Source organism: Brachyhypopomus gauderio, chromosome 15, assembly GCF_052324685.1.
Source record: "Brachyhypopomus gauderio isolate BG-103 chromosome 15, BGAUD_0.2, whole genome shotgun sequence".
Taxonomy (NCBI): domain Eukaryota; kingdom Metazoa; phylum Chordata; class Actinopteri; order Gymnotiformes; family Hypopomidae; genus Brachyhypopomus; species Brachyhypopomus gauderio.
The window spans coordinates 12,004,332-12,148,510 of NC_135225.1; the positions used below are offsets into that span (position 1 = coordinate 12,004,332).

Genomic DNA, 144,179 nt, shown 5'->3' on the forward strand with positions numbered 1-144,179 from the left:
TTCCAGTGAGTCCTCAACAACTACTTTGCCAGCAGCTTCCAAAATATCTCCTCTGACAGCATCGACAACACAGACAACCTCTGCATCCGCACCAACAATAGCTCCAACTACATCACAAAGTAGCACATCTGCCACACCAACAACTACGGAAAGTTCGACTCCATCCACAACACGCATAACTACAACGTTGTCAACTTCCACATCACACAGCGCAACTACCACAATGGCATCTCCAACCACATTGCCCACTTCCACTGAATCGAATCAACAGACAAACATTCCAACCACAACACCAACACCATTGACGACCGTCACAACAACCAATGCAGAGACTACTGCATCCACACCACAGTCAACAACAGTATCCACTCCAACAACTCCAACAACTTTACCCACATCAACTTCATCACCAAGTACAACTTCAATAAAATCCACTTCCAGTGAGTCCTCAACAACTACTTTGCCAGCAGCTTCCAAAATATCTCCTCTGACAGCATCGACAACACAGACAACCTCTGCATCCGCACCAACAATAGCTCCAACTACATCACAAAGTAGCACATCTGCCACACCAACAACTACGGAAAGTTCGACTCCATCCACAACACGCATAACTACAACGTTGTCAACTTCCACATCACACAGCGCAACTACCACAATGGCATCTCCAACCACATTGCCCACTTCCACTGAATCGAATCAACAGACAAACATTCCAACCACAACACCAACACCATTGACGACCGTCACAACAACCAATGCAGAGACTACTGCATCCACACCACAGTCAACAACAGTATCCACTCCAACAACTCCAACAACTTTACCCACATCAACTTCATCACCAAGTACAACTTCAATAAAATCCACTTCCAGTGAGTCCTCAACAACTACTTTGCCAGCAGCTTCCAAAATATCTCCTCTGACAGCATCGACAACACAGACAACCTCTGCATCCGCACCAACAATAGCTCCAACTACATCACAAAGTAGCACATCTGCCACACCAACAACTACGGAAAGTTCGACTCCATCCACAACACGCATAACTACAACGTTGTCAACTTCCACATCACACAGCGCAACTACCACAATGGCATCTCCAACCACATTGCCCACTTCCACTGAATCGAATCAACAGACAAACATTCCAACCACAACACCAACACCATTGACGACCGTCACAACAACCAATGCAGAGACTACTGCATCCACACCACAGTCAACAACAGTATCCACTCCAACAACTCCAACAACTTTACCCACATCAACTTCATCACCAAGTACAACTTCAATAAAATCCACTTCCAGTGAGTCCTCAACAACTACTTTGCCAGCAGCTTCCAAAATATCTCCTCTGACAGCATCGACAACACAGACAACCTCTGCATCCGCACCAACAATAGCTCCAACTACATCACAAAGTAGCACATCTGCCACACCAACAACTACGGAAAGTTCGACTCCATCCACAACACGCATAACTACAACGTTGTCATCTTCGACCGCTTCCACATCACCCAGCCCAAATACCACAATAGCATCTCAAACCACATTGCCCACTTCCACTGAATCGAATCAACAGACAAACATTCCAACTACAACACCAACTTCATTGACAACAGTCACAACAACCAATTCAGAGACTACTGCATCCACACCACAGTCAACAACAGTATCCACTCCAACAATTCCAACAACTTTACCCACATCAACTTCATCACCAAGTACAACTTCAATAAAATCCATTTCCAGTGAGTCCTCAACAACTACTTTGCCAGCAGCTTCCAAAATATCTCCTCTGACAGCATCGACAACACAGACAACCTCTGCATCCGCACCAACAATAGCTCCAACTACATCACAAAGTAGCACATCTGCCACACCAACAACTACGGAAAGTTCGACTCCATCCACAACACGCATAACTACAACGTTGTCAACTTCCACATCAGACAGCGCAACTACCACAATGGCATCTCCAACCACATTGCCCACTTCCACTGAATCGAATCAACAGACAAACATTCCAACCACAACACCAACACCATTGACGACCGTCACAACAACCAATGCAGAGACTACTGCATCCACACCACAGTCAACAACAGTATCCACTCCAACAATTCCAACAACTTTACCCACATCAACTTCATCACCAAGTACAACTTCAATAAAATCCATTTCCAGTGAGTCCTCAACAACTACTTTGCCAGCAGCTTCCAAAATATCTCCTCTGACAGCATCGACAACACAGACAACCTCTGCATCCGCACCAACAATAGCTCCAACTACATCACAAAGTAGCACATCTGCCACACCAACAACTACGGAAAGTTCGACTCCATCCACAACACGCATAACTACTTCCAGTGAGTCCTCAACAACTACTTTGCCAGCAGCTTCCAAAATATCTCCTCTGACAGCATCGACAACACAGACAACCTCTGCATCCGCACCAACAATGGCTCCAACTACATCACAAAGTAGCACATCTGCCACACCAACAACTATGGAAAGTTCGACTCCATCCACAACACGCATAACTACAACGTTGTCATCTTCGACCGCTTCCACATCACCCAGCCCAAATACCACAATAGCATCTCAAACCACATTGCCCACTTCCACTGAATCGAATCAACAGACAAACATTCCAACCACAACACCAACTTCATTGACAACAGTCACAACAACCAATTCAGAGACTACTGCATCTACACCACAGTCAACAACAGTATCCACTCCAACAATTCCAACAACTTTACCCACATCAACTTCATCACCAAGTTTAACTTCAATAAAATCCACTTCCAGTGAGTCCTCAACAACTACTTTGCCAGCAGCTTCCAAAATATCTCCTCTGACAGCATCGACAACACAGACAACCTCTGCATCCGCACCAACAATAGCTCCAACTACATCACAAAGTAGCACATCTGCCACACCAACAACTACGGAAAGTTCGACTCCATCCACAACACGCATAACTACAACGTTGTCAACTTCCACATCACACAGCGCAACTACCACAATGGCATCTCCAACCACATTGCCCACTTCCACTGAATCGAATCAACAGACAAACATTCCAACCACAACACCAACACCATTGACGACCGTCACAACAACCAATGCAGAGACTACTGCATCCACACCACAGTCAACAACAGTATCCACACCAACAACTCCAACAACTTTACCCACATCAACTTCATCACCAAGTACAACGTCAATAAAATCCACTTCCAGTGAGTCCTCAACAACTACTTTGCCAGCAGCTTCCAAAATATCTCCTCTGACAGCATCGACAACACAGACAACCTCTGCATCCGCACCAACAATAGCTCCAACTACATCACAAAGTAGCACATCTGCCACACCAACAACTACGGAAAGTTCGACTCCATCCACAACACGCATAACTACAACGTTGTCAACTTCCACATCACACAGCGCAACTACCACAATGGCATCTCCAACCACATTGCCCACTTCCACTGAATCGAATCAACAGACAAACATTCCAACCACAACACCAACACCATTGACGACCGTCACAACAACCAATGCAGAGACTACTGCATCCACACCACAGTCAACAACAGTATCCACTCCAACAACTCCAACAACTTTACCCACATCAACTTCATCACCAAGTACAACTTCAATAAAATCCACTTCCAGTGAGTCCTCAACAACTACTTTGCCAGCAGCTTCCAAAATATCTCCTCTGACAGCATCGACAACACAGACAACCTCTGCATCCGCACCAACAATAGCTCCAACTACATCACAAAGTAGCACATCTGCCACACCAACAACTACGGAAAGTTCGACTCCATCCACAACACGCATAACTACAACGTTGTCAACTTCCACATCACACAGCGCAACTACCACAATGGCATCTCCAACCACATTGCCCACTTCCACTGAATCGAATCAACAGACAAACATTCCAACCACAACACCAACACCATTGACGACCGTCACAACAACCAATGCAGAGACTACTGCATCCACACCACAGTCAACAACAGTATCCACTCCAACAACTCCAACAACTTTACCCACATCAACTTCATCACCAAGTACAACTTCAATAAAATCCACTTCCAGTGAGTCCTCAACAACTACTTTGCCAGCAGCTTCCAAAATATCTCCTCTGACAGCATCGACAACACAGACAACCTCTGCATCCGCACCAACAATAGCTCCAACTACATCACAAAGTAGCACATCTGCCACACCAACAACTACGGAAAGTTCGACTCCATCCACAACACGCATAACTACAACGTTGTCAACTTCCACATCACACAGCGCAACTACCACAATGGCATCTCCAACCACATTGCCCACTTCCACTGAATCGAATCAACAGACAAACATTCCAACCACAACACCAACACCATTGACGACCGTCACAACAACCAATGCAGAGACTACTGCATCCACACCACAGTCAACAACAGTATCCACTCCAACAACTCCAACAACTTTACCCACATCAACTTCATCACCAAGTACAACTTCAATAAAATCCACTTCCAGTGAGTCCTCAACAACTACTTTGCCAGCAGCTTCCAAAATATCTCCTCTGACAGCATCGACAACACAGACAACCTCTGCATCCGCACCAACAATAGCTCCAACTACATCACAAAGTAGCACATCTGCCACACCAACAACTACGGAAAGTTCGACTCCATCCACAACACGCATAACTACAACGTTGTCAACTTCCACATCACACAGCGCAACTACCACAATGGCATCTCCGACCACATTGCCCACTTCCACTGAATCGAATCAACAGACAAACATTCCAACCACAACACCAACACCATTGACGACCGTCACAACAACCAATGCAGAGACTACTGCATCCACACCACAGTCAACAACAGTATCCACTCCAACAACTCCAACAACTTTACCCACATCAACTTCATCACCAAGTACAACTTCAATAAAATCCACTTCCAGTGAGTCCTCAACAACTACTTTGCCAGCAGCTTCCAAAATATCTCCTCTGACAGCATCGACAACACAGACAACCTCTGCATCCGCACCAACAATAGCTCCAACTACATCACAAAGTAGCACATCTGCCACACCAACAACTACGGAAAGTTCGACTCCATCCACAACACGCATAACTACAACGTTGTCAACTTCCACATCACACAGCGCAACTACCACAATGGCATCTCCGACCACATTGCCCACTTCCACTGAATCGAATCAACAGACAAACATTCCAACCACAACACCAACACCATTGACGACCGTCACAACAACCAATGCAGAGACTACTGCATCCACACCACAGTCAACAACAGTATCCACACCAACAACTCCAACAACTTTACCCACATCAACTTCATCACCAAGTACAACTTCAATAAAATCCACTTCCAGTGAGTCCTCAACAACTACTTTGCCAGCAGCTTCCAAAATATCTCCTCTGACAGCATCGACAACACAGACAACCTCTGCATCCGCACCAACAATAGCTCCAACTACATCACAAAGTAGCACATCTGCCACACCAACAACTACGGAAAGTTCGACTCCATCCACAACACGCATAACTACAACGTTGTCAACTTCCACATCACACAGCGCAACTACCACAATGGCATCTCCGACCACATTGCCCACTTCCACTGAATCGAATCAACAGACAAACATTCCAACCACAACACCAACACCATTGACGACCGTCACAACAACCAATGCAGAGACTACTGCATCCACACCACAGTCAACAACAGTATCCACTCCAACAACTCCAACAACTTTACCCACATCAACTTCATCACCAAGTACAACTTCAATAAAATCCACTTCCAGTGAGTCCTCAACAACTACTTTGCCAGCAGCTTCCAAAATATCTCCTCTGACAGCATCGACAACACAGACAACCTCTGCATCCGCACCAACAATAGCTCCAACTACATCACAAAGTAGCACATCTGCCACACCAACAACTACGGAAAGTTCGACTCCATCCACAACACGCATAACTACAACGTTGTCAACTTCCACATCACACAGCGCAACTACCACAATGGCATCTCCGACCACATTGCCCACTTCCACTGAATCGAATCAACAGACAAACATTCCAACCACAACACCAACACCATTGACGACCGTCACAACAACCAATGCAGAGACTACTGCATCCACACCACAGTCAACAACAGTATCCACTCCAACAACTCCAACAACTTTACCCACATCAACTTCATCACCAAGTACAACTTCAATAAAATCCACTTCCAGTGAGTCCTCAACAACTACTTTGCCAGCAGCTTCCAAAATATCTCCTCTGACAGCATCGACAACACAGACAACCTCTGCATCCGCACCAACAATAGCTCCAACTACATCACAAAGTAGCACATCTGCCACACCAACAACTACGGAAAGTTCGACTCCATCCACAACACGCATAACTACAACGTTGTCAACTTCCACATCACACAGCGCAACTACCACAATGGCATCTCCGACCACATTGCCCACTTCCACTGAATCGAATCAACAGACAAACATTCCAACCACAACACCAACACCATTGACGACCGTCACAACAACCAATGCAGAGACTACTGCATCCACACCACAGTCAACAACAGTATCCACACCAACAACTCCAACAACTTTACCCACATCAACTTCATCACCAAGTACAACTTCAATAAAATCCACTTCCAGTGAGTCCTCAACAACTACTTTGCCAGCAGCTTCCAAAATATCTCCTCTGACAGCATCGACAACACAGACAACCTCTGCATCCGCACCAACAATAGCTCCAACTACATCACAAAGTAGCACATCTGCCACACCAACAACTACGGAAAGTTCGACTCCATCCACAACACGCATAACTACAACGTTGTCAACTTCCACATCACACAGCGCAACTACCACAATGGCATCTCCGACCACATTGCCCACTTCCACTGAATCGAATCAACAGACAAACATTCCAACCACAACACCAACACCATTGACGACCGTCACAACAACCAATGCAGAGACTACTGCATCCACACCACAGTCAACAACAGTATCCACACCAACAACTCCAACAACTTTACCCACATCAACTTCATCACCAAGTACAACTTCAATAAAATCCACTTCCAGTGAGTCCTCAACAACTACTTTGCCAGCAGCTTCCAAAATATCTCCTCTGACAGCATCGACAACACAGACAACCTCTGCATCCGCACCAACAATAGCTCCAACTACATCACAAAGTAGCACATCTGCCACACCAACAACTACGGAAAGTTCGACTCCATCCACAACACGCATAACTACAACGTTGTCAACTTCCACATCACACAGCGCAACTACCACAATGGCATCTCCGACCACATTGCCCACTTCCACTGAATCGAATCAACAGACAAACATTCCAACCACAACACCAACACCATTGACGACCGTCACAACAACCAATGCAGAGACTACTGCATCCACACCACAGTCAACAACAGTATCCACACCAACAACTCCAACAACTTTACCCACATCAACTTCATCACCAAGTACAACGTCAATAAAATCCACTTCCAGTGAGTCCTCAACAACTACTTTGCCAGCAGCTTCCAAAATATCTCCTCTGACAGCATCGACAACACAGACAACCTCTGCATCCGCACCAACAATAGCTCCAACTACATCACAAAGTAGCACATCTGCCACACCAACAACTACGGAAAGTTCGACTCCATCCACAACACGCATAACTACAACGTTGTCAACTTCCACATCACACAGCGCAACTACCACAATGGCATCTCCGACCACATTGCCCACTTCCACTGAATCGAATCAACAGACAAACATTCCAACCACAACACCAACTTCATTGACAACAGTCACAACAACCAATTCAGAGACTACTGCATCTACACCACTGTCAACAACAGTATCCGCTCCAACAATTCCAACAACTTTACCCACATCAACTTCATCACCAAGTACAACTTCAATAAAATCCACTTCCAGTGAGTCCTCAACAACTACTTTGCCAGCAGCTTCCAAAATATCTCCTCTGACAGCATCGACAACACAGACAACCTCTGCATCCGCACCAACAATAGCTCCAACTACATCACAAAGTAGCACATCTGCCACACCAACAACTACGGAAAGTTCGACTCCATCCACAACACGCATAACTACTTCCAGTGAGTCCTCAACAACTACTTTGCCAGCAGCTTCCAAAATATCTCCTCTGACAGCATCGACAACACAGACAACCTCTGCATCCGCACCAACAATGGCTCCAACTACATCACAAAGTAGCACATCTGCCACACCAACAACTATGGAAAGTTCGACTCCATCCACAACACGCATAACTACAACGTTGTCATCTTCGACCGCTTCCACATCACCCAGCCCAAATACCACAATAGCATCTCAAACCACATTGCCCACTTCCACTGAATCGAATCAACAGACAAACATTCCAACCACAACACCAACACCATTGACGACCGTCACAACAACCAATGCAGAGACTACTGCATCTACACCACAGTCAACAACAGTATCCACTCCAACAATTCCAACAACTTTACCCACATCAACTTCATCACCAAGTACAACTTCAATAAAATCCACTTCCAGTGAGTCCTCAACAACTACTTTGCCAGCAGCTTCCAAAATATCTCCTCTGACAGCATCGACAACACAGACAACCTCTGCATCCGCACCAACAATAGCTCCAACTACATCACAAAGTAGCACATCTGCCACACCAACAACTACGGAAAGTTCGACTCCATCCACAACACGCATAACTACAACGTTGTCAACTTCCACATCACACAGCGCAACTACCACAATGGCATCTCCAACCACATTGCCCACTTCCACTGAATCGAATCAACAGACAAACATTCCAACCACAACACCAACTTCATTGACGACAGTCACAACAACCAATTCAGAGACTACTGCATCTACACCACAGTCAACAACAGTATCCACTCCAACAATTCCAACAACTTTACCCACATCAACTTCATCACCAAGTATAACTTCAATAAAATCCACTTCCAGTGAGTCCTCAACAACTACTTTGCCAGCAGCTTCCAAAATATCTCCTCTGACAGCATCGACAACACAGACAACCTCTGCATCCGCACCAACAATAGCTCCAACTACATCACAAAGTAGCACATCTGCCACACCAACAACTACGGAAAGTTCGACTCCATCCACAACACGCATAACTACAACGTTGTCAACTTCCACATCACACAGCGCAACTACCACAATGGCATCTCCAACCACATTGCCCACATCCACTGAATCGAATCAACAGACAAACATTCCAACCACAACACCAACTTCATTGACGACAGTCACAACAACCAATTCAGAGACTACTGCATCTACACCACAGTCAACAACAGTATCCGCTCCAACAATTCCAACAACTTTACCCACATCAACTTCATCACCAAGTACAACTTCAATAAAATCCACTTCCAGTGAGTCCTCAACAACTACTTTGCCAGCAGCTTCCAAAATATCTCCTCTGACAGCATCGACAACACAGACAACCTCTGCATCCGCACCAACAATAGCTCCAACTACATCACAAAGTAGCACATCTGCCACACCAACAACTACGGAAAGTTCGACTCCATCCACAACACGCATAACTACTTCCAGTGAGTCCTCAACAACTACTTTGCCAGCAGCTTCCAAAATATCTCCTCTGACAGCATCGACAACACAGACAACCTCTGCATCCGCACCAACAATAGCTCCAACTACATCACAAAGTAGCACATCTGCCACACCAACAACTACGGAAAGTTCGACTCCATCCACAACACGCATAACTACAACGTTGTCAACTTCCACATCACACAGCGCAACTACCACAATGGCATCTCCAACCACATTGCCCACTTCCACTGAATCGAATCAACAGACAAACATTCCAACCACAACACCAACACCATTGACGACCGTCACAACAACCAATGCAGAGACTACTGCATCCACACCACAGTCAACAACAGTATCCACTCCAACAACTCCAACAACTTTACCCACATCAACTTCATCACCAAGTACAACTTCAATAAAATCCACTTCCAGTGAGTCCTCAACAACTACTTTGCCAGCAGCTTCCAAAATATCTCCTCTGACAGCATCGACAACACAGACAACCTCTGCATCCGCACCAACAATAGCTCCAACTACATCACAAAGTAGCACATCTGCCACACCAACAACTACGGAAAGTTCGACTCCATCCACAACACGCATAACTACAACGTTGTCAACTTCCACATCACACAGCGCAACTACCACAATGGCATCTCCAACCACATTGCCCACTTCCACTGAATCGAATCAACAGACAAACATTCCAACCACAACACCAACACCATTGACGACCGTCACAACAACCAATGCAGAGACTACTGCATCCACACCACAGTCAACAACAGTATCCACTCCAACAACTCCAACAACTTTACCCACATCAACTTCATCACCAAGTACAACTTCAATAAAATCCACTTCCAGTGAGTCCTCAACAACTACTTTGCCAGCAGCTTCCAAAATATCTCCTCTGACAGCATCGACAACACAGACAACCTCTGCATCCGCACCAACAATAGCTCCAACTACATCACAAAGTAGCACATCTGCCACACCAACAACTACGGAAAGTTCGACTCCATCCACAACACGCATAACTACAACGTTGTCAACTTCCACATCACACAGCGCAACTACCACAATGGCATCTCCAACCACATTGCCCACTTCCACTGAATCGAATCAACAGACAAACATTCCAACCACAACACCAACACCATTGACGACCGTCACAACAACCAATGCAGAGACTACTGCATCCACACCACAGTCAACAACAGTATCCACTCCAACAACTCCAACAACTTTACCCACATCAACTTCATCACCAAGTACAACTTCAATAAAATCCACTTCCAGTGAGTCCTCAACAACTACTTTGCCAGCAGCTTCCAAAATATCTCCTCTGACAGCATCGACAACACAGACAACCTCTGCATCCGCACCAACAATAGCTCCAACTACATCACAAAGTAGCACATCTGCCACACCAACAACTACGGAAAGTTCGACTCCATCCACAACACGCATAACTACAACGTTGTCAACTTCCACATCACACAGCGCAACTACCACAATGGCATCTCCGACCACATTGCCCACTTCCACTGAATCGAATCAACAGACAAACATTCCAACCACAACACCAACACCATTGACGACCGTCACAACAACCAATGCAGAGACTACTGCATCCACACCACAGTCAACAACAGTATCCACTCCAACAACTCCAACAACTTTACCCACATCAACTTCATCACCAAGTACAACTTCAATAAAATCCACTTCCAGTGAGTCCTCAACAACTACTTTGCCAGCAGCTTCCAAAATATCTCCTCTGACAGCATCGACAACACAGACAACCTCTGCATCCGCACCAACAATAGCTCCAACTACATCACAAAGTAGCACATCTGCCACACCAACAACTACGGAAAGTTCGACTCCATCCACAACACGCATAACTACAACGTTGTCAACTTCCACATCACACAGCGCAACTACCACAATGGCATCTCCGACCACATTGCCCACTTCCACTGAATCGAATCAACAGACAAACATTCCAACCACAACACCAACACCATTGACGACCGTCACAACAACCAATGCAGAGACTACTGCATCCACACCACAGTCAACAACAGTATCCACACCAACAACTCCAACAACTTTACCCACATCAACTTCATCACCAAGTACAACTTCAATAAAATCCACTTCCAGTGAGTCCTCAACAACTACTTTGCCAGCAGCTTCCAAAATATCTCCTCTGACAGCATCGACAACACAGACAACCTCTGCATCCGCACCAACAATAGCTCCAACTACATCACAAAGTAGCACATCTGCCACACCAACAACTACGGAAAGTTCGACTCCATCCACAACACGCATAACTACAACGTTGTCAACTTCCACATCACACAGCGCAACTACCACAATGGCATCTCCGACCACATTGCCCACTTCCACTGAATCGAATCAACAGACAAACATTCCAACCACAACACCAACACCATTGACGACCGTCACAACAACCAATGCAGAGACTACTGCATCCACACCACAGTCAACAACAGTATCCACTCCAACAACTCCAACAACTTTACCCACATCAACTTCATCACCAAGTACAACTTCAATAAAATCCACTTCCAGTGAGTCCTCAACAACTACTTTGCCAGCAGCTTCCAAAATATCTCCTCTGACAGCATCGACAACACAGACAACCTCTGCATCCGCACCAACAATAGCTCCAACTACATCACAAAGTAGCACATCTGCCACACCAACAACTACGGAAAGTTCGACTCCATCCACAACACGCATAACTACAACGTTGTCAACTTCCACATCACACAGCGCAACTACCACAATGGCATCTCCGACCACATTGCCCACTTCCACTGAATCGAATCAACAGACAAACATTCCAACCACAACACCAACACCATTGACGACCGTCACAACAACCAATGCAGAGACTACTGCATCCACACCACAGTCAACAACAGTATCCACTCCAACAACTCCAACAACTTTACCCACATCAACTTCATCACCAAGTACAACTTCAATAAAATCCACTTCCAGTGAGTCCTCAACAACTACTTTGCCAGCAGCTTCCAAAATATCTCCTCTGACAGCATCGACAACACAGACAACCTCTGCATCCGCACCAACAATAGCTCCAACTACATCACAAAGTAGCACATCTGCCACACCAACAACTACGGAAAGTTCGACTCCATCCACAACACGCATAACTACAACGTTGTCAACTTCCACATCACACAGCGCAACTACCACAATGGCATCTCCGACCACATTGCCCACTTCCACTGAATCGAATCAACAGACAAACATTCCAACCACAACACCAACACCATTGACGACCGTCACAACAACCAATGCAGAGACTACTGCATCCACACCACAGTCAACAACAGTATCCACACCAACAACTCCAACAACTTTACCCACATCAACTTCATCACCAAGTACAACTTCAATAAAATCCACTTCCAGTGAGTCCTCAACAACTACTTTGCCAGCAGCTTCCAAAATATCTCCTCTGACAGCATCGACAACACAGACAACCTCTGCATCCGCACCAACAATAGCTCCAACTACATCACAAAGTAGCACATCTGCCACACCAACAACTACGGAAAGTTCGACTCCATCCACAACACGCATAACTACAACGTTGTCAACTTCCACATCACACAGCGCAACTACCACAATGGCATCTCCGACCACATTGCCCACTTCCACTGAATCGAATCAACAGACAAACATTCCAACCACAACACCAACACCATTGACGACCGTCACAACAACCAATGCAGAGACTACTGCATCCACACCACAGTCAACAACAGTATCCACACCAACAACTCCAACAACTTTACCCACATCAACTTCATCACCAAGTACAACTTCAATAAAATCCACTTCCAGTGAGTCCTCAACAACTACTTTGCCAGCAGCTTCCAAAATATCTCCTCTGACAGCATCGACAACACAGACAACCTCTGCATCCGCACCAACAATAGCTCCAACTACATCACAAAGTAGCACATCTGCCACACCAACAACTACGGAAAGTTCGACTCCATCCACAACACGCATAACTACAACGTTGTCAACTTCCACATCACACAGCGCAACTACCACAATGGCATCTCCGACCACATTGCCCACTTCCACTGAATCGAATCAACAGACAAACATTCCAACCACAACACCAACACCATTGACGACCGTCACAACAACCAATGCAGAGACTACTGCATCCACACCACAGTCAACAACAGTATCCACACCAACAACTCCAACAACTTTACCCACATCAACTTCATCACCAAGTACAACGTCAATAAAATCCACTTCCAGTGAGTCCTCAACAACTACTTTGCCAGCAGCTTCCAAAATATCTCCTCTGACAGCATCGACAACACAGACAACCTCTGCATCCGCACCAACAATAGCTCCAACTACATCACAAAGTAGCACATCTGCCACACCAACAACTACGGAAAGTTCGACTCCATCCACAACACGCATAACTACAACGTTGTCAACTTCCACATCACACAGCGCAACTACCACAATGGCATCTCCGACCACATTGCCCACTTCCACTGAATCGAATCAACAGACAAACATTCCAACCACAACACCAACTTCATTGACAACAGTCACAACAACCAATTCAGAGACTACTGCATCTACACCACTGTCAACAACAGTATCCGCTCCAACAATTCCAACAACTTTACCCACATCAACTTCATCACCAAGTACAACTTCAATAAAATCCACTTCCAGTGAGTCCTCAACAACTACTTTGCCAGCAGCTTCCAAAATATCTCCTCTGACAGCATCGACAACACAGACAACCTCTGCATCCGCACCAACAATAGCTCCAACTACATCACAAAGTAGCACATCTGCCACACCAACAACTACGGAAAGTTCGACTCCATCCACAACACGCATAACTACAACGTTGTCATCTTCGACCGCTTCCACATCACCCAGCCCAAATACCACAATAGCATCTCAAACCACATTGCCCACTTCCACTGAATCGAATCAACAGACAAACATTCCAACTACAACACCAACTTCATTGACAACAGTCACAACAACCAATTCAGAGACTACTGCATCCACACCACAGTCAACAACAGTATCCACTCCAACAATTCCAACAACTTTACCCACATCAACTTCATCACCAAGTACAACTTCAATAAAATCCATTTCCAGTGAGTCCTCAACAACTACTTTGCCAGCAGCTTCCAAAATATCTCCTCTGACAGCATCGACAACACAGACAACCTCTGCATCCGCACCAACAATAGCTCCAACTACATCACAAAGTAGCACATCTGCCACACCAACAACTACGGAAAGTTCGACTCCATCCACAACACGCATAACTACTTCCAGTGAGTCCTCAACAACTACTTTGCCAGCAGCTTCCAAAATATCTCCTCTGACAGCATCGACAACACAGACAACCTCTGCATCCGCACCAACAATGGCTCCAACTACATCACAAAGTAGCACATCTGCCACACCAACAACTATGGAAAGTTCGACTCCATCCACAACACGCATAACTACAACGTTGTCATCTTCGACCGCTTCCACATCACCCAGCCCAAATACCACAATAGCATCTCAAACCACATTGCCCACTTCCACTGAATCGAATCAACAGACAAACATTCCAACCACAACACCAACACCATTGACGACCGTCACAACAACCAATGCAGAGACTACTGCATCTACACCACAGTCAACAACAGTATCCACTCCAACAATTCCAACAACTTTACCCACATCAACTTCATCACCAAGTACAACTTCAATAAAATCCACTTCCAGTGAGTCCTCAACAACTACTTTGCCAGCAGCTTCCAAAATATCTCCTCTGACAGCATCGACAACACAGACAACCTCTGCATCCGCACCAACAATAGCTCCAACTACATCACAAAGTAGCACATCTGCCACACCAACAACTACGGAAAGTTCGACTCCATCCACAACACGCATAACTACAACGTTGTCAACTTCCACATCACACAGCGCAACTACCACAATGGCATCTCCGACCACATTGCCCACTTCCACTGAATCGAATCAACAGACAAACATTCCAACCACAACACCAACTTCATTGACGACAGTCACAACAACCAATTCAGAGACTACTGCATCTACACCACAGTCAACAACAGTATCCACTCCAACAATTCCAACAACTTTACCCACATCAACTTCATCACCAAGTATAACTTCAATAAAATCCACTTCCAGTGAGTCCTCAACAACTACTTTGCCAGCAGCTTCCAAAATATCTCCTCTGACAGCATCGACAACACAGACAACCTCTGCATCCGCACCAACAATAGCTCCAACTACATCACAAAGTAGCACATCTGCCACACCAACAACTACGGAAAGTTCGACTCCATCCACAACACGCATAACTACAACGTTGTCAACTTCCACATCACACAGCGCAACTACCACAATGGCATCTCCAACCACATTGCCCACATCCACTGAATCGAATCAACAGACAAACATTCCAACCACAACACCAACTTCATTGACGACAGTCACAACAACCAATTCAGAGACTACTGCATCTACACCACAGTCAACAACAGTATCCGCTCCAACAATTCCAACAACTTTACCCACATCAACTTCATCACCAAGTACAACTTCAATAAAATCCACTTCCAGTGAGTCCTCAACAACTACTTTGCCAGCAGCTTCCAAAATATCTCCTCTGACAGCATCGACAACACAGACAACCTCTGCATCCGCACCAACAATAGCTCCAACTACATCACAAAGTAGCACATCTGCCACACCAACAACTACGGAAAGTTCGACTCCATCCACAACACGCATAACTACTTCCAGTGAGTCCTCAACAACTACTTTGCCAGCAGCTTCCAAAATATCTCCTCTGACAGCATCGACAACACAGACAACCTCTGCATCCGCACCAACAATAGCTCCAACTACATCACAAAGTAGCACATCTGCCACACCAACAACTACGGAAAGTTCGACTCCATCCACAACACGCATAACTACAACGTTGTCAACTTCCACATCACACAGCGCAACTACCACAATGGCATCTCCAACCACATTGCCCACTTCCACTGAATCGAATCAACAGACAAACATTCCAACCACAACACCAACACCATTGACGACCGTCACAACAACCAATGCAGAGACTACTGCATCCACACCACAGTCAACAACAGTATCCACACCAACAACTCCAACAACTTTACCCACATCAACTTCATCACCAAGTACAACGTCAATAAAATCCACTTCCAGTGAGTCCTCAACAACTACTTTGCCAGCAGCTTCCAAAATATCTCCTCTGACAGCATCGACAACACAGACAACCTCTGCATCCGCACCAACAATAGCTCCAACTACATCACAAAGTAGCACATCTGCCACACCAACAACTACGGAAAGTTCGACTCCATCCACAACACGCATAACTACAACGTTGTCAACTTCCACATCACACAGCGCAACTACCACAATGGCATCTCCAACCACATTGCCCACTTCCACTGAATCGAATCAACAGACAAACATTCCAACCACAACACCAACTTCATTGACGACAGTCACAACAACCAATTCAGAGACTACTGCATCTACACCACAGTCAACAACAGTATCCACTCCAACAATTCCAACAACTTTACCCACATCAACTTCATCACCAAGTATAACTTCAATAAAATCCACTTCCAGTGAGTCCTCAACAACTACTTTGCCAGCAGCTTCCAAAATATCTCCTCTGACAGCATCGACAACACAGACAACCTCTGCATCCGCACCAACAATAGCTCCAACTACATCACAAAGTAGCACATCTGCCACACCAACAACTACGGAAAGTTCGACTCCATCCACAACACGCATAACTACAACGTTGTCAACTTCCACATCACACAGCGCAACTACCACAATGGCATCTCCAACCACATTGCCCACATCCACTGAATCGAATCAACAGACAAACATTCCAACCACAACACCAACTTCATTGACAACAGTCACAACAACCAATTCAGAGACTACTGCATCTACACCACAGTCAACAACAGTATCCGCTCCAACAATTCCAACAACTTTACCCACATCAACTTCATCACCAAGTACAACTTCAATAAAATCCACTTCCAGTGAGTCCTCAACAACTACTTTGCCAGCAGCTTCCAAAATATCTCCTCTGACAGCATCGACAACACAGACAACCTCTGCATCCGCACCAACAATAGCTCCAACTACATCACAAAGTAGCACATCTGCCACACCAACAACTACGGAAAGTTCGACTCCATCCACAACACGCATAACTACAACGTTGTCATCTTCGACCGCTTCCACATCACCCAGCCCAAATACCACAATAGCATCTCAAACCACATTGCCCACTTCCACTGAATCGAATCAACAGACAAACATTCCAACTACAACACCAACTTCATTGACAACAGTCACAACAACCAATTCAGAGACTACTGCATCCACACCACAGTCAACAACAGTATCCACTCCAACAATTCCAACAACTTTACCCACATCAACTTCATCACCAAGTACAACTTCAATAAAATCCATTTCCAGTGAGTCCTCAACAACTACTTTGCCAGCAGCTTCCAAAATATCTCCTCTGACAGCATCGACAACACAGACAACCTCTGCATCCGCACCAACAATAGCTCCAACTACATCACAAAGTAGGACATCTGCCACACCAACAACTACGGAAAGTTCGACTCCATCCACAACACGCATAACTACTTCCAGTGAGTCCTCAACAACTACTTTGCCAGCAGCTTCCAAAATATCTCCTCTGACAGCATCGACAACACAGACAACCTCTGCATCCGCACCAACAATAGCTCCAACTACATCACAAAGTAGCACATCTGCCACACCAACAACTACGGAAAGTTCGACTCCATCCACAACACGCATAACTACAACGTTGTCAACTTCCACATCACACAGCGCAACTACCACAATGGCATCTCCAACCACATTGCCCACTTCCACTGAATCGAATCAACAGACAAACATTCCAACCACAACACCAACACCATTGACGACCGTCACAACAACCAATGCAGAGACTACTGCATCCACACCACAGTCAACAACAGTATCCACACCAACAACTCCAACAACTTTACCCACATCAACTTCATCACCAAGTACAACGTCAATAAAATCCACTTCCAGTGAGTCCTCAACAACTACTTTGCCAGCAGCTTCCAAAATATCTCCTCTGACAGCATCGACAACACAGACAACCTCTGCATCCGCACCAACAATAGCTCCAACTACATCACAAAGTAGCACATCTGCCACACCAACAACTACGGAAAGTTCGACTCCATCCACAACACGCATAACTACAACGTTGTCAACTTCCACATCACACAGCGCAACTACCACAATGGCATCTCCAACCACATTGCCCACTTCCACTGAATCGAATCAACAGACAAACATTCCAACCACAACACCAACACCATTGACGACCGTCACAACAACCAATGCAGAGACTACTGCATCTACACCACAGTCAACAACAGTATCCACTCCAACAATTCCAACAACTTTACCCACATCAACTTCATCACCAAGTACAACTTCAATAAAATCCACTTCCAGTGAGTCCTCAACAACTACTTTGCCAGCAGCTTCCAAAATATCTCCTCTGACAGCATCGACAACACAGACAACCTCTGCATCCGCACCAACAATAGCTCCAACTACATCACAAAGTAGCACATCTGCCACACCAACAACTACGGAAAGTTCGACTCCATCCACAACACGCATAACTACAACGTTGTCAACTTCCACATCACACAGCGCAACTACCACAATGGCATCTCCAACCACATTGCCCACTTCCACTGAATCGAATCAACAGACAAACATTCCAACCACAACACCAACTTCATTGACGACAGTCACAACAACCAATTCAGAGACTACTGCATCTACACCACAGTCAACAACAGTATCCACTCCAACAATTCCAACAACTTTACCCACATCAACTTCATCACCAAGTATAACTTCAATAAAATCCACTTCCAGTGAGTCCTCAACAACTACTTTGCCAGCAGCTTCCAAAATATCTCCTCTGACAGCATCGACAACACAGACAACCTCTGCATCCGCACCAACAATAGCTCCAACTACATCACAAAGTAGCACATCTGCCACACCAACAACTACGGAAAGTTCGACTCCATCCACAACACGCATAACTACAACGTTGTCAACTTCCACATCACACAGCGCAACTACCACAATGGCATCTCCAACCACATTGCCCACTTCCACTGAATCGAATCAACAGACAAACATTCCAACCACAACACCAACACCATTGACGACCGTCACAACAACCAATGCAGAGACTACTGCATCCACACCACAGTCAACAACAGTATCCACACCAACAACTCCAACAACTTTACCCACATCAACTTCATCACCAAGTACAACGTCAATAAAATCCACTTCCAGTGAGTCCTCAACAACTACTTTGCCAGCAGCTTCCAAAATATCTCCTCTGACAGCATCGACAACACAGACAACCTCTGCATCCGCACCAACAATAGCTCCAACTACATCACAAAGTAGCACATCTGCCACACCAACAACTACGGAAAGTTCGACTCCATCCACAACACGCATAACTACAACGTTGTCAACTTCCACATCACACAGCGCAACTACCACAATGGCATCTCCAACCACATTGCCCACTTCCACTGAATCGAATCAACAGACAAACATTCCAACCACAACACCAACACCATTGACGACCGTCACAACAACCAATGCAGAGACTACTGCATCTACACCACAGTCAACAACAGTATCCACTCCAACAATTCCAACAACTTTACCCACATCAACTTCATCACCAAGTACAACTTCAATAAAATCCACTTCCAGTGAGTCCTCAACAACTACTTTGCCAGCAGCTTCCAAAATATCTCCTCTGACAGCATCGACAACACAGACAACCTCTGCATCCGCACCAACAATAGCTCCAACTACATCACAAAGTAGCACATCTGCCACACCAACAACTACGGAAAGTTCGACTCCATCCACAACACGCATAACTACAACGTTGTCAACTTCCACATCACACAGCGCAACTACCACAATGGCATCTCCAACCACATTGCCCACTTCCACTGAATCGAATCAACAGACAAACATTCCAACCACAACACCAACACCATTGACGACCGTCACAACAACCAATGCAGAGACTACTGCATCTACACCACAGTCAACAACAGTATCCACTCCAACAATTCCAACAACTTTACCCACATCAACTTCATCACCAAGTACAACTTCAATAAAATCCACTTCCAGTGAGTCCTCAACAACTACTTTGCCAGCAGCTTCCAAAATATCTCCTCTGACAGCATCGACAACACAGACAACCTCTGCATCCGCACCAACAATAGCTCCAACTACATCACAAAGTAGCACATCTGCCACACCAACAACTACGGAAAGTTCGACTCCATCCACAACACGCATAACTACAACGTTGTCAACTTCCACATCACACAGCGCAACTACCACAATGGCATCTCCAACCACATTGCCCACTTCCACTGAATCGAATCAACAGACAAACATTCCAACCACAACACCAACTTCATTGACGACAGTCACAACAACCAATTCAGAGACTACTGCATCTACACCACAGTCAACAACAGTATCCACTCCAACAATTCCAACAACTTTACCCACATCAACTTCATCACCAAGTATAACTTCAATAAAATCCACTTCCAGTGAGTCCTCAACAACTACTTTGCCAGCAGCTTCCAAAATATCTCCTCTGACAGCATCGACAACACAGACAACCTCTGCATCCGCACCAACAATAGCTCCAACTACATCACAAAGTAGCACATCTGCCACACCAACAACTACGGAAAGTTCGACTCCATCCACAACACGCATAACTACAACGTTGTCAACTTCCACATCACACAGCGCAACTACCACAATGGCATCTCCAACCACATTGCCCACATCCACTGAATCGAATCAACAGACAAACATTCCAACCACAACACCAACTTCATTGACAACAGTCACAACAACCAATTCAGAGACTACTGCATCTACACCACAGTCAACAACAGTATCCGCTCCAACAATTCCAACAACTTTACCCACATCAACTTCATCACCAAGTACAACTTCAATAAAATCCACTTCCAGTGAGTCCTCAACAACTACTTTGCCAGCAGCTTCCAAAATATCTCCTCTGACAGCATCGACAACACAGACAACCTCTGCATCCGCACCAACAATAGCTCCAACTACATCACAAAGTAGCACATCTGCCACACCAACAACTACGGAAAGTTCGACTCCATCCACAACACGCATAACTACAACGTTGTCATCTTCGACCGCTTCCACATCACCCAGCCCAAATACCACAATAGCATCTCAAACCACATTGCCCACTTCCACTGAATCGAATCAACAGACAAACATTCCAACTACAACACCAACTTCATTGACAACAGTCACAACAACCAATTCAGAGACTACTGCATCCACACCACAGTCAACAACAGTATCCACTCCAACAATTCCAACAACTTTACCCACATCAACTTCATCACCAAGTACAACTTCAATAAAATCCATTTCCAGTGAGTCCTCAACAACTACTTTGCCAGCAGCTTCCAAAATATCTCCTCTGACAGCATCGACTACACAGACAACCTCTGCATCCGCACCAACAATAGCTCCAACTACATCACAAAGTAGCACATCTGCCACACCAACAACTACGGAAAGTTCGACTCCATCCACAACACGCATAACTACTTCCAGTGAGTCCTCAACAACTACTTTGCCAGCAGCTTCCAAAATATCTCCTCTGACAGCATCGACAACACAGACAACCTCTGCATCCGCACCAACAATAGCTCCAACTACATCACAAAGTAGCACATCTGCCACACCAACAACTACGGAAAGTTCGACTCCATCCACAACACGCATAACTACAACGTTGTCAACTTCCACATCACACAGCGCAACTACCACAATGGCATCTCCAACCACATTGCCCACTTCCACTGAATCGAATCAACAGACAAACATTCCAACCACAACACCAACACCATTGACGACCGTCACAACAACCAATGCAGAGACTACTGCATCCACACCACAGTCAACAACAGTATCCACACCAACAACTCCAACAACTTTACCCACATCAACTTCATCACCAAGTACAACGTCAATAAAATCCACTTCCAGTGAGTCCTCAACAACTACTTTGCCAGCAGCTTCCAAAATATCTCCTCTGACAGCATCGACAACACAGACAACCTCTGCATCCGCACCAACAATAGCTCCAACTACATCACAAAGTAGCACATCTGCCACACCAACAACTACGGAAAGTTCGACTCCATCCACAACACGCATAACTACAACGTTGTCAACTTCCACATCACACAGCGCAACTACCACAATGGCATCTCCAACCACATTGCCCACTTCCACTGAATCGAATCAACAGACAAACATTCCAACCACAACACCAACACCATTGACGACCGTCACAACAACCAATGCAGAGACTACTGCATCCACACCACAGTCAACAACAGTATCCACACCAACAACTCCAACAACTTTACCCACATCAACTTCATCACCAAGTACAACGTCAATAAAATCCACTTCCAGTGAGTCCTCAACAACTACTTTGCCAGCAGCTTCCAAAATATCTCCTCTGACAGCATCGACAACACAGACAACCTCTGCATCCGCACCAACAATAGCTCCAACTACATCACAAAGTAGCACATCTGCCACACCAACAACTACGGAAAGTTCGACTCCATCCACAACACGCATAACTACAACGTTGTCAACTTCCACATCACACAGCGCAACTACCACAATGGCATCTCCAACCACATTGCCCACTTCCACTGAATCGAATCAACAGACAAACATTCCAACCACAACACCAACACCATTGACGACCGTCACAACAACCAATGCAGAGACTACTGCATCCACACCACAGTCAACAACAGTATCCACTCCAACAACTCCAACAACTTTACCCACATCAACTTCATCACCAAGTACAACTTCAATAAAATCCACTTCCAGTGAGTCCTCAACAACTACTTTGCCAGCAGCTTCCAAAATATCTCCTCTGACAGCATCGACAACACAGACAACCTCTGCATCCGCACCAACAATAGCTCCAACTACATCACAAAGTAGCACATCTGCCACACCAACAACTACGGAAAGTTCGACTCCATCCACAACACGCATAACTACAACGTTGTCAACTTCCACATCACACAGCGCAACTACCACAATGGCATCTCCAACCACATTGCCCACTTCCACTGAATCGAATCAACAGACAAACATTCCAACCACAACACCAACTTCATTGACGACAGTCACAACAACCAATTCAGAGACTACTGCATCCACACCACAGTCAACAACAGTATCCACTCCAACAATTCCAACAACTTTACCCACATCAACTTCATCACCAAGTATAACTTCAATAAAATCCACTTCCAGTGAGTCCTCAACAACTACTTTGCCAGCAGCTTCCAAAATATCTCCTCTGACAGCATCGACAACACAGACAACCTCTGCATCCGCACCAACAATAGCTCCAACTACATCACAAAGTAGCACATCTGCCACACCAACAACTACGGAAAGTTCGACTCCATCCACAACACGCATAACTACAACGTTGTCAACTTCCACATCACACAGCGCAACTACCACAATGGCATCTCCAACCACATTGCCCACTTCCACTGAATCGAATCAACAGACAAACATTCCAACCACAACACCAACACCATTGACGACCGTCACAACAACCAATGCAGAGACTACTGCATCCACACCACAGTCAACAACAGTATCCACACCAACAACTCCAACAACTTTACCCACATCAACTTCATCACCAAGTACAACGTCAATAAAATCCACTTCCAGTGAGTCCTCAACAACTACTTTGCCAGCAGCTTCCAAAATATCTCCTCTGACAGCATCGACAACACAGACAACCTCTGCATCCGCACCAACAATAGCTCCAACTACATCACAAAGTACCACATCTGCCACACCAACAACTACGGAAAGTTCGACTCCATCCACAACACGCATAACTACAACGTTGTCAACTTCCACATCACACAGCGCAACTACCACAATGGCATCTCCAACCACATTGCCCACTTCCACTGAATCGAATCAACAGACAAACATTCCAACCACAACACCAACTTCATTGACAACAGTCACAACAACCAATTCAGAGACTACTGCATCTACACCACAGTCAACAACAGTATCCGCTCCAACAATTCCAAAAACTTTACCCACATCAACTTCATCACCAAGTACAACGTCAATAAAATCCACTTCCAGTGAGTCCTCAACAACTACTTTGCCAGCAGCTTCCAAAATATCTCCTCTGACAGCATCGACAACACAGACAACCTCTGCATCCGCACCAACAATAGCTCCATCTACATCACAAAGTAGCACATCTGCCACACCAACAACTACGGAAAGTTCGACTCCATCCACAACACGCATAACTACAACGTTGTCAACTTCCACATCACACAGCGCAACTACCACAATGGCATCTCCAACCACATTGCCCACTTCCACTGAATCGAATCAACAGACAAACATTCCAACCACAACACCAACTTCATTGACGACCGTCACAACAACCAATTCAGAGACTACTGCATCCACACCACAGTCAACAACAGTATCCACACCAACAACTCCAACAACTTTACCCACATCAACTTCATCACCAAGTACAACGTCAATAAAATCCACTTCCAGTGAGTCCTCAACAACTACTTTGCCAGCAGCTTCCAAAATATCTCCTCTGACAGCATCGACAACACAGACAACCTCTGCATCCGCACCAACAATAGCTCCAACTACATCACAAAGTAGCACATCTGCCACACCAACAACTACGGAAAGTTCGACTCCATCCACAACACGCATAACTACAACGTTGTCAACTTCCACATCACACAGCGCAACTACCACAATGGCATCTCCAACCACATTGCCCACTTCCACTGAATCGAATCAACAGACAAACATTCCAACCACAACACCAACTTCATTGACGACAGTCACAACAACCAATTCAGAGACTACTGCATCTACACCACAGTCAACAACAGTATCCGCTCCAACAACTCCAAAAACTTTACCCACATCAACTTCATCACCAAGTACAACGTCAATAAAATCCACTTCCAGTGAGTCCTCAACAACTACTTTGCCAGCAGCTTCCAAAATATCTCCTCTGACAGCATCGACAACACAGACAACCTCTGCATCCGCACCAACAATAGCTCCAACTACATCACAAAGTAGCACATCTGCCACACCAACAACTACGGAAAGTTCGACTCCATCCACAACACGCATAACTACAACGTTGTCAACTTCCACATCACACAGCGCAACTACCACAATGGCATCTCCAACCACATTGCCCACTTCCACTGAATCGAATCAACAGACAAACATTCCAACCACAACACCAACTTCATTGACAACAGTCACAACAACCAATTCAGAGACTACTGCATCTACACCACAGTCAACAACAGTATCCGCTCCAACAACTCCAACAACTTTACCCACATCAACTTCATCACCAAGTACAACGTCAATAAAATCCACTTCCAGTGAGTCCTCAACAACTACTTTGCCAGCAGCTTCCAAAATATCTCCTCTGACAGCATCGACAACACAGACAACCTCTGCATCCGCACCAACAATAGCTCCAACTACATCACAAAGTAGCACATCTGCCACACCAACAACTACGGAAAGTTCGACTCCATCCACAACACGCATAACTACAACGTTGTCAACTTCCACATCACACAGCGCAACTACCACAATGGCATCTCCAACCACATTGCCCACTTCCACTGAATCGAATCAACAGACAAACATTCCAACCACAACACCAACTTCATTGACGACAGTCACAACAACCAATTCAGAGACTACTGCATCTACACCACAGTCAACAACAGTATCCGCTCCAACAATTCCAACAACTTTACCCACATCAACTTCATCACCAAGTACAACGTCAATAAAATCCACTTCCAGTGAGTCCTCAACAACTACTTTGCCAGCAGCTTCCAAAATATCTCCTCTGACAGCATCGACAACACAGACAACCTCTGCATCCGCACCAACAATAGCTCCAACTACATCACAAAGTAGCACATCTGCCACACCAACAACTACGGAAAGTTCGACTCCATCCACAACACGCATAACTACAACGTTGTCAACTTCCACATCACACAGCGCAACTACCACAATGGCATCTCCAACCACATTGCCCACTTCCACTGAATCGAATCAACAGACAAACATTCCAACCACAACACCAACACCATTGACGACCGTCACAACAACCAATGCAGAGACTACTGCATCCACACCACAGTCAACAACAGTATCCGCACCAACAACTCCAACAACTTTACCCACATCAACTTCATCACCAAGTACAACGTCAATAAAATCCACTTCCAGTGAGTCCTCAACAACTACTTTGCCAGCAGCTTCCAAAATATCTCCTCTGACAGCATCGACAACACAGACAACCTCTGCATCCGCACCAACAATAGCTCCAACTACATCACAAAGTAGCACATCTGCCACACCAACAACTACGGAAAGTTCGACTCCATCCACAACACGCATAACTACAACGTTGTCAACTTCCACATCACACAGCGCAACTACCACAATGGCATCTCCAACCACATTGCCCACTTCCACTGAATCGAATCAACAGACAAACATTCCAACCACAACACCAACTTCATTGACGACAGTCACAACAACCAATTCAGAGACTACTGCATCCACACCACAGTCAACAACAGTATCCGCTCCAACAATTCCAAAAACTTTACCCACATCAACTTCATCACCAAGTACAACGTCAATAAAATCCACTTCCAGTGAGTCCTCAACAACTACTTTGCCAGCAGCTTCCAAAATATCTCCTCTGACAGCATCGACAACACAGACAACCTCTGCATCCGCACCAACAATAGCTCCAACTACATCACAAAGTAGCACATCTGCCACACCAACAACTACGGAAAGTTCGACTCCATCCACAACACGCATAACTACAACGTTGTCAACTTCCACATCACACAGCGCAACTACCACAATGGCATCTCCAACCACATTGCCCACTTCCACTGAATCGAATCAACAGACAAACATTCCAACCACAACACCAACACCATTGACGACCGTCACAACAACCAATGCAGAGACTACTGCATCCACACCACAGTCAACAACAGTATCCACACCAACAACTCCAACAACTTTACCCACATCAACTTCATCACCAAGTACAACTTCAATAAAATCCACTTCCAGTGAGTCCTCAACAACTACTTTGCCAGCAGCTTCCAAAATATCTCCTCTGACAGCATCGACAACACAGACAACCTCTGCATCCGCACCAACAATAGCTCCAACTACATCACAAAGTAGCACATCTGCCACACCAACAACTACGGAAAGTTCGACTCCATCCACAACACGCATAACTACAACGTTGTCATCTTCGACCGCTTCCACATCACCCAGCCCAAATACCACAATAGCATCTCCAACCACATTGCCCACTTCCACTGAATCGAATCAACAGACAAACATTCCAACTACAACACCAACTTCATTGACAACAGTCACAACAACCAATTCAGAGACTACTGCATCCACACCACAGTCAACAACAGTATCCACTCCAACAATTCCAACAACTTTACCCACATCAACTTCATCACCAAGTACAACTTCAATAAAATCCATTTCCAGTGAGTCCTCAACAACTACTTTGCCAGCAGCTTCCAAAATATCTCCTCTGACAGCATCGACAACACAGACAACCTCTGCATCCGCACCAACAATAGCTCCAACTACATCACAAAGTAGCACATCTGCCACACCAACAACTACGGAAAGTTCGACTCCATCCACAACACGCATAACTACAACGTTGTCAACTTCCACATCACACAGCGCAACTACCACAATGGCATCTCCAACCACATTGCCCACTTCCACTGAATCGAATCAACAGACAAACATTCCAACCACAACACCAACACCATTGACGACCGTCACAACAACCAATGCAGAGACTACTGCATCCACACCACAGTCAACAACAGTATCCACACCAACAACTCCAACAACTTTACCCACATCAACTTCATCACCAAGTACAACGTCAATAAAATCCACTTCCAGTGAGTCCTCAACAACTACTTTGCCAGCAGCTTCCAAAATATCTCCTCTGACAGCATCGACAACACAGACAACCTCTGCATCCGCACCAACAATAGCTCCAACTACATCACAAAGTAGCACATCTGCCACACCAACAACTACGGAAAGTTCGACTCCATCCACAACACGCATAACTACAACGTTGTCAACTTCCACATCACACAGCGCAACTACCACAATGGCATCTCCAACCACATTGCCCACTTCCACTGAATCGAATCAACAGACAAACATTCCAACCACAACACCAACACCATTGACGACCGTCACAACAACCAATGCAGAGACTACTGCATCCACACCACAGTCAACAACAGTATCCACACCAACAACTCCAACAACTTTACCCACATCAACTTCATCACCAAGTACAACGTCAATAAAATCCACTTCCAGTGAGTCCTCAACAACTACTTTGCCAGCAGCTTCCAAAATATCTCCTCTGACAGCATCGACAACACAGACAACCTCTGCATCCGCACCAACAATAGCTCCAACTACATCACAAAGTAGCACATCTGCCACACCAACAACTACGGAAAGTTCAACTCCATCCACAACACGCATAACTACAACGTTGTCAACTTCCACATCACACAGCGCAACTACCACAATGGCATCTCCAACCACATTGCCGACTTCCACTGAATCGAATCAACAGACAAACATTCCAACCAGAACACCAACTTCATTGACAACAGTCACAACAACCAATTCAGAGACTACTGCATCTACACCACAGTCAACAACAGTATCCGCTCCAACAATTCCAACAACTTTACCCACATCAACTTCATCACCAAGTACAACTTCAATAAAATCCACTTCCAGTGAGTCCTCAACAACTACTTTGCCAGCAGCTTCCACAATATCTCCTCTGACGGCATCGACAACACAGACAACCTCTGCATCCACACCAACGATAGCTCCAACTACATCACAGAGTAGCACATCTGCCACACTAACAACTACAGAAAGTTTGACTCCATCCACAACACGCATAACTACAACGTTGTCAACTTCCACCGCTTCCACATCACACAGCGCAACTACCACAATGGCATCTCCAACCACATTGCCCACTTCCACTGAATCGAATCAACAGACAAACATTCCAACCACAACACCAAAACCACTGACAACCGTCACAACAACCAATGCAGAGACTACTGCATCCACACCACAGTCAACAACAGTATCCACACCAACAACTCCAACAACTTTACCCACATCAACTTCATCACCAAGTACAACGTCAATAAAATCCACTTCCAGTGAGTCCTCAACAACTACATTGCCAGCAGTTTCCACAATATATCCTCTGACAGCATCGAAAACACAGACAACCTCTGCATCCACACCAACAGAAGCTCCAACTACATCACGGAGTAGCACATCTGAAAAACCAACAACAACGGAATGTTCAACTTCAACCACAACACGCATAACTACAACGTTGTCAACTTTCACCGCTTCCACATCACACAGTGCAACTACCACAATGGCATCTCCAACCACATTGCCCACTTCCACTGAATCGAATCAACAGACAACCATTCCAACACCAACACCATTGACAACCGTCACAGCAACCAATGCAGAGACTACTGCATCCACGCCACAGACAACTACAGTATCCACACCAACAACTCCAACAACTTTACCCACATCAACTTCATCACCAAGTACAACTTCAATAAAATCCACTTCCAGTGAGTCCTCAACAACTACATTGCCAGCAGCTTCCACAACAACGTCTCCACCAACGGCATCGACAACACAGTCAACTTCTGCATCCACAACAACATCTCCTAGTAGCACATCTTTGACACCAACAAATACAGAAAGTTCATCTCCATACACAACAGAACTATCTTTTGCATTTTCAACTTCCGGTTATTCCACATCAAACAGTGCAAGTAACAAAATATTATCTTCAACCTCATTTACCACTTCCACTGCATCGAATCAAAAGACAAACATTCCAACCATTCCAACACCAACACCATTGACAACCGTCACAACAACCAATGCAGAGACTATTGCATCCACACCACAGTCAACATCAGTATCCACACCAACAACTCCAACAACTTTACCCACATCAACTTCATCACCAAGTACAACTTCAATAAAATCCACTTCCAGTGAGTCCTCAACAACTACATTGCCAGCAGCTTCCACAACAACGTCTCCACCAACGGCATCGACAACACAGTCAACTTCTGCATCCACAACAACATCTCCTAGTAGCACATCTTTGACACCAACAAATACAGAAAGTTCATCTCCATACACAACAGAACTATCTTTTGCATTTTCAACTTCCGGTTATTCCACATCAAACAGTGCAAGTAACAAAATATTATCTTCAACCTCATTTACCACTTCCACTGCATCGAATCAAAAGACAAACATTCCAACCATTCCAACACCAACACCATTGACAACCGTCACAACAACCAATGCAGAGACTATTGCATCCACACCACAGTCAACATCAGTATCCACACCAACAACTCCAACAACTTTACCCACATCAACTTCATCACCAAGTACAACTTCAATAAAATCCACTTCCAGTGAGTCCTCAACAACTACATTGCCAGCAGCTTCCACAACAACGTCTCCACCAACGGCATCGACAACACAGTCAACTTCTGCATCCACAACAACATCTCCTAGTAGCACATCTTTGACACCAACAAATACAGAAAGTTCATCTCCATACACAACAGAACTATCTTTTGCATTTTCAACTTCCGGTTATTCCACATCAAACAGTGCAAGTAACAAAATATTATCTTCAACCTCATTTACCACTTCCACTGCATCGACTCAACTGACAACCATTCTAACCACAACAAAACCAACAACATTGATGACTTTCACAACAACAAATTCAGAGACTATTGCATCCACACCACAAACAACTACAGTATTCAGACCAACAACTCCAACAACTTTACCCACATCAACTTCACCATCATCAACAAGTACAACTTCAATAAAATCCACTTGTAGTGAGTCCGCAACCATGTCAACTATAAGTTCCTCCAAACCTGAGACAAACACTGCAAACATGCCCATAACAAGTCAAACAACTCTGAAGTCTGCAGTACCCTCTGGTCCACAGACAACCACTACATCAATACCAATAACTGAGCCAGCATTATCAGACACAATGACTTCATCCACTTCACATACACTGACAGAAACATTGACTTTTACTGGATCCACACAACAGATATCCAGTGCAACTACACCATCATCTACAAAAACTTTGTCGTCTGTGATTTCACCTACATCAAGGAATACCACTGGTTCCAGTCATACTATAATTCCAGCTACTCAAGAAAGCACAACCCTATCCATATTAAAGACAATAATTACACCAACACCTTCTGCTACATCAATTACAAGAACTGTATCCACACTAAGCACAACTCCTGCCACTTTGATTATTTCCAATAAATCCACCCATCAGATGCACTCTGCATCCTCAGCCACAAGAATTTCAACAAGTCTTAGAGCATTGTCTAAAGCCATACCTCAGGATACTGCTGTAATCAGACCAACCACATCACCAACAATTTCACACACATTGGTTTCATCCTCACCTTGGTTAAAGGCATGGGGCACATCATCTGCATCTGCACGACAGACATCTTTTTCATCCACCATAGTACCACCAACAACTAAGTCAATTGAATCCATACTAAAAACATCTATAGTATTAACACCATCAACAACCCTTAGCTCTTTATCATCCTTGACACCACAGACAACAAAAACAAGTATGGCCACTTCACCTGCATTGAAAACTTCAACTAAATCATCCACACAACCACAACCATTAACTCTGTCCCCTTCATCTGTATCCACACCAAAAATTCCCACTGCCTCAACAAAAAAATTACCAATAACAACTCTGATTACTTTGATGGCAATGACTCCACAGACAAGTGCAACAAATTTGAAAACAACAGCATCCACAGTACCACAAACATCTACTGTGTCAACAACAAAACAAACTACTTTTTCCTCTTCAAATGCAACCACACCACAAACTAAATCCACAAATTTGGCTACTTTGCATACATCAAAACAGGAAACATCAGCAATGACTTTGCCCATTACAAAGGCATCCACACTGCAGAAATTTAATGAATTCACAGCAGCAATGCCAACAACTGTAATCGGTTTAGTTTCATCCATGCCAAACACACCTACTGTAATTACTTCAACAACTCAAAGAAATCGGACTTCTTCCATAACATCTGCATCAAAAGCAAAAGTAGCTAGTTTGTCAGCTTCAACTGCTCACACTGAACAGGCATTGACATCAAAAATACCCTCTAAAGCTACTCCAACAAATCCAACAATTCAAACCACTTCAGCTTCTTCTACACCACCAGCAACAACTGCATTAACATCAACAACTTCAATCACTCTGATTGCTTTGACTGCATTCTCAACACAAACAATGGAAAGAAAATTGGCCACTACCACTGCATCCAATTCACAAACATTCATTGCATCTACAGCAAATGGAGCTCCAGCATCTTTGATCAATTCAAAAAATTACACCACTCAGAAAATGGCAAAAAAATTGACTAATTCCTTCACTCCACAGACACCTACAACATTAAATATAATAAATCTTGCCACTTCAAATGGATCCAAAACAGATTTACCAACTCCTGTGTCTACTTCACATTCAAGCAGTGTATCGACACCAAAATCAATGGCAATAACGTCACACATGTCAGCTCCCTCCACACCACATATAACCACTTTGAATGCATCCATGCATCAAACAATGGAAACACGTTTGGCCACAGCATCCACACCACAGAAAAAATCATCAATTTTATCCACGTTTGCTGCATACAAAACCAAGACAACAACTGCATCTAAACCAATTGCAAAAACTGCAACACTGTTTACCATGACCATGCCATTAACACAACAGCTTCCTACAAACTCTACACCAGAAATTGCAGAGTTGAGTACAGTATACCCAAGAAGCAAAACTGAGGCACCACCAATGAGAGAACATTTAACAACTACCAATCAAATCAAGGTTACAGCAGGAATGGCATCTATAATGTATGCATACATTTGATCATATTTTATAGGATAATTAGTTACCAATTTTGGACTGTCCGTGAAAACATATCACTGTAATGTTTTGTCTCTTTAGACATGGTTCAGCTGTGGTCGAAACCAAACTTGTGTTTGATTCTTCATTTCCCGTGCCCAGTGAAAGTGTAGTCCTCAATGCCACAAGAAGTCTGCTGAGCTCTCGAAAAACAAAGATCACTGATTCTGTGACACTCCTGAACATTACCTATGAGAGTAGGTTTTCGTCAATTTGCACAAGATTACTACAATCACTCTTTTCACTTAGCCAACTTTAGAGTCCATAGACTGATCATTCATATTAAATTATTGTATTTGTTGCACAGAAATTACAGATACCTCCTTTGCAGTCGTCTTTATATACAGTCTCAACAATATCAGCATGCCAGACAGCACCAACCTCAACAATACATATGACCATGTGCAGAATATTATCAACACTGCAGTGAGTATAAAACATTCCTCTTATAAGAATATTGCTGCAGTATCATCATTTTATTTGTAGCAGATATACTGATTAATTATGAATTATGAAATGGGGCATCATCCTAACTGCTCAGGAAAATATGTTTGAAAACTGGAATGGATTAAATTATGTGTATGTCTTATTATCAAAGGGTTAAGTTTTGAATCCATGCAGTGACCTTATACCAGGGGTGGCCAACCCGTCATAGACCAAGAGCCACTTTTCTTACTGTGTTACGGCAAAGAGCCACATCGTACATGGGCGAGTGTAATCTGTTGAAGGGGGGGGGGGGGGTGGCGAGTGTAAATTATTAGCTGTGAAGACAGTCAAATGCGCGTTTTCCACTACGCCGGTTTTAAAAGTATTAGCGGCTCGCTAGGCTTGTAAACTAACCGCGCACCACGAAAATGTAGCAGTGTGTCGCCCCGTTTGTGCAGGTGAGCCCGCGGACCAGCTGGGGAGCCGTATGAAACCAGGCAAAGAGCCGCATGCGGCTCGCGAGCCGCGGGTTGGCCACCCCTGCCTTATACTATCGACCAAAATATATATTTACCACCAAATATATATATATATATACAGTGGGTTGCAAAAGTATTCATACCCCTTGAACTTTTCCATATTTTGTCACATTACAACCACAAACAAATATATTTCACTGGAATTTAATGTGAAAGACCAACACAAAGTGGTATACAATTGTGAAGTGGAAGGAAAATTATACATGAATCAAAACATTTTTTACAAATAAAAAACTAATGAGTGCGACGTGCAAAAGTATTCAGCCCCATTTTCCCTGAGTGCAACCAATTGCATTCAGAAGTTGCCTGATGACTGCTAATGACCTGTGTGTAATCTAATCTCAGTACAAATACAGCTGCTCCGTGACGGCCTCAGATGTTGGTTAAGAGAATGTTGGGGAGCAAACAGCATCATGAAGTCCAAAGAACACACCAGACAGGTTAGGAATATGGTTTTGGTGAAGTTTAAAGCAGGCTTATAAAAAGATTTATAAAAAGATTATAAAAAGATTTCCCAAGCTTTGAACATCTCACGGAGCACTGTTCAATCTATCATCCAGAAATGGAAAGAGTATGGCACCACAGTAAACCTGCCAAGACAAGGCCGTCCACCTAAACTTACAGGCCGAACAAGGAGATCACTGATCAGAGAGGCAGCCAAGAGGCCCATGGTGACTGGATGAAATGCAGAGAGCCACAGCTCAGGTGGGGGAAACTGTCCACAGGACAACAATTAGTCGTGCACTACACAAATGTGGTCTTTATGGAAGAGTGGCAAGGAGAAAGCCATTGTTAAAAGAAAACCATAAGAAGTCCCGTTTGCAGTTTGCCAGAAGCCATGTTGAGGACACAGCAAACATGTGGAAGAAGGTGCTTTGGTCAGACGAGACCAAAATTGAACTTTTTGGCCACAATGCAAAACGCTATGTGTGGCGGAGAAATAACACTGCACATCACTCTGAAAACACCATCCCCACTGTCAAATATGGTGGTGGCAGCATCATGCTCTGGGGGTGCTTCTCTTCAGCAGGGACCGGGAAGTTGGTCAAAGTTGATGGGAAGATGGATGGAGCCAAATACAGGGCAATCTTGGAAGAAAACCTGTTGGAGTCAGCAAAAGATTTGAGACTGGGGCGGAGGTTCACCTTCCAGCAGGACAACGACCCTAAACATAAAGCCAGAGCTACAATGGAGTGGTTTAAAAAAAAGAATATTCATGTGTTAGAATGGCCCAGTCAAAGTCCAGACCTAAACCCAATTGAGAATTTGTGGCAAGATCTCAAAACTGCTGTTCACAAACGCTCTCCATCCAATCTGACTGAGCTTGAGCTGTTTTGCAAGGAGGAACGGGCAAGAATTTCAGTCACTAGATGTGCAAAGCTGGTGGAGACATACCCTAAAAGACTTGCAGCTGTAATTGCAGCAAAAGGTGGCTCCACAAAGTATTGACTCAGGGGGGCTGAATAATTTTGCACATTACACTTTTCAGTTTTTTATTTGTAAAAAAAATGTTGATTCATGTATAATTTTCCTTCCACTTCACAATTGTATACCACTTTGTGTTGGTCTTTCACATTAAATTCCAGTGAAATATATTTATGTTTGTGGTTGTAATGTGACAAAATATGGAAAAGTTCAAGGGGTATGAATACTTTTGCAACCCACTGTATATATATATATTACATATATTACCAATATATATTTATCAAATTAATGAATAAAAGTTCAAATGTATTAAATGTTTAATATCACAATTCAAGCATTACATTATCTGCATGTAAACTTACTAATCTAAATCAATAGGAGAATAATAAACAACTATTGACTTGTAACGTTCTGCGCAGAGCAGAACACGGAGGCGGACACAAACGCTGAGGAGAGCGAGATTTATTAAAGGAAATTCCAAAAGCAGAGTTGTAGTCACGTGCATGGGTCATAACGGGCATGGGGCAGAACACAACAAGGAAGACTCACGGAACAGCAGCAATCTGGCAAACAGGCAAAACACAGCGAAAACAAAAAGACCGATAGCTAGACTGGGGAAGTGCAGGGATTATAAGGACACGAACTAAACAAGGGACAGGTGACGGCAATGACACAGGGGCGTGGTAACTAACAAGGAATTCATCAAAACCAACGAGCAGGGCGGGACAAACGGGCAAGAACACAGACACGAGGGAATCCGGAGTGACAGCCAGGAGAGGGGGCGTAGCCCTACGTGACATGACTATAATTTACCTATGAATGGATTATAGCTAACGAAAAACTTCTCTAACTAAAGTTGAACCAAGGAGGAAAGGAGGGTCTTAGAAGATTGCAGAAGATTGCAGAACCCCGACAGGGGTTAATGAGAAACGCTAATCGTATTAAACTAGACATTATGGAGGGAGAGAAATCTACAGAGGCAAGCGAAGACTGGCACCCCAAACAACATGTGATAGCAGCTTACTTGTAGAATGAGAGACCATGTTTGTGGATGGTCAACTATCAAAAAGTTGAAGGCAGACTTGAATCGACGTGCCTGTTTGGAGCGCGGATCTTGGCCTTGCAGTTGGCGCTTACACGGTCACTTCCTTGAGATCTGCTCTCAGATGTTCTCTGAGGCACCTCTTTCAGGCTGCTCCCAACTTCCTTGGGTAGTGAAGTCTTCGCAGGATGTCACCACAGTGGCTTGCAGGTGCTCAGTCAGACTTTCATTTGCGTTGGTTATCTTTTAAGGACTAACTTAAAGCTAAACTAAAATCAATGACTGTTGTCCGAACAGGATTAACTTTAATTTAACTGAGTTAAAATAAAATAAAATTGACTTAAAAGACTAGATGAATGAGAGCAAATTTTGACAAAGGCGACAAGAAACAAACTAAGTACTTTTTTGAGAAATGAAACTAAGATATTTCTTGAAGGCTGGAATTAAGTTCGAACTTTGTAGCAATCTTTTTGCATCAATCCCAACTCATTGATTCCTTCATGAGAAATGCTGTTTAACTATTCCTAGTAAAAAGGGCATGATCTAGTACAACTATTGGTCAATTACATGTAAGGAATGGACCGTCCCGACCACCCCAAGAAAACTATTCATTATAGTGAAACTATTTGATTATAATGAAAATATTCATTACCTTTGTAACAAAAAGGTTTTTTTCTTAAGAGAAAAAGAGAGAGAAAAGGGGGTGGGGTGTTGAATTGAATAGGCAGAAACAGTAAGACATATTTCTCTGAGACAAAGATAATCCACTACTACTAAATAAATGGACACAATCACTTAGCCTAATTAAGGATTAGTTTGGTTCCATTTATACTTTTAGACGATAAATGACACATAATGCATAGACAGGCATGAAACTGAAGTAACACACAAGAATACATGGATATGCCTATTGTTACGTTCGGGGTGGAGCGAAGGACGAGACACAGAATCCCTGGCTTAGGACAGATGTCACTTTTATTTTTACTGATATTGCGCAATAGCGCACGTAGAACATATAAACGGACACGGCAACGTGTAGACTGTAGACAACGACGAGCACAGGACACTGCGCGAGCGCACATTAAATAGACAAACCACATTAGCCCCACGTGATTACGAGACGAGCCACAGGTGAGACAGATTATCACAAGACACAACCACCACCACACAGATCCACAGACGCAGACGAGTACACATGGACAACGTAAACACACGCCCAAAAGGGAGGGGCCGGGGTCCTCAACGTGACACCTATATCTGAAATAATAGTGCCTACATTAATACATAAATATGCGTATATCTAATATAAAACATTACACATTGATACTTGGTTATGCATAAATCTAAAATAAATACATACCTAAAATCTAAAATAAAATACAACCCAAGAATACATGGACATGCATATCTAAAAGAGTGGAACATACAAGAATACATAGATATGTTTCACTGTGGTGTATGCGTTTACATCAAACATAGATCACTTAATGTGCAAATGTTATAGGTGCAATTCTAGAATTCTAGAATTTATGAGTGAAGGTCCTTCCTGGATCTGTGAGTTCTGTTTCCTCAGGAAAAGGGAGATCCTGACCAGAGCATCCTATTGCATTCTTTATTACATTTTCCCAGCACTTTAGGCAACCAGATAAGGTTAGGATTCTAAACTTTAGGAGGGGATATCATTGTTGTGGTTGTGATTTATGAGTTCCTCAAAGCAGAGGTGATGAGTAGAAAACCTTCTTGCATTCCTTGTTACCTTTGCCAAGCACTTTAAGGGACTAGACAAGGTCAATTTCTTACACTTTGCGAGGGAAGATCATCTCTTTGTCATGATCGTTGAAGTAGTAGAATCATCTGGTTTTGATACCAATTTTAAAAGTTCAGACTGTTCATTTTTTTGCGAATATTCTTCTGCAGAAAAATTACATTGCCAGGTTCAAAATTTTAGTTTACAAATAATTTTTTTTTCCAAACTGTGTATAATTTGAAGAATTACATAAACTAATAAATTGTGTTTTTCTCCAGCTAAATACACTTCTGAATGACTTGGCAGAACCAATTCAACCCCAGAACTCTTTTTTCATGTAAGTTTCACTGATTGTCCATTTTGAAAATTACTTCCTGTTATTATCGTACAGTCACATATATATATATATATCATTTTCCCCATCTTAATTTTTTAGAACTTTGAGAAATAAGATTGAAGGTATCATGGAGTACAACTTCCAAGATGGAGATGCTGGAATCCCTGTCAGCTTCCTCAATGAGCTCACATTACAGAGTGGTACGTTGTAGAGGAATACATTTCATCAGAGAGTTGGTTGAAATAAAGCCATGTTTCATACTATTTATCTTTCATTCTTTACTTCATTTGTAGCCTCACCTACAATATATTCTCCAGTAACTACAAGCAAATGGGTGGAGACTTCAGCATCAACTCCCTCTATAATGTATGCTTAGATTCTGCCAAAGATGTACAGTCTGTAATTCTAAAATGAATTTGCAATATATTTTGTACCTATATTTACACTTATGACTAAGGTCTCCTTGTTCCTTATTTATTATATCTTTCTAATTGAATTGACATATTACATCTCATATTACATATTAATTTTTATTGGTCCTGTTTAATTAGTGGGAACATTTTGACATAAATTAATTAAATTAGAATTCTAGTAAATCATAACTTTCTCTTGTATTTTACAGAACAACCACACCTTCCATATCCCACACAGCCCTCCGGAGCACCATCACTCCTGGTTCAACAGCTGTAGCTGCTCAGGCCACCACACCTCAAACTCTGTAGGTGCTCCATATACATGTACTACTGTTGTAACTTCATAACTGTAATAACTAGATACATATTACTGGCTGTAATGTAGATGTTGAAATGTACCAGTTCTCTTTGTCACCATTTCATTCACTGTGTACTTGAGTAATCATAATTTTCTCTCCTGCTTTAGGTTGGGAACAGTGTTGATTTATATTCGTGTGGTGTTTAAGAACATGCTCACTCTACCTAGTGAAGCTCAGGTTCTCACAGCCTATGCTCAGCTGAACTCAAGTCTCAGAGCAAAGCGAGATATCACAACTCTAAAGTTAAATAACCCTGTCAGCATCCAGAACATTACTTACCTGAGTGAGTCTCTTTCCTGATTACATTTGACTGTGTTGTAAATGTACAAAAATGTCAATGTTATGTGTAAGTTCTTTGTGGGCATACTAAACATATTTCACCAAATAATGACCTGAAACAACTAATGCATTATCAGAAGTCAGAATTTGTTTATCATGTGTTTTTACACCCATTTTAGAAATAAACAGTACATCATACAGCATTGGGTTTGCATTCAAGATCAGTGATGTCCCAATGGCAATGAACATTGAATTGAGGAATAAAACATATAATTCAATTGAACAAACGATCAATGATTTGGTGAGTGGGAGCTACTTTTATGTTCTGTATTATATTGTTTGAGCTGTGGGACCCAAGAACATGTTTTATTGGTGATGTACTATTCTAATTATGTACTATTCTAATTAACATTGATAATTCTCAGCTGGACAAAATACTGAGCCGCCCAGGTGCTTCAACATTTGTACTCCCACGATATAACTTCTCGTAAGTAAAGACATACTGAGTTGGATCTATGCAGAACTGTCCTGTAGATTAAAACACTATTTTAAATTTATTGGAAAACAAGGGGGAAACTGTATACATTAATCATTCACTTTAATAAATTTTCCCATCTCTTCTAGGAGTAACAACATGGTGATTGTGGCTAATACAGAATATGTGTATGAGCGGGGAGATATCAACTCACCAAGTCGATTTCTTGCTCAAATACTTCAAGATAGTGGTGTGACATTCACTACCACTCCTGCTAAAACAGCTACAGCTGCCAAGACCACCATATCTCCAACTTTGTGAGTGGACTGATGTCAAAGAAATATTTTAATGTTCTGTGCATCTATGTGTTAATGCATGTCTGAATAAAGTCTCATCATTCTGTGCGGACACTATTTGATTAACTAAATTCTAGATATGTATTATTGACTGAAATGTAGACGCATTTTGTGGCAATACTGCATCCTTCATGCATTTTAGTAATACATTTTTCTGCTTCAGGCTTGGAACAGTACTAATGTATATTAGCCTGGTGTTTAAGAACTTAACAACTCTACCTAGTGAGGATCAGGTTCTCACTGTCGCCAATGCTCAACTGGACTCAAGTATTAAAACAATACAAGATATTGTAATACAAAAGCTAAATAACCCTGTGAGCATCAAGAACATCATCTACCAGAGTGAGTCTCTGTCCTGTTTACTCTCCTGTGTTGTAAATTGTAAAAACTCAGTGTGATCCTAAATATGTTATGTGTAGGTCCTTTGTCGGCATCCTAAATGTTTTCTAGCAAATAGTGACTTTAAACAACTAATCCAGTATCAGACATATGGACATTTCTGGAAATCATTAATTTGTTCTGTAATGCCTCCACCCCTCTTTTAGAAATTGACAAAACTTCATTTAGCATCAACTTTACATTCGAGATCAGTCAAGTGCCTTTGGCTACAAATATTCAATTGAGGAATGGAACATATGTGTTAATTAACAATGCCATCAACAGCTTGGTGAGTGTCAGCTATGTTTATGCTCTGGATTATACTTTGCCTTGGGTCCCAAAATTATTTCCTGCCAAAGATTCCTGAAATTAAAGCCTTCCTATTAAAAAACATTGGATGAAATTTATTGCATGTAATTAACATGCAATTGTTCTCATAAACATTTTCTTTTCTCAGCTGAACATAATACTGAACAACCCAAATGTTACACCATTTGTACTCCCACAACTTACTACCTTCTTGTAAGTAAAGAGACACAATTTACATTAATCCTTATTGTCACGTTGAGGACCCCGGCCCCTCCCTTTTGGGCGTGTGTTTACGTTGTCCACGTGCATTGTCTGCGTCTGTGGATTTCCGTGGTTATAGCTATATCGTGTGATAATCTGTCTCACCTGTGACTCGTCTCGTAATCACGTAGGGCTAATGTGGTTTGTCTATTTAATGTGCGCTCGCGCAGTGTCCTGTGCTCGTCGTTGTCTAATGTTTACACGTTACTGCATCTGTTTCGTGTTCTCCGTGCGTTTTGTGCGCTATATGTTAAGTGTAAATAAAAGTAACGTTTGCTGCAATGTGGGATTCGTGTCTCGTCCTTCTCGCCAGCGCCATCGTTACACTTATGTTCCCTACTCCTGCATGTTATCAGCATTTTTTTTAATTAGTGCAAAATGGGGAGAGGGACATTTATATTACTAATTCAGTTTTATCTCTGAGGGACAGTTACACTACTGACATTACAGTTACATTACTGATTCAGTTCAGAATCAGTTTTATTTGTCATACTTTGCACAGGTACAAGGTACGAAATTACGTCCCCCCGGGCCCACAGTTAAAGCACCAGGAACCCAGAGTCGAGTCAGCCGCAGCGTGTGCACGCGCCACCAGGACTCCACAGGGTGGGGGAGAAACATAGAGAGATAACATTGGGAGGAGACAAAAAAATATGACCACAGATTATTCTCACAAACAGGACAACAGTCTGTGTGCATGCAAAAAATCCCCATAGCACATACAAGCATTGATAACACAGACAGTAAGCAGTGAGAGGCGTGATCCATTCAGTGAGGGAGGGGGAGCCAGAAGCCTGGCACAGAGTTTATGTGTCAAAGTTTGCGGTGGAAGACGAGAGCCATCTCTGACAGTCTCTGTGTGGAGGTAGGAGCAGGTAACCAAGACGACGACCTTCTGGGAGAAATTTGTTTGGGCGCCAATGCAGATAAGAAGAATGAAGAATTTAGCAAGGAGCTCGTCCTTGAGCGTTTTGAGCACGAACTCCTCTTAAAGCCGGCTGTCTCCCAACTGATCCAACTTCACACGTAGAGCATTGATACCATCCACGATCGTCTCCAAGTTTTTTCCAACAGTCACAGTCTGTGTTCCGACAGCTCTACCCACCGCATCAATAATATGGGGCACTTGATGTGGATGCTCAATAGCTGACTCCACTCTATCAATTTTCCGATACACCAGGGCAACGCCTAATCCAATCAGCAGAGCCACCGCGATCAAAGTTCCAAATAAGAACACATCCTCAACATCTTCCAGGGAGAGAGGCACAAGACACATACTATGCCAAGTCCCTCATGAGTCATGCACATATCCAGATGAGAACGTACCGTCCGGGCATGTGGGTTCTCCCGCACCATGAAAAAATAGTGTCAATTGCGTTGAGAGACCACCTGATCAAATCCATTTTCTTGTTAAAATTTGAAGAGCAGCGTCAGGTTACAAAGAAAAGACAGAGAGTCTAAGCTGAGCAGGCAAGCGGGAGGGAGTGCAGGAGCAGAGATAAAGTGCGACCGCCTCTCTTGAAAGCCGGAAGAAGACGTTTCACCTCTGAGGGACAGTTCCATTAATGATATTACAGTTACATTACCGATCCAGTTTTATCTTTTAATTTCTTCCAGGAGTAATTATACGGTGATTGTGGCCAGCATAGAATATGACTATATGCCTGGAGATATCAACTCCCCAAGTGGATTTCTATCTCATATACTTCAAGCTAGTGGTTTAGCATCCACTACTACTTCTGCTACAGCTACCCTGTCATCCCAGTCACCTCTACCTCTGTGAGTGTACTGATACCAAACTAATATTATAGTATATTATGCATCTTGCATCTTGCATGCATCTTGTACTAAGAATCCTCATTACATTAACATTACACCATACTTTGATTACACAGGTGAACAAATTTCTAGATTTACATCACTGGTTGTAATGAAGAAAATTACTGAAGCTTTTTTGTACATTCTCTGTATTTTCATAATGACATTTCAATATTTTTTCTCTCCTGCTTCAGATCTGGGACTGCAATGATTTATATCGAAGTTGTGATTAAGAACTTCACACACATGCCAAGTGAGACAGAGTTTCTCACAGCCTATGTTCTGCTGGACCCAGTTGTCAAAACCCAAGATAAAATCCAAAACCTAAATGACCCTAAGAGTATCCAGAATGCCACCTTGCAAAGTGAGTATTTCACTGGATTAACTGAGGGTCTTTCCTGATTACTTTTTAAAGTTCTAAAGATTACATTTGAATGATTTAATTCTTTTAAATTTCACCCAAATGCTCCTTTTATTTTATGCCTTTACACTTTACACGTTTTATTTGAGTTAATATATTATGTAACATTTATTCTTTCTGGCAAAGACTTTCCTGGGGTGATTGAGTTGTAATAAACTTTTACTATTCTTATGTGAAGCACTTTTAATTGCCATTGTGTATGAAAGGTACTATATAAAAAACTTGCATTGCCTATGTAGTTAATGAACAAAATGACAATATTACTGTATATATTGTATGTTGCATCGGAGGACGTCATGAATATTCTTCATCAAAGAATTATCTCAAACAACTATTGCAACTGTCTGCACACACATATAATGCTTCCACCTCTTTTTTAGTAATTGACAGCACCTCATTCAGCATCAACTTTGGATTTAAGCTCAACAATGTGCCCATGTCTTCGAAAACTGAACTGAACAAAGAAACATATGATGGACTTCAACAAACAACCAACAACTTGGTGAGTGTGAGCTAGAGGTCTGCACTCCTGCGGTAATCCCGCGGGTCCCGCGGGACCCGACAGAATATCTTGCGGCGCGGGACAGAATTTAATTGTTATTGGCGGGAGCGGGAGTTGAATTAGTCCAGGCGATGCGGGAGCGGGACCACATATACATGTAGAAAAATCCCGCAAATTAATAGTCTAGAAAATTATAATAACAACGCAATGATTTCCATGCATAAGGAACAGGACGAAAACAACTAATCATTCAGTAAGTAAGCAATAAACTAATTCAAAATATTGGCTAAGAAACTGATCACGTGAACATGAAGTGGGCGTCATTTTGATACAGAAATGGCAGAGACTGTAGACCAGGGGTCGGCAACATTTGAGACATGGAGTGCCAACTTTAACATGTCCAGTCAATGAGTGTGCCACTATGGCGGCGAGTTTAAATTGTTGACCGAGGAGAGGAGGTGGGGGGGTGTGTAAATGGACACAAATTAAGTATTATATCGCAATCGATCGCCAAGTATAAACGCCTCCGCCGTTCGCGCGAGGTGTGCGTGCGGAGTCGCGCTACGGTCACTCGCGAAAGTATAATCAATTAATATAATAATTTCTATTAAATTATATATATTTTTGCTGATGCTGGTCCAGCGTGTCGTGTGCCAGTGACTATGCCTCGGCGTGCCAATGGTGGCACGCGTGCCATAGGTTGCCGACCCCTGCTGTAGACGGTCAACCAGTTTCAGCTGTGGAAAATTCAATTAAAACAGGCGAATACACCACAATTAAGCCAACTACAGGAAAGTCTGATGTATGGAAGTCATATTCCATTGTAATTAATGGAGAGGGAAATCGGCTTGTTGTGATTGATATCAGAAAGTGTTGGTGTACGTCACCTGACGGCAAGTGTTTGGACTGTGGTAAGAAATGGGACAGCGCAATCCATCGCTATATTAATGTTTTAATAAATACATAAGAAAATTTCAAGTACTAAATCTAATTAATTCAATTCATATTAGGATTGCGGGCGGGGGGCGACAGAAATGTGTATGTGGCGGGCGGGTGCGGGATTAAAACAAGCAATTTTTTGGCCGGTGCGGGCGGGAGCGGGACTAAAACAAGCAGGTGAGGGCGGGAGCGGGATTAAAACACGCGATTTTTTTGGCGGGAGCGGGTCTAAAACAAGCGGGAGCGGGATTAAAAAAGCAGTCCCGCGCAGACCTCTAGTGTGAGCCAAGTTTATGCTTTTTATTATACTTATCTTAGCTTTTGCTCCCAAAATAATTTTCTGGTAGGAAAGAAAAAGGAAAAAACCCAGCCAAGGGAACATTAGCCCCCACTGTCACAGACACAACACACACACACACACACACACACACACACACACACCTGCCCTGCTTCTAGTCTCATGATTTCTGACCCCTTGCACTGCTTTCTTGTTTGACTCTTTTGTTTATCCCTCTGATCCAATGTTGCACATGACTTCTTGTTCTTGTGTTGCTGACACTGAATGTGTCTACTGCTACCACTGTGCTTCCTATGTCTGCTAGAACTATATGCCTAATGTTTTACAGCTTTACTGCTGTGCTTGTTTTTTTATTCTTCATGGAGAATTAAGAACTCCAGTTACACACTCACGTCTCACCCACTCCCTGCTATACCACACATTCATCACACACAAGCATTGAGTCTCAATTTTTACTATTCTGAAATAAAAATTTGAGCAATTAAAATAAATAAAAAAAATTAAATAGTACTTAGCATTTTAAATCATGTAATTAATCTTTTATTTTCAGATGAACAAAATACTGACCAAGAATCAAAATTTTACTTTCCCATCAGCTAACATCACGTAAGTGATGTACTATTTAAATTAAATCTTCAGCCAAATTATTAATTCTGCACTTCATCAACTCAGAGAATAAAGAATGACTGTATAATGATTAAATTTCATTTGTCTGTTTCATGCAGGATTGATAATATGCAGATTATGGCTAAGGCACAGTATGTCTATGTGCCGAGTGATATCAACTTCCCAAGTAACTTTCTTGCTGAAATACTTCAAATCACTGGTTTGGCAAGTGGGGGAGCATGGTGGGTTCTGGGCATCATTATCCCCTGTGCTATAGCCATCTTTATTGTACCATGCTGGATTCTACTTTGTGTAAGTACCATCAAAGCTTCCAAAGATCAAAGTTTCAAAGATGACTATCTGCAAAATAATTTTTGACTAAAACATAGCATTTATCTAAATATCAATATCAGTACAAATAAACAGTAACTGTAGGCACCCATTAAGAAGCAATTTAAGTATTATTCTGTTTCATCTGTCCTCTGTTTTGTTCTGTCTGTCTCTCCTTCTCTTTCTGTCTGTGTGTTTCCCTCTGCATGTCTCAGTGTATACTGTGTGGTTGGTGCGCTGCTATAAGGAGGCGCTACAACAGAAGACGATCCTACAGTATACAGTACACAACACGGAATGGACTATTTTAAAAAAATTATAGTAAAAAAATCCACAATTTAAATTTGGTCCAAAATATGCTCCAAAAATCAATCAAAGGTGTCTCTTAAAATAATTTAACATGCATTAGTATGTGTATAAATGTTAACATCTACTAAATCTATTAATAAGTTAGAATCTGTTTGATCATTAATTGTTAATTTATGGTATGTTTTACTGGTGTGGTTCTCATGTCTTAATTTAAAATAAAATAAATATATATTAATTAAATTATTATGCATCACTGAGCTGTACTTTTGTGAGTGTTGTGTGTGTGTTTAAATAACCACAGAACCATTCTGATCAATCGGATACCAAGGTTTTTATAACAGGAACAGGTGTAATATTGTTTAATGAGCCTTATTACCGGTGAATAGTAAATCATTGCAGTGACCTAATACCTTGGACCAAAATATGTATTTACAACTATGACTAAATTAATGAATAAATATTAATTTATTCTCATTTATAGAATGAGAGGAGTACACCTCCATGGGCGGTAAACTTTTAAGGTGGATGTCACGTAGGGCTACGCCCCCCTCTCCTTGCTGTCACTCTGGTGTCTCTGTTCCCCATGTCTGTGCTATTCCTTGCCAGTTGATCCCGCCCAGCTTGTCTGTTGCCCTGGTTTCCCCTGTCTGCCACGCCCTTGTTATCATCATCCTCACCTGTGTCTAGTTCATTTCCATGTATTTATAGTCCCTGTATTTCCCTAGCCCCTTGTCGGTGATTGTGTTCCTGAATCCATTCAAGTGTGTTTATGTGTTCATGCCTGTGTTATCCTGGTTCTGTGAGTACGTCACTGCCCAGTCGCCCTGTGTTTTCTGTTACTGGTTGTTTCGTTTTGTTCTACGTTCTACCCGTGCTTGATTTCAAAGTGATCGTTCAGTCATGTCTCTCCATGTTTCATGTTCGGAGTCCCTCTCTGATCTGACCTCCGCCTTCTTATTTGACCTCGAGTTTGGAATTCCCTTTATTAAATCTCGCTCTCCTCAGCGTTTGTGTCCGCCTCCTCACTCCGCAGCACGTGCTGCGTTACATTGGACTTGAATTGGCTAAGTTAAAGCTAAACTAAAATTAATGACTGTCTGCCAAATTGGATCAACTTTAATTTAACTGAGTGCAAAAAATATGACCAAAAAGACTAGATGAATGAGAACAAATTTTGACGACGATGACATAAATTAACAATGTCACATTAATAATTTCATAAGTGATTAATGTGACACTATTTTGAGTGGTCCTTTTTAGATTAGATTAAATAAACACGCTGCATAGGGAAAATGTAGGCCTGTGTAAGAGATATTAAATTCTGGATGTCTCTAAACTTCCTCCAACTTCATGAGGACAAAAAAGAAGTTCTCCTCCTGGGCCCTAAGGCCTCAAGACAGAAAATTCCAGATCTAATGCTTAATCTCGCAGATTACCCCATTACATCTGGCACAGAAGCCAAAAACCTAGGCGTCCTACTCGACTCCAACCTATCGTTTGATATATACATGTGACGTTCGGGCGCAGCCAAGGACGAGACACAGAATCCTCGGTTTTTAGGACAGACGTCACTTTTAATCGCCACTGAAGTTGCGCAATAGCACACGAGAAACATACACAAACACTCAACGTGTAGACTTTAGACAACGACGAGCACAGGACACTGCGCGAGCGCACATTAAATAGACAAACCACGTTAACCCCAGGTGATTACGAGACGATTCACAGGTGAGACGGATTATCACACGACATAGCTATCACCACGAAATATCCAGACGCAGACGATGCACGTAGACTACGTAAACACACGCCCAAAAGGGAGGGGGCGGGGTCCTCAACGTGACAGACGCCCCCTCCAAGGGCACTACCCGTCCTGGGGTGCCAACAGGACCGAGTGCCCCGAACCCACGACGATGGGCAGATCCGATGCGCTCAGTCCTGCGTCTGGGAGGTGACTGCCCTTGGCGAAGCGTCCATCACGAATCGCCTAGCACACCCTCCCTGGGAAGACGGGGGAAAAGACGTTAAACACATTCAACGGCACATTCACAAACACACAAACGCTCACGCACGCTCACACACAGAGGAATAAACGGGAAAAGGGGATTTGACACACAGACGGGAAAACTCACAAACATTGGGACTGACAAACATGGAGCACCAGGCTTCGCGCCAGGAGGAGCGCGAGTAGAGGAGAGAGATCCGGCGCTGCTGGTGCTGCATTGGGCAGTCCTCCTCCTGCTTTCGCTGCGTTCCCTCCACCGGGTGCAGCGCGGCGGGCTGACGCGCCCGGTGCGGCGCGGCGGGCTGACGCGCCCGGTGCGGCGCGGCGGTCGTACGCGCCCCGTGCAGCGCGGCGGACGGACTCTCCCCTCGGCTGGCCCTCTGGGATGTCCACTTCCATTTCCTCCGTCTCGCTGCCACGGCTCCATTCCATGGGCTGCTCCGGGCTGCCACCCCGCAGTCCATGCTCTCTCCTCCTGAGCGATCCGCGGACGGGGTCCATCTCCCCTTCACAGTCCCCGCAGAACACTCAGAGGAGGGTGGACCGTCCTCCTCCTCCGAGCACAGTTCGCTGTCCGTGTACTCAGAGACGCCTGAGTACATGGACAGGGGACGGTCGTCTTCCTCCCCGCCCTCTATGACGGAAGAGGGACCTACGGGCGGAGGGGGATAGTCCTCTTCCTCGGACTCCTCCTCCTCCTCCTCCCCGTAGTCTACGGTGGACGCGTCGTCGAGCGACGGGGGGTAGTCCGCTCCCTCTTCACCGTAGTCCACGGTGGACGCGTCGTCGAGCGAGGGGGGGTAGTCCACTCCCTCTCCACCGTAGTCCACGGTGGACGCGTCGTCGAACGACGGAGGGTAGTCCGTTCCCTCTCCACCGTAGTCCACGGTGGACGCGTCATCGAACGACGGAGGGTAGGCGGCTTCCACCTCTTCCTGCTCCTCCCCCTCGCCAGGGGAATCCCCCTCACCGAACTCCTCCTCCGGGGTTGACGCGGTAGCGCTGACGGTGCAGGCTTCTACCCTCTGAGACGAGAGGGCGTGGAGGGAAGGCATGTGTCTGTCCAGCCAGCCCCTCACTGCCTCCTGGCGGAACACCACCGCCCACTCGGGGCTGGAGGTTTCCCGAGCCATCCTTAGCAGGGCGGCGCACTGCGGGTCTCGTTCCAGCTGTCCTGGCGTTGGCGCGGCATCGCGGTGCGGGGGTGTTCCCTCCTCCTCACTGCAGGGAGGGTCCTCCCCGAGCTCGCCCTCTGGTGACGTCCCTGTCTCGCCTGACCCGTATAGGCGAGAGCTCACGGGCAGGCGAGGGATGTCTCTCCCGCCACACCCGTGCAGCCGTCTGGCGATACTCCTCCGCCAGCTCGGGTATGGAGGTCTCCCGAGCTGCGCACAGCAGGTACGCGCACTCCGGGTCCTCCCTGAGCTGCGCCAGTGTTGGCGAAACCCCGCGGCGTGGGGAAGAAGACGAAGAGCGGGGATGCCGCTTGTTAGGCTTCTTGCCCTTCTTGGGCTTACTTTTGTAGCCCGGCATGATGGGTGTCTCTGGTAGGCTCGTCGTTCTGTGACGTTCGGGCGCAGCCAAGGACGAGACACAGAATCCTCGGTTTTTAGGACAGACGTCACTTTTAATCGCCACTGAAGTTGCGCAATAGCGCACGAGAAACATACACAAACACTCAACGTGTAGACTTTAGACAACGACGATCACAGGACACTGCGCGAGCGCACATTAAATAGACAAACCACGTTAACCGCAGGTGATTACGAGACGATTCACAGGTGAGACGGATTATCACACGACATAACTATCACCCTGAAATATCCACAGACGCAGACGATGCACGTAGACTACGTAAACACACGCCCAAAAGGGAGGGGCCGGGGTCCTCAACGTGACAATACATAGATAATACTACTAGGATAGCTTTTTTACATCTCTGCAACATTGCCAAGAAATGCATTATTCAATTCAATTCAATTCAATTTATTTATAAAGCACATTTAAAACCACAGCGGACCAAAGTGCTGTACAGCAGATTTAGCAGATAAAATACAAACAAAATACAATACGGTTTAAACAAATTAATAGAGATTGAATAGTAAAAAGAATAGAAAAAATAAAACATTATTGGGTTAGTCAACATTATAGGCCAGAGAAAAAATGTAGGTTTTAAGGTGGGCTTTGAATTCGCTTATTCCTGTTATACACCTAATATCCAGGGGTAACGAATTCCACAGTCTGGGAGCAGCAACAGAAAAGGCCCGGTCCCCTTTTTGTTTCAGACGAGACTGTGGAACATTCAATAATGATTTACCAGTAGACCGAAGTGACCTTTGGGGCTGGTAAGGGAGCAACGCGTCGCTTAAATACACCGGTGCCATGCCATGGAGGGCTTTAAAAACAAAGAGCAAAACTTTAAAATGTACCCTATATTTAATGGAAAGCCAATGTAGCGAGGCCAGGACAGGTGTAATATGTTCCCGTTTTTGTTGTACCTGTGAGTAATCTGGCAGCAGCATTTTGGACAAGCTGCAAACGGGCCAAAGAAGACTGACAGACTCCCATACATAGAGAGTTACAATAATCGAGGCGTGAAGTGATGAAAGAGTGTATGACTATCTCAAGGTCCTTAAATGATAAAATAGATTTCAGCTTGGTGATGTGTCTTAACTGATAAAAACTGCTCTTTACAACTGAGTTTATTTGTTTATCAAATTTTAGAGCATGGTCAAAGATAAAACCTAAATTTTTCGCATCATACGATGTATTGGGAAAAAGATGCTTCAAATCCTCACTAATAGTTTGGAAGCTTGAAATCGGACCAAATATGACCGCCTCGGACTTTCCTTCATTAAGCTGAAGGAAGGTATTAGTAAACCACTGCCTGACTTCCTTCATGCATTCAGATAGCCTATACAAGGAATGATTATCCCCTGGTTTAAGGGGAAGATAAAGCTGTGTATCATCTGCATAGCAGTGGTACGAAATTCCAAATTTCTGAAAAATTTTTCCTAGGGGGGCCAGATATATTGAAAAAAGTACAGGACCCAGGATTGAGCCCTGTGGAAGGCCGTAGGTGGCAGTAGCATGTGATGAAGACCATTTACGCAGCTGTACCCTGTAAGATCTGTCTTTCAGATAAGAGGAAAACCAATCTAGAGCTTTCCCCTGTATCCCAGCGAAGGTATTAAGACGCTTTAAAAGAATGTGATGATCGACTGTATCAAATGCAGCAGTGAGGTCCAGCATTACTAAAATGACACAGTGATTAGAATCAAGAGACAGTAATAAATCATTTGTACTGTGATAGGCCCTAAAACCCGACTGGAATTTGTCCAAAATATTGTTTTCAGCTAAATGTGATGACAGCTGAAGGTAGACTACCTTCTCTAAAACTTTAGATAAAAATGGCAATTTGGAAATGGGTCTATAGTTAGAGAGGGTGGTTGGATCTAAGTTCGACTTCTTGATGAGAGGGTGAACTATGGCATGTTTAAAACACAAGGGGACATGCCCATTTATGAGACTGCAATTGATAATGGAGAGAACACTGGGGCCAACAGTGTCCCAAACATTCTTAAGAAGGCGTGATGGAATAATATCCAATGAGCAATTTGTAGGCTTCATATGAGTTACAGTATCCGTTAGAGAGGACAGAGACACAGAATCAAACTGAGTCAAAAAAGTAGAACAGGCCATGAGCTCAGCTGACTCGAATCCTACTGTGCAGATGGATGATCTGATGGACTCAATTTTACCAACAAAAAAGCGGAGAAATTTTCCACACAATTCAGGAGAATCTTCGATATGGCTATTCTCATTTGGACATAAAATTGTATTGATTGTATTAAAAAGAACTTTAGGATTATGAGAGTGACTAGAGATCAAATCTGAAAAGTATTTGGCTCTAGACATTTTTACAGAGAGCTGAAACTTTACCAATGAAGCTTTTAATATTTCATAAGAGATCTGGAGTTTATCTTTCTTCCACTTGCGCTCAGCTTTCCTGCACTCCTGCCTAAGAGAGCGTGTTTCAGAATTAAGCCAAGGTTGGGTTTTAGCATTGGGTCTTTTAACTCTAAATGGAGCAATAGAGTTCAAGATGTCAGTGCAAGTGGAATTAAAGAAATTTAATAGGCCTTCCAGATTTGTGCTTTGTAAGGAGAGGTCAGTAATATTGCAAAAGGGAGATTCCACGTAAGCGTCTGAGAACAGTTGAGCAGTAGCAGCATTCATAGTGCGGGTATAAGAGCTGCTTAAATGTTGTGTAGATGGTGTAGACAATAATACTGACTCAAACAAGACAGGTCTATGATCTGAGAGACAGATATCCTGAATCTCCACATTATAAACTGAAAAACCAGAGGACAACACCAGGTCGAGAACATGGCCCTGTTGATGAGTGGGATTTTTAACTGACTGAATGAGATTAAAAGAGTCTACTATATTTTGGAATTCTGTGGCCATTAGTTTTGAAGGGCAGCAAAGATGAATATTAAAATCACCAAGAATTAAAAGAGAGTCAGCACTAGGAACAATAAAAGATAGAAAATCTGAAAATTCTTGTATAAAATTAGTGTTATGTTTAGGAGGTCGGTACACAAGAGCACAGAGCAGTGGTGTTGGTAAAACCAGTTTAAACAACTGAACCTCAAAACTAGTAAACTTTTCTACTGTCATTAACCGGCAATTAAAATGACTTTTAAAAAAGCACGCCAGACCCCCACCTCTTCGACCCTCCCGAGGGGTATTAAAGAATGAAAAATCGGTAGGGGTCAGTTCAGAAAGGGGGGCAGAGTCCCCAGGTGTGAGCCAAGTTTCAGTTACAAACAGGAAGTCCAAATTTCGTGACGTTATAAAGTCATTTAGAGTGAAAGTCTTGTTTGTGAGCGATCGGGCATTAATAAGAGCCATCTTAGCTGAGATGAGTTTTCCACTTTGTACCTGGGGCTGAAACTTCAGTGGACGTAGGATTTGAGGATTGATTCCACCGTTGCGGACATGCACTCTCGCTGGAAGCCGACGAGGAGTGGGCGTGCCGGCAGGAACAAGCTGAAGGAGGTCGGTGTATCTAAACTCCGGGGATCGCCGCGAGATGAAACGGCCACCTCCGGAATTCATGTCCAGGAGCGTGCTGTTGATGTTGACCGCAGCGAAGTTTCTGGAAGATCTCCTAGTCCTCACCTGGACTCCTCCCCGCTTGCCGCGTTTTCTACGACGCCTCCTTCCATTGTTATTGCAGCGGCAAATCCCGGCAGGCAGATAACACCGCAGGTTAAAAGGAAGGTTTCTACCGGATTTTAGATTGTCCACCTCCATTACAGTGGACCGTATTTTTAGAAGCGACTCCTGGTCATAAGAGATGGTGGAGAAGGAAAAATGTAAAATAGATACAATAAATAGAATAAGATATAAAGTAAAAATACGGGTGCGACGAGCGGCCAAGAAACACACTGGCGCCATCTTGGATTAAGTCCCATTATCACAGGATGATGCAGAAAAATTGGTGCACGCCTTTGTTAGCTCCAGATTCTTCTTCTTCTTCTTTCAGCAATTCCCATTTAGGGGTCGCCACAGCAGATCAAACTCCTCCATCTGGCCCTGTCCTGAGTGTCCTCCACTGACACACCAGCCACTCTCATATCCTCTACCACTGCATTCATAAACCATCTCTTACTACTGTAACTCACTACTGTCAGGATGTTTAAATAGGAATTTAAATAAATTTCAAATAGTTCAAAATGCCACAGCCAAAGTTCTGATATTATACCAGCATATTAGACCAGTCCTATCAGCTCTGCATTGGCTCCCAGTTAAATTCCGTATTGATTTTAAAATTCTTTTATTAACTTATAAAGCATTGCACGGGCTTGCTCCTGAGTACCTTCAGGAACTTATTTCCTATTATGAACCCCCACGTCCACTAAGATCACAGGGTGCTGGTCTTTTATTAGTTCCAAAAATTAATAAGGTAACAGCAGGGGGAAGAGCCTTTTCTTGTAAGGCCCCCCAGCTTTGGAACATCCTTCCAAAATGTGTCCGGGACACAGTCACAATCTTTAAGTCTAGATTGAAAACCCACTTATTTAATTTAGCATTTGATAATTAATATCCCCCCTTAGATAAAGGTACAGATCCAGGGGTTCATAGATGATTTCACTTCTATATTGGACAATACATCACACCCTCTCCATGAGCTACTGGTCAGAAAGAGGAGCACCTTTAGCAACAGACTCATCCAGCTCCGCTGCAACAAAGATCGGTACAGGAGATCATTCATTCCAACTGCGATCACGCTGTACAACAGCTCTCCACTGTGCCGGTCGTTACTGCACAGTAATGTCTAACCAGGTCCTGCTCAATTGCACTAGCTGGTCTTTATGACATTATCCCTATCATCAATGCACTGTCACTTTGTCCTTATCAATATTAACACTGTTAATATTCTGATGTTACTGAGCTCAGTCACTGCGTTCAGTTAAACACTAGTACTTACTGCATAATACCCATGCCACTACCTTGCACATCAATCTTGTGTAATTTAGATTTCTATTACTACTACTCATACTGTTATATTATATTTTTTATATATTGTTATATTGTTATTCTGATATTGTTCTTGCTCTCTTTGTAACTGGGCTGCTGCAATAACTGACTTTCCCTCTGGGATTAATAAAGTTCAATCAATCAATCTATCTATCTATCTATCTATCTATCTATCTATCTATCTATCTATCTATCTATCTATCTATCTATCTATCTATCTATCTATCTATCTATCTATCTATCTATCTATCTATCTATGGTAGACTGGGGCGCTGGTGCTGTCATCCTGTCACTGCTCGTCGTCACTCAAGTTTGTTGACAGTGCAGTGGATGGATGCCATTGTCTCAGAGTGCCCCCAAGCCTATGTTACCTTCTGGTTCTGCCTTTTTTAGCTAGGCTGTAATAATTTAACTTAATGCCAGAGTTGCTGCCACACTCCAGAAATGTTTATCATTTCATCTGTCCTATATATCTCCTCATACAGAGCTAATTTCCCGTGTTATTTTCTCCACATGGCGGCCCGCCTGCTCGAGGCACAATGAGATGAGAAGAGACAAGCGATCCATCCTGGGCCGGCCACTTCCTGCCTAACCGGATATGCCTACACCAAGATGGACATTACATCTTTTCCTTCTCTTTATTTCTTCTGTCTAAATTGTTGTTGTTGTCATGGTGACCGGTGTCGGCCAGAGGATGATGGGTTCCCCCCTGAGTCTTGGTTCCTCTCAAGGTTTCTTCCTCATGCCCTTAGGGAGTTTTTCCTTGCCACTGTCGCCTTTGGCTTGCTCACTGGGGACTAGGACTCAGACACTTGTAAAGCTGCTTTGTGACAACAATTGTTGTAAAAAGCGCTATATAAATAAAATTTGATTGATTGATTGCTTTTACTACTGTAGGAAAGTATCATTTTTATCAAGATAAGTTGATATGACAATCAATATTATGCAATTTATTGATGCAATAATGTAAAATGTCTTACTCAATTGTCACTCAACTTTGCGACAATGGCCAAATGGTATACATTTGTTTTTTTGCTTAACAGTCATGTCAACTACAGTGCGCAGTAAAACTGAAGTTTATCTGCTCTGCACAAGCTCTGTCTGATTTGGAGTTACCCTCCATCTGCGATGTTCTTCCACTTTATGTTCATAACCTCAAGTCCACTAGAACCAAATATAAGGTGGCAGTAACAATCATTATGGAAGTGAAGCTGTTCTGGCAGAAAGCCAGAATACCAATGCACCACAATGATCATGCAATTGGTCAGTTGGAATACAATTGGAGAAATGGGAAGGATTAAAGAAGATCAAGGCCAGATGGACAGCGACCCATGTTTCTAATGAGGAAACCCTGACAGATTACCTGTTCGATGTGGCTTATCAGGATGCAGGGTTATGTCAGGAGTTAACATGTCACTGATGAAAAAGGAGGAAATACAGACGCTGAAGGGAAAGTGTAAGCTTGAACTCAAGAATAGACATGAAACAGCTAATATTCAATGAAGTGTAGTCCTCGAGTTGATCCCTGTAGTTTAGTAGTAGTCTCCTTCAAGGGTATCTTGAATTCTGACCTATCTATGTGTCACAGTAATATTCAAATTTTAGGAGATAATGATTTTGGTTTTTCATTATGGTAAGCCATAATCATCAACATCAATAGAATTAAATTGTTTGTCATGAATAAAAAATATGCATTTCACGGTTTGTATTGAATTAATGAAATAAATGAACTTTTTGATGATATTCTAATTCATCAAGATGCACCTGTATATATGCGTGTGTCACGTATGACCATGCCCCCCTCTCGTAGCTGTCACTCCGAGTTCCCTCATGTCTGTGTCCCATGCCTGTTACAGCGTGTGTGTGCTGTGAATGTTGCTTGTCTTTGCTGAGTCTCGCCTTGTTGTGTGTCATAAGTGTTTTTTGTGCCAAGTGCTAATTGTTCAGTTTTCAGCGAATAAAAGTGACTGTTTTTCGTTTATTTGGCCTTCGCAACAATACGCTGCATTTCACTACTGTGGAAATCTCCAAACCTGCCTTCAATTCTATTTTTTTTTCTGCATGTGAGTGTGGATGTGTGTGTTGATGTGTGAGGACGTTGGGGTTAAAATAAAAAACAGGGAACCATTGTTTTTGTTCTCTGTATCTATTTGTATGCTGTACGAACTCATCAATAAAACAAATTTAAAAATAAAAGAAAGCAGCAGTGGAACACTACACCAGAGTCATAGAGCAAACCCCTCCGCAGTATGAGGATGATGATGTGGAGGAAGAATATAGTATGCCTCCCTCCGTAAATTCAGATTAAATGGTTAACTATATGGATGAGGGAAACAGTACCCCTCCATAGGTATACTCGGCAGAAGGAGGGCCTACAGGCTACAATCACAGGAAGTGCATCCAGTTGACTCACTGACCGTCTCTGGTCCCCTATAGGATCCTGCAGCAAGAAGTGAAAATCTCCACTAAACAGTTTCTTTCAGTAATGCTGAAGTCACGAGCTTAGGAAGGACAATTAGCCAAAAATGTTAAGAACTAATCTTATCTGGACTTTCCACAGCTGCAGCCCCTTCGGCACCTTCCTCTCTGACCTTCATCAATACTCATCTACAAGAAGGCAACATTTCAGAGATTCTTAGAACTTTTGCCCCAAAACAGACACTGAATAATAATCTAGCCTAGAGGAAGTAACTTTGCAAGAGGAGTCTAGAGACAACAAACATGTCATCATTCCAGCCAGGGGAAGGACCCCTATCATCAATGGAGGAGCTAGGGTACTGACAGCCATTCCTTCCACTGGCTGGTCTCCCAAGCTGTCTGACAGGGCTGCAGTTGCTCCTTGCTTGTACATTCACAAATTATGGCAAGTGAGGTGTTAACAATGCTTTCAAGTGCAAGTGGGTGGCAGTTTTGTATGAGGAAGAACTTGTTAACCTAGCATACGTTAATGTTGTTGAAAAGACTGAAGTTGAGAAATGGATGTTGTAGATTATTAGCCTGTATTAGCTTATAAGTTTTGGCGTATTTTACTGGCATTTTGAATTCATACACTCTTAAGTAACTATGTTCTAACTAAATGACTGGGATATTTGTTTGCATGCATGTTTGAGCATGCATGTTTGCTTGAAATTATTTAATGTTATTTAGTTTAGATGTAGTTTAGATATACTCATAAAAAGGAATCTAAAATTGTTTGTTATTCTCTATTAGGCACAATCTTATGTGGCACAGTTAAAATTCCTACAGACTATTAATTGATTCGACATCAAGCCACACCATTCAAGTTTAATTTTGCTTTTATTGTTCTATTTATGCTCCCAGCTTTGTTTTAGTGACTGTACATGGTCCCTGCACCAAGATGTTTACATAGCCTTTTTTCCATAACAAACCGACTACCATTTATGAGGTATATAAGTAATTTACAAAGGTGTGTATGCTTGTAGCACCCTTAAAAAATATCACAAAGGGTGTTATGCAATCAGTTTTTTCACAGCTTTCTTAAGTGATCACAGTCGTGGCTTTCGAGAGCTATTGCCTCGGCATGGAAAGAACCACCTAATTTTAACCACAATATAGTGGCTTTCCAACAAAGCTAAATAACATCCAGGTGAGTTGCTACAATGAGTGTGTTTGGCTATGGCTGAATCTGAACTCGTTTGGCAAGAGTGCAGAATCACATGTCCATACTGTTTGTAAATGTTGGACTTGTCCATTTATTTTGTCCAGGCAAACTGTTCAGTGACAGACGTCCCATTAAAACAACAAAACCCCTGTAGCTGTGATCAAGATTGTGACCTATAATGAACCCTGCACACTTCCTGGTTGGTTTTAAAGTCCTCCTGCTCCCCCTTGTGGTCAAACAAAAATATAACAAAATATGAACAAGCAGTTAATTGGCTCCCACAAAGCTTTCCTCTGTTCCTTTTCAGCAAGACCAAACACATATTTCAAACTACAACTGGTATTAAACCTTTGGTGACCATGTGTATTGATTTAGTATCACAGGTGCCACTGCAACATCATGGTTAAACTGTTTACTATAACTGCCAGTTGTGTAAATTTGTTAACCAATATTTAATGACAAATATTTAAAATATTGATTTATGTTACTGCATGGCATTAATGCAGAATGTTATATGTACAATATACATTTAGCATAATGTAATAACCACTTGCTGGGTGTAATGTTCTATTAGTGCTGTAATGGAATGCAATGAACACTCTATACAAATATATTTGATTTGATTTGACTATATTTCAACAAAAGTATTAGAACACCCACACATTACACCTACAGCTTTTATGACATCCCCTTCTAAATTCATTAACATGGAGTTTCTCTGCTGAAATGTTTGCCCATTCAAAATGTCGCAATCACTGTTCCAGTTAATCAATTTTGTTGCTGACTTTTATGTACTATGTGCTTCAGTACTCAGTGACCCAACACTGAAATTTTACATGGGCTGCCACTTCATGGCTGAATTGGTGTTGTTCCTTAATACTTCCATTTTCAAATAATTCCACTTGTGGGATATTTTCAGAGATATTGTCAGAGACGTTTGTCCACTAGATGTCGCCATTGTTTTTTACATTGCAAATTAGATTACATTGTACAGGTGCTAAGCCAATGAAAACTATATAGAATGTATACACATTCTGGTCACGTTTCGCTACTGATATATATATATAGCTGACATTCCTGAACCCAATTGAGGAGTTCTTCTCTGCATGGTTGTGGAAGGTTTACGATCGGCAGCCTCATACTCTGATGTCTCTGCTGGCTGCCATGGATGCAGCATGTGATGACATCACAGCAGAAGCTTGCAGAGGCTGGATTAGACATTCCAAAAGATTCTTTCCACGCTGCATTGCAAGATTAGTCCTGTAATCATGTTTACTCTATAAGGATTTTCTCAATGTTGTTCTTTTGATGACGGATTGAACATACTTTATAAAGTATGTCAATTTTAGCAGTATAAAATTACACATTACTGTTTATGTGAGCATGATTGTAAGAAAATGGACAGAAATCCATTGATGCATTCTTTGTAAAGAAATTTATTGATGGATCATATCATCAAAAAATAAACAAACAAGACAAGTCTGGAAAAACATTACTTTGCACAAAGAATAAAATGTTCAGAAATTTAAACCTAGGAAACAAGCAGCATTGTACAGTGTAAATCACAGTGCTGTTTTCTATACCTCCTGACGTTCTTGTCTGTTGGGCCACATATTCTCATCCACATCACAATAGATATCTTCGCTTGCAATGCAGCGTGGAAATAATCTTTTGGAATGTCTAATCCAGCCTCTGCAAGCTTCTGCTGTGATGTCATCACATGCTGCATCCATAGCAGCCAGCAGAGCCATCCGAGTATGAGGCTGCCGATCGTAAACCTTTCACCTCCATGCGGAGAAGAACTCCTCAATTGGGTTCAGGAATGGGGAACAGGGTGGGAGAAATAGCATCAGCACCCTGTTGTGGGTTGCAAACCATTGCCTGATGATGTTTGAATGATGGAATCTCACATTGTCCCAAATTACCACAATTTGTTACAGGTAAATCTGGAGCCTTTTCATGGTCATTTAGAGCCATATCACCATCTGGGATGAGATCCCTGTAGAGTGTATCTATGAATGTGACGAGATGCTGTGTGTTGTATGGCCCTAAAGTGGGAATATGAGTTAGCACACCTAATTCTGCAATGGCTGCACACATAGTGATGTTCCCTCCTCGTTGGCCAGGTACATCAACGGTGGCTCTGTGTCCAATAATATTTCGACCACGTCTTCTGCCTTTTGTCAGGTTGAAGCCAGCCTCATCCACGTATATGAATCGATGAGTTTGCTCACTTGATTCCAGCTCCATTATACTCTACATTTCAGAAGATACAAAAACAAATAACACAAAGTTATTATCTTACAGTAACAGAATTCACTGAAGATCACAACAAATGTACATTAGTCAAATTTACTGTACTTTATCATTACACAAGGAACTATTTACTGAAATGGGTAGTTACTGTATGCACGTAGATGATTTACCTGCACATACTGATAGCGAAGCTGCTTCACTCTGTCACCATTCCTTTCAAATGGTACACAATACAACTGTTTCATTCTCATCTGATTTCTTCTAAGCACTCTGTCAATAGTTGAGATGCTTACTGACTGTATGTTTTCAAAGATGTCATGGTTGTCTATAATTGCACTCTGGATCTACCGAAGTCTAATAGCATTATTAGCTATGACCATTTCACAGATGGCATCCTCCTGCTGAGGTGTAAAAAGGGGACCTCTGCCACCCCTGTGAGGTAGCCCTGTAGACCTGTGTGGTACACAAGTAGTAAGGCAAAACAAGACCGAGTTGAGTATACTTTTAGAAAATATGTAAAATTGTAATATGAAGTGTTAGTGTGTACTGTAAACATAAAAGTATTACAGTATAGAGTTATTTGGATTACCCACCTGTTCTCTCTACGAAAAGTTTGGATTATTGAGGACACGGTTGATCTCCCAACATTTGGCTGCACCCTTCGTCCAGCTTCAGCCATTGTTAGGCCATGATTGACAACATGGTCTATAAGTGTGGCCCTTATTTCATCTGCAACATGCCTATGTCCATGGCCTCTTCTACCTCTCCCTCTATGCCTCCTTACTCCCCTTCCATGCACTCCTACTGCTCTTCTTACTTCTGGCTGTTGAGCCTGCTCATTTCTTTGTGGATCTTCCATTGTTAGAAATTATAGAACTGTGTTTTGCTTCCAGTAGTCTATATATGCTTGCCAATTGAAGGTTCATGAGATGCACCTTAGAGTAGTTTCAGAAAACTGCTTGATAATTAGTTGATCTAGAGTATCAAACACTCCCTTTCATTAGTAAAAGTCATGATTCAGCTGACAGCTAATCACCAGTTCAAACAATATTTACATTCCACTGACTCTAGCTTCAAGGCACCAATTCATGATAGCATTTCACCTTAACTCGCCCTCCTATGGTAAAACCTCTTGATGTACCTAGCGTGTCCTCATTTCCAGTGGATCTTTTGAATCCAAATATTGCTTTGGCTATAACATCAACATACCCCGATATAACCGAAGTCGATCTGACTAAGAATGCATCTGTGAATGACATACAGTACAGCACTGGCATGATAGTTGCTCAGGGGTCAACTAGCGGCATGCCAGACTTTGCTGAGATTGTGCACATGTGTCATTAAAAATGAATTGCTCCATATTGTGAGAATGCTATGCGGATGGTACACTGACCATTACAGAGCCTTTGAAATAACTATCACCAACCAGAGAGACAAAGCTTGTGCATTTAACTGATCTGGGAGACATCTATCCACTGGCAGATTATATTGTTGGAGCAAGCCGAATGGTGACCTTGAAAAGGCATATTATTGTTAAAGGTTTGTTAAATTGTATTTAACATGTAGGTATGTTATGATAATTACTACATCAAGGCTTAAGTCAAGGCGTTGTTAACTCCTTGCACTTAGCACCATTTAAAACTTTCATCAAATACTAAAAAATCTGCACAACAGTGCAGGCACACAACAGTGACATTAATTGGATTGGTTCTTGGCATATTTTTCTCTCCAGATATGTTTTTGAGAATAATGTGAATTTATTAGCAGATCAGATCTTTCAAAAATCTCAAAACACTAAAAGAAATTTATATAAAAATCCTGATATATATATATATATATATATATATATATATATATATTTTTTTTTTTTCTCCACTCCCTTTTTTAAAGATTGTATTTAACACTTTGTTTATTGGTTTGTGCTTTTTCAGATTAAAAATAATGGCCTCATCCTGCATATTGAAAGTCATATTGACAACACCTGCCTTTTACATAGTGTAACGCTGAGGTGCAGTCTGAATGACAAGGCGTTTATTTACATGAATTGCACAGAGAGTGCACATGTAACACACTTCACGAATGTGAGACTCTAACAAAGACGAGCACAGGATGATACAACCACACACGCTATATATACCTAGTCTAAGAAGCACCGCGTGAAACACATTCGACTAACAACACGAGTGAACACACTATGGGAGGTATTTCCTGCCAATAATAAAACTAAAATGAAAACACTAAAATGAAAATGAAAATACCGTTTTGCCATTTCTTTTTCCATACATGTGTGAAAATATTATGACAAAATTAAAAATAAAATGAAATCACTTAATTTGCAATTTAATTTTTCACTCGAGCACGGGTCATATGTGACAAATATAAAATTAAAATTAAAAAGGAGGATTGGCGCTACCTGCTGGTGATTTTCTTTTTCATTTTCCACTTTTCATTTTCTTTTTCCACTTTTCATTTTCGTTTTCAACTTCACCAGCATGCAAATACATGTAAATGAACAGTAGGCGGAGCTACAACTACAGAACCTCCCGCGAAATCCAGAGAGGGCAGCACACGGCAACATGACTGACGTTTTACTAGAAACGGCAAATGAGATTGTGAGGTTGGCGAATTGCCAGGACGAAGATTATATATTACTTAGGTGTGAAGTTATCTTAGACAGGCTTGGCGATATCGAAGCTTTCACAAACATGCAGGTAAATACTGTTGTATGGCGGAATCTACGTGAAGTGGTAGAACGCTTAAGGTCTGGATTGGGGGCCATGGAAAACCGCCCAGTGCGAGGTCGGCCTAGGTTGGACGTTGACGAAGAGGCCATGATGACTTGCACGCGATACGGAATGACAGCTCAGAAAATTGCGGGACTCTTCGACGTTTCAGAGAGAACAGTAAGGCGAAGGATGGAAGAGTTTGGATTGAGGTAAGGAAGAATAAATTTAATATCCTACTAACCTAAAACTAATAGAACTACACGTGGTTTATTTATGTTTGCACGCTAAATTGCTTTTCACCATAGCTAATACAACTACCACCAAAGCAGTTAAGCTATTCTACTGTATGAGAATCGACTCAAAATGTTAAGTGTCTGTAATTTGTCTGCTTGATATATTAGCTCAGTGTTTCCCAACCCTGCTACTGGAAGCGCAAAGCCTTGACAATTTTAGTAAATTCCCTGCTTTAACACTTCCAGTACTACTCTGAAAGGGTTTGCTAATGAGCTGATTAGTTGAATCAGGTGTGCACATAAAAATGTGCAGGGCAGGTTTCGAGACAATAACAAAGTCCAATGGTAGTAAATGTTTCCACATTTTATTTTATCTTTAGAGTGTCTGACTTTTACTCCGACATCAGTGATGCAGACCTTGACCACACTGTTGAAGAAATCCAGAGATTGTACCCTAACTCAGGATACAGAATGCTTCATGGCCATCTAAGGTCAAGAGGGCTTCGAGTCCAGAGTAAATATTAAAAGAACAGCTTATACATAATTGTACATAAGATGCATATGTAATTAAATCATTTAAATCGGGCACTGTGCATTGTATACATGTTTTACTCCTGACTTGGAAAAAACGAATCCATTGATCAATCAAAATTTTTACAACTGTTGTAGTTGCAAAGCAGCTTCACAGAAATCCAATAAAACAAAAATGTAAAAAAACACAATAAATAATATAATATTCATTACAAATTAACCTAATTAAGAACATATGCATCAACTACTCTTGTGTTTCAGCCTCAAGAGTACGATGCTCTCTTCGAAGAGTGGACCCTGAAGGGTCACGAATAAGGGCCCTTTCAGCACCTGTGGTAAGGCGTCGGCAGTACACTGTGCCCTGCCCCAATGCCATGTGGCATATTGATGGCAATCATAAACTTATCAGGTACTCGGATAAATATATTTATTCAAGAAATCTTTTATTTACCATTTTTAAAAATACACTAATTTGGTTATTTACATATAATCTTCATTCAGATGGAGGATAGTACTTCACGGCGGCATCGATGGTTTCACCCGGCTGATAGTTTATCTTTCAGCTTCAACCAACAACCAGGCATGCACTGTGCTTAACTACTTCATTGCCGCTGTCAATGAATATGGCTTACCGTCTCGTGTGCGCTCAGACAAAGGAGGTGAGAACATTGGTGTAGCTGAGTTCATGGTGGCAAACAGAGGAGAGGGCAGAAATTCCCACATCACAGGGAGAAGTGTACACAATCAGAGGTATGTTTACAACTTATAACTAGTGTACACTTAAATACCCCTATGTCTAATCACATCTTATCTGTTTAACATAAAACAGCACATGAATATTGTTAATATTCAGTAGCAGGTGTTTAGCAGTAAGAAAAAAATTTATTGAGCATTGGATCCCCTAAGGAGATCTTAAGCTTAATGTTGAAAACCTCTAAGCTCTTGTCCAAATGTATAGGCTTGGCTTTAAGCATAAAGCCCCTGGGAACAGATTTTGCAATATTGACTTCTTTTGTACAATACTTTTTGGGTGTGGTTCTGGGAAGTTTAAATAGAAAGCTCAACGCAAAATATGAAGGACACTCCTCAAATCTCTCTGTGAGAATGGTGTGGTCTAATATTCTAATGAGTGTGTGACTGACCCAGGGGCTTTAAGTTATCTGGCTAAGAAGAGAAACCCTGCTTTGTGAAATTCCCTCAGGACTGGCACTGTGAACCATTGGTCCAGGACGTCAAACTAAGTTTTGAGTGGTATGCACACAGCCTTGAAGATTTATTTGCCCTCTTATAACATTTTTAGTTAAACACTAAGACCATGCAAATTGGCTTTCTAGTTTTATGTTGTGATAAATTAGGTAAACTGTTAAAACTATGCATGGATGTGCCCTCCAGTTTGTCAGCTGGTTATTTAAGAGTCATTACTTGTTTTTGTTTCAGAATTGAAAGGCTCTGGAGAGATGTATATGAGCATGTCCTGGACATGTTCTATCACATCTTTTACAATCTAGAGATAGAGGAACAACTCAATCCTGACTCTGACATCCACATCTTTGCCCTCCACTGGAGTTTCCTTCCTCACCTGCAAAGGCACCTAGCCTTCTTCAAGAATGCGTGGAACCACCACGGGCTCAGAACAGAAGGCAATCAGTCTCCTATTCAGCTTTGGATGGGACACAGAACACAAATGAATGAACATATTCAGGTAAATACTCAAATGATGCAAATGAGAAATCTTTCAATCAGGGATGGGGAACCAACACAGTTTGGTGAATTCCACGCTGTAACACACTAAACATGCGCAAATCCAGCACTGAGTTCCCCACTGCTACTTTAAATATGAGTACATTTAAACAGTATTAGATAATATTAGGGCTGCACATTATATCATTTCAGCATTATTGCAGTGTGAATATGCACAGTAGTCACATTGCAGGATGTACAATGTCTCATGCAATGTAAAATGTATTTGCTTGATACAAAAGAAAAGGCAGATATCTGCCCAACAATGTTAATTTTACTCCACTGGATACACCGAGTGCATTATTCATGACATGTTGGATAACTGATTTCTGGTGAAAATTACTTAATTTTAATTGTCTAAATTTTGAAATGTATTAATATTGTCTATATTGCAAGAATAATTAGCAGTGTAATTTTTCACTGAAAATTGTGCAGCTCTAAATAATACTCATGTTTTCAAAGTTAATCTTTCTTTATCATTATGTAAAGTATAATATTTTTGGGAATTGTAATGATAGGTGGATGAAAATTACGGAATTGACTGGGATGGCCCAACAAGACATACGGAAGAGGGAATTGAAGTTCCAACAGTCCAGCTACCACGTGAACTTACAGCAGAAGAAGTGGAATCTTTGCCAAATCCCCATGTTCCCTTTTCAGATGCAGTAGCCACATATTGCAACACAGTAAACCAAATTAATCAATTACTACGTTGACTAAGTGAGGCCTATATTGGGACTAGCTTGCTTGGTGTGCAGCAAGCTGAAATGTTTTACAATTTTGAAAATGTCTGAAAATGTTTTATAATTCTGTAGTTGTCAATCTTTCTGTTGAACCAGTAGTAAGTGTACTTATGTCACGGTACGGCGGGCCCCTACTGGTCGCCCCCGTCTACAGCAGCAGCTTGTCCTGTGGGTGTGGTGTTGTGTTCGTCCCTCAGGTGGGCGGAGCCCGCGATCCGTCTCACCTGAGGGTCGTTTGTTCGTCTATACATGTCTTGTCTTTGTACCAGTTGACCGCTGGTTATTATATCCTTAATTCGGATCAGTTCACGGGTTTTGGTTTGCACACTTTACATATTAAACCATCCTTTTTCCCTGAGACTTGGCGTGATCGCTTCATTGATTTTTGCTCACCCTACCCGTCACAACTTATATAAAAAAAAGTGAAACTTGCTCCTATTCTTTTTTCAGTCAGTGGGTTTTCCAAGTACAGGGAAATATACCTACCTTGTAACTACACTAACTGTTCATTATGTCGGCTTAATTTTCCATATAGCTCTCACTTTGTAGTTCTATAATTACACACCTTAGTCTGTTTCACTGCATACTTTGTTAGCCAACAAAAATTCAACTCCAAATACAAATTTGTTTATTCAATGTATTGCTGAATAAAAGAATACACTTGAACAATAAAATTATGCACTTACAAAACATTCCTGAACAAATATTTTTGGGGTGTGCGCAAACACCCCCCCCCCCCACACGCAAACTAGGGTTTAAAATGCAATTTAACATTAACGGTAAAAAAAAAAAACCACCATTAACTGTAAAATCTTTAAAATACAGCATGCAACAGCATAAGACTTCATATAGGCTCAGCTAACATCTGATGTTAATGAAAATCTCTTGTTTATGAGAACATTAACAAGAAACTAATAATGTAAGTAAATGTAAATAATGGCGGTCCCCCATGGTACTACATTAGCACTGAAAAACAAACACTAAAAGTAACTTTAAATCTAAAACTTAACTATATTTTATCTGGTGAACCTTTTTTGAGCAGTGGAAAAAACTTAAATCAAACCAAATCCATATTCAATGGTTGAAACAGCAGCTTGGAGGTCCTTCCGGAAGTCCTCAAAGGCTCTGTAATGTACAGGGAGCTTGATTGTCTCTCTACATGTATATGCAGTTGGCATTGGGACGCTTGTTGAGACCTCCACATACAGATGCTGCGGAAGCGAAGTCCAGCCCACCCAAAACTGGACCAGCTTCTTCAACTCCTCTGATGTGCCTGTTAAAATACATGAAAATGTACTGAGGAATAAGAAACTTTATTTAAAGATTTCTGCAGTGAATCCAAGTGACCTACCATGTTCAATGTATTGGCGGAAGAAGCCAGTCACTTTGCAAGAATCTTCAAGTTGGTAGTCCATGTCTTCATCACTATCAGGTGCTGGCCAAATTGTTTTGTCCAGGATCATCTATACACTTCATTCACTTGCCTACGCTCAGCTTCAGTCAGTTTTCCAGGACCCTGAAGCTATGATCAATCAGATAAAACATATCTGATTTAAGCCTAACAGGACAGTGTACAAATTCTAAGTGCCAACAGTGGACAATTACCATTCTAACAAGACTTATCACACTCACAACAGACACAATTTCCACAATGTCAGTATCAGGACAGTCATCTAATTCCACAATCACTGGTTCATCCTGCTCCCCAGTCATCAGCCTGAACATTGAGCGACTTAGTCCTGTGATCAAGGGTCCTCCATGTATGAAAGAGTGCCCAATCATGCGGCCAACAGCACGAAATAGATCGCTGTCCAGCAGGATCCGTGATGTGGATGGCACCAGGTGATCTTCTTGTCCAATAAAAAACAGCGTTCTGCCACAACCGTCTAAAAAAATAAAATCATGAGTCTGATTTATCAAAAACAAACATCTGAAAATGAAAACTGCATAGAAATTGTAGTCTTTTGCAAATAAATAACTCTCAATCAATCCTTGGTTCATATCACATGCATGGGCCAAACTGGAGACCTCTGTACTAGATTGCAATGAGTTTGCATACGTTCTTTCTTAAGTTAATAGTATACACTACTTAGTTTTAAACTATCCTTTTACTAAATCTGGTTGCACCACAAATCTTTATGTTGCGTCTTAATTAGTCACCATTACCTAATGCACATTCTACCACCGAGATAAATTTAAATGAGTTAATGCATTTTTTAAAATATAAAATGGTAAAATGCCTCACTTTCAACACCTGATATGTGTTCTGTTATATTGTGAATAAAATATGGGTCTATGAGATTTGCAAATGATTGCATTCCATTTTTTTTACATTTTACACAGTGTATTTTTGGAATTGGGGTTGTATTAAAAGGAAAAAACTAAAACCAAAAAAAAAAAAACCAAAACACTTCAACACTCACCAAGATTTAGGTCAAACCCAAATTGAACTCTGGACATCACAAAAGACAGGAAATGACGTACAACACCATCTCCAATGGCTGAATCACCTAAGGGAGCAAAAGAAATTAAAACACTTATAGTCAATTATGCTTGCATGTGCACAAACCAGAGAGTTAATCAAAATTTATTTAAATGCATGTTGCTGGACAACCACAGACAACAGATCCCATGACTACAGTTTAAAAAGAGAAGCCACAAGAAACTGGCTAGGCTTTCATACTATCACAAACTCACAGTTGCTAAACTAAAGGAAAAATAGTTTAAGAGATACAGTGAACTGATACAGATTTTCTTCCAGAGACACCTTAATAAAAAAAGTGAAAAAACAGACTGTACATACCCCTGAGGATGACTGAAAATGGACGGGCCCAGCAAATTTCATGCCTTTTATAAAATGTCAGTATTTCTCTTTCTCTGTCTTGAGTATCTCTGGTGAAATCGATCCTTGCCACTAGCTCAGGTTGCTCTTCAGCTTCCTGAAGTAGGTTTCTCCGAAACTTATAAGCAGCAAGATTCAACTCTGGTTCAAGCTTCCAATCTAAGAAAATACAAATTTGAAGTGAAATTATTATTCATACACACATGCACGCAATAAGCAAAACTCCAGATACTTCTCATTTTTAAGTCCTAACCATGAGTCTTCACAGCGCTCCTGCCTCTGAAATAATGTTTAATGATTATGCAGAACCACATTTGAAAGGTATTAAGTGTTTTGTGTGTTAATCTATTCTGGACAACAAAATACTGTGTATGCTTGGATTGGATTAATTATCTGTTTTTTCCCACCTATTCTGACTATAAAAGCTCCTCCCCAAACAAGTGAACAGCACTCATACATGCTCAACATGGGAAAGACTAGAAGGTACAAAACCCTTTCCAAGGAGTTGGGCCTGTCTGTTTCTACCATTGGGAGCATCATCTGGAAGTGAAAGGCTTATGGAACTACTGTTAACCTTCCAAGGCCTTTCAAAGTTTCCTCCCGTGCCAAGGCCAGGCTTGACCCAAGGACAAGGAGGGAGCTCCGGGCAGATGTCATGGCGGTGGGGACATTGGTTACCATAAATACCATAAGTAATGTACTCCATCGCAATGGTCTCCGTTCCAGGCAAGTTGCACTTGTCTACATGGTCCTGTATTTCAGCATGGCAGAACACTTCACTGCAGTAAATGCACTGTATAGTCATCCGAGTTCCATGTGCTGCTGTAAACATACTCTAAAAGTATTGAAAAACAAGACACATTAAAGTCATATTACTGAATTATTTGAAATGATTTGTTGAGCTAAACAATCATCACAAGCACAAAAAGACAATTCCATATGATTTGATTATTTATGTAATTACATTACTCTTCTTTTTTTTAAAAATATAATTTTATTTATTTCAAAGCAGGAATAACAATAAAACAATACAAAACAATTCAATAGAAACATTGGCAGTGAGGTCCACCTCCTGCTTCACATCTTTATCTTTTCTCCCAAATTAACAAACAAAATGTAAGTTAAACAATACAAGTAAATACATTACTCTTCTAAATGAAAACTAAATTGAAATAACCAGAGGTGGGACCAAGTCAGTGTTTTGCAAGTCTCAAGTAAGTCCAAGTCTTTATACCTCAAGTCCCGAGTCAAGTCTCAAGCAAAGACACTCAAGTCAAGTCAAGTCTCGAGTCAAGACAGGCAATAGTCAAGTCAAGTCCCAAGTCTGAAACTTGGAATTTCAAGTCCTTTCGAGTCTTTTTTTTTTTTTTTACCAATGTTGCAGGTATATTTTAAATGTAAATAATAGACATGCGTTCTTTTTTAAATCTGTATTCTCCTCAAATCTTGATAAAACATGTGCAAACACGAAGTATAAAAAAAATTAAAATTACACCTCTTTATTGCACAGTTCAATTTGTTAAACTTAGCTGCAAAAATATTCATACTTTAAACTACAATTTTCCAGAAATAAATATTCTATGAAAAAGTCATAAGTAGAACTCCATGTTCAAATAAAAAGTGCTGATATTTTCACAGTACAATACAAAGAACCATAACAGCATTTTCCCTCTCTTCTCTTATCTGGTTTCTTGGAGAACATGTGTGAGTGACACAAGACAAACAAATATAAGAACTGAACAATTAACAGGAATCTGCAACTTTAGACATTTCAGTAAACTATTCTGCATTGCATTTGCTGGCCAAAAGTCTGTATGTCATTTGTGCACGATGAATAATGTCCCCATAGCTGAAAACTCGCTCCACTTTTGTCAATATATTTTTTTCTCGACGTAGATGTCTTCAAATACACAATCCATGCTGAGATAGAACTGGATATTATGATGGTGACAGAGAGAGGCTTTCTTCCCCGAATTCAGATACAGAACCCAGGGTTGCCAACTCTCACGCATTGAGCGTGAGACACACGCATTTGACCGTCTTCACACGCTCTCACGCCACACATCCGATTTCTCAGCGGTGGTTGTGCTGCAGCTCATGCACACACACGTACAGAGTGTGGAAAAGCAGAGGACTGGTCTGCGTCAGAAGGACGGAAATGAAATTAATGGGGCGCACTTTATAAATATTAATATGCGTTTTAAAATTTAGATTTGGGGTAAAAAAAAATCAAGTCTTTGCAAGTAAACAGGTTCAAGTCCAATTCAAGTCCCAAGTTATTGGTGTAAAAGTCCAAGTCAAGTCTAAGTCTCTGAATATTTTTTCAAGTCAAGTCAAAAGTCTTAATATTAATGACTCGAGTCTGACTCGAGTCCAAGTCATGTGACTCGAGTCCCCATAACTCTTCACATATAATTGTGCAGCAAAATGTGCTTTGACAATTACCACAGCCTTTAAATGCTGATTCATTTCAAATTTACCTTATCCATGCTGAGATCTCTCTGAAGAGGTCTAACATAGATGGTTTCCATTTGAATTCCATAAGCCTCAAGATATTTTGGAGTGTATCCCTCTGCTGGACAGGGAATGATCTCCAAATTCTTGCTCCTTGTAGCGCCATAGGGTCTCAGCAACTCAAAACCTCCTCCCTCTTTCAACTTTGGAAACTCCTTCTGAAGTTGTGCTTCAAATTCACTTGCAGTGCAGTATTTATCTGTCAAAAAAATTTTGTTAGTTAGAAAAACAATACAAATGATTTTACCACAACAACCCATTACTCACATCAACAACATCTAGTTAATTGAAGTAATTAGCTTAGTAGTTAATAGTGAATTACTTTTAGCCTAATTAAGGGTTACCCACAGCTATAGTAAACAATGTATTTGTGCACAAAGTTTTGATTTGCATGAGACAACAAATAGTACTTACTGATTACGCATTGTGTAGGTGTCTTAAGACAACTAAATGAACCACGGCAAATTACAATACTTCTGCACTTGAATAAAAATAGGTGTATTTTAGTACTTATGATACTCAAATATTCTTTATCAAGCATGCACCTGTTTTACGTAATTACATAAGTTTCATTATTTATCCAATCCACTTGGCTACTACAAAAAACTACAGCCCAAAGTGAATATGCTGTCAAATTCAGCATAGTCACTAATCATTAAATATTTAAATCATTAAATCATTAAATCTCTCTCTACCAGTGTTATCTGGGCAAGCTAACACATCATATAGTTTAAAGATCATATGTAGAATACAAAACGTCCACCACACAATATGACATTGCACCAGTTAGTTCCACCATCAGCTGAGCATCAGCTTCCATTACTTAGGCCTTCTTTCAGGTTTTAATGATCTATATATTACAAAGAAAATCCATAACACATAAATGACAAAAATATAATTTGGGTTATAGATGGCACCCCTGCTCTTCACATTTTGGTGGTTTCTCTGCTCCCAACACACCTGATCCAACTAATCAGCTCATTAACATGTCCTTTCAGGGGACATGCAGGGGAAGAGTTACCAAATTGTGCAGAGCAGGGGTGCTTCCAGGACCAGGGTTGAGAAACACTGCCCTAGACAAGTTAGCTTACTGACGAAGCTTACCAAGGAAAACAATCTTCCGCTCTCCCAGCCCTGCCTGCTCAAGTTCGGCTCGGTGACTGATCTTAGGTACTTCACAGTCACGCTGTCCATTCAAACAAAAAAAATTATGAGTGTAAGTGGGTTTCTTCATGGACTTGGGTGGGGTCGGCCTTCTCAAAATTCCAACCGGTTTGACATTCGAGCGGGCATATGGAGAAAACAGTCTGCTCACTTCACCTAATACAAAATCAAACACACAAAATAGGCTAAAGATTTTGTAATTACAGTACACTGGTCTGCAAAATGAATTTTACTGGCTCAGTTTCTCTCACAACTGGTCCAGAGACAAAGTTTTCTGGCTTGTACAATCAAGGTGTCTAATAATGATATATGCATTTACGGTATTTGGCAGACACCCTTATCCAGAGTGACTTACATTTTTATCTCAATTTTTATACAAGTGAGCAGTTGAGGGTTAAGGGCCTTGCTCAGGGGCACTTCAGTCATGGCCTCAGGTCTGAGGATTGAACCCACAACCCTCCGGTCACAAGACCAGTTCCCTAACCACCAGGCCATGACTGCCCTGTGTTTGCAATTACTCAAAGAATGAGTAAACACGTTGATGGCAATAATAGTAATAGTAGAAAAATTTGGGATTAAATAGGTTAAATAAAGTGTGTTGGGAGAATGAAAAATTGCAGAGGAAAGCACTAAAACATGACTGCTAAACTGGCTAAAACTTGCTATAAAACCTTTAATCCAAACTAATTTTACTTAATGTAATGTTAGTGTGGTTTTATGTAATGTAATGTCATCATTAACATTATTACACTAAATGATAATCCTATACACTAAAACGTGGATGCTTGGGAAAGGGCAGCTTTGTTAATAGAGTAGCTAGTGCTAGCTACTTTAGCTAACTAACAAGCGACTTACTTTGAACAGTCTCTCTCGCCACTGAAGCGGCTCGAGATTCTTATACATGAGAGGTTCCCGGACGTGGTTGAAAGTGAGGCTGCGATTCACTAGCAACGACCCTCGGTTCACTAGTAAACGCTGCCTGCTGTAACCCAGCGCCTTGCCCTCGCTCGAGCACCGCTGCGGCCTCCCGCAGTAGCTCTGCAACCTACTTCGCCATTAGTACCTAAGCAAAGACGTACCAGCAGCATTCGTGGTTTCGCGGGAGGTTCTGTAGTTGTAGCTCCGCCTACTGTTCATTTACATGTATTTGCATGCTGGTGAAGTTGAAAACGAAAATGAAAAGTGGAAAAAGAAAATGAAAAGTGGAAAATGAAAAAGAAAATCACCAGCAGGTAGCGCCAATCCTCCTTTTAAATTTTAATTTTATATTTGTCACATATGACCCGTGCTCGAGTGAAAAATTAAATTGCAAATTAAGTGATTTCATTTTATTTTTAATTTTGTCATAATATTTTCACACATGTATGGAAAAAGAAATGGCAAAACGGTATTTTCATTTTCATTTTAGTGTTTTCATTTTAGTTTTATTATTGGCAGGAAATACCTCCCATAAACACACACCCAGATACACCCCCCAATGTACATATACGGCCACGGACTACGTTAACACACAACCAAAGGGAGGGGTCCGGGGCTGTAGCATGAGACATAGATGGTAATTTTGCCTCCTTTGAAAAGCTAATACAGCAATATAATATTCCTAGATCACATTTTTACAGATATTTGTAGTTTTGAAATTTTGTATCTTCAAATTTGGACTGTTTTCTACGGAGCCCCTGAAGGGACATGGTGTAATTTTTTTTTCAGGTAAAAAAGTGGTGAGCACCAGATACTATCAGGTGAGCACCAGATACTATGTGGTGAGCACCAAATACTATCAGGTGAGCACCAGATGCTATGTGGTGAGCACCAGATACTATCAGGTGAGCACCAGATACTATGTGGTGAGCACCAGATACTATCAGGTGAGCACCAGATACTATGTGGTGAGCACCAGCTACTATCAGGTGAGCACCAGATACTATCAGGTGAGCACCAGATACTATGTGGTGAGCACCAGATACTATCAGGTGAGCACCAGATACTATGTGGTGAGCACCTTCACATACTTCTACTCTGTGCACAGGCTGTGCTCAGAATCTTCCATCATTCCATCATGGAAGAAGACATTTATGACTTTTTAGAGTCCCGACAGGTGGCACAACAACAAATAGAGCGACTTAAAGATGACAAGGTAAGCTTACTGTATTTGTTTAGATAGCTATAAAAACCTTAATATGTTACCAATTTATTACTTTCAAAAATATAAATGTAGGTTGGCCTTGCTAGATAATGTTAGCTAGCTAGCTAACTAGCTACCTTAGCCAGCTAGAAGGGTTGCGATAACGTTACGTTAGGCTTGGTGAAAGTAGCCTAAATATTAGTGCCCAACAGTTTTTTTGCTGCAAAAAGAAACCTCCTGTTATGTGCATTTCTCATCATAGATGGCTAGAGTTAGCTAGCGAGCTGACGCTAGCTAATGCTAGCCGACGCTAGCCAACGTTAACTCTGGGCTAATAGCTAAAGTTAGATGAACTTTCCGTTTACTTTTGCCACACTGAAAGAAATAAGTTTAGTGAAATCCAGTGTAGTTCTTGTGGATTGTGGTTCGAGAGAATAGTGTTTTGCAGTAAAGAAAACATGCAACATCAGAACTAGTAAAGAAGGACAGTTTTCCTTGTGTTATTTATTAAGCAGACATCCCAAGTCTCCCGGAAGCTGCGGGAGTCTCCCGCATTTCGGTAGTGTCTCCCTGATACCCGCGAGTCACATATAATCTCCCGGAATTCAGAACGAGTGACCCACACAAACACGCACACAGGCGACAGACTTTATTTTCTCTAATCACGAGTGGGAAGGAGAGAGAATTAAACTCCGGGGGGGTTTAGCTTTAAGATCTGGCACAGAAACCTCTCTTTAAAACTCGAACCTTTAGAACAATGTTTTTTAAAGTCTTTTTTAACCCTCAATGGGTCCTTGGGGTCCCACGGCAGTTTCTATGGCCACTACCATGTTGTTAATAAAACTGCAACATTGATCCTCTGTGACATTGTTAAGGAACCATTTTTAAATATTGTTGCATATAAAATATTTTAATAACTGTTGACATAAAATTTTACCGGCACATTTTCATCGGGGGTGCGATATGCATCCCCAAAAACGTTATTTACTACCTTGTTATTACATTGATATTAACATATATTAATTCTAATTATTAATATAAATTTTGATGTACATATATTTTGGCACATTTTGGGTTTTAGTTGGACCTTTTTAAAAGTCAATCATTTAGTTTTTTTTTTTTTTACCTTTCAACTGTTACATAATAAATAACAAAATGGCTAGGTGTCCGACAGCTCAAGCTCTTAGACTGATTATGCAAGCAGATACACACAGTGATGAAGATAGTGTTATTGAAGAAGATGCCAATAGTGAAGATGGCGATTATTTGCCTGGAGCTGGTCCTGACTCAGATACGGAAGTTCAAGTGTCTGAGGAATCTGATGAGTCAGAAGATGCCACCTCGTCTGAGGAGCACCAGCTAAATTAACCTACTACTACACTGACTGAAAGAAGAAGAGGTATCTCAAGAGGAGTTAGAGGAGGTAGGACCAGATCACGCCGTGGTTTTTGCCCGGGATGGGGCACACACAATACACCTAATGCAGCACAACCCACGGCTGTAGAGCTACCCTTTGGTGATACCAGTACGCTTACTAGTACCAGTACACCTCAGAAGACCAATGATGGATCCAATCCAACTTCTAGAGCTGGAGAAACAGGAAGCAAGAGACCAGCTAAAGTGAAGAGGACACAAGAACGTTGTTACCTGTGCCTGCGCGAGTGTGACAGGAAGACACGCAAGTTCTGTGATTGTGCTCTAGGCCTGCTTGTCCAGCACACTCTGTCAACACTTCAAATGTACTGTGTGAAAAATGCTTATAATTTGGATATGTAATTTGATTAATCATTGAACAACATGTGCATTTGATTCGTTTTGCAATTTAATTTCGATAATGGAATTAAAATTATACTTACTTGGACTTTGTGCAGGGCAGTGGGGATCTCTTCCCACAATCCTGACCCCTTTAAGTGCACTTTCTCAATGCATAGACTGTGCATGTTTCACACAGTCAGTTAATAAACATTGTTTTTCCTTCATTTTAATAAACTTTTGCTTGTTACCATTGATTTATATATGCCAACTAAAAGGGGTGCAATTTGCACCCCAAGGACCGGGAATGCAACTTTCTCACAAGGACCTGTTGAGGGTTAAATGAAATATTTGTTTTCATTGCAGATTGACATGAATGTGATCTCTGTCATGATGGATGAAGAGCTTGGAGAATACTTCCCCAGATATGGAGATCATATTGCAGTGAGAGCTTTTTGTCGTCAAAAGATGGCTGCTTGCAGTTCAACTCAGGGAGAATCAAGTGCAAAGTCTTCAGTTCTGCAAAGATTAAAAGCAAAGCTTAAGAAAGGCAGAAAGGGGTGTGACCAGCATTTATCAGATAGATCATCTGCCCTTGGCAACAAGTATGCATTTAAGGACAGCAGGCGCCTGGAAATGGGGTGGTTGCATTTCCAGGGTGGACAGTATCGGCAGGTACGGACAAAAAACGGTGGAGGAACAAGACACCTAAGCTGTCAGAAAAAAACTTCGGTTGAAGAATTACTTTGTGTTGGCAAAGATTTGTTTTTCCCCAAAGGCATCTCATCCAAAGGCCCTACAGATAAATTTGTTTTTGAAATTCGTGATTTTAGTCAAAGTACCATACCACCAGAAACCACATTGTGTCAGATATACGAAGAAAGCAAACTACGGATGGTGCGCCTATACCTTTGTTCAAAACAAGTAGATACCGAGGAGGGGCCATCCCTTGTCATTTCTTCAGATACAGATTCTGACTTTCAGCCTGATGAGTCTACAAAGAAGAAGAAGAGAAAGGTATGCAGATGGTCCTTTTTCCTTAACTTCAGGTACAAAATTGGGGCACAAATTATCTTAGGATCTTTTGTGGAAAGTAATGAGATGTTGTTGTAGTACATATTTTTAAAAACTGGTTTGATACTGCAAAATGCTTATAACTGATGTATTTTTCAAAAAGGCCTGTCCATTCAAAAGGAAACCAAAACCAGGGACGGAGACTTGTGTTCATGAAAATGAAAAGCTTGATGGTCATGAAAGCTTTTCTTCAGATCATGAAATACATGAATCAGAACATGAAGAGCAAAATGAGGTAAATGCTGCATAATGATACTCAATTACATGCCTGGGTCAGCCATGTATGCACCTTAAAGTAGCAGAATTCACTAATTAGAAGGCCTGTCTGACTATTTTTGGACATATAGTATTCTGTGTTTAAACAGTTCCTCTGTGACAGTAAGTAATGGAATAACATGCTGTTATCAGGATAAAACGTAGATAAAGTCCAAAAATACCACGTGAAAATAGGGCTACAAATCAATAGTTTGCTAACTGAGCTTAGTTTTATTTCATTTTGAGACTTAAGTGGCTTATTCTAGTGTTTTTCTTTTTCCTTTTTCCCTATATATCTTTGCAGTTTTTAACTAGCTCACCAGTAACCCTGGCTATCTACACATCATTTGAAGACCCGGAGATCCAGTTTGGCGAAGTATGTGATGACAACTGTAGTGATCTTCTTTCCACAATCTCATGGCATTCCCAAAATGAGGTATGCATGTTATCAGCTTTCATTTCAGACACATTCTGTACAGTGTTTTCATTTGTAATGTTGGTGTTAAGGCAGTCTGTGTTTGAATTTTGATTTATTCTCCTTCACGTACCAACAGTTTAGCCAGGATAATGGTGATTGTGTATTTCAATGATTTCCCATAAACACTAACTCACCACTTTATTAGATACTGTACTTGTATCAGCTTTCATAATTTTTTATACAGTCATTTATAAGTTATACTATAGCTTTACAGTTACAAACTGTGACACATTTGTTATCATACACAATTTGTCAGCCCCCTTTACGCCATTCATCATCATATTATTTTGGTGGTAGACCATTATCATAATGTTAGTGTCAGAAGTGACACTGCCCATTTCAATACCAGTATTAACATCAAACACACAGGCTCAAAAAGAAGGTCCAGCTCGATGTTTAGGTCAACATTATACTGTAAAAATCAACATTATACTGATGAATATGTGACAACAATAGTCATTCACTTACATCCTCAGAATGGTCTTTTAACAAGTATTGACTGAGTACTGTTTGAATACACTTTCAATCATCTGATTCTTCTGGATGTAATAATATAATATTATATTATGGTTGGAAAATTAACACAGTTGGCAAAGATTTACATGGGCATATTTGTTTCTGGGATTTTACATAATGTTTATTATATTTGTCTTGCAGGAGGCAATCCTGAATGATCAACCTCTTGCTGTTGCGTCATCAGCACATCCACTGGCAGCCATGGATGAACCTGCAAGTGTGAAAGAGGTCTGGAAAGTTAAGATAAGACGAGTAAATGTAATTCAAGATATGTTAGATATTTTTATGGACCCTAAAGTTCTCGATGTAACCCTACGATTTGAGTTTGTCAGTGAGAAGGCATTTGATGATGATGGCGTTTCAAGGGAGGCCTACACAGCCTTTTGGGAGGAGTTCCTGGAGCAGTGTGAAGGAGAGGAGGAGCGAGTGCCTGAGTCAAAGCAGGCAACAAACAGGAAAGTAGCACAGATTCTGAAACCATCCAAGGAGTTCCTGAACCAGCATGAGCAAGTGGTCCTAAATCACTTGATGCGTTATGTGCGAAGTGTAGACCAGAGGAGACTTGAGAGTTTTCTGCGATTCTGCACAGGCTCAAATGTAATGTGCAAAGACAAAATTGAAGTAACTTTCAACAATTTGGCAGGTCTTAGTCGCAGGCCCGTAGCGCACACATGTGGTGCTGTTCTTGAGGTGCCATGCACATATAATTCATATCCTGAATTCCGTATGGAATTTGACAACATTCTCTCTGCTAATTGCTTTGCAATGGATATATTGTAGATATACACACTGCACACAGTTCTTACAAATCTTGACTGGAAGAAATTTTCCACTGAAAGGACTAATTTGTCCATTTAGAGTATTTTCTTGCACATTTCGAAAATATGTACTGCAAAGCACCAGTTGAAACTGGACTAAACAATTAAATTTAAACTTTTGTGCCATAAACATGATGTGCCATAAATTAATCCACCCTACCTATAAAGATGTGCAGCTGTTCTGGAAATGATCTTGATCACTTTTGAAAAGTTTGAAGCACAAACAATTGTTTTAATTGGTCATGTCTTCACCATTCCTAAAATATTTGATAGTGTTGCCCAACGTTTTAAAAATGTTTATACAAAATTCTTTCAGTTTGGTTATACGAGGTTTGTATTTTCAAGGAAAAATGTACTGTTTAGCACTTCGTATTTCTTTTACTTAAAAAGAAAATACATATCTGATGAAGTTCTGAGGTTTACACGAATTCAGTGGCTATTATACACATCAGAATATTATGACTCGCTGCCTAATAGTGGGAATAACCACCAGTTTTATCAGCTCCATTTACCAAATAGGAGCACTTTGTACTTCTATTAATTACAGACGGTAGTCCATCTGTTTCTGTACTTTGTTAGCCTCTTTTCACAGTTTTCTTCACTGGTCAGGACCCCATGGGACCACCACAGAGCAGATATTATTTGGGCAATGAGTCCTTCTCATCACTGGAATGACACTGACACGGTGATAGTGTGTTATTGTGTGTTGCACTGCTGTGTCTAATCCACTCATACTAGCGCAACACACTAACACACCATCACCATGTCAAATGTCATGTCAAATGTCATTGCATTAATAAGAAAGACTCACTGCCCAAATAATACCTGCTATGTGGGGTCCTTACCAGTGAAGAAAACGGTGAAAGGGGGTTAACAAAGTATGCAGAGAAACAGATGGACTACAGTCTGTAATTAATAGAAGTACAAAATGCTCCTATTTGGTAAATGGAGATAATAAAATGGGTGGTTATTCCCACTATTAGGTAGATGGTCGTACTATTCTGTACTATGACTATGTTTTAAAATTTAAAAAGTTTAAAATTAAGTTAATTGTTCAGTTGTAATTTCTCTCTCTCTCTCTCTCTCTCTCTCTCTCTCTCTCTCTCTCTATATATATATATATATATATATATATATATATATATATATATATATATATATATATATATACACTGTAAAAAAAAAAAAGTCATAAAAAAACGGTAACATGTCCGGCAGCAAAAGTTGCCAAACAGTTACCGTAAAATTACAGTAAAATACCACACATAATTCAACAATGAATTACTGTAAAATTACAGATTTTCCCTGTATTTATTCTTTGTAATTTCACAGCCAAATTTGAGTAAAATTACAAATTTTCATTGTAAGAAAACACAGCTAGAATGTTAAAATAACAGCATAATTAGGTTACTTCATGGTATTATTTAAACGATTTACAAATGAACTTGTCAAAGTACAGAGGTAATCTGTGAATATATGTTCATATCCTATAAACTTACAGTGGATAACTGTTAAATGTTGGTTGATCAACGCACAAACTCTTACAATGTACTGTTTATCAATGAGATTTCAACATTAAAATAATTGGATTATGCTTTTTAAATACACAAAAATAATGTAAAATTATATATTTTTAACCCTATATAAAAGTTAATTTAATTTAACATCAAATGGTCCAATAAATATGCTACTCTTTCCTATTAAGTTACGGTGCTTGGGATGTATTAACATCTTAAGTTTCTGTTAAAACTACCAATATTACAATACATTTCTGTAAACATAAATATTTTTGTGGTTATTTTGGTCATTAAATTCCAGCTTACATGAACATTTTACAGTTACCTTTTAGCAGATAAAAGAATGGTGTACTTACATAAATTAACAAACAACATTTAAAACAATGTAAAAACATTAACCAAAACAATAAAAGCCATAATAAAAGCTCAGCCATAATACATACTTTCAATCTCTTTATTTTGACAGTTGAACTTCAACAATCATGACAACTGAACTGACTCTAAAAAATATATAAAAAACACAAAAAGATGGTTACTATGGATTTTTACAATGTTCTCAAGGTTGAAAAGATTTATATTAAATGGGATTCTAAAATATAAACAATAATGTGAACTAACAGCACTAGTTATCTTATATCATTCTCAGTTTATTGTGTAGTATGGACTGTAGCAGCATGTGCCAATTAAAAGATTCAGATTAGGATTGCTTGGGAAAATCTTTGTTTCATTTACACACCCAGTAGAAAATCAACAACTTGAAAAATTTAGCTACACTGAATATGCTTCTACAACGAGAACTTTTAATTGGCTAATACAAAGCACAAGGGCCAATCACAGAATCTAATACTTCAATAATCGTTACAGATCATAAAAGGGCTTACACACAGTTGTTTAAGGCATTTTCAACAGTAACAGTAAGATGGTAAGGGTGCTGAAATTATTTTAAGAATTGCACCTAGCTATATGAAACGATCACATCAAATATCTCATAGAACAACATCACTTCATTATCACTGTGCACTTGTGTTCAGTCCCAGTTCACTCACTGTTAGCTGTCACTACATAACAGTTTATCATTAACTTTATCAAAAAAGATGTCGTATTAGGACACATCCAGAAGGAAGAAAATTCCATAACTCCAGGTTTTGAACATTATGGCAGTTTCTCTCAATGATCTTGTTAGGCATCTGTCACATAGGGCTACGCTCCCCTCTCCTACCCGTCACTCCAGTTTCCCTGTTCCTCATGTCTGTAGTTCCTTGCCGGTTAATCCCGTCCAGCTTGTCTGTTTCTATGGTTTCCCATTGTCTTCCACACCCTTGTCATCAGTGTTGTCACCTGGTCCTAGTCTAGTCCTGTGTATTTATAGTCCTTGTATTTCCCATGTCTGGTTATCGGTTGGTTTGTGCATTCATGTTCCTTGTGATCTCTAACGTTCGTAGTTTTCCGTTTCATGTCTCGTTGTTTTCCCCATGATCTCCGTGTGTTCCTGCCTGGTCCGTGAGTCCTCCTAGTTGTGTTTGTAATTCATGTCCGGATTGCCTGCCCGTTTTGACCCGCACCTGTTACCTTGACCACGTCTTTGGAATTCCTTAGAATAAATCTCGCTCTCCTCAGCGTTTGTGTCCGCCTCCCTGTTCTGCCTCGCGCAGATCGTTACAGCATCATTAAACCAGTGCCCACTGCCGCATCTGTGAAAAGAGAAAATCAAATGTTTCTGTTTTAACCTGCAACCTGTAGGCTATATAGTAATTCTGGGACATCGTGTGCACTTTTTAATCAATTTAGAATGCATAACATTGTAACGTAAAATGCAAAACAATTCTGAAATCACAATAACCCCAAATATCAGACAGTTTTGTTTGACATCCAGGAAGATACGAGGCATGTTGGTCAGAATTGGGCCTTATTTTGGCAGCTGTGTATGGTTTTGACTCGTACCTACATTTTTACAGGGCTTGCAGCTGTAGAGTTCTTGCCCCATTATTCAATTTCTAAAGTAAACCCATCCATTTCTGACCTGGCTTTTATTGGAGTTTGTGATTGCTTAAAGTGGAACAACTTTCAAAAGTGACTGCACATAAGCTCATCATGGGACCATTTAAAAGTCATACAAATGTTTGTATACAGTACATAACCAGAAAACATAGCTGTTTATCAAGTTAAGTAGTGAAATAGTATTACTCATACTGGTGCCTTGATTTGTGTGCACATACTAGTCTTGAAAGAGGAGTTAGCAAAGAACATAGTAGAGGTGAAACAAGTGTAGATAGGGTGATGTGTCTGAAGATAGAAGTAGAAGGTCTGACATTGAATGTTGCCAGTGGTTATGCTCCACAGGTTGGATGTGAGGAAGAGGAAAAAGATAAATTTTGGAAGGATCTAGATGAAGTGAAAGTATTCCCAGTGAGGAGAGAGTGGAGATTGTAACAGACCTATATGGACATGGTGAAGGAAACAGATGATGAGGAAGCAATGGGTAGGTTTGGTGTCAAGGAAAGGAACCAGGAAGGACAGATAGTGGTGGATTCTGCCAAGAGGATGGAAATGGCTGTAGTCAACACTTATTTCCAAAAAGAAACATAGGGTGACCTATGAGAGTGGAGGGAGGAGTACACAAGACTACATTCTGTGTAGAAGACGAAACACGACAGAGATTGGGGACTGTAAGATTGTGACAGGAGAGAGCGTGGCCAAACAGCATCGTATGGTGGTGTGTAGAATTATGTAAAAAAAAACGTCAAACCAGAGAAGACCAAATGGTGGAAACTGAAGAAGGAAGGAATGTGGTAGAGTTAATAGAGGAGCTGTTAAAGGCGCTGGGTTAGACTTGTTAAGGATAGGAATTGTAATGTTTTAACAAGTGAGGAGAGTGTGATGAGAAGATGGAAGGAGTACTTTGAGGAGCTAATGAATGAAGAGAATGAAATGGAACAAAGAGTAGAGTTTGGAAAGTTTTGGAGGGGATGAAGAAGGGAAGGCAGATGGACCTGATGGCATACCAGTGGAGGTACGGAAATCTCTAGGAGAGATAGCAGTGAGGTCTTTGACTCAACTATTCAATGGTATGGTTGAGAGTGAGAAAATGCCAGAGGAATGGAGGAGAGGTGTGCTGGTACTAGGGGTGGGCGATATGGGAAAAAAATAGTATCACGATTTTTTTCATAAAATCACGATTTCGATTTTTTATCACGATCTTCCATCCAAAAAAAAACAAAGAAAAATGGGGCTACAAAGCTTCTTTTTAAGCAGATTTAAATGAATGATATTGCAATTTTCCATGTGCAAACATTGTAAACAAAAAATGTAAACAACACACGTGACACTGTCACGTAGGGCTACGCCCCCCTCTCCTAGCTGTCACTCCGGTTTCCCTGTTCCTCGTGTCTGTTGTTCCCTGCTCCTTGAACCTGCCTTGTTGTGTGTTTCTATGGTTTCCCCACGTCTGCCATGCCCATGTCATTATTGTCTTCACCGGTTTCCATAGTTGCCAGGTTTGCGGTTTTCACGCCAAATTGGGCTTGTTTGAAAATCCTGCCGCGGGTAAAAATTCTGGGGTCGCGGGGTGCGGTTGAGCCACCACGGGGGTTACAAGTCAAGACAAAGAATCGATTGCGATATAATACTTAATTTGTCTCCATTTTAAACACTTTGGGCTAGTTTATGCTGCTGAAGGGCGGGTTTTACACTGACTTTGTGCGGGATATGGGACCTGGCAACCCTGCCTGTTTCTAGTCTAGTTCAATGTATTTATAGTCCCCGTGTCTCCCATGTCGGTATCGGTTATTTTGTGCTACTTACCTGTTTATTCTATTGCCTCGTTCGTGTTCTAGTGGATTTAACTGTTTCTGTTTCGTCTTCATCGTAAGTACGTTCAGCCTAGTCTTTGTTTCCCCTGCCTTTTGTTCTTTGTGCCACCATGCACGTTTATATTTCATGTTCGTGCCTTGTTTTGTTCTTTGTGCCACCATGCCCGTTTATATTTCATGTTCGGACTACCCGTTATGACCCCTGCCCGGTATTACGACACTACCTTTGGAGTTCCATTCAATAAATCTCGCTCTCCTCAGCTTTTGTGTCCGCCTCCCTGCTCTGTGTCACGCAGTTCCTTACACTGTTAAAGTGCACTATTGCACTAAATATTTCCCAGCACTTTAAACTTAAAAGTTAAATATTTATACATATAGTCGAAATGATTCGATATAATTCGCTTTTTTATTCACATTATTTAATGGTGGTTTATTTTCAAAACGCCCAATCTTAACGTCTTCACGTTCTCTCATGTTTCGTCCTGGAATTACAAGAGGCTCGTATTTGTTAACGTAAAGAGAACTGATCAGTCAGACAGATATTTGTTGTGAAACGAAGTAGTTACTATTTCAAGCATTTTCAAGTAGGCTACTTAGCCTAAATTCCAGCACTTTTCAAACCTGAAACACAAAGCAACATTAAAATTCGTCAAGTAAATGTTCCTTCCCGTTTTTGAGGGGTGTTTCTTTATACTACCACATATCGTTCGCGCGAAGTGTTCGAATCACAGTTCGCTGTGATTGGTCAGTCCTACGTCTGACGCATCGGTGGGAACCAGCATAAAAAAGTAATTGCGCTGATTGGCAAAGGCGATCTATACGATTTCTCTAATTTGGTAGATCGCCTGCGATTCTCCACTCGTTATCGCCGTTCACGATTTTATATCGTCATATCGTGCACCCCTAGCTGGTACCCATATTTAAGAACAAGGGTGATGTACAGAGTTGTAACAACTACAATGGAATTAAGTTGATGAGCCACACATTGAAGATCTGGGAGAGAGTTGTAGAAGCTAGACTTAGACAAGAGGGAACTATTTGTGAGCAGCAGGGTGTCGTGCCAAGAAAGAGCACCACAGATGCCAACTTTGCTTTGAAGATGGACAAGTACCGGTAGGGTCAGAAAGAACTCCACTGAGTGCTGTCTGCTTATAGAGCTTGTCAAAGCAAGCTATGAACAAAAGGGAAAGATCTGACTTATTTTTATATTCCCTCATTCCGTACATGGAAAAAACACTACCACACTGGCAAAGGATACTGGTTTGCGTTATTTTTAAGGAGGCTGCCGGTCTAATTAATTTACATTTCAACACTTTAACATTGTTGGATATCCTGATATCGATGTGAAACACAATAAATTAAGATTCAAATACAGAAATGTAATGTCTCTCTGAACAGCAGCATGTTAATTTGTTTTGTTTTTTACTGTGTAATGAAACCAGAATAATTCCAAATATTTTGCAGGTTTATTCAACAATAGATGAAATCTAAAATTAGATAACACGTGTACAAGTAATAATAGTGTACACATTTTGTGCAAGGCTGTGTTCTCTCAACATTTAGTAATAATAAATAATAATAAAACATAAGTAAATAATAGAAAAATAAGGTTAAAGAATAAAATACAAACAAAAGCTCTCTTTTCTGGTAATAGCACAAACTTTTTATAGCTAGAGCTCAGCATCACAAAAGCAACATAGCCAACATAAAAGCACAAAAACTTGCAGTTTTTTCTAAAAGTTAGGTATACTCTGTAAAATGCTGTTTGTCTGTACAACCTAAAAAAAGACATTAGAAGTATTTATTTAAAGTTGATTAAACACTTGGCCTGGTTGTGCTCATTTTAACTATGTTTATACTTTCGAGACTGACCGTAGCGCGCAACTCCGCACAACTCACATCACATTCTTTGCAATGTTGTCCATAACGATCTGTGATAGTTATAAAGAAACACCCCTCAAAAACGGGAAGGAACATTTACCTGACCAATTTTAATGTTGCTTTGTGTTTCAGGTTTGAAAAGTGCTGGAATTTAGGCTAAAGTACTTGAAAATGCTTGAAACTGAAACTACTTCGTTTCACAACTGTCTGACTAAACAGTTCTCCTGTATTACGTTAACAAATACGAGCCTCTTGTAATTCCAGGACGAATCATGAGAGAACGGCGTTTTGAAAATAAACAACCACTAAATAATGTGATAAAAAACGCCATGAACAGATTAAAATAAACTGGCTAAAACACGTTTGAAACCAAAACTACTATAACACAACGTGTCAGACAACAACTTGTCGTCAGAATGCCACTCATAATAAAATAATTAAACACTCCCGGCAAAGCAGCGATTTTTGAAAAAAAATAAAACTAAGACGTACCTTCAGTTGATATTGATCACAGACACTTGGCGTGAACTGGTGCTTCTGTGCTTCAGTGCTTCAGTCGGGCTGTCTTTACCTGCGATTCCGTGAATAACTGAACGTAACGTCTCCAGGCACCTGGCGCTCAAATTCAAACTAGTGATTCTCGGCATTCATTGGCTGAACAGAACAGGCACCCACGATTCTGTCCAATCACCACACAGAACTGTTTGCCGATCTGTTTCCTGATGGATGAATGTATGGATGGGTCGATCTCTCTCTCTCTCTCTCTCTCTCTCTGGCTGTTTTCGAAATAGTCTACTACATACTACTGGCATACTGATCGAGCCCCAAATCAGTATGTCGTATTCAGTATGTGACCAAAATGAAATTTTCCAGTACGCGAAACATACCCGGATGACTTACTACTTCCGCAAAATATTCCAGTACGCGAACAGAGCTATCTTCGTGGTGTACTGCATCCCATCATGCAACGCTACGTTCACGTGACCCCGTAGTGTGCTTTGCTTTTGTCGCATACTGGAAACTGTACTGCATACTACTACGAGGACCAGTATGCAGTATTCAGTATATACCGAGTCCAGTATGCAGTATCCAGTATGTAGTAATCTATTTCGAACACAGCCTCTCTCTCTCTCTCTCTCTCTCTCTCTCTATAATGCCTTATATCTTTGCTCCTTCTCACGACAAGCCCTTGATTGCCCGGGATTGAGGATTGAGGGACCACATATTTTATATTATTCACTTGCTTGAGCAGAGTGGAGCAGTATTGCGGTCTAAACTTGTTGCTTTAAATGTCATTTCAAATAAAAGGCTATTGTTCAGTACTTGGTGTATGTGATTCAATTTACAGCTGGTTTGGTAGCAGAGTTATTAATGTATATTTAGAGAATTGGAAATGGGAAATTTAACATAATATTTTACTTCAAATCTTAATTCACTATAATTCCAGCCTTGTTAGGCTGCTGTTTTTGGTTAAATATAATTTCTTTGATAACATGGAATTTTAATATGCCATGAATTTCCTGTTTGAAAATGGAAAATTACTGTGAAGTTAGAAAAGGCATTGTTCTGTGTTTTTACACTGAAAACTGCATTTTTACACTGATAACTACTAAATTAAAACTCAAGACCCTTAAAAATATATACAATCCTGTTATAAAACAAGAAATTCTTGTAATTTAAATTTACAGACTTTGACTGTATATTTAAAGGAGTTTTCTTTAAAAAAGTAATTTTCCTGTATTTTACAGGTATATTCTCTTATTATGAAAAAGACAGAAAAATACTGTATTCATTTACAGTAAATATCTGTTAAAAAAATGTTTTTTTTACAGTGTATACACATATATAGATAGATGGATGCAATTTCTGCTTGAATTTATTTTAAAGCGCACAGGGTGCTGAATGTTAAATCACATTTTTACTAGACCCACTACATTTCATTTTATTGCATACTCAAGAATAAACACATACTGTTTGTAGTGTGCCTTTTTTGTTTCATGTTTTAAAACATTTAATTCAATTCAAAAACAGATTTAATTTATTCCTGGAAATTTGTATGACTATGTAATGTTTACATGTCAGTTTTATTTACATGCTATTAAAGACTCATGTTTTGCAGTCACTGTCCATGTCCAATGTTAATGTTGAAACCAAACTCAAAGTCACAGGGAGGCTCTTATTTCGTTCCTCAAGTGTATGTATAAATCCAGTGCTTGGAAGGAGTCATTTGGGAAAGACATCTGTGATTCTGCCATGGTAATATTGCAGAGCTCGTAAACATCAGGGTCACATGGTACTGTTGATCGAAATGTACAGTCACTCTTGCACAGGTGAAGGTCGGCTTCATCTACTGGAAACAGAAAGTTTTCAGTGCTGTACAGCTCTGGCATCAAGTACATGACAATTGGGCGCCCGCTAGGAACATTGTCGTTTTTGGATGGTCTGATAACATGTGAATTCCATACTGTCATGGTCTCATCAAGTTCATCCTACAATAGATAAAGAAGCAAAATAATTACCAAAAAGGAACACCACTTAGACATGGAGAGACTGAGCTTTACACTAACTAATTACACAGTATAAACTTAATCATATTTTTTTCTTTCTTAAAAGCTGTAACACAAGCCTATGAGAACAGTGTTATCATAAAATCATATGAATCACAAAAACTTCATTCTTTAGATAGAATAGAATCATAAAACTTCATTCTTTAGATTACAATTACATATTCTATTTTAGCAATAGATAATGTTTATGGGCAGCAGGATGAGAGCAATTTATTTTATCATTAGCAATGAGTTTTCACATTGAACAAATATGTAAATAATAATTATTACCTGGATAATTCCCATGAAACAAAATTGAAGAACACTTTTATCCAGGAAACATCCATCAAACAGGCCATTGTCCTTAAGATCAGTGAACAAAGAGATAAAGAATTCCATTGATTCTCTTCTTAGGATTCCCCACCAACTCTCTATTCGTTGATTGGCTGTGCTCGCCCCATCCAAGTAGCTGTCTATGGCATTTCCATCATTTCTGTTGCGGTGGAGAAACCTCTGAAAATCCCTGATTTGTACATTTTCTGTACCACGATCTCCTCTAGCTATTCTAGGGCAACCTCTGAGTCTCTCTACAGCTTCCATGTTGTACCCTCCCACAATTTTTGGATTGCTGCTTGTAGTGAATGCATTCAACCAAATAATATTTCTAGAAAATCCATCAATGCATCCATTGATACAAATACCATAGGGCTTTAGTTTATCATAGGAATCAAAATGCCAGATGTAGTTTGGTCCTCTTGCAAAGTAGTTACGGCGATGGAGTCTCCGGGCTTTTCTGAGTTGAACTCCTCTTGGATCCAGAGCCTTTAGGATTAGCCGAACGTCTTCCTTCTTTACATGCAAACCATGTTCTTGACATTTGGCATGCATCCACCTGTAACCATGGAGCTGACCTGCACTTCTCAATTGTTGTTGAATAAACACGATAATATTGTCTATGTTGCTGTAGTTCTTTCGACGAAATAGACCCTTAGTCTTTAAAATGCGTTTTAAATGTCTCTCAGTTATGATGTATCCATGACGACTGGCAAGAATAAATGTTATGTCTTTATATTTTAGACCTAGCTGAAAGTACATTTCAATATGCTCACCAATATCCATGCAGCTTGGGCAAAACTGCAAAGTAGTGCTCATCCGAGTGCAAGAAAATGCTCACCACATAGTATCTGGTGCTCACCACATAGTATCTGGTGCTCACCACATAGTATCTGGTGCTCACCTGATAGTACCTGGTGCTCACCACATAGTATCTGGTGCTCACCTGATAGTATCTGGTGCTCACCACATAGTATCTGGTGCTCACCTGATAGTATCTGGTGCTCACCACATAGTATCTGGTGCTCACCTGATAGTATCTGGTGCTCACCACATAGTATCTGGTGCTCACCTGATAGTATCTGGTGCTCACCTGATAGTATCTGGTGCTCACCACATAGTATCTGTTGCTCACCACATAGTATCTGGTGCTCACCTGATAGTATCTGGTGCTCACCACTTTTTTACCTGAAAAAAAAATTACACCATGTCCCTTCAGGGGCTCCGTAGTTTTCCATTATCTCCATCAACCTCTTTGTTAGAGTCAATCTTTAAATGTAAATTAAATAATGAACAATTTATTAGTATCATTTATTAATTGCTTAACTTACTTAATTCTACCAGGCCTTCTCGGCCATCATCAGTATGTGAACTCACAAATGCGCTTCTGGAAGAGTGGTCAAAAATCTCCATGAACACACTTCTCAAACCAGCCTTCCCAGAAAATTTGAAGCTGTTCTAGCTGCAAAGGATGGACCAATGTCATATTGAACCCTATGGATTAGGAATGGGATGTTACTTAAGCTCAGAGAGATATAAAATATCTATACATGTATACAGGTATACAGAATGCAGTGATAATACACAGCAGCATGTGTTAGGAGATAATAGAATTAACACGTCCAGTGGTGTTGTAGACAGATGTGCAACTTGCAAATATATGCTACACGTATGAGATGCAAAAAGGACTGACGACTGAGGACAGGTTGTGAATGGATGGCAGGGCCTGTGCAAGGCAACTGGTGCTACTAGGTTTGACGGGGAGAGAAAGGGGCATGCCAGTGTGCCTCCATCAGCACATATACGAACCTCATAAAAGATTCTTGATACAACCACATATGGATAAAACATTTGCAAAGTTTAACAAGAGTGCAATAAGAAAAATAAAAAATCTAAACTGAAATAGTTATTTTTTAATCAAGTGTGACTTGAAAAGAAAAATGAAGATAGTTTATAATGTGTAAGACTAGATGAAACAATTTCAGACCTTTCCCTTTTTCTGTCATGTTCTGTAAGTCTTTGTCAAAAATGAGGTATTGTGATTTATATGGGATAGGGATGGGCAGTGTCCATATCCCAGGTTCTTCATGTTGATTGGTTCTCCTTAAAGCAGCCTTCAAGGCAATAACAAATGTCATAAAAAATGTCCAGTACGCAGTTTATCTTTACAAAATCATGTGCTTTCTCAGTATACATTATGTGCACTATAGGGCTCTAACTGAGAGCATTAGAGTAACATTCAATATAACATCATTTTAAAATATCATTCTTAATATCAATAAATCAAATTTTATTTATATAGCGCTTTTTACAACAGTTGTTGTCACAAAGCAGCTTTACAAGTGCCGAGTCCTAGCCCCCAGTGAGCAAGCCAAGGCGACAGTGGCAAGGAAAAAACTCCCTAGTTTTTTTGCATGAGGAAGAAACTGTGAGAGGAACCAAGACTCAGGGGGGGAACCCATCCTCCTCTGGCCGACACCAGTCACCATGACAACAACAACAATTTAGACAGAAAGAAGAGAAAAAAAAGGAAAAAGATGTAATAATGTCCATCATGGTGTAGGCATCCGGTTAGACAGGAGGTGGCCGGCCCAGGATGGATCGCTTGTCTCTCCTCATCTCATTATTCTTCAAGCAGGCGGGCAGCCATGTGGAGAAATGAAACAGGGAAAATTAGCTCTGTATGAGGACATATACAGGACAGGTGAAATTATAAACATTTCTGGAGTGTGACAGCAACTCTGGCATTAAGTTAAATTATTACAGCTTAGCTAAAAAGGCAGAACCAGAAGGTAACATAGGCTTGGGGGCATTCTGAGACAATGACATCCATCCACTGCACTGTCAACAAACTTGAGTGACCACTAGCAGTAACAGGATGACACCAGCGCCCCAGTCAACCATAAAACCCTTTGCCTGTGAACCCCTGGATCTGTACCTTTATCTAAGGGGGGATATTAATTATCAAACGCTAAACTAAATAAGTGGGTTTTCAACCTAGACTTAAAGATTGTGACTGTGTCAGAGTCCCGGACACATTTAGGAAGATTATTCCAAAGCTGGGGGGCCTTATAAGAAAAGGCTCTTCCCCCTGCTGTTACCTTGTTAATTTGTGGAACTAATAACAGACCAGCACCCTGTGATCTTAGTTGACGTGGGGGTTCATAGTAGGAAATAAGTTCCTGGAGGTATTCAGGAGCAAGCCCGTGTAGTGCTTTATATGCTAATAATAGAATTTTAAAATCAATACGAAATTTAACTGGGAGCCAATGCATGCTGATAGGACTGGTCTAATATGCTGAAATTTTCTAGTTCTGGTCAGAACTCTAGCTGCGGCATTTTGAACTATTTGAAGTTTATTTAGATTCCTATTTGAACATCCTGACAATAGTGAATTGCAGTAGTCTAGTCTAGAGCTAACAAAGGCGTGCACCAATTTTTCTGCATCATCCTGTGATAATGCATTTCATAATTTGGCAATGTTGCGGAGATGTAGAAAAGCTATCCTAGTAGTATTATCTATATATTTATCAAATGATAGGTCGGAGTCGAGTATGACGCCTAGGTTTTTGGCTACTGTACCAGGTGTAATGGGATAGTCTGCAAGATTAAGCATTAAATTTGGAATTTTCTGTCCTGCGGCCTTAGGGCCCACAAGGAGAACTTCTGTTTTGTCCTCATTTAATTGTAGGAAGTTTAGAGACATCCAGCATTTAATATCTCTTACACAGGCCTCAATTTTTCCTAAACTGAGTTTGTCATCGGGTTTGGCTGATATGTAAAGTTGAGTATCATCCACATAGCAGTGAAAATTGACACCATGTTTGTTTATAACTGTGCCCAATGGTAGCATATATAATGTAAATAATAGTGGTCCTAAGATGGAGCCTTGCGGGACCCCATATTTAACCATTGTACGTTTGGATGAAATATTATTGAGCTCTACAAACTGATAGCGATTTGTTAAGTAAGATTGAAACCATGAAAGGGCTGTGCCTGAGACTCCAACCCAGCGTTCTAACCTTTCTAGCAAGATCCTATGATCAATTGTGTCGAAAGCTGCACTAAGATCAAGAAGCACTAGCAGTGATACATAGCCTTGATCTGATGCAAGGAGGAGATCATTTGTTACTTTAACTAATGCTGTTTCAGTACTGTGATGGGGCCTAAAACCAGATTGGAACTTTTCAAATATGTTATTCCTATGCAGATATAGGCATAATTGCTGGGCAACAGCTTTTTCTATGATCTTAGATATAAATGATGTGTTTGAAATGGGTCTATAATTAGATAGCACAGTCGGATCAAGATTTGGTTTCTTGATCAGAGGTTTGATAATTGCTAATTTACATGATTTGGGCATGTGACCTATTGTAATGGATGAGTTAACTATAGTTAGAAGAGGTTCAGTTACAGCTGGTAATACTTCTTTTAATAACTTTGAGGGAACTGAGTCTAGTGTGCAGGTAGTACAATTTAAGGAAGAAATTATTTTCTCTAATTCTGATTTTGGGAGTGGATGAAAAGCATCAAGTTTTTCTCCCGGTATGTAATTTAAATCAATATCAACCAAACCAGATGACATACCAGTTGTATTGCTAATAAAGGGTTTTATATTTTGTCTAATATTCTCTATTTTATTATCAAAGAAATCTATAAATACATTACTAGTGAGGTTTACTGGAATCTGAGGTTCTGTGCCTGCTTGATTTTTTGTAAGTTTAGAAATAGTATTAAAAAGAAATCTAGGATTGTTTTTATTTTTCTCTATCAGTGAGGCTAAGTATGCTGAGCGTGCTTTAGTGAGTGCCCGTTTGTAGTCAATAATGCTATCCTTCCAGGCACAGTGGAATACTTCCAATTTAGTAGATCGCCATTTCCGCTCTAATTTACGTGCTATTTGTTTTAAGTTTCTAGTTTGGTCAGTGTACCACGGGGCGAGCTTTTTGGATCTAGCTTTTTTATATTTTAGTGGAGCTACTATATCTAGAGCTGATCTGCAGGTATTCTCTAAATAGTCGGTTAGACTATCTAACTCTCCTGGATCGGATGGCGAGTGGGCTAAAGCAGTTAAGTCAGGGAGGGTTTCAATAAACTGTGTTGCTGTTGATGAATTTATCGAGCACTTTATACACTGCCGAGGAGACGGGCGGGTATTTATGTTAAGGTGAAAATCGAATTTTACTAAATAATGATCGGAGATTGCTACGGTTTGCGGGAGTATGTTTATATTATCTACGTCGATACCCAGCGTTAATATTAGATCTAGGGTATGATTTCGATAATGTGTAGGTCCTACTACGTTTTGTTTAATGCCGACAGAGTTCAATATAGAAGTAAAAGCCCTTGTCAGTGGATCCTCCGCATTATCAAAGTGTATATTAAAGTCTCCTACCATTATTATTTTGTCACTACATACTGCTAAATTTGCTGCAAAATCGGTGAAATCGTTTAAGAAATCTGAGTAAGGCCCTGGTGGTCTGTATCCATTAGTTAGGGAGAATGTACTTTTATTTTAGACTAGACTAGATATTATTTTAGAAATCTGAGTAAGGCCCTGGTGGTCTGTATCCATTAGTTAGGGAGAATGTACTTTTATATTAGACTAGACTACTGCAATTCACTACTGTCAGGATGTTCAAATAGGAATCTAAATAAACTTCAAGTAGTTCAAAATGCCGCAGCTAGAGTTCTGACCAGAACTAGAAAATTTCAGCATATTAGACCAGTCCTATCAGCCCTGCATTGGCTCCCAGTTAAATTTCGTATTGATTTTAAAATTCTATTATTAGCATATAAAGCACTACACGGGCTTGCTCCTGAATACCTCCAGGAACTTATTTCCTACTATGAACCCCCACGTCAACTAAGATCACAGGGTGCTGGTCTGTTATTAGTTCCACAAATTAACAAGGTAACAGCAGGGGGAAGAGCCTTTTCTTATAAGGCCCCCCAGCTTTGGAATAATCTTCCTAAATGTGTCCGGGACTCTGACACAGTCACAATCTTTAAATCTAGGTTGAAAACCCACTTATTTAGTCTAGCGTTTGATAATTAATATCCCCCTTAGATAAAGGTACAGATCCAGGGGTTCATAGACGAAGGGTTTTATGGTAGACTGGGGCGCTGGTGCTGTCGTCCTGTCACTGCTCGTGGTCACTCAAGTTTGTTGACAGTGCAGTGGACGGATGCCATTGTCTCAGAATGCCCCCAAGCCTATGTTACCTTCTGGTTCTGCCTTTTTTTAGCTAGGCTGTAATAATTTAACTTAGTGCCGGAGTTGCTGCCACACTCCAGAAATGTTTATAATTTTACCTGTCCTGTATATGTCCTCATACAGAGCTAATTTTCCCTGTTTCATTTCTCCACATGGCTGCCCGCCTGCTTGAGGAATAATGAGATGAGGAGAGACAAGCGATCCATCCTGGCCGGCCACCTCCTGCCTAACCGGATGCCTACACCATGATGGACATTATTACATATTTTTCGGTCTAAATTGACATTATTGCATCTTTTACATTCTGTCTACATTCTGTCTATATTGTTGTTGTTGTCATGGTGACCGGTGTCGGCCAGAGGAGGATGGGTTCCCCCCCTGAGTCTTGGTTCCTCTCAAGGTTTCTTCCTCATGCAAAAAACTAGGGAGTTTTTCCTTGCCACTGTCGCCTTTGGCTTGCTCACTGGGGGCTAGGACTCGGCACTTGTAAAGCTGCTTTGTGACAACAACTGTTGTAAAAAGCGCTATATAAATAAAATTTGATTGATTGATTGATTGATTTTCAGATGGACTAATTACATTAATAGACTGCATCTCAAATAAATTTGAGATATCTAAGTATTTCTCATGAATTTCTAAACAATCACGATAGATTAAACATATTCCACCTCCTCTGCCTGACAGTCTAGGTCTATGTATATAACTATATCCCACAGGAGTGGCTTCATTTAGAGTTAAATAATCACCAGATTGAACCCACGTTTCAGTTAGTCATAGAATATCAATTTTCTGGTCTGTTATAAGTTCATTTACAAAAACTGCTTTTGAGTTGAGCGATCGAATATTGATTAATCCAATTTTCAGATCGGTCATATAGGTTGTAATAATTTGATGTGAAGTCTGAATATTAGTTAAAAACTTAGGGCAGACTATTTTCTTATGATTTAATTTAACCCGGGGCACAGACACAGTCTCAATCCTAAGGGAACTTGGTGACGCCTCTAAGCAGCTCGCAGACAGGTTTAACCCGTTAGTCTGCGGCCTGGTCGCGACCCTGGACAGTCAGCAGCTCCTAGTGCTACTCTGCCGACTAGCTATAGAGTCTCCTATGACCAGAGTCTCCTCAGAGGGTGTAGCACTGAGCGGGGCAAACCTGTTTGACACGTGAACCGGGGAGTGGTGCTCTGGTGGGCTAGCGCTGGCGTTAGCGGTAGCTGCAGCCCTCGCTCTCCGACTACGCCGCCGAGACGTCACCCATTCGCCCCGCTGTGAGGGCTCTATCGCCGGAGTCGCGGAAGCGCTAGTTCTCCCTGGCGCGTCCACACCTACTACAGACCCTGTCCCTGTCTCTCTATCCCTCAATAATGAGTGGACGCGTCGCTCTAAGCTTTCCACTTTCGCCACGAGAGAATTAACTAGTTTGCACCGCTCACAAATACTACCACTATTACTGTCGGTGGCGAAAGGGTCTAGACTGAACATGCCACACTCCGAACACGGGAACAAGCCAACACCAGCCATGAATGGATCAAAAACACTTACCGTGTCTAGCCGATATATAAACTTACGCTAACTGATTTGTGAAGGCAGAAAGTTGGTCAGCGGCCGGAATAAAACCTGTAAAATGTATCTAGGAAGGCAAAAGTTAAAGATTAGCACGTAAATATATTATTATACTTTAGAAAACAATTTCAAAATTCGCTCCGCAACAGCGTCGGCAGGAAGCAGCGTCGGCCTCCTATGAGGCCTATAAAATAGGCCTTATAGTGCGTTACTATAAAAATAGTAACGCAGTTACTTGGATAAATAACTTTAATCTGATTACTGGACTGGAAATAGTAGCGCGTTATATTACTCGTTACCGAAAAAAATGGTAAGATTAGAGTAACGCGTTACTGACATCACTGCTAATAAAAGCTAGAGCCTCATATTATTCGACACTAATAGAAAACAACAAAAATAACCCTAGATTTCTCTTCACGACTGTATCAAAACTAACAAGAAATATCAATGACACTAGTTCTAATACGGCACTTACACACACTAGTGTAGGGTGACCATATTTTTGTTCGGGAAAACCAGGACACTGTGTGTAAGTTGTCGAACGGGGAGGGCGAACGTAAGTTGTCGAGCGGGGGGGGGGGGGGGGGGGGGGGCGAACGTAAGTTGTTGGTTCTCCGCCAGTTGAGTATGATGAGGCTCAACTGATGAGGCTCAAGGATTCTGTGTCATACAGCGCCGTGCTCAGGGTCCTAGTGCCTGTAGAATTAATGGCCCGATTAACGTAATTTAAAAACCAGGACATTTCCACAGTTTTAAAAAATAGCCCGGGACAGGACGTGAAATACGGACATGTCCCGGGAAATACGGACGTTTGGTCACCCTACACTAGTGATGAATTTTTAAACTTTTTTAGTAATAAAATAGATATTATCCGACTACAGAGTCATAATACATCACAGCCTAACCTCTAATCCAACCCCAGTAGTATAGGTATTAGTAACTACGCATCCGAAAATATTACTAAGCTAAATGGCTTCGATCCTACAGGACTGTCTCAGAAAATTAGAATATTGTGATAAAGTGCTTTATTTTCCGTAATGCAATTAAAAAAAATGAAATGTCATACATTGTGGATACATTACAAATCAACTGAAATATTGCAAGCCTTTAATTGTTTTAATATAGCTGATTATGGCGTACAGCTTAAGAAAAATCAAAAATCCTATCTCAAAATATTAGAATATCTTGAAAAAGTATCCTAGTAGGCTATTCAACTAATCACTTGAATCGTCTAATTAACTCGAAACACCTGCAAGTGTTTCCTGAGCCTTGAAAAACACTCAGCTTGGTTCAGTAAACTAAATCTCAAGTATGGGGAAGACTGCTGATCTGACTGCTGTCCAGAGGACCATCATTGACACCCTCCATCAGGAGGGTAAGAAACAAAAATAAATTTCTCAAAGAGCAGGCTGTTCACAGAGTGCAGTTTCAAAGCACATTCACAAAAAGTCTGTTGGAAGGGGGAAATGTGGCAGGAAACGCTGCACAACCAAGAGGGATGACCGCAGCCTTAACAACATTGTGAAGAAGAGCCGCTTCCAGAATTTGGGGGAGCTTCAAAGACAGTGGACTGAAGCTGGAGTCCAGGTATCAAAAGCCACTGTTCACAGACGTGTCCGGGAAATGGGCTACAATAGCCGTATTCCCATGGTCAAGCCACTTCTGAACTCAAGACAACGGAAGAAGCGTCTGACTTGGGCTATGGAAAAGAAGCACTGGACAGTTGCAGAGTGGTCCAAAGTCCTCTTTTCAGACGAAAGCAAGTTTTGTATGTCATTTGGTAGTCAAGGCGCCAGAGTCTGGAGAAAGGCTGGAGAGGAGCAAAATCCAAGTTGCTTGAAATCCAGTGTGAAGTTCCCACAGTCAGCGATGGTTTGGGGAGCCATGTCAGCTGCTGGTGTTGGTCCACTGTGTTTTATCAAGTCCAGAGTAAATGCAGTTGTGTACCAAGAGATTTTAGAGCACTACATGCTTCTATCTGCTGAAAAGCTCTATGGAGATGATGCTTTCATTTTCCAGCATGATCTGGCACCTGCCCACAGTGCCAAAACCACCAGTAACTGGTGTACTGACCATGGCATTGCTGTTCTTGATTGGCCTGCCAATTCCCCTGACCTGAACCCCATAGAGAATTTGTGGGGTATTGTGAAGAAGAAGATGAAAGACACCAGACCCAATAATGCAAATGAGCTAAAGGCTCATTTGCATTATTGATGCTATTGAAGCATCCTGGTCATCCATAACACCTCAGCAATGCCACAGGCTGATTGCCTCCATGCCACGCCGCATTGATGCAGTAATCTGTGCAAAAGGATTCCCAACTAAGTACTGAGTGCATTAATGGACATTTTCAAATGTTTGATTTTGTTTTGCTGTTATATTATTTATTTTTTTACTTGGTCTGAGGAAATATTCTAATATTTTGAGATAGGATTTTTGAGTTTTCTTAAGCTGTACGCCATAATCAGCTATATTAAAACAATTAAAGGCTTGCAATATTTCAGTTGATTTGTAATGTATCCACAATGTATGACATTTCATTTTTTTAAATTGCATTACAGAAAATAAAGCACTTTATCACAATATTCAAATTTTCTGAGACAGTCCTGTATATCGCAAAAAGAGCTCACAACACTAATTCATTCGTCTAAGCCTACATCATGTATATTCGACCCAGTTCCAACCCGTCTATTCAAAGACCTACTCCCAGCTATTGCAGGGCCCTTACTTAATATGATTAACAGTTCCCTTAACCTAGAATATATGCCCAAACAATTAAAATGTGCCGTAATTAGACCCTTGATTAAAAAACAGAATCTCGATCCGCAGATTCTAGCCAACTATAGACCAATTTCTAATCTCCCATTTATCTCTAAAATTCCAGAAAAAGCAGTTTACAATCAGTTAAACCATTATCTCCAATCAAATAGTATCCATGAAAAGTTCCAATCAGGATTTAGACCGAACCACAGCACTGAAACAGCTTTACTCAGGGTAGTGAATGTTTTACTAATATCGTCCGATAATGGGCGCCTCTCGTTCCTTATACTGTTAGATCATAGCGCAGCTTTTGATACTGTAAACCACAACATTTTGCTGGATCGACTAGAAAACTCGGTAGGTATTAAAGGAGTTGCACTCTCCTGGTTTAGATCATATCTGACCGACCGCTTCCAATGTGTAAGTGTTAATAATAAAACATCTAAATCTGTTCAGGTTAAATATGGTGTCCCACAAGGGACAGTCCTAGGACCACTTCTATTTACACTTTACACGTTACCCTTAGGCAAGATTATGCATAAGCACGACATCAGTTTCCACTCCTACGCAGACGACACCCAACTATATTTATTGGCTAAACCCGATGATTTAGGTGTAAACAGTAAAATCGAGAAGTGTGTAGAAGAGATAAAACATTGGATGGCGTGTAACTTTCTAGCACTAAATCCAGATAAAACAGAGCTAATAATAGTTGGGTCTAGGGCAGCGAGAGACAAGATATGTAATGTAGCACTGAATCTACATTTCTTTACTATAAACCCCAGCGCAGAGGTAAAGAACTTACAATAGACCCAGATCTCTCGTTCGATTCACACATTAATAATATAACTAGGGTAGCGTTCTTTCACTTACACAATATTGCTAAAATTAGAAATATATTAAATACTAGTGATGCGGAAAAACTAATCCATGCATATCCTCTCGCCTAGATTATTGTAATAGTCTTCTAGTTGGATGTTCTGGTAAATCGATAAACAAACTCCAGCTGGTTCAGAACGCAGCAGCACGAGTTTTAACGAAAACTAAAAAGTTTGATCACATTAGTCCTGTACTATCGTCATTACATTGGCTGCCAGTTAGATTCCGTATTGACTATAAAATACTTTTATTAACATATAAAACACTGCATGGCTTAGCTCCAGAGTATCTTAGTGAACTTATTGATCATTACAACCCAGCACATTCACTTCGTTCACAGGACGCAGGCTTATTAACTGTTCCTAGGATCAAAATGATCACAGCAGGTGGAAGAGCCTTTTCTTTTAAAGCTCCACAACTGTGGAATAATCTTCCTGCCTTTATTCGGGACTCAGACACAGTCTCAATGTTTAAAACTCAACTAAAGACTTATCTGTTTAGTTTGGCCTTTGAATAATCTGTTACATATTTACCACATCACATATCTTTCTTCTCCGAGGTTCACTTGGGGAGTAACACTGCAGTTGGAGCCTACAATACCAGTATCATCGCTCCGACATGGAATGAAAACCTGGCGTTCATCATAAAACATTTACATTGACAATATCAACACCCAGAACTTTCATTCTAGTTACCTTATACTTAACCTGATTGTGTAATTTGTTTGTAACTTGTGTATTCGTCTGTACAATTTGTTTTTGTGTAATTTGTATGTTAACGGGCCGCCCAATGGAGGATGGGTTCCCTTTTGAGTCTTGGTCCTCTCAAGGTTTCTTTCTATTCCCCACCATCTAGGGAGTTTTTCCTTGCCACTGTCGCCTTTGGCTTGCTCATTAGGGATTTGGACCCATAGTATTGTTAACCTTGTAAATCCTGTAAAGCGCTTTGTGACAACATATGTTGTGAAAAGCACTATACAAATATATTTGATTTGATTTGATTTTGACACCATGTTTGTTTATAACTGTGTCCAATGGCAGCATATATAATGTAAATAATAGTGGTCCTAAAATGGAGCCTTGCGGGACCCGATATTTAACTTTTGTATGTTTGGATGGAATATTATTGAGCTCTACAAACTGATAGCGATTTGTTAAGTAAGAATAAAACCATGAAAGGGCTGTTCCTGAGACTCCAACCCAGCGTTCTAACCGCTTTAGCAAGATCCTATGATTAATTGTGTCGAAAGCTGCACTAAGATCAAGAAGCACTAACAGTGATACATAGCCTTGATCTGAAGCAAGGAGGAGATCATTTGTTACTTTGACTAATGCTGTTTCAGTACTGTGATGAGGCCTAAAACCAGATTGAAACTTTTCAAATATGTGATTCCTATGCAGATATAAGCATAATTGCTGGGCAACAGCGTTTTCTATGATCTTAGATATAAATTATGTGTTTGAAATGGGTCTATAATTAGATAGCATATTAGATATTAAAATGTTAATGTGAAATAGTATGCTCCCATAATACTATGGTATTTCTGCCTCCAAGGAAGTTTTGATTAGTGATTAGATCACATGAGGGTGGTCTATGGGTCACTTCCCATCTCACAGGCCTGTCTTTATTGGACACAGTTTCATTTTTTATCTGGTAAAAAAGGTTCTGTCACATAAAATTGAAAACATTTTCAGTGTAATTTCAATCATGATGTAAATCTTATAATTTTCCAATACAATTCAGGAAAATGAATGGCTTAAAACTCCATACAACACATCATTACACAACATATGCCCCACTTCAGTGAACTGAAAGAAATTGCATTTCTTATTAAATGCTTTTTTCTCCATTGAATTATCTGAGATTGCAGAGTTCATATAGGCTACCAATCTGTACTAATCCATTGGGTCAAGCAAGTTCTTTCAACTGTGTCCAGTCTAGAAAAACTAATGATAATGGATGGTTTTTTCTGCCTTGGGTTCTTGGTGCTTTTATATGGAAACAATGCAGATGCATTCTGATGCTTTGCTTTATTCTGCAATGCTTGGGAACTCCTTGCCCTCCAGGGGTGTCAGCATGGACACACACTGTCATTCCCTAATGTTAACTCTCCAGCTTGTTTGTAGCTATGCCTAGTTGGCAACTGTGGATAGCTAACTGTCATAGGTGAAGAATGTGCAACAGAACAGTTTGTTTTCTGGTGATGGTTTGTTTCTGTCTACGTGCAGACACGTGCTTGTCTGCTTTGATTTGGTGCCACGCCTCCCTCAGATGATGTGTGTTGAGCCTCATTTGATACACCACCTGGAGGCATGTTATTATGTTGAGCCTCATTTAAGTCCTTTTGTACGTATAACCATTGCTTTGTCACTGATATTGTATTGCATTCTTTTGTTCGTTAGTTCACTTTGATGTTAAGTTTCTTTTTAATTTGTTTCATTAAACAGTTCAGTTGGACACTCAATTTAATCTTTTTTCCTGCAGATATGTTTTATTTAGTTTTATTACACATATCATTTAATAAATAAACTCAGGGAGGGAAATATTCACTCATGAACAATTACATCGCACATTTCACATACATTTTCACACAGCAGGTAAAAGTTAAAATCTATTTTTTTAACGTTTTTAATTGTTAATTTCACAACCTAATTTTGAGATAACCAAGAACATTTCAGAAATTAATTATACTGCACTGTGATTATAATACTATAGAATTTTAAGTTCAGTTATTAGCAGAGAAAATACATGGTGCAGAATAGGAACCTAAAATCATCATCTTGCTTGTCTTACAGACAACATCCATATATATATATATATATATATATATATACACACACTACTGTTCAAAAGTTTGGGGTCACCTAGACAATTTAGTGTTTTCCCTGAAATAAATCTCGTACTTTTATTTATCAAATGAGTTGCAAAATGAATAGAAATATAGTCCAGACATTGACAAGGTAGAAATAATGTTTTTTTTTTATTTGAAATAATTTTCTACTTTAAACTTTCCTTTTGTCAAAGAATGCTCCCTTAGCAGCAATTACAGCATTGCAGACCTTTGGCATTCTAGCTGTTAATTTGCTGAGTTAATCTGGAGAAATTTCACCCCATGCGTCCAGAAGCCGCTCCCACAAGTTTGATTGGGTTGATGGGCACTTTTTTCGTACCATACGGTCAAGCTGCTCCCACAACAGCTCAATGGGGTTGAGATCTGGTGACTGCGCTGGCCATTCCATTACCAATAAAACACCAGCTGCCTGCTTCTTCTCTAAATAGTTTGTGCATAATTTGGAGGTGTGCTTTGGGTCATTGTCCTGTTGCAGGATGAAATCGGCTCCAATCAAGCGCTGTCCACAGGGTATGGCATGGTGTTGCAAAATGGAGTGATAGCCTTCCTTATTCAAAATCCCTTTTACCTTGTACAAATCTCCCACTTTACCAGCACCAAAGCAACCCCAGACCATCACATTACCTCCACCATGTTTGACAGATGGTGTCAGGCACTCATCCAGCATCTTTTCAGTTGTTCTGCGTCTCACAAATGTTCGTCTGTGTGATCCAAACACCTCAAACTTTGATTCATCTGTCCATAACACTTTTTTCCAATCTTCCTCTGTCCAATGTCTGTGTTCTTTTGCCCATATTAATCTTTTTCTTTTATTAGCCAGTCTCAGATATGGATTTTTCTTTGCCACTCTGCCCTGAAGGCCAGCATCCCGGAGTCGCCTCTTCACTGTAGACGTTGACACTGGCATTTTGCGGGTACTATTTAATGAAGCTGCCAGTTGAGGACCTGTGAGGCGTCGATTTCTCAAACTTGAGACTCTTAATGTACTTGTCTTCTTGCTCAGTTGTGCAGCGGGGCCTTCCACTTCTCCTTCTACTCTGGTTAGAGCCTGTCTGTGCTCTCCTCTGAAGGGAGTAGTACACACCATTGTAGGAAATATTCAGTTTCTTAGCAAAGTCTCGCATGAAATAGCCTTCATTTCTCAGAACAAGAATAGACTGTCGAGTTTCAATTGAAAGTGGTCTTTTAATGGCCATTTTGTGAGTTTAATAAAACCAACAATTGCAATGCTCCAGATTCTCAACTAGCTTAAAGGAAGGTCAGTTTTATAGCTTCTCTAATCAGCAAAACTGTTTTCAGCTGTGCTAACCTACTTGCACAAGGGTTTTTAAGGGTTTTCTAAATATCCAATAGCCTCCTTACACAGTTAGCAAACACAATGCACCATTGTGCGTCACAATGCATAGAACACTGGAGTGATGATTGTTGGAAATGGGTCTCCATACATCTATGTAGATATTGCATTAAAAACCAGACATTTACAGCTAGAATAGTCATTTACCACATTAACAATGTATAGAGTGTATTTTTGATGCATTTAATGTTAGCTAAATTGAAAAAAAAAACTGCTTTTCTTTCAAAAATAAGAACATTTCTAAGTGACCCCAAACTTTTGAACGGTAGTGTGTGTGTGTATATATATATATATATATATATATATATATATATATATATATATATATATATATATATATATATATATTATGGCAAGCCGTTCAGGAAAAAAAACTATATATATAGAATGACTGCTAAGTCTGAATATATGGAATGAAACCTGAGAATATGGAATGAAAGTCTGAATATATGGAATGAAACCTGAGAATATGGAATGAAGTCTGAATATATGGAATATATGGGTACCCAAAATGCTGCCAAACAAACAAGCCTGCCGCCATACCTGGTACCACAAACTGAAAGCACAAAATGGTGCAAGTGACGTCAGGTTTCATTCCATATATTCAGACTTTCATTCCATATATTCAGACTTTCGTTCCATATATTCAGGTTTTCATTCCATATATTCAGGTTTTCATTCCATATATTCAGACTTTCATTCCATATACTCAGACTTTCGTTCCATATTCTCAGGTTTCATTTCATATATTCAGACTTTCATTCAATATTCTCAGGTTTCATTCCATATATTCAGACTTCATTCCATATTCTCAGGTTTCATTCCATATATTCAGACTTTCATTCCATATATTCAGACTTAGCAGTCATTCTATATATATAGTTTTTTCTATATACGGCTTGCCATAATATACGGCTTGCCATAATATATATATATATATATAGTAGCCTAGATCAAAAATGTAAAGAAATATTTCCCTAAAAGACTTCTTAGTCCTTTCCCACGTTGGAGCAGGAATGTTCTCAAAACCTTTAGAAACGTCAGAGGTTAGAGAGGGCTGGTATGGCTATGTACAGTATGTTGAAATTGTCACCTGAAGGGATGGGTTCCATGACAAAAAAACTACAATTCTACCTTGAAGGTATGTTTCACATACCTGCTCTTCAGTGTTAATACTATCACAAAAAATGCTTTGATTTGACTCATGCAGAAAACTGCATGAAATAATATTTGCATGGATACCTATTTTATTATAATAAATATATACACTGCTCAAAAAAATAAAGGGAACACTTAAACAACACAATATAACTCCAAGTCAACCACACTTGACAACCACACTGTGAAACCAACCTGTTCAGTTAGGAAGCAACACTGTGAATCAATTTCACCTGCTGTTGTGCAAATAGACAACAGGTAGAAATGAGAGGCAATTAGCAAGATCCCCCCTATAAAGGAGTGGTTCTGCAGGTGAGGACCACAGACCACTTCTCAGTACCTATGCTTTCTGGCTGATGTTTTGGTCCCTTTTGAATGTTGGTGGTCCTTTCACACTCGTGATAGCATGAGACGGACTGTACAACCCACACAAGTGGCTCAGGTAGTGCAGCTCATCCAGGATGGCACATCAATACAAGCTGTGGCAAGAAGGTTTGCTGTATCTGTCAGCGTAGTGTCCAGAGGCTGGAGGAGCTACCAGGAGATAGGCCAGTACACCAGGAGATGTGGAGGAGGCCGTAGGAGGGCAACAACCCAGCAGCAGGACCGCTACCTCCGCCTTTGTGCAAGAAGGAACAGGATGACCTCCAGCAGGTCACAAATGTGCATGTGTCTGCACAAACGGTTAGAAACCGACTCCATGAGGATGGTATGAGGGCCCGACGTCCACAGATGGGGGTTGTGCTCACAGCCCAACACCGTGCAGGACGCTTGGCATTTGCCAGAGAACACTTGGCATTTGCCAGAGCCACTGGCGCCTTGTGCTCTTCACAGATGAAAGCAGGTTCACACTGAGCACATGTGACAGACATGACAGAGTCTGGAGACGCCGTGGAGAGCGATCTGCTGCCTGCAACATCCTTCAGCATGACCGGTTTGGCAGTGGGTCAGTAATGGTGTGGGGTGGCATTTCTTTGGAGGGCCGCACAGCCCTCCATGTGCTCACCAGAGGTAGCCTGACTGCCATTAGGTACCGAGATTAGATCCTCAGACCCTTTGTGAGACCATATGCTGGTGCGGTTGGCCCTGGGTTCCTCCTAATGCAGGACAATGCTAGACCTCATGTGGCTGGAGTGTGTCAGCAGTTCCTGCAAGATGAAGGCATTGAAGCTATGGACTGGCCCGACCGTTCCCCAGACCTGAATCCGATTGAGCACATCTGGGACATCATGTCTCGCTCCATCCACCAACGTCACGTTGCACCACAGACTGTCCAGGAGTTGGCGGATGCTTTAGTCCAGGTCTGGGAGGAGATCCCTTAGGAGACCATCTGCCACCTCATCAGGAGCATGCCCAGGCGTTGTAGTGAGGTCATACAGGCACGTGGAGGCCACACACAATACTGAGCCTCATTTTGACTTGTTTTAAGGAAATTACATCAAAGTTGGATCAGCCTGTAGTGCAGGGGTGCTCATTACGTCGATCGCGATCGACCGGTCGATCGCGAAGGAACTGTCGGTCGATCGCGAAGGAATGTGCGTAGATCGCGTCACATAAAATAGTAGTAGATGAATCGCACATCTGCACTGACGGTTGTATTTTGATTGACATTCACGGCAGCCAATCTGCAATCCGCTCAACAAATTACGTTCGCCGCCACCCCCGGTAGATCTTTCTGACTGGGTCATCTTATAAGTAGCTCGCAAGCTGAAAACAGTGGGCACCCCTGCTGTAGTGTGTTTTTCCACTTTAATTTTGTGTGTGGCTCCAAATCCAGGCCTCCATTGGTTAATAATTTTGATTTCCATTTATGATTTTTGTGTGATTTTGTTGTCAGCACATTCAACTTTGTACAGAACAAAGTATTCAATGAGAATATTTCATTCATTCAGATCTAGGATGTGTTATTTGAGTGTTCCCTTTATTTTTTGAGCAGTGTATATTCCAATGTCATTGCAACCAATTTACCAATTTAATTTCTTACTATTTTAAGAGAACGTATTTATTAATAAAATGTATATGGACAAATGAATTACGTCAGACATGTGAAACAGTTGGGATCTTTCACATCTGAATTCAGTGGCGTGCACACATAGACATCAGGTGGTGCTAAAGCACCACCAACTCTGCCCTTTATCAACGAAAGTGCCCTTTTGAAACTTCGTTTTTAAATTATTAAAAAAGTAAGTTAGTAAGTTAGTGGCCACGCGTTATTATTTTTTTACATGATGTCACCTTACGGGCTTTATAGTAAAATCCATTAAAAATTTTTTTTGACTGTCTTGTCAATGGATTCAATGTATGGAGCCAGATCCTTAAACGCGAGAGGCCGCTTTCGCCATTCCAGATGGCTCAGTCAAAACCATTACGTCTTAATGAACCAATAAATACATCAGCAGCGAAAATGAGTGTAAAAATACCAGGGTTCACGTGTTTTTATTTTCTAACATGGGCTAAAGCACAGGGTAGACTCAAACGACAAGCGTTTACAAATTCATCTTCAACCTTTTCAGCCCTGGCGCAAATGTTATCCTCACCCGTCCCTGGATTCACCAGTTACAACTACAGACACTAGAAAAAAATCTCGTTTCTTATTTTATGTCACCGTTAACTACACGGGGTTGACGCGAACTTAATAGGTCTATCTACCTATTTATCACAAGAGCTTGTGGCTCTGACAGTATTCAATGCTGTAGAGAACGGCAGTAACTTTGTTTTACCGCAAAATATGAAAACGATTGAAACCATTAATAACCCAATTAAATCCACTGGGAAATGTACGATCTGGTAAATGTAGTGGTAAATGTACGATCTGGTAAATGTAGTGGTAAATGTATGCTCTTCTGACTTGTCCGCGGTGTAGCACTAGGTCCTGCTTCTCGTCCCACTTAAGCCCCCCGCACACAGCGAGCAACTAGCTGAGCAAAGTTGCTCGCCGTGTGCGGACGCTTGAGACAGAATTATCTGCCTCTTGAGCCTGTGAGACATTTATCTAACGTGTTTGATATTTTCTGGCACGCGTGCCCGAAATCTCACCGTGTGCGCTCGGCTGAGCAATTAACGGCCATCACTAATCAAAAGTAAAGAAAGAAGTTGAACAGATAATAAATGAGATATAAGATGAGACAACAACCATGACATATAAGATAGTTAACATGGCTTATTACATCGAATTTGGCGATAGAATAAAATAATAATAATTTAATCAATTCGGTGTAGGGTTGCCACCTGTCCCGGTTTTCCTTCTTTTTAATATTAGGTCCCGGCAAAGAAAATTCATTTAATGTCCTGGTTTTCACTAGGTTAGTTCAAACGACTACTTAGACCAGGGGTACTCAACTGGCGGACCGCGGTCCGGATCCGGACCCGAACGCAGTCCTGTCCGGACCCAATCTCATTCCTGATTAACTGGATACGGACCAAAACAAAACCGTAACATTTATTTCAGGGCTATTGAAAAAACACTCCGTCACGAGTGTACGTTTGCCACCCCGCTCAACAACTTACGTTCGCGCCTCCCCCCCCCCCGTCACGAGTGTACGAGGGTCAGCGCGGCGAAAATAACGTAATCGCTGAGGCTCCGCGTGTGCGCGAGTGCCTCGCGCGCTGTCGGTTCGCGAGGTCATGCACCTCCTGAATTTTATAACTTCGCGCGCGCCGCGCTTCAGCGCAATGAACAAAGTCACGTTTTCAGGGTTCATACACCTTTATAAGGTGGAGTTCAAGCACTTGTACGTCACTTTCAAGGTCCATTTCAATATTTCCCAGCATGTTAAACATAATTAAGTTAAATATTTATACATATACTCGAAATAATTCGCTTTTTATCACATTATTTAATGGTTGTTTATTTTAAAAACGCCCAATCTTCACGTCTTCACGTTCTCATGTTTCGTCCTGGAATTACAAGAGGCTCGTATTTGTTAACCTAATACAAGAGAACTATTCAGTCAGACATATTTGTTGTGAAACCAAGTAGTTACAATTTCAAGCATTATAAAGTACTTTAACCTAAATTCCAGCACTTTTCAAACCTGAAACACATAGCAACATTAAAATTGGTCAGGTAAATGTCCATTCCACTGTTTTGAGGGGTGTTTCTACCACATATCGTTTCGGACAAAACACCACAACCCCCCCCCCCCCCCCCCCCCCCCGGACCTCAGGTCAAAGGTATCTGCCAAAATTGGACCGCGGACAAATTTAGTTGAGTACGCCTGATTTAGACTGTTTCTGCACACTTTAAATCTGTCTTTTTTTTCTCGCTGTGTCCATTTGACACCCCCGGTAACATTTTACGCCACCCCTCCGTCAACAATTTACACTCGCCACCCCCCCACTGTGTCAGTATGACAGTGTCCTTGTTTTTTGTCAGACAGGTGGCAACCCTAATTCGGTGTCGTCAGTATATGGTGTCTCAACCAAATAAAAATGCTGCTATGTGTTTCATAAAGACATGTTTCACGACACCGAATTGATTAAATGATTATTTTCTTGTTCTATCGCCAAATTCGATGTAATAAGCCATGTTAACTATCTTATATCTCATGGTTGTTATTATTTGTTCAACTTCTTTCTTTACTTTTGATTAGTGATGGCCGTTAACGGCGTAAACGCCGAGGTGTCATGTGACGCCAAGCGAGCTTCCAATTGGCTGGTGATGAAAAGTTGCTGAGCCAAATTGCTCAGCCGAGCGCACACGGTGAGATTTCGGGCACGCGTGCCAGAAAATATCAAACACGTTAGATAAATGTCTCACAGGCTCAAGAGGCAGAGAATTCTGTCTCAAGCGTCCGCACACGGCGAGCAACTAGCTGAGCAAACGGGCACGCGTGCGGGGGGCTTAACATGAATGAAGAACGTTGGTATGATTGAAACGCTATTTGGCCTCTATGATGGTTCGGGGCGGAAACTGCTGGCCACTGTGTCATTGAAATTGCCGATTTCGGAAGTGCTCTGTTTGCTTATTAAGTCAATGATAATTAAAATATATACATATAATCTCCCGACCCCGCCCCCCCCCCAAACAAAAAACTCATCGGATCTACACGATTCACGCAGGTCAGCCTTTTCAACTTCAAAACGGCGAATTTCGCCGAAAGGTGACAGATTTTCATGCCTGGCCACTACCTCGCACACACCCGACCTCTCTCTTCCTTTGTCACACCAGATGCGCTGCAGCAGCAGTTCAGTTCAGCAAGTGGAAGGAAGCGTCTTCAGCACAGCACGCACGGTGATAGATAGGCTTCTTCTCCCGTGCCCCACCAGCCAGGTCACATACACATCAAGTAAAATTGTACCGTTTGCCCTCTAAGCCCAACGTGAAATCATTTTCTTGTGCTGTAAAATGTCTCATACAGCACCAAACTACTAAGCATTTTTAGCCGACTGGTCACCTGATAAACTAGTCGCTCTAGCCCAAATCAATGATAGATGATGTGAGGACAACCACACAAATAATTAAGGTAGAGTTTGCAAATCTATGTGTTAAGCTGAACGTTTTCTCTTGTATAGGTTTTGTTAGGCAACATAAATTAACACATTCGTTTGTGAAAGAAGAAACGGGAAATTCCCCATTACCTGTGAAAAATGCCCATCTGCATTCATGTAATGACAACAGTAGCCTATAACTCCTTCTCGTACGTTTTGGTCTTTTTACTGTCTTAATTGTAGGCCTATATTGATTTACTAATTGCAAAATATATGCAACAAGGCCTGCAGATAGTGGAGGATAAACAGAAATTAACATGGCCGGAGTGGGCCACTTTTTCAGCCCGGGAATTTCATGCGCAAATCCGGCCCAAAATTATTTTTCCATCCCAATCGGCCCAAACTAGAGATTGACATGAGCCGGCCCATCGGGAATCCTCCCGAATCTCCCGATTAGCCACTCCGGCTCTGGAAGTTATTTCAAAAATGAACCACCAATTTACATACATTTTTTCATTATTATACCATAAAATATAATTGGGAAATTAAATAAGAAATAAATAAGTAATTACTTTACACTTTCAATTAGTATCCATCACATAACAATCCTATAAATGCGCGTGTAACCAGCCGAAAATTTTGGGCTGAGAAACGGCATCTTCTTTGAAGTCCCATTGGGCAGGGGGGTGCTTTTATTCCATCTATTACGGTAGTGAGCTAATCTCAGCTGCAGCCCATTTTAAAATGACAACTAATTATTAAGGGGTATGTATAAAGACAGACCCAAGTCAGATGATGTGGTGCAACATTTTGGTGTGCCCTGCGTTGATGCTCTGGTGACTTGCAAAGAGTTTACTGTTGTGCTCAAACTTTGGACCAGTACAGGTATGTGCAAGGTGGTTTTGGTAGTAGTGTTGGCTTGGTGGGAGAGGTATTTAGGGAAAAGTTGTGTCTATGGGGGATTATTGGGTAATATTTTAATCTTTGTTTTTACTCATTAGGTTGAGAGCCTGGGTGAACTGGAGTCCAACTTAATTGCCGTTGCTGTTTTTGCCTAACGGGTTTGACATTAGTGTTCTGTTTGTTTTCTTTTCTTTCTTTTTCTTTGTTGATGTTTGATGTGTGTGTGGGATATTAGAAGTTATGCCTTATGATTTAGTGGAGTTATTTTATTGTGAATATTTTATTTTTTTTTTATAACTGACCACAGTTAGGCAGCGAGTTTTGCTGTGAGTCCATCGGTTCTGCTGGCTGATTGTAAGCTGCATGGCGACTAGCGATAGGCCTCTGAGTTGGTGAGGTGAGCTGGGCTGTTGCCGTAATTGGCTGTGTTGGTGGGCGGCTGGGAGGTAATATCGTGTTATGCTCTGCTAAGAGATACTTTCCATTGTTAAATTAGGGTCCTGGGGGGTGGGGCCCCAGGTGGCGTAGTAAAAATTATCTATCGGCCAAATAGTAGCGGACGGAGTGAGCAAAGTGACGGCCGCCAGGCTACACGCGCACAATTAACGTTTCATGCATCAGTACAGAAGCATTGCAAACTGCACCACAAACGGGATTTTTCCAAGGATGAGCTGTCCCAAATACTAGAAGTTGAAAAACATCTACAAATATTTTCAAGAAGCTGAGATGAGAAGTATGAGGATCATTGTGCCTCCCACTGCACTGACAATTCCAAGAATGCTTCCATTTATATGAAAACCTATTCTGATTTCATGCAATGCATCTTTAGAATGTGGAAACGTTCTATATATTGGTGCATGGCACAGAAATGTTTGTCATAGCATGCACACATTGGGATACAGCAGCTTTGCTTTGCTCATGAGCAACACAGGAGTTTGCAGAAATCCATCATTGGCATAACTTTAGTCTGGCCTTACTCAAAGTTACTTATATATGTAAATGATTAATCAGTCCATTTGATTGGTTATGTCAAGCTTATTAGGCTAACTGTAGTCATTTCTTTGCAAAGAATACATTCATTTATTAGATTTTTTAAAACTACAATGGAAAAGACATTTTATTCAATTGAAATTATTTAATTAAATGTGTACATCAACAAAAAATTTCATGCACTTCTATCAAGTTATCATCATTGTTTGATGTGAATTAAATGACTTAAACCCTGGAATAAAATGAAACAATATATATTTATTCACAGATTTTAACTTGAATACCTTCATAGTGGGTTGTGATTTATACAACCATGTTTTATACATACATCCATCCATCCATTATCTACCGCTTATCCAGAGCCAGGTCGCGGAGGTAGCAGTCTGAGCAGGGAAACGCAAACCTCCCTCTCCCCAGACACCTCAGCCAGGTCCTTGGGTGGAACACCGAGACGTTCCCAGGCCAGTCGAGAGACATGGTCTCGCCAACGTGTCCTGGGTCTTCCTCGGGGCCTCCTCCCTGGGGGACATGCCTGGAACACCTCCCTAGGAAGGCGTCCAGGGGGCATCTGAAACAGGTGCCCAAGCCACCTCAACTGACTCCTCTCGATGTGGAGGAGCAGCGGTTCTACTCCGAGCTCCTCCCGAGTGACCGCGCTTCTCAACCTATCTCTAAGGGTGCGCCCAGCCACTCTGCGGAGGAAACTCATTTCGGCCGCTTGTATCCGCGATCTCGTTCTTTCGGTCTTTACCCAAAGCTCATGACCATAGGTGAGAGTAGGAACTTAAATTGACCGGTAAATCGAGAGCTTCGCCTTTTGGCTCAGCTCCTTCACCACAACGGACCGGTACAGCGACCGCATTACTGCGGAAGCTGCACCAATCCGTCTGTCGATCTCACGCTTCATTCTCCCCTCACTTGTGAAAAAGATCCTGAGATACTTAAACTCCTCCACTTGAGGCAGGACTTCTCCACCCACCTGAAGGGAGCAAGCTACTCTTTTCCGGTCGAGAACCATGGTCACGGACTTAGAGCTGCTTCACACTCGGCTGCAAACCGCCCCTATGCATGCTGAAGGTCCTGGCCTGAAGCTGCCAACAGAACAACATCATCTGCAAATAGCAGAGATGAAATCCTGTGGCCTCCATACAGGACTCCCTCCGGCCCTTGGCTGCGCCTTGAGATCCTGTCCATAAAAATTATGAACAGGACTGGTGACAAGGGGCAGCCCTGACGGAGTCCAACATGCACCGGAAACAGGTCTGACTTACTGCCGGCCATGCGAACCAAACTCCTGCTCCGATCATACAGAGACCAGACAGCCCTTAGTAGAGGACCCCCGATTCCATACTCCTGGAGCACCCCCCACAGAATACCACGAGGAACACGATCGAATGCCTTCTCCAGATCCACAAAACACATGTGGACTGGTTGGGCATACTCCCATGAACCCTCGAGCACCCTATGAAGGGTATAAAGCTGGTCCAGTGTTCCACGGCCAGGTTCGACTATCAGCCGAACTCTCCTTTCCAGTACCCTAGAGTAGACCGTACCAGGAAGGCTAAGAAGTGTGATACCCCGATAATTGGGGCACACTCTCCGGTGCTCTTTTTTTAAAAAGGTTTACGAACCACCTCAGTGACTTCAGCTTGGGTAATGGACGGGTCCACCACTGAGTCGTCAGTCTCTGCTTCCTCCATGGAAGACATGACAGAGGGATTTAGGAGATCCTCAAAGTATTCCTTCCACCGTGTGACAATATCCTCAGTCGAGGTCAATAGCTCCCCACCCGCACTGTAAACAGTGTTGACAGAGTGCTGCTTATCCCTTCTGAGGTGCCGGACGGTTTGCCAGAATTTCTTTGAGGCCGATCGATAGTCCTCCTCCATGGCCTCACCAAACTCTTCCCAGCTCCGAGTTTTTGCTTCTGCCACTGCCTGAGCCGCCGCACGCCTGGCCTGCCGATACCTATCAGCTGCCTCGAGAGTCCCAGTGGCCAACATGGCCCGATAGGACTCCTTCTTCAGCTTGATGGCATCCCGTACTTCCGGTGTCCACCATCTGGTACGGGGATTGCCGCCGCGACAGGCACCAGTGATCTTGCGGCCACAACTCAGTACAGCAGCTTCAACGATAGAGTCGGAGAACATGGTCCACTCAGAATCCATGTCCCCCGACTCCCTCGAAAGCTGGGAAAAGCTTTCCCGGAGGTGGCAGTTGTAGACCTCCCTGACAGAGTGCTCAGCCAGACGTTCCCAGCAGACCCTCACCATACGTTTAGGTCTTCCAGGTCTGTCCAGCCCCCTCCTCTGCCAGCGGATCCAACTTACCACCAGGTATTGATCAGTTGACAGCTCAGCCCCTCTCTTTACCCAAGTGTCCAAAACATAGGACCAGAGATCAGATGAAACGACAACAAAGTCGATCATCGACCTCCGACCTAAGGTGTCCTGGTGCCAGTGCACTTGTGGACATCCCTATGTTCGAACATGGTGTTCGTTATGGACAAACTATGACTAGCACAGACGTCCAATAAAAAACACCACTCTGATTCAGATCGGGGAGGCCGTTCCTCCCAATCACGCCCCTCCAGGTGTTACTGTCATTGCCCACGTGAGCGTTGAAGTCCCCCAGTAGAACAATGGAGTCCCCCATTGGAGCACTTCTCAGTACCCCTCCCAGGGACTCCAAGAAGGCTGAATACTCTGTGCTGCTATTTGGTTCATAGGCACAAACAACGGTCAGAGCCCTGCTCCCAACCCGAAGGCGAAGACAGGCAACCCTCTCGGTCACTGGGGTAAACTCCAACACATAACGACTAAGCTGGGGAGCTATGAGCAGTTCATTCTCATGATTTATACAACCAAAGTTAATTTAATTCTATGAAAATACTTACTATATTACTCAAGCTAGGAGCTTTGCTTTTTCACAATAAATATGAAATTATTTCATGTTTTTATATTAGCATATGTGCTTAAAACCTGCGTGAGTTTTTAAAGGAAATTAAAATTCTACCTATTTGAGGTAGAACTGCACGTGAGCTTTGAGTTAAGAAGTATTTAGTGATTTACAAATGAGTTTGAATACTCTTAATAGGGGTGTATTCAACTAAGGATGTTCATAGTCAAATCTGATTCGTCAGCTTTTCCCTTTAGTCGACTAATAGTCGAATCAGGTTTTTAAAATTTTATTTTATTTAGAGCGCCTTAAACGGCATCCCGTTCTCATTCAGGACCTCTTCAAAGTAAAAACCTAAAACACTCAGATAAACTCGGCATGAAAGTGATTATTTTTAACTTTTTTGGCTTCCGTCATTATCTCTTCAGCTGCCACCATTCTGGCTTCTTCGTCTTCGTGCTTTAGAGTCCCTGGTTACAACCTAGCAACTGTGGTAAACCATACCCAGCATTCATCAGAAAAGCAGAAAAGGTTGTGTAAATAATACATTTTATTTTTGTATCTTATTATTATGAAAATGCATACTGGTTTGATTATTTTTTTTTTTTTTTGTCAGAGCCTTAAATACATGGTTACATGGTAACACTTCTCGCGATCGACTGAATCTCCACCCACGATCGACTGGTAGACCGCGATCGACTGGTTGGGCAAAACGCAAAATGGTATTTAATATGTCAAACATATTACATTGAAAATGAATAAATATATTTACTATGCATATATTTTAAACAAGCATCTTTATTTTAGTCACAATACAGCTGTCACGTTAAATCCCCTGACTCCTCCCTTTTGGGCGTGTGTTTACATTGTCTATGTCTAGTCATCTGCATCTGTGGATCTCGGTGAGTGTGGTTGTGTGAGTGTGTTCATCGGTCTCACCTGTGGCTTGTCTCGTGAACACTTGGGGCTTATGTGGTTCATCTATTTAATGTGCGTTCGTGCAGTGTCCCGTGCTCGTCTTTGAGTCATTCACATTTCATGTGTAAGTGTTCTTCGTGCGCTGTCTGCGCTATATGTGATACAAATAAAGTGACGTTAGCTGTGCAAGATCGGACTCCTGCCTCATCCTTTGCCCTGCACTGCGCGTCACAACAGCATTGTGATACTTTGTAATTGGCTAATTTATTTTTTTTTATTAATCAGCTTTTTAAAGAGCTCAACAAATAATCATCCACAATGTTAACAAAAAATTTGGAACAAACAGGGCCACAAGCATATGCCTGTAGTATAAATAAGTTCAAAAACCAGTTAAAAAAAAACAATTACCAAAAGGTGCAACACACACATGCACACACACAAATAAATGCACACAGTTCAAACTCAAGTCAATGGTCTGTAAACCTCTTACTCTAATGAAATGACCTAAACACATTTTGACGTCTCCCATTGGCTTTTACAAATTCCTCACAAATGTTCTTTCTGTCTAACTTTTAAAGGTCGTCTTTGTGCACAAGGCCTACAGCTGTATTGTTAAGTCTTGTTTGCGTCAGAGTTGGTCTGTCATCTTTTTAGCTTTTGAAGGGTGTGAAAAAAAACCTCAGCTTCGGTTGATGTGGTAGGTACAACCTTTACGAAGACTTCAAAATATCTGAACAAGCCCTTATGGTCATCCTTCTCAGGATGTCAGCAGCTTCACAATTCAAAATATGAATACTTTGAATGAAACGAGATCAATTCAGTCTGACGTTCTTCTCTGTTCAACTCAAGATATGAGTCTATTGTGCTGTTAAGACAGCTAGTGAGAAGAAATTGTTCAAGCACATCAAGCCTATCTTGAACAAATTGATTTCTCATCTATCTTGCATTCATCAGCTGATAATACGCAATTCTGAAGTACTCACCACAGATGTGCAAGGAGTCTTTTTGGAGACAAGGTATTTTCCTAATTTCCTGAGGTTCACATGAGGTCATAATTTCTGTTGTCTCTTCAAATTTAATTTGATATTCTCTTTCATCTTACATAAGAACGTATTCCCCCAACAGTTTATGTTCTCTGCTGAAGTGATAAATTCTGACAATCCAGATCTGCCATAGGTTGCAGTTAGAAGCCATAATTAAATTCATCATAGTGATCATTAGCATTGTTGCTGTTGTGGCTGAGCAACCAGTTGCAATTTCTTCTAGACTGGACAGTACATATCTGTTACTTCACTGTTAGCTTTGTGCTGACCTGTCCAGGTTTGAGTACTTTATCATGAGCCTTGTCTGATTTTACTGTTAGAAAAATGTGTTTGGATTTTTCCTGACTGATTGAAGAGTAGTACCAAGTTTATGCACCAATTTGCAATGAATCATGGACTAGAACAGGGGTGTCCACAAGTTTGCATGCGAGCTACTTATAAGAGGACCAAATCAGAAAGATCTACCGGGGGGTGGGGGGTTGTGAGGTGGCGAACGAAATTTGTAGAGCGGGGGGGATTTTCCTGTATCAAACCCTAGATGTCGGATTGGCTACCATGAATGTCAATCAAAATACAACCGTCAGTGCAGATGGGCGATTCATCCACTACTTTTTAATGTCATGCGATCTACGCACATTCCTTCGCGATCGACCGACACGATCGTGATCGACGTAATGGACACCCCTGGACTAGAAGAAAAGAACTGCAGTATGCCTGAGTAACCAAATAAACTCAGTGGGCACCACAAGGCGTCAAGTTCCTCCCTGCCATGTTATCTGTCTCATAATATGTGTGTCCTCTCAAACCTGATAGAGATAAGCCTAATCTTATGAATACATAAATGGCAACCAAAGAGATACTCTCCCCTGTAGTTGATGGTGTAATAATAAATAAATAAATAATAATATATTATATAATAAATAAATAAATAAATAATAAATAAATTGCATCAAACTAAGATTTTTTTCAAGGACACAGACTCCTGTACTTTCCCAGACTACTGAAACACAGGTAAAGACCTGATAGTGGCAGCTACACTATATTGTCAAAAGTATTCGCTCACATTCCTTGACTCACATATGTGCTGACATCCCATTACTAATCCATAGGGTTCAATATGATGTTGGTCCACCCTTTGCAGCTAGAACAGCTTCAACTCTTCTGGGAAGGCTGTCCATGAGGTTTAGGGGTGTGTTTATGGGGATTTTTTACCATTCTTCCCGAACCACATTTGTGAGGTCACATAGTGATGGACGAGAAGGCCTGACTCTCAGTGTCCGCTCTAATTCATCCCAAAGGTATCCTATCGGGATGAGGTCAGGACTCTGTGCAGGCCAGTCAAGTTCATCCACACCGGACACTGTCATCTATGTCTTTATGAAACTTGCTTTGTGCACTAGTGTACAGTCATGTTAGAAGAGGAAGGGGGCAGCTCCAAACTGTTTCCACAAAGTTGGGAGCATGGAATTGTCCAAAATGTCTTGGTATACTGAAGAATTCAGAGTTCCTTTCAATTGAACTAAGGGGGCCAGGGCCAGCTCCTGAAAAACAACCCCACACCCCCTCCACCAAACTGTAAACTTGGCACAATGCAGTCAGAGAAGTACAGTCCTCCTGGCAACTGCCAAACCCAGACTCGTCCATCAGATTGCCAGATGGAGAAGCTCGATTTGTCACTCCAGAGAATGTGCTCTAGAGTGGTGGCGTGCTTTACACCACTGCATCTGATGCCTTGTATTGCACTTGGTGATGTATGGCTTGGATGCAGCTGCTTGACCAAGTAAACCCATTCCATGAAACTCTCTGTGCACTGTTCTTGAGCTAATCTGAAGGCCACATGAAGTTTGGATGTCTGTAGTGGTTGACTCTGCAGAAAGTTGTCGACCTCTTTGCATTATGTGCTTCAGCATTCATTGACCGCGCTCCATCAGTTTATGTGGCCTACCACTTCATGGCCGAGTTGCTGTCATTCCTAAACACTTCAATTTTCTTATAATACAGCTGGCAGGTGGATATTTAGGAGCGAGGAAATTTCATGACTGGATTTGTTGCACAGGTGGCATCTTATCACAGTCCCATGCTGGAATTCACTGAGCACCTGAGAGCGACCCATTCTTTCACAAATATTTGTAAAAACTATATAACTAGGTGCTTAATTTTATACACCTGTGGCCATGGAAGTGATTGGAACACCGGATTTCGATCATTTGGATTGGTGAGCGATCACTTTGGCAATATATTGTATTTTTCCCACTATGCTGTTGCCAAGGATTTTAAGAATTTCATGGACTTGTGGGCAGATGTACTCATGGGAATGAGCTTAAAGTCAATGATAAAGTCACATTCTCTACATCTAATGCATGGCCTCTGAGGTTTAGATAATAAGATAATAAAAGATAATAAATACAGCCATTTTTAACTGCTCCATAATCTCATTTTGTGCTCATTTTTATCCACCTTTTATCCACCTGATTTAAAAAATCATGAGTCATTCTCCCCTCATAAGTTCAAGAGAACCACTGGACTGATATATGTTGTAAATACCTTTTTAATCATAATAATAATAAAATTACAAAAATGTATATACTGTACCTTATTTACAAAAGTAAGCATAATGTTAGTATAATGATAGTACCAAATGTACAATTCTATGTGTCATGTGGACGAGTAAATGTACAAGCTTTGATCTATTACTGCCTTTAAGTCCTGCTCAGACATTCCTACTTACTAGTTTGCAGGTCATAATAATGACATAGTATGCGTTCACATTTTTGTTGTTTGAGGGAAGATAAACACCATGATGAAACTCCTTTTGATTTTGTATCATCAAAGTAATTTTGTCTTTAGGTAACTGCATGACAGGCTAGCATGTTACATATTTTTGTAACCTGCAACTTAAGACTGCAAGTGTTCAGGTGTTGTTGCTTAATAACAGAAGTACAACCAGTTAACAGTTTGCAATACAAACTACCTTAATACATTTCTCTGTGTATATGTGTGTGCAGGTATTTGCTTCTCAGACATGTAGTTCTACAACACAAAAAACATTCCCTATGTTCTGAAGACTGTTTCAGAATGGATCCTACTGCTGAGTATGGGCAAACATACCTTTCAAAGCCATATGCTCTCCAGAGACTAATCTTACCTCCTTGTTAATGAAAAAAAATTTTAATAATGAGCTTACAGATGACTATCAGTTTGGAGGTATTTGGGAAATATAAATGTCCCACAAGGAAAAATTCCAGAGGACAGTAGTTAGAAGAAGTTTACTTCAGGAAACAGGTTACAGTTCTATTCGATTATCCTGCAGGGCATTGTAAAAAAAAATGTGCATGGTGTAAAAATGTTAAGGGCCTCAACTTTTTACGAGAACTGGCAGCAATTGATGGGGACATATATCCTATTGGGAGATACTGCATATAGGCTACACCATATTGCCAAAAGTATTCACTCACCCATCCAAATGATTGGAATCAGGTGATCCAATCACTTCCATGGCCACAGGCAGGGGCATACTGGCATACATTATTACCGGGGATTTCACCGGTGGGCCGAAGGGTTAGTGGGCCGCCGGCCGCCGGTGGATTAACTTAGCCAATGCAATGCAGCCCCGGCCCGTAGTCACGCTGCTGTTTAACGGTGTTTTTACCCCCCCCCCCCCCCCCCCGCTCCAGTCAGACTAACCTGCTCAGCGCGGCCGCGGACTGAGCCTGTAAACACATGAACAAGTTGGACCGGGCCGCGGACTGGGCCAGCTGATGCGGGCTGAAGGTATGCAGCGAAGATCAGAAAAAAAATAACTTGTCCGGGCCGGACTACGAAAACATACAGCAGTAGATAACATGTTATTTTAAATGTACTGCTGTCACCTCTGCAACGTCTAAAGCACCATGTACAAATTACCTTAACACAGTTAACACGGACGCAAGTGGCGGTCTTAAAGGTTCCAGAGCACTGTGCACTGTTTTTTATTGAAATTCAATAAAAAATTCAGCTATTGAAATTCTTAGATTAAAACTAACCACCACAAATAGGTAAGAGGAAGAAATACCCACGTTAGAGTTGTAGGTTGTTCTTTAGGATGGACTGTGTGTAAAACAACTTGTTTGGTGGTCTTATGATGGACTATTTAAAAGCCACTATGTCAAGAGAGAGACGCCAGTTGCACACCGACACTGCTGAGGGTCTAACTCATCATGTGATCCCTCCGCAACACGGTTCACACTACTACGTGAAAAAATAAGTCCGCATTGCCGTAAAGATGGAGCAGTCCATTGAATGGAGCAGTCTAAGCCAGGGTCTAAACAAATTACGAAACGTAAAGGTGCCGCTGAAAAGCTGAGAGAGAAAAAAAGAAAAACTTCAGAGTAAACTTCAGGTTACTCACTGAGTGAACAATATAGGTTTCAGTACCTTTCCAGTTGTTTTTCCCCTGTATTTTGTCAGGGTCCAATTGTTAAGTTTGTTAGTTATTTTGTTATGCCACTATGTGGACTTTGTAATCATATTATTGTTGGAATAATATTGTCCATTGGACAATATATATAGTGGGCCAGTCTGTCAGGAACTCCCGGGCCACTTTTTCTCCCCAGTCCGCCCCTGGCCACAGGTGTATAAACCCAAGCACCTAGGCATGCAATGTTTTCACAAACATTGAAAGAATGGGTCTCTGTTTGGAGCTCAGCAAATTCCGGCATGGAAGTGTGGGGGGATGCCACCTGTGCAACAAATCCAGTTGTGAAATTTCCTCACTCCTATATATTCCACAGTCAACTGTCAGCAGTATTATAAAATGTTTATGGTATTATTGTAAATGTTTTAATAAAACTGTAATGAACCAATAACTTTCATAGTAAGACAGATGCAAATGGAATATAAAATTAGATTTTAATTTAAAAAAATGACAGGTAAAATACAGTGAGGCTTCTATTAAATAGTTGATAACTGCTTATTAAACAAATAATGACATGTGTAAAAATATAATTACATGGACATTTTAGAAGACCTAGGAAAATATAATACTTTATATAAATCAGATTAAAACATTTGGATAAATTAGCAAAATAAACAAAAATAAAAATGCTATGTAAATGACAGTGCTTTATTATAATCTTCATTCTCTACATAGGCTACTTGGTTTTTATTCTGTAGGTATTCATTTAAAATGTCAGTGATGTTTCTAAATCCACTCAAAAAGGCGTACTAGTTGTATACAAGGAATTCGAAATTGTTGGAATAATTGAGTTGTCGTATTCTATTTGTGCGGTGAAAGCGTTGACATTCACTGTTATGTAAACTTACTGAACCGCATATTTGGCATTCACAAAGTCAAATTTATTCCCTGACCTGATATACACCCGTTATTGTTGAAGTGAGGTGAAAATGATAAACTACCAAATTTAGACCTATAACCACTCCTTTTAACGTCAGTATACCGTTTTGAAAATTTACCTGCTGTTATCTTACAGACAAATCAGCGGGTTAAAAGAACGGGGATTTTTTTCTCAGATTATTGCTTAACATTAGATAGTTCTTAAATAATTAGATATGGTGACATTATAACTTTTTTCATTTTACTGGTTATTTATTATATTACCGTTCAGTTGTTGGCTTAAGAACCATATTATTTGCCATCATGACTTTGAAAAATACGACCCGGTAAAATAACTTTTTTCGTTTTAGTATTAATTTAGTATATTAATATTTCAGATGTTGGTTTTCTTGAATTCATGTGCGTATGCATTTGGTGTTATAAAGACTTAGAATTTCGAAACAACATATTCAGATTAAACTTGTCAGTGATGGAACAAGTAACCTTAAAGCTTTCGTAGACTACATTTTACTAGCTTACAATACACTATGTCATGTATTACAAGTTTTGTTTTTAACAGCAAAGTTTGATTGATGGTTCATTTATCGACAGCAATGTTTTAAAGGAATTTTTAAATGATCTAATCTAGATTTCATCTTACTGCTTGTTTGCAGGTTTCCTCTTTCTGAATATGGCAGAAAAATACATGTAACCATATGTAAGTAAAATTGTTATTTGTAACTGTATGCTTATCTAATATATGTGCATAATGCAAATCCATTTGAATTGTGTACACGTGCTTTTCTTACATGCTTTTATGTAAAAAAAACATCAACCTACAGATAAAATGTTGATATTTAATTCGATTGTACTGTTTGATACATCATCGTTTGGATGCATGCATTTTGTGCATTTTTACAATTCGAAAAAAAGAAGGGAGATGGTCTTAATTTAAAAATTCAGTCGTTTCAGACATCAAATCTTCCAAAATGGTAGCGCAATCTTTGTTCTTGTTATGATCATGTCCCAGTGGCAACAGTGTGAAACATTCAGACTATTCAGACATATTTTAATAGTAAATGTTCTATAAATCAGCATCAGTAGTGAAACCGATCCTCTGAACTTGCTGGCATTACCTAAAATGGCAAACTGCTAGACAGCATGTGTGAAGAATATAAAAATACGAGTTTACTGTTAGCAGTATTAATAATTACAAGTGTGTTACAAAAGATGACAAAATGTATAGCCTATTAGAGCTTCACATAAAAAAAAATGGCCACTAACACCCCAGCCACAACTTTTTCTTTTTGAAGAAATGTAGATTGGTTGATTACTGCCAGTTGATTGCTTTGAATGTTTCTGAATTCAGTAAGTTGAGAATACACATTGTATACCACATTTCATACGCAACAGCAATTCAAATAGTTTTACATGAGAATAGAAAATGCTTATTACAAATTGATATCTATCAGGGGTGGGTTTCCCGATAACGAACGATCTTAGAAAGTTATGAACAACTTTAGCAGTCATGGCCTGGTGATTAGGGAACTGGGGTGAGTTTCCCAAAACGTTCTTAGCGCTAAGTACTTCTTAACCTCTTACGTAAGAACGGGTTTCCCGAAACGTTCTTAGCGCTAAGTACTTCTTAACCTCGTACGTTTCATATGAGGTTACGAAGTACTTAGCGCTTCGAACGTTTTGGGAAACCCACCCAAGAACGTTTTGGGAAACTCACCCCTGGTCTTGTGACCGGAGGGTCGTGGGTTCAATCCCTAGACCTGAGGCCATGACTGAGGTACCCCTGAGCAAGGCCCTTAACCCTCAATTGCTCACTTGTATTAAAAAAATGAGATAAAAATGTAAGTTGCTCTGGATAAGGGCGTCTGCCAAATGCCATAAATGTAAAATGTAAATGTAACTTTAAGAACGACGTAACTTAAAGAATGCCAAATTTACGAGTGTTTCCCAAAAGCCTTCTTAGTCTGTATCATTGGCAAAATAACAATCATAAAAACTAACAACTAATAAGTGTTGCAATTTCAAGTATAAAAAAAAATTAGTAGAACATAAATTATTACATTTGCAATGCTGACCGATCGTAGGCTTCTATCAAGGCTATAAATAGGGCACACAATTAACATTTCACACGTTATTCAAAACCATGACAAACAAGCAGAGAAAATTAAACTTTCTGTCGAGTGAACTGAGCCAAAAACAAAAGTATAGCCTGCGGTTTTCAATAGCTTGAGGAAGTTCCTCAAAGTCAGAAAAAAAACAAAACAAAAAACTGTAGTCAAGTCAAAAATAAGGGCACGGAATTAAGAAAGGAAAAGGGTTAAGACTGGTGGAGGTCAAATTTCCACAAGTGTCCTTACTGTTGAGGAGGAGAAGGCAGTGGGGATACTGGGCCCCACAGCTACTGAAGGGACACCAGGGGATTTGATACAGGAGTATGTAGCTTCAGAGTGGATACCTACTGTCAGCTAGTACATGTCCACCATCAAATGCACCGTCCCTAGCCATCTGACACCCTCCAGAATTGGCGCAGATGAAGGAGTCATGAGTACTCCCAGGCCACTTGGCCACAATGTTGGTAAAGAGGCCTTGGTGGTTGTATGACGTCCACTGACGATCAGAGTGACGTCCACTGCACCAACAACTCCACGAATGTTTACAATTGCATGAAAACAAATTTTGGTTTCATGTAATGCATCCCTAGTCCTAGGAAATGCAAGCAGGAAATGCAGCAAAAATTATATACTGTCACATTGAGGACCCCGGCCCCTCCCTTTTGGGCGTGTGTTTACGTCGTCTACGTCTCCTAGTCTGCGTCTGTGGATCTCCGTGGGTGCGGTTGTGTCTTGTGCTGATTCGTCTCACCTGTGGATCGTCTCGTAATCACGTGGGGCTTATGTGGTTTGTCTACTTAATGTGCATTCGCGCAGTGTCCTGTGCTCGTCGTTGTCTGAATCTGCACGTTTTTCATGTACATGTGTGTTTCTACGTGCACATACTGCGCTATTTGTTATTATATTAAAAGTGACGTCTGTTGCCAAGCAAGGATTCCGTGTCTCATCCTTCGCCCTGCACGCGCGTCACATACACACACACATACAGTATATACAGTGGGTTGCAAAAGTATTCATACCCCTTGAACTTTTCCATATTTTGTCACATTACAACCACAAACATAAATATATTTCACTGGAATTTAATGTGAAAGACCAACACAAAGTGGTATACAATTGTGAAGTGGAAGGAAAATTATACATGAATCAACATTTTTTTTACAAATAAAAAACTGAAAAGTGTAATGTGCAAAATTATTCAGCCCCCCTGAGTCAATACTTTGTGGAGCCACCTTTTGCTGCAATTACAGCTGCAAGTCTTTTAGGGTATGTCTCCACCAGCTTTGCACATCTAGTGACTGAAATTCTTGCCCGTTCCTCCTTGCAAAACAGCTCAAGCTCAGTCAGATTGGATGGAGAGCGTTTGTGAACAGCAGTTTTGAGATCTTGCCACAAATTCTCAATTGGGTTTAGGTCTGGACTTTGACTGGGCCATTCTAACACATGAATATTCTTTTTTTTAAACCACTCCATTGTAGCTCTGGCTTTATGTTTAGGGTCGTTGTCCTGCTGGAAGGTGAACCTCCGCCCCAGTCTCAAATCTTTTGCTGACTCCAACAGGTTTTCTTCCAAGATTGCCCTGTATTTGGCTCCATCCATCTTCCCATCAACTTTGACCAACTTCCCGGTCCCTGCTGAAGAGAAGCACCCCCAGAGCATGATGCTGCCACCACCATATTTGACAGTGGGGATGGTGTTTTCAGAGTGATGTGCAGTGTTATTTCTCCGCCACACATAGCGTTTTGCATTGTGGCCAAAAAGTTCAATTTTGGTCTCGTCTGACCAAAGCACCTTCTTCCACATGTTTGCTGTGTCCTCAACATGGCTTCTGGCAAACTGCAAACGGGACTTCTTATGGTTTTCTTTTAACAATGGCTTTCTCCTTGCCACTCTTCCATAAAGACCACATTTGTGTAGTGCACGACTAATTGTTGTCCTGTGGACAGTTTCCCCCACCTGAGCTGTGGCTCTCTGCATTTCATCCAGAGTCACCATGGGCCTCTTGGCTGCCTCTCTGATCAGTGATCTCCTTGTTCGGCCTGTAAGTTTAGGTGGATGGCCTTGTCTTGGCAGGTTTACTGTGGTGCCATACTCTTTCCATTTCCGGATGATGGATTGAACAGTGCTCCGTGAGATGTTCAAAGCTTGGGAAATCTTTTTATAACCTAAGCCTGCTTTAAACTTCACCAAAACCATATTCCTAACCTGTCTGGTGTGTTCTTTGGACTTCATGATGCTGTTTGCTCCCCAATATTCTCTTAACCAACATCTGAGGCCGTCACAGAGCAGCTGTATTTGTACTGAGATTAGATTACACACAGGTGGACCCTTTTGAGTCATTAGCAGTCATCAGGCAACTTCTGAATGCAATTGGTTGCACTCAGGGAAAATGGGGCTGAATACTTTTGCACGTCGCACTTATTAGTTTTTTATTTGTAAAAAATGTTTTGATTCATGTATAATTTTCCTTCCACTTCACAATTGTATACCACTTTGTGTTGGTCTTTCACATTAAATTCCAGTGAAATATATTTATGTTTGTGGTTGTAATGTGACAAAATATGGAAAAGTTCAAGGGGTATGAATACTTTTGCAACCCACTGTATATATATATATATATATATATATATATATATATATATATATATATATATATATATATATTAGGGGTGGGCATAGATTAATTTTTTTAATCTAGATTAATCTCACTGAAATCTTGAGATTAATCTAGATTAATCTAGGTTAATCTAGATTAATCTATATTAAAATGGCTCATATGCGTGCTACCCAAGTAATGACTAAAAGTCAGTTTTTGAGATAGGGTTTCTTAATAAAGAGGATGCATTAGACCAGGGGCTCATCTCCTGTTTCCAAAATGCATCAGTATGACTGCTTGAGAAAGCTGTTCTACTTTGATACTTGAAGAAAAAAACATGCTCAATACAGGGTTGCCAACTTTTCAAGATCGCTTGGAGTGAGATTTGAACCTGGAGGAGGTGGCGAGTGTAAATTGTTGATGGGGGAAGGGGGGGCGAACGTAAATTGTTACTGGGCGGGGTGTAAAATGGACACAAATTAAGTATTATATCGTGATCGATCGATCGCCAGTGGTTGGCGCCAGAGCGAACTAGTAACTCATTGAATCATAGATATGGATCAGAGGTAAATAAACTAGATTTTTTTTCAGCATGAGAAATCGGATGTGTGGCGTGAGAGCATGTGAAGACAGTCAAATGGGTGTGTCGCATGCTCAATGCGTGAGAGTTGGCAACCCTGCTTTCAAATGACTATAAGTATGACGTAAGTTACAAAGTGTTTCGGGAAACACTCGTAAATTTAGGAATATTCATAAGTACGTGCGTGGTTACGAAGTACTTAGATTTACTAATGTTTTGGGAAACCCCTGATTTTGGCAAGAAATAACTGATTTTGTTGATGATAAAATTACAGAGACTAGATGTGTAGAGAGAAGCCTACATAAAAGTGTCAGCTTTATAAATATGGTATGATAGACCCGAGTATTGAATGATTTTGCCAAGCAGAAATATGATAAATACGAGTGCCCCAAGAATCAAACCTTGAGGAAAGTCCATAGGCAATAGCCCTGAATATGTTCACAATAGTTTAATTGCTACATGCATCAACACAGTGATGAAATTAGCTATAGTCAAGAATTCTACTGTATTGTGTCTTTGTATGGTACTGTTGACTTATCTTATGGTAACCTAGACACTTTCAAGTGTTTTAGCTAGAGGTGTCAATTCCAGGTTCAGAGATTAAAAGTCCTCACCAGGATTTTGCGCAGGCTTCCTGGATTGTGTTGATTCCACTAATTTTACCTGGATTGCTAATTAGAAAATCTAGCAAGCTTGAGCAAAATCCTGGTGAAGACTTTTAATCTCTGAACCTGGAATTGACACCACTAGTTTTAGCTATGTATTGCATCCACGTGGAAAATATAGTGTATATTTGCAAGACTTTAAACAAATCCTAAATAACATACAATTTGCAATTTGAAATATGCATTCCTTATGCAGCTGAGTGTGCACCATTCATAAATGAAGCCCCAGGCTTAGTTACATAGCATCATTGGAATTTTGACAGAAAGTATGGTTTGTGGTTATACAGGCAGAGACAAAATGGACATGTGGAAACAAACCACAACCCCCAGGGCATCCAGTTAGAATAAATAACAGAATGACTCAAATACTTTGCCAGAAGGGTAAGATTTTGGTAAGCTCTTTCAGCATGGCAAAAATCCAGAGCATACATCCAAAACCTACACACAATAAGTAGAATATGTACAATTCAATATGTAGAATAAATTATTTAACAAGTAATCCAGTTTCACATTCTACAAACCATATTCCATCTACACAACATGTATATAGTGTTGGGATTTCTTCTCAGGACCCAGATGGGCCCCAACACTGCCCCGATGAACCGACTGGTTTTGACTGAGTGACCCAAGAAAAGTCTTAACACCAAAAGTTATTTTAGATCAATTTATATGGAATATAAATGAGTATAAAGTAGTCAAAATACATGTGGTACAAACTCTTCAGTGCACTGGTGCCTAGGAATCTACCTAACCCAAATGGATCTCAGCAGTGTCCAAGCGAAGAAGCCTCCCGTGCTGGGCGATGTCCTCCCTTTCATACTCTTTCTTTCTAAGTTTCAATAACTCCCTCACCTTTGCTACTTTCCATCGAAACCCCCCTACTCTTCCCCAGTTGTCAGCTTGCTTAACTAAAAACTGCTTGCCTTACACTTTGCACTGAATAGGCCTATTCTGCTCTCCTCAAGGCCTCCTCACTTCTGCTCTCCCACAGTCTCCCTGGAAAACATTAAGTTTAAACATTAATTTTCGTTTCACCTTTAAGTTTCTTTTTTTCTTACAATAGTTACATGGCATTCAGTTGCATTAGGACAGCTCCTTAAATTAATATTACATATTTTATTTTATTATATGTAATTGTATAGAAAACATAGGAAACATCTAGTGAATTAATGATTACATATTTGAGGCTTGGCATGCTATATCACACCTATAAATGTAAAAAACTTACAACATTGTCACTACTGTAACATTTGAAGCATGTCACAATACAGATGTTTGCAGACCTTTAACAAGAAAGTTGTTGTCACGTCCAGCTCCGCCCTCCTTCCCAGTCTTGTGTGGTCTGCCCTAGCCCCGCCCTGTTTTTCCTGTTACCTGTCCGTCACGCCCCGTCCTCAGTGTTTCACCTGCGTCTCATTTCTCCTCCCTGTCCCAAGGTATTTAATCCCCTCTGTCTCATCCTCTCGTTGTCGGTCATTGTGTTTCTAAGGTTTCAGTACGGTCCTGTGTTCTCGTGTCTCCGCGTCCTCTAGCCTGATCTTCCCCGTTTTCTGGTCTGGTTCGTGTTGTGTAGTCTTCCTTGTGTGCTCTCTCTCTTGTTTCTCATTGCCTATGTCACCCCTCCTTTCATCTAGTGTTCTCTAGTATTTCCGTATTGGTTTCATGTTGTTCCTTGTCCTGCTTATTCCCCTCGTCTAGAATTTCCCCCTTACGTATGGTTCTTTGTTGTGCGTTTTCAGCGTCTGCATTTGTTTCCCCTGTCAGTCTTATCTCCCGATGTATGTTAGTTTAGCGTAGCATTCGTTTTATATTCCCAGGTTCTTGTGTCGTTTTTTCTAGTACGTTATTTAGTGTTATGTTTGTTTGGTTCGACTATCCCAGTATTTTGTATAGTTATCCGCCTTTCGTACTTAGTAAAACTTTGTATCACACGTAAGTTGTTTTTCCCGTAGTCTGTTTTATGTCTAGTATTTCTGGTAATGTGTTAGTAGTCCCTCTCGCAATGTGTTGCAGTCTAGTCTTTCTGTTTAGGTATATGTAGTGCTTCTTGTAGCTTGTTATTTGTTTGCTGTGTCTTCTCTCTATGTTTAGTTGGATATATATTCTCTTTACCCTGATTTTCCTCCTTTGTTCTGTTTGGTGTGTGTTTCATTTAATAAATTTCATTGATACTTGCGTTTGCGTCATACCCGCCCCCTTGATTTGTCACAGTTGTATTATTAGAGCAAGAATCAAAGTCCAGAGGTCAAAATCCAGATTGCAGCATAGATACTGGCAATACCTCACAATGAGAATCTTAATAAGTGCTTGCTTTATAGTACTGATAAATGGGTGGAAACAGTGAGGGGACGAGGATCTGGTGGTGGAGGGAATTCTGGACGTCAGGCAGCATGACAACTACATTTATTATTTTCAGAAGGGCTCCAAAGAAAGGGCAATAAAAGCAAACAGATATTTAAATTCAATACAGAGATATTTTAATGGGGTCACCAATGACAAAATAAAAATGTTTCTTTAGAATCTATTGTTAGGTCAAAACAATCCCATGCATCTGTCATTCTCTTTTTACAAAATATCACACAAAACACATTACACAGAATTAATTAAATCAGGGATGGGCAACTGCGTCCTCACTCAGTGCAGCCTGCAAATAGATCAATAGTAATTTCCACATTTCATTTCATTTAATTTATTATTAATGACCACACAACAAGTTGGTGGAATTTGCTTCTGGTACAGCATAACATACATCTCTGTGTCCAAAAAAATAAAAAATGCATAAATACAAATACAATACACAGACATAAAAGAAAAAAACCCGATGGGGCAGGACTTTCTTGTTCTTGTCATGTAGGGCTACGCCCCCCTCTCCCGTGTCGGTGTTGTTCCTTGCCCGGTTATCCCGCCCTGCGTGTCTGTTGTCCTGGTTTCCCTCTGTCTGTCACGCCTGTGTCGTCATTGTGTTCAGCTGTGTCTAGTTTAGTCCTGTGTACTAGTATCTCTGTGTTTCACCCGTTGTTGGTTATTTGTGGTTTGTTCGGTTTTGTGGATTATCTGTCATCGCTGTTCTGGTATTTTCCGTCTCCGTTGTGTTTCTCCGTTGTGAATGGCTCCCCTGTTACGACTCCTGCCTGTCCTGTTGACCATTTGGACGGCTCTCCCGTTTTGACCCGTGCCTGTACAAACAACTTCGCCTATGGAATTGTCCTTATTAAATCTCGCTCTTCTCAGCGTTTGTGTCTGCCTCCTTGCTCCGCAGCGCGCTACGCATTACAGTTCTTTGATATGAAGGAGTTCAAATTACTTTTTTGCACTTTTTTATTAAGCAAATGTTTTGTCTTTGTTGCTTATTAAGGACATGTTAATGCATTTATATGCAGAAATTAGATGTATGTTGGTGCAATAAACATACAGATCTGAATTCATTTAAAATGTGTTCTTATTGAGAATAATTTGTAGTGTCTTTCATATCCAATTATTTGAAGTGTGTGGTCATGTGGCCCTCCAATAATAGTGCTGAAAAAATTTTGTCCCTCTTTATCATGGAAGTTGCCCATCCCTGAATTAAATGCATCATATTTTACACAGAATACATCAACCAGGAAGATTAAGTGTATTTAGAGTCTGAACTATACTACCCACAATTAAAAAAAATAACAACAAAAACAAAAATCCAGAAAATCATATTTTCATACGGTGTCATATGGTCATATAGTTTGGTCTTGAACACAAATGTGTGTTGTGATAAATGTTAGGCTCAGATGTTAGGCAACATTTTGGATAGACTTGTGGAAGTCTCCCCAAGCCTATCTTAAGGGTTTCAAATATACTACTTATTCCTTTGCAGGTTTCCTTTGCAAATACCTGAAACCTTGTTCACTATCAATGATTAAAATGAAATGTTCTTCTATGCTAATGTGGTTTTGTATGTTGATACAAATTTTAATACTCAATAAAAAAATACTTTGAAGGATTGTGTGCAAACATTTTGACAGAAGGTTTATTTCAGAACCATTGAATGTTAATTTCATTGCCAGAAAGGGACAACTGCAATAAAAATAAATAAAACCTTTTTTTTATATATAACAGTGTATCTTGGATGGATATTTATTGGGATTACAAGCACAACAACAATGGCACCTACTCTGGCCAATTCAACTGAATACTCTCCACAGACATCCACTGCATACATATCACAAACACGACCAAAAACATTTGCAACTTCGACACAAGCAACAGCACAGAAAATATCAGCACTGACAAATTCTGAAAGTTCAATTATATCCATACCAGAGACATCAAATATAAAAAGGTTTATTCCCAAATCATCCACTCGAGAGATCCAGCACAGAACCTTGGCATCCAGCACAAAAATAGTGCTACAAACAACATTAACCAATTTCACTGCATCCCCTCAAGAAGTAACCAATGCAATCACACCAAACAGACCAACAACTTTTGCTGCTCTGATTTCATCTACATCAAAGACTACAACTAAGTCCACGCCAACAAAAATGCATATTTGTAAGGAAAGTGCCATTCCACACACTTCACTGACTACAACTATGAAAATTTCAACTTCCACTGCATCCATTTCAATGTCAAGCACTGCATCCACCCAGCAAACAACCAGGGGATCATCAACAACAAATCCAATAACTATCATCACTCCACTGAAAACCACTGGATCTACACTAACTATAGTGCCACAAATTTCATACACATTGCTTTCATCAACCACACATAAAACAACATCTACTTCAACTTCATTGGCACAACAGACAACCACTGGATCCACACAAACAATGACAACAACTTTGACCACATTAACTACATCTAAATCACCAAAAAATCCAACAGTACCCATGTCACAGGCAACCAATACATCTACATCTGGAAGTCAAACAATGTTGACCACTGGAAATATAGCCACTCCACAGGAACCCACCATATTCACACCAGCTACAGTGTCAGAAATATCAGACACATTATCTTCACCCACACAACAGACAATGACAACAATGTTGAGTTTATCCACACAACAGACAATCGTTGGATCCACAACAACCCCATCAACTTTGAACACATCAACTCCATCCATATCACCAATAACAAATGCAACAATATCCAGTTTCTCTGGATCCATGCCACAGACAACCAATGCATCCAAACTAACAAGAAGTCAAACAGCATCCAGTACATATACATGCACTCCAGAGACAACCACCGGATTCATACCAACTACAACCTCAGATGAATTGGCTTCATACACACCAAAGATAGTCACAGCAATTTATACATCAACTGCATCCACACAACAGACAACCAATGGATCAACACAAACAATCCCAACAAATTTGGACAAAACAACTCATTCCCTCTCACCAAATACCAATAAAACAGTAACCAATTCCACTGAATCCATGCCACAGACAACCAGTGCATCCAAACCAACAACAAATCAAACAATGTCCAGTATAACTGTATGCACTCCGCAGACAACCATGGCATCCACACGAACTACAGTGCCAACAATTTCAATTTCAGACAAATTCGCTTCATCCACAACACAGACACTGGCAAAAATGTATATTTCAGCTACATCCACCCAACAAACAACCATTGGATCCACACAACTAATGTTGGGTAACTCAACTCCATTTACATCACCAACTACCAATACAATGCTATTCAATTGCACTGGATGCATGCATCAGCCAACCAATGAATCCATACTAACAGGTTCAACATTGTTAACCAATGTAATTACATCCACCCTACAGGCAACCACAGGATCCATACCAGCTACGGTGCCAAAATCTTCAGACACATTGGCTTTATCCACACCACAGACAATGACAGCAATGTGTATGTTGACTGCATCCACCCAAGAAACAATCACTGAATCTACAAAAACAAACCTAACCACTTTGAACAAATCAACTTCATCCACCTTACCAACTACAAATACAACAGTATTCAATACAACTGGATCCATGCTAACTAGCATATCCACACCAATAACAAAGGAAACAATCCCTTCTATAACTTTATGTATTCCACAGACAACTGCTGAATCCACACCAACTACAGTGCCAACAGTTTCAGACAAATTGGCTTCATCCACACCTCAAACTCAGACAACAATATCCACTTCAATGACATCCACACAACAGATAACCACTGGATCTAAAAAAACAACTATAACAACATTGGACATATCAAATCCATCCACCTCATCAACTACAAATACAGCAGTATCCAATTCCACTGCATTTATGCAACAGACAACCAGTTCATCCACACCCATAATTCCAACAATGCAGACCAATGTAAATACATCATCACAGGCAACCACAGGATCTAGACCAGCTTTCATATCATGTATATCACAGATTATTACTTCTTTATCACCGTCACCTATGAAAAGATTGACTCTATCCACATCAGAGAAAACTACAAAGTCAACTTCCACTGAATCCACATCAAAGACAAACACTGCTTCCACAACTCCAACAACTTTGACCACTACCTCTGCATCCACAAAAGAAACCCCAACTACAACCACACCAACATCAAATGCAACTACATTGATTTCATTGAGATTGGATACATCACATTTTACCACAACATCATCAACTTTAGAAAGTCCGACTACATTAAAGACTACACTGTGGTCACCTTCAATGACCAGCATTGCATCCACACAAATGCCACCTTTGGAAAGGCTGACTCTGTACACATCAGAACAAAAGTCAACTGCATCAAAGAGAAGTTTGTTGTGCAAAAAAAAAACTACAACCACATTGACAAATTCCACCCGAAAGACTATATCAACACACAAGACTGCAACCACAGAAAAAACAACACCGACTTTGATCACATCCACTGCATCTATGATAGAAACAAAATTGACATCTACACCAAATCTTCCAAATATATTAACATCTATGACATCATCTACCTCACAGGCTGCCGCTCCTTCAAAAACTTCAAATTCAGAAAGATTAACTTCATCCACATCAGAGACAACTACAAGGTCAACTTCCACTGATTCTACATCAAAGACAAGCACTGCATCCACAAAAATAACAACTCCAACAAATTTGACCACTACCACTGCTTCCACAAAAAAAGTCCCAACAACAACCAAACTAACAACTACACAGAGGTCCACTTCCACTTATTCAAATGCAAGCACTGCATCCACACAAATGCCTCTTTTGGAAAGACTGACTCTATCCACATCAGAAAAAACAAAAAAAATGCCAACTGCATCAAAGAGAAGTTCATCATGCGCAAACACAACTACAACCACATTGACAAATTCCACCCAAAAGACAACTTCCACAACACCAAAGACAATAACCACAGAAAAAACAACACCAATGACTTTGACATCCATACCAAAATCTCCAACTACATTAACTTCCATGACATCATCTACCTCACAGACAACCACTCCTGACACTGCACCAACACCAAAATTGCACTGTTCGGCTCCATTAACTTCAGACTCAACAAGTGCAATGTCAAGTACTACTGAATCCACATCAAAGACAATCACTATATCCATACAAATAACTCCAACCACCGGGACCACCTCCACATCCATCAAAGAGCCAACTACATCCCTAACAAAAACTAGATCACAAATCACAATTTGTTCAATACCAACAACTTTGGAACAATTAAATGCATCCACAGCAGATATATCAACTACAACAAGGCCAACTTCCACTGCATCCACAAAAAGAACATGTCCAACGATGTTGAACACTTCACCTTTTCCCACCAAAGACCCACCAAATTTATACCCATCAACAACAAATACAACTATATTGGCCCCTTTGATGTTATCCACAGAGATTACCACCTCTTTAATATCAACAACAATACAATGGTCAAATATCATATCAAAGAGAAAAAATATGTCAACTTCCCCTGCATCCGCATCAAAGACAAACACTTCATTCATAAAATTAACTCCAACTACGTTGACCAATTTGACTGCATTAACCAAAGACCCACCAAATATATCCCCAACAACAAATCCAACTACATTAACATTATCTACAGCACATATTATCACTTCAATACCAAAACATATGCAAAATTCAACTCCATCCACACCAGAGAGAGAGGCTACAACAATTTTAACATACAATGGATTAAAGACTAGCACTGCATACACAAAAATAATAACTCCAACCACTTTGAGCACATCCAGTAAAGATCCATCAACTACATCCCTACCAACAACAAATCCAAATACACTGACCCATTTGACATCACTGACATCAGAAATTACCAATTCAACTACATCCATACCAACAAAAAATCCAAACACATTGACTTCTTTATCACAGATTACCACTTCTTCCATACCAACATTAGGAATTACAAATGCATCCATATTAGGTAATCCAAATACAATGCCACATTGCACTACATCAACAAGCACTGCATCCACTCAAATAACAACTCAAAAGTATTTGAACACATCGACTGCTTTTACCAAAGACCCATCAACTATATCTCCACCAACAACAAATCCAACTTCATTGACCTCTTTTGCATCATCCACATCACAGATTACTTTTTTTTCAATACCAACAACATTAGAAAGATTTAATGCATCAACATCAGAACAAAGAAATGCAATATCATGTTTCACTGCATCAACAAGCACTGCATCCACACAAATAACAACTCAAAAGACTTTGACCACGTGGACAGCATCCACAAAATATTCAACTTCATCCTCACCAACAAATACAATTACATTGACCTCTTTGACATCATTTGCATCACAGATTACCCCTTCATCCACCTCAGAGACAATATCTACAATATCTTCTGTACCTAGATCCAATTCACAGACAACTGTATCCCCACCATCTGCAGTGCCACCAACATTAGACACATTGTCATCATCCACCACAAGGACAATGGCAACAGTGTCAAATTTGACTGCACCCACACCACAGACAACATCTGAATCTACACAAGCAATCCCAACAACTTTGGACACATCAACCACATTAAAAACCTCAGCTTCAACATTATCCACTTCCACGTCACCCATGGAACAGACAACCAGTGCCACCTCACCAACAACAACTTTCACCATTTTAACAACATCTACAGAGCCAAAGGTTTCAGAGACACTGGCTTCATCCACAACGCAGACTGGAACAACAATGTCTAAAATGACTTCATCCACACCAGTAACTCCAGTTACATTGACCTCTTTAACATCATCATTGGATACAACTACAACAATGTCAACTTTTAATACACCCACATTAAAAGCAATCAGTGCATCCACACCACCATCCACTCTGAAGACAACCACCGAATCCACTACTTTGCCTACATCATTTGGCAGACTGTCTTTGTCAGCTTTGACTGCATCTGCACCACAGACAACCACTGCATCCACACAAATATTACCAACAACTTTGAACACATCAACTCCATTTATATTACCAAGTACAGCTACAACAGCATTCTTTTCCACTGTATCCACACCAAAAACAAGTGCATCCACACTATCAAGAAGTCCAGCAGCTTTGTCCGACAACGTCCAACAACATTCAACAACATCCACTCAACAAACAACCATGGGATCCACTCCAACTACAGTTCCACCAACATCAAACAAGTTGTGTTCATTCACACGGACAACAGCAGGGTCAACTTTTACTGCATCCACACAACAGATAATTGCTTCCACACGACCACGATATACACCTTTGAGCACTTCATCATACAATTCACAGACAATATCAAAGCTAATAACTGCACCCTCACAAATATCAACCCCTTCTACTTTGACCATTTCCTCTGCACAGAGTTGCACTTCATTCAAACCAGAAACAATACCAACAACTTTGAAGAAAAGTTTGAGTCCATCAACACTTGAGGCAACATCTACAGTGTCAGCTTCCATTGCATCCAACTCACAGGCAAGCACTGTATCCATAATGAGCACAGCTCTAAACACTTTGACATCAACAGTTCGCACAACTACAGACAGATTTGTATCATCCACAACACAGATTATGACAAACATGTTGACTGAGTCAAGTCAACATACAACTCCATCCACAACAATGTCCATTTCGACTGCATTAATGCCACAGACACTTACAGCATTCACACCAACCAGTACAAAAATGATCACTCCTTCAACATCGTCTACTGCACAGACAACAACTGGATCCACACCTACAATTTTGGCCATTTGGTCTTCATCTACATCAAAGATTACCATGGCATGCACACCAACAAAAGCACCAGCAATTTCAAACAAATCCATAACACAGACAAGAACAACATTTACATCAACTGTATCCAATCAAAAAACAACCATTTCACCAACAAAAACAAGTCCAGCAAATTTGACCACTTCAACATCATCCACTCTTCAGGCAATTCCTGCATTCACATCAACTCTTACAATCTTTAACAATTTTACATCATCTACATCACAGGTTTCCACACCACAGACAACAACAATTTCCACTTCAACTGCATCCACCCAACAGACAACCACTGCATCCACATCAAGTCAAACAACTTTGACAATGTCAACATTATCTACTCCACAGACAACACCTGCAACAATGCCAACATCAGTTACATTCATTTCATCCTTACCTCAGTCAACTATGAAAATCATGACTTCAACGGCTTACAAACAACAGACAAACAATAAATCAACACTATTAACTCCAGCAATTTTGAAGTCTTCGATTTCATCAAAACCAGAAATCGCTACATCTTTGATCACTTTGGCTGAATCCACCCACGAAGTATTTTCAACTACTTTGTCCTTTACAAATGCATTAACATCAGCAATAGAAACAATAGAAACATCACAGAGAACCACAGTATTCACACCACTAGCATCTTCATGTCAGACTACATTGGCTGTATCCAAGCCACAGACAACAGCATCAAGATTAATAAATTTTACTTTGTCTAGACAACAAAAAAAAGAAACAAAATTCTCCGCTTCCAATGCATCTACACTACCCACACCAACAACATTATCAATACTGTCCAGTTCAGCTGCAACTGTACCACCAGCAACCACTGCATTCACATCAACAACTCCAGACACTCTGATTGCTTTGACTGCCTTCTCAACACAGAAAATTGAACCAACTTTGGCCCCTACCATTGTGCCAAACCCACAAGCATTCACTCTATCAGCAGCAATCAGAGCTGCAACATCTCTGAACAATGCAAAAGATTACACAATTCACATGTCAGCAAATTCTGCTGAATCCACTTCACAAAAGTCAGTCAGTGCATCCACACCAGAATCAATGGCAACAACATTAGACATGACAACCCCATCTGCCCCACAGGTAAATACATTGTTACCCACGCTGCAAGCATCCTCACATCGAACAGTGGAAATAAACTTGACCACAGCATCCACACCACAAAAAAAAACTATATTAACAACTTTTGCTGCATCCGATACCAATATGAACAATGCATCCAAGCCAGTGCCCAAAGCATCAACACCATTGGCCACTACCATGACATTAATACAACAGCTCCCAACAAACACTACACAAGAAATTATTGAGTTGAGTACAATATACCCAAGCAGCGAAACTGAAGCATCAACAAGACAATGGTTAACCATGAGCAATCAGATCAAGATTTCAGCAGGACCACCATCTGTAATGTATGAATAATTTTTACACATTATTTTATTGTATAATAAATTAAAAAGTATGAGCTGTCATTAAATCATTTAAAAAATATGACAATAATGTTTTTTACTTTTAGACATGGTTCATCTGTTGTCAACACCAAAATCGTATTGGACTCCTTATTTCCTGTCCCCAGTGCGAGTGTGGTCCTTAATGCAGCAAGAAGTCTTCTGAGTTTTCGAATCACATACATCAACGA

The 144,179-nt window shown here is 41.1% G+C and overlaps 4 protein-coding genes and 2 long non-coding RNA genes across 6 annotated transcripts; 3 read left to right on the forward strand and 3 right to left on the reverse strand.

The window, feature by feature from the left end:
- The first annotated feature begins 33,915 nt into the window (after nucleotides 1-33,915).
- LOC143476132 (uncharacterized) lies at nucleotides 33,916-48,034 on the forward strand. The gene is made up of 20 exons (XM_076974133.1): nucleotides 33,916-34,350; nucleotides 34,445-34,599; nucleotides 34,710-34,828; nucleotides 39,860-39,918; nucleotides 40,018-40,118; nucleotides 40,212-40,284; nucleotides 40,541-40,636; nucleotides 40,798-40,973; nucleotides 41,149-41,270; nucleotides 41,395-41,456; nucleotides 41,594-41,761; nucleotides 41,964-42,142; nucleotides 42,346-42,467; nucleotides 42,636-42,700; nucleotides 44,366-44,527; nucleotides 44,761-44,930; nucleotides 45,368-45,489; nucleotides 47,277-47,332; nucleotides 47,452-47,644; nucleotides 47,878-48,034. Exons 1-20 carry the CDS (start codon nucleotides 33,986-33,988, stop codon nucleotides 47,971-47,973), a joined length of 2,661 nt encoding a protein of 886 aa, XP_076830248.1. The 5' UTR covers nucleotides 33,916-33,985; the 3' UTR covers nucleotides 47,974-48,034.
- A 16,802-nt stretch (nucleotides 48,035-64,836) lies between these two features.
- On the forward strand, nucleotides 64,837-68,635 carry LOC143476134 (uncharacterized). The gene is made up of 6 exons (XM_076974135.1): nucleotides 64,837-65,338; nucleotides 65,743-65,876; nucleotides 66,155-66,302; nucleotides 66,395-66,643; nucleotides 67,331-67,595; nucleotides 68,152-68,635. Exons 1-6 carry the CDS (start codon nucleotides 64,980-64,982, stop codon nucleotides 68,347-68,349), a joined length of 1,353 nt encoding a protein of 450 aa, XP_076830250.1. The 5' UTR covers nucleotides 64,837-64,979; the 3' UTR covers nucleotides 68,350-68,635.
- A 621-nt stretch (nucleotides 68,636-69,256) lies between these two features.
- Nucleotides 69,257-71,363, reverse strand: LOC143476135 (uncharacterized). Its single transcript, XM_076974136.1, has 5 exons — nucleotides 71,180-71,363; nucleotides 70,800-70,886; nucleotides 70,009-70,262; nucleotides 69,728-69,898; nucleotides 69,257-69,649 (listed from the first exon to the last, which is right to left on the reverse strand). The coding sequence occupies exons 2-4, from the start codon at nucleotides 70,834-70,836 to the stop codon at nucleotides 69,836-69,838; spliced, it is 354 nt and encodes a 117-aa protein (XP_076830251.1). The 5' UTR covers nucleotides 70,837-70,886; nucleotides 71,180-71,363; the 3' UTR covers nucleotides 69,257-69,649; nucleotides 69,728-69,835.
- A 1,299-nt stretch (nucleotides 71,364-72,662) lies between these two features.
- LOC143476136 (uncharacterized) lies at nucleotides 72,663-74,789 on the reverse strand. The gene is made up of 3 exons (XR_013121231.1): nucleotides 74,147-74,789; nucleotides 73,699-73,931; nucleotides 72,663-73,357 (listed from the first exon to the last, which is right to left on the reverse strand). It is a non-coding gene; the product is annotated as an uncharacterized LOC143476136 (long non-coding RNA).
- Nucleotides 74,790-79,177: 4,388 nt separating this feature from the next.
- On the forward strand, nucleotides 79,178-82,350 carry LOC143476133 (uncharacterized). The gene is made up of 4 exons (XM_076974134.1): nucleotides 79,178-79,787; nucleotides 79,948-80,079; nucleotides 80,404-80,535; nucleotides 81,235-82,350. Exons 1-4 carry the CDS (start codon nucleotides 79,239-79,241, stop codon nucleotides 81,871-81,873), a joined length of 1,452 nt encoding a protein of 483 aa, XP_076830249.1. The 5' UTR covers nucleotides 79,178-79,238; the 3' UTR covers nucleotides 81,874-82,350.
- Nucleotides 82,351-84,993: 2,643 nt separating this feature from the next.
- LOC143476137 (uncharacterized) lies at nucleotides 84,994-89,664 on the reverse strand. Its single transcript, XR_013121232.1, has 2 exons — nucleotides 89,611-89,664; nucleotides 84,994-85,119 (listed from the first exon to the last, which is right to left on the reverse strand). It is a non-coding gene; the product is annotated as an uncharacterized LOC143476137 (long non-coding RNA).
- Between the last annotated feature and the right edge of the window lie 54,515 nt (nucleotides 89,665-144,179).

Coding starts and splice junctions, on each gene's coding strand:
- LOC143476132 (XM_076974133.1), top strand. CDS start 33,986: ATGGCAATAACGTCACACATGTCAGCTCCCTCCACACCACATATAACC. Junction 34,351..34,444: donor GCAGGAATGGCATCTATAAT/GTATGCATACAT, acceptor TTGTCTCTTTAG/ACATGGTTCAGCTGTGGTCG. Junction 40,285..40,540: donor GCATCAACTCCCTCTATAAT/GTATGCTTAGAT, acceptor TGTATTTTACAG/AACAACCACACCTTCCATAT.
- LOC143476134 (XM_076974135.1), top strand. CDS start 64,980: ATGACTGACGTTTTACTAGAAACGGCAAATGAGATTGTGAGGTTGGCG. Junction 65,339..65,742: donor ATGGAAGAGTTTGGATTGAG/GTAAGGAAGAAT, acceptor TTTTATCTTTAG/AGTGTCTGACTTTTACTCCG. Junction 66,644..67,330: donor AGAAGTGTACACAATCAGAG/GTATGTTTACAA, acceptor TTTTTGTTTCAG/AATTGAAAGGCTCTGGAGAG.
- LOC143476135 (XM_076974136.1), bottom strand. CDS start 70,836: ATGTCCAGAGTTCAATTTGGGTTTGACCTAAATCTTG. Junction 70,263..70,799: donor TGGGTTTGACCTAAATCTTG/GTGAGTGTTGAA, acceptor TTATTTTTTTAG/ACGGTTGTGGCAGAACGCTG. Junction 69,899..70,008: donor TTGTGGAAATTGTGTCTGTT/GTGAGTGTGATA, acceptor GATTGATCATAG/CTTCAGGGTCCTGGAAAACT.
- LOC143476133 (XM_076974134.1), top strand. CDS start 79,239: ATGGCTGCTTGCAGTTCAACTCAGGGAGAATCAAGTGCAAAGTCTTCA. Junction 79,788..79,947: donor CAAAGAAGAAGAAGAGAAAG/GTATGCAGATGG, acceptor TTTTTCAAAAAG/GCCTGTCCATTCAAAAGGAA. Junction 80,536..81,234: donor CATGGCATTCCCAAAATGAG/GTATGCATGTTA, acceptor TTTGTCTTGCAG/GAGGCAATCCTGAATGATCA.